Source organism: Lolium perenne, chromosome 6, assembly GCF_019359855.2.
Source record: "Lolium perenne isolate Kyuss_39 chromosome 6, Kyuss_2.0, whole genome shotgun sequence".
Classification (NCBI taxonomy): Eukaryota; Viridiplantae; Streptophyta; class Magnoliopsida; order Poales; family Poaceae; genus Lolium; species Lolium perenne.
Genome location: NC_067249.2, coordinates 169,446,845 through 169,588,401, shown reverse-complemented (window position 1 = coordinate 169,588,401; position 141,557 = coordinate 169,446,845). Strand labels below are relative to the sequence as shown.

The 141,557-nt window shown below is 46.5% G+C and overlaps 7 protein-coding genes, 3 long non-coding RNA genes and 5 other non-coding genes across 17 annotated transcripts; 9 read left to right on the top strand and 6 right to left on the bottom strand.

Annotated features, from left to right (window-relative positions):
• The first annotated feature begins 45,730 nt into the window (after positions 1 to 45,730).
• LOC127306965 (uncharacterized protein At1g65710) lies at positions 45,731 to 48,091 on the top strand. The gene is made up of 2 exons (XM_051337662.2): positions 45,731 to 46,909; positions 47,011 to 48,091. Exons 1-2 carry the CDS (start codon positions 45,956 to 45,958, stop codon positions 47,818 to 47,820), a joined length of 1,764 nt encoding a protein of 587 aa, XP_051193622.1. The 5' UTR covers positions 45,731 to 45,955; the 3' UTR covers positions 47,821 to 48,091.
• Positions 48,092 to 48,705: 614 nt separating this feature from the next.
• Positions 48,706 to 48,779, top strand: TRNAT-AGU (transfer RNA threonine (anticodon AGU)). Its single transcript has one exon. It is a non-coding gene; the product is annotated as a tRNA-Thr (tRNA).
• Positions 48,780 to 48,869: 90 nt separating this feature from the next.
• Positions 48,870 to 48,943, top strand: TRNAT-AGU (transfer RNA threonine (anticodon AGU)). Its single transcript has one exon. It is a non-coding gene; the product is annotated as a tRNA-Thr (tRNA).
• Positions 48,944 to 54,629: 5,686 nt separating this feature from the next.
• On the top strand, positions 54,630 to 58,335 carry LOC127306970 (uncharacterized). The gene is made up of 7 exons (XM_051337671.1): positions 54,630 to 54,809; positions 54,912 to 55,074; positions 55,379 to 55,676; positions 55,826 to 55,951; positions 56,089 to 56,268; positions 56,418 to 56,599; positions 57,941 to 58,335. The coding sequence occupies exons 1-7, from the start codon at positions 54,764 to 54,766 to the stop codon at positions 58,044 to 58,046; spliced, it is 1,101 nt and encodes a 366-aa protein (XP_051193631.1). The 5' UTR covers positions 54,630 to 54,763; the 3' UTR covers positions 58,047 to 58,335.
• A 277-nt stretch (positions 58,336 to 58,612) lies between these two features.
• Positions 58,613 to 64,509, top strand: LOC127306966 (uncharacterized). Its single transcript, XM_051337665.2, has 10 exons — positions 58,613 to 58,913; positions 60,649 to 60,883; positions 61,072 to 61,158; positions 61,257 to 61,426; positions 61,754 to 61,896; positions 61,984 to 62,161; positions 62,262 to 62,856; positions 63,298 to 63,410; positions 63,494 to 63,737; positions 63,983 to 64,509. Exons 1-10 carry the CDS (start codon positions 58,732 to 58,734, stop codon positions 64,208 to 64,210), a joined length of 2,175 nt encoding a protein of 724 aa, XP_051193625.1. The 5' UTR covers positions 58,613 to 58,731; the 3' UTR covers positions 64,211 to 64,509.
• Positions 64,510 to 64,651: 142 nt separating this feature from the next.
• LOC127306969 (alcohol dehydrogenase-like 6) lies at positions 64,652 to 67,950 on the top strand. The gene is made up of 10 exons (XM_051337670.2): positions 64,652 to 64,889; positions 64,998 to 65,134; positions 65,285 to 65,331; positions 65,424 to 65,746; positions 65,897 to 65,979; positions 66,065 to 66,140; positions 66,222 to 66,283; positions 66,704 to 66,799; positions 66,900 to 67,061; positions 67,533 to 67,950. Exons 1-10 carry the CDS (start codon positions 64,838 to 64,840, stop codon positions 67,647 to 67,649), a joined length of 1,155 nt encoding a protein of 384 aa, XP_051193630.1. The 5' UTR covers positions 64,652 to 64,837; the 3' UTR covers positions 67,650 to 67,950.
• Positions 67,951 to 68,849: 899 nt separating this feature from the next.
• LOC127306968 (uncharacterized) lies at positions 68,850 to 71,732 on the bottom strand. The gene is made up of 11 exons (XR_011747440.1): positions 71,481 to 71,732; positions 71,323 to 71,397; positions 71,192 to 71,250; positions 70,978 to 71,113; positions 70,775 to 70,871; positions 70,618 to 70,684; positions 70,361 to 70,459; positions 70,122 to 70,211; positions 69,683 to 69,837; positions 69,342 to 69,443; positions 68,850 to 69,254 (listed from the first exon to the last, which is right to left on the bottom strand). It is a non-coding gene; the product is annotated as an uncharacterized protein (transcript).
• A 20,552-nt stretch (positions 71,733 to 92,284) lies between these two features.
• Positions 92,285 to 93,021, top strand: LOC127306972 (uncharacterized). Its single transcript, XM_051337674.2, has one exon. The coding sequence runs from the start codon at positions 92,537 to 92,539 to the stop codon at positions 92,780 to 92,782; it is 246 nt and encodes an 81-aa protein (XP_051193634.1). The 5' UTR covers positions 92,285 to 92,536; the 3' UTR covers positions 92,783 to 93,021.
• A 2,307-nt stretch (positions 93,022 to 95,328) lies between these two features.
• Positions 95,329 to 95,401, bottom strand: TRNAA-UGC (transfer RNA alanine (anticodon UGC)). Its single transcript has one exon. It is a non-coding gene; the product is annotated as a tRNA-Ala (tRNA).
• Positions 95,402 to 96,494: 1,093 nt separating this feature from the next.
• Positions 96,495 to 98,032, bottom strand: LOC139832837 (uncharacterized). Its single transcript, XR_011747439.1, has 2 exons — positions 97,675 to 98,032; positions 96,495 to 97,009 (listed from the first exon to the last, which is right to left on the bottom strand). It is a non-coding gene; the product is annotated as an uncharacterized lncRNA (long non-coding RNA).
• LOC139832836 (uncharacterized) lies at positions 98,033 to 99,003 on the top strand. Its single transcript, XR_011747438.1, has 2 exons — positions 98,033 to 98,114; positions 98,586 to 99,003. It is a non-coding gene; the product is annotated as an uncharacterized lncRNA (long non-coding RNA).
• A 902-nt stretch (positions 99,004 to 99,905) lies between these two features.
• LOC127306967 (uncharacterized) lies at positions 99,906 to 102,788 on the bottom strand. Its single transcript, XM_051337668.2, has 11 exons — positions 102,536 to 102,788; positions 102,378 to 102,452; positions 102,247 to 102,305; positions 102,033 to 102,168; positions 101,830 to 101,926; positions 101,673 to 101,739; positions 101,416 to 101,514; positions 101,177 to 101,266; positions 100,739 to 100,893; positions 100,398 to 100,499; positions 99,906 to 100,310 (listed from the first exon to the last, which is right to left on the bottom strand). Exons 1-11 carry the CDS (start codon positions 102,786 to 102,788, stop codon positions 100,178 to 100,180), a joined length of 1,266 nt encoding a protein of 421 aa, XP_051193628.1. The 3' UTR covers positions 99,906 to 100,177.
• Positions 102,789 to 123,330: 20,542 nt separating this feature from the next.
• Positions 123,331 to 124,071, top strand: LOC127306973 (uncharacterized). Its single transcript, XM_051337675.2, has one exon. The coding sequence runs from the start codon at positions 123,587 to 123,589 to the stop codon at positions 123,830 to 123,832; it is 246 nt and encodes an 81-aa protein (XP_051193635.1). The 5' UTR covers positions 123,331 to 123,586; the 3' UTR covers positions 123,833 to 124,071.
• Positions 124,072 to 126,391: 2,320 nt separating this feature from the next.
• Positions 126,392 to 126,464, bottom strand: TRNAA-UGC (transfer RNA alanine (anticodon UGC)). The gene has a single exon. It is a non-coding gene; the product is annotated as a tRNA-Ala (tRNA).
• A 1,093-nt stretch (positions 126,465 to 127,557) lies between these two features.
• LOC127306971 (uncharacterized) lies at positions 127,558 to 132,193 on the bottom strand. 3 transcript variants are annotated; one of them, XR_007854998.2, is made up of 6 exons: positions 131,232 to 132,193; positions 130,760 to 131,127; positions 130,556 to 130,671; positions 129,598 to 129,664; positions 128,738 to 128,817; positions 127,558 to 128,072 (listed from the first exon to the last, which is right to left on the bottom strand). It is a non-coding gene; the product is annotated as an uncharacterized lncRNA (long non-coding RNA). The 3 variants fall into 3 exon arrangements; XR_011747437.1 differs by lacking the exon at positions 129,598 to 129,664 and having other exon boundaries at positions 130,760 to 130,794; positions 130,973 to 131,127; positions 131,232 to 132,183; XR_011747436.1 differs by lacking the exon at positions 129,598 to 129,664 and having other exon boundaries at positions 131,232 to 132,186.
• Positions 132,194 to 141,557: the final 9,364 nt, after the last annotated feature.

The window sequence follows — 141,557 nt, the reverse complement described above, 5'->3', positions numbered from 1 at the left end:
AGACGCCCAAGGGCTGATCGTTCGAGTGATGAGTTCGTGTCCAACGCTCCTCGCAAGTCAACCTCATCTAGGCACAAGAACAAGGCTTCAAGGGAGAACTACTAGACTATGGACCCTGTCTCTTATCAGGCAATCCGTTTGAAGAACTGGTATGAAGACCTCCCAAGGGATGAAGAGACTGAGGGCAGAAAATACTGGTGCATGGAGCAGGAGTTCATCTATAAAGATATCTATGAGCCCATGAGGAAAGTACGCCTCATGCAAGCTATCAATGTGGACGTTCTGGCAGTCAACAATCACTTTGAGGATGCCATCTGGGTGACTGGAAGGTTGGGCTTGAAGAATTTGATGAAGATTCAATGTGATTATAGTCCAGAGTTGGTGAAGCAGTTCTTTGCTACGTTGGCCATCAAGACAGATGAGGACCGTACTATGGAATGGATGTCTGGCTCCACTCACTGCAGTGCCACCTTGCACCGCTTTGCTGCTATTCTTGGAGTTCCTGCTGAAGGAGGCCGTCGTCTCCATGGACCTAATAGGGCTGATAAGAATGTTTTGTTTGATCTCTATACATCTGCTGGAAAAGTGGGAGAGTCCAAGGGGCTGCTGACAAGGTATCAACTTGTCAATGCCTATGGATTGTAGGCTAGGGTTTAGTTGGAAGTAGAGGGCAAGTAGATCTCGAAGGTTTCAGCCGAAAAGTACTCGACGATTATGAGAACTAGGGTTTGTAACAATGATTCGATGATCTCTTCGTCCCTCGACTCCCCCTTTATATAGGAGGCGGAGCCGAGGGTTTCGTTTTGTACAAGTTACAGAGTCCGGGACGGTTTCTAACTCATCCCGCCAGATTACAAATAACACTTCCTATTACAACTCTAACTTTCCTTAATATATCTTGGGCTCCCGAATCTTCTTATTCTTCGGGTAGTGGGCCTTCAGTAAACCCCGGGTACTATCTTCGGCAGGCCCATTTGGGATGCCTATGTCAGTAGCCCCCGAGATTTTGCTTGAATCGTAGAGTCAGGGAAAATCTCCACTGTTTATTTTTATTCGAGAGCTTTAACTTTTTTTATATTTCTTCACATAAAATTCTATATTGTACAGGGATAATGGTAGTTGGGGCTAGTTCATCTGACGGATCAGGTACTAGTTAACTGCTCTAGTGGTAATCCGCAAAAACCTACTTCAAGATCACGTCCCTGGACATGATCTCGGGATACTGGTGTAAACTTCGACAGGTGCCGCTTAAGGTCTTACCATTCTGTCGAGTCCCAGTCAAATTTATCGAGTACCTAACGCGTCCGTTAGGATTTTTCTTCGTATCTGTTGATACGGATAAAAATGTAACGTAGCGCAGTCTTCGGCGATGCCACGCCCAGCAGAACGGATCTGGGGTCTTACCTTCGCAAATTTGCGGCATTCAGAAATTGATCGCAACTTTGGCGTTCTGAGAATAAATTGTCGAGTGCTTTTCCGGCTGTTGGAATGGCACATTTTATCGAGTCAAATATGACTTATATTGCTCTCCCGATGGGAGTATATGTAGAGCTAATTATAACTCGAAATATACTCTCTTGCTTTTCTATCTTTTCTTTTTTAATTTCATCGGGCACGCGAACAGCGTTCCCGATGGGAGTAGCCCCCGAGGCTACAGCCAAGAACTTGTGCTTGGTTGTAGGCTCAACATTTTAGTCCACCTTGTCGCTATATTGTCATTATTTCCCAATATGATCTTCTTTTCATCTCTCGGGTGCGCGAACAGCGCTCCCGATGGGAGTAGCCCCCGAGGCTACAGCCAAGGACTTGTGCTTGGTTGTAGGCTCCCACAATTTCTATACTGCCATACTCGAAATTTTACTTTTGTCGAAGTAGCCCCCGAGCATTTGGGCAAAAACTTGTATTTGATCAAAGGCTCCCGAAGTATTTAATAACTTCTCCTGTCGCCAATCTTCTTTTATTTTTCTTGTCGGCATGCTTCCCTTAGTCAAATTTACTTCATCTCTGTTAATAGTCGTGATTTTTCTGCCTTGTGGGTCCATTGTTTCCACCACGTTGACACGTCGTGCAAGTGGGGGACACACGTCCTCTGCTTTTCCTGGCGCACGTACGGTAACGCCTGTTCTATTCCATCTCAATAAAAATACCTTTTTACCCTTTTATCTACAAGATCTTATTTCACCACACGATTTCTTCATCCAACGGTGCATTGCTTCGCCCGATTCCTATATAAACCTTTCTTCAACATCCGTTCACTCCTTCGCTTGCGCCGCACATCTGTTCCTATTTGCAAAAACTTCCCCTGTGCCCAACTCTCTTTGATCTTCCGCACGCACGAACGTTGCTTTTCCAGTGCCGTTGATGCCACCGCGCACGCGACTCACTCGCCACAGTACTCCAGAGTCCAAGATGGCCGCTGAAGATCTTGAGTGGGAGAGATCTAAAATCTCCAACCAAGACGTCAACATGCTGAAGAGGCTTGGCCTGATGAAGAAAGAGGACGCCATCCGCTTTCCCAGCGAAGAAAGCTACCCAAACCCTCCAATGGAGTACCGGGTTAGTTTCGTTGATCACCTCATCCGCGGCCTTTCTGCCCCAATTCATGATTTTCTCCGCGGCCTTCTTTTTGTTTATGGGATTCAGCTGCACCAGTTGACCCCCAATTCCATCCTCCATATTTCCATTTTTATCACGCTGTGCGAATGCTTTCTTGGAATCCCTCCTAACTGGGCTCTGTGGAAACGCATTTTCTGCCTCCGCCGCAATGGCTCCCACAACGCCACCTATAACATAGGCGGCGTTGTTATCTGTGTCCGAACTGACGTTGATTACTTCGACGTCAAATTTCCTGATTCTGTCCAAGGGTGGCGCAAAAGGTGGCTCTACATACACGAAGAAAGTGCCAATTCTATTGAGCACAACATAGTCCCTTTCGACGGAAGTGCCAAAATTCAGCGCCGTCGCTCCTGGGATGCTGAAGCGTCCGAAGAAGAGAAAAAGGCGACAGAAGCACTTATGTCTCGTATTCATCAGCTTCAAAATACTCGAGGCAAAGAGCTGTCTGGTGTTCAAATCACTGCCTACTTTCTTAGGATTAGAGTGCAGCCTCTTCAGGCTCGCAAAAATCCCCTTTGGACGTATGCTGGTGAAAATGACGCCAATAGGCTCTCCAATGATCTTTCTGCAAAGGACTTGGAGAGGCTGATTCGAAGAATTTCCCGTTTGAACAAGAAGGATCCTATTCCCTCCTCTTGCCGCGTGGAACCATACAGCTCCGCCAATCCTCTCCCTGAGGTATTTTGTCTTCTCGAATTTTTGTCTTGTTCCGAACTTTCTCTGCATCTCATTGTATTGATATCTCTCTAATTTCTCTTTTGTCGCTATTTTCCTGCAGAACCATCCTACTATGGCTTCCCTTCCTCCTCTTCCTGAGGATGGAGAAGTCAAAGAACAGGCTATCGTTGTCGAAGACAACCAAGGTTCTTCTCTTCCTGAAAGTGAAGTTGCAGGTTCTCACAAATCTGCGGCTTCCCATGAAAAAGAAGTTGAATCTGACGCCAGCGAGTCGACGCAATCCCTTCCTCCTGCTGTTTCCCCAAGGAACAAAAGGAAAAGGAATGACGCCGAGGATTCTGGCACTTCTAAAGCCGAAAAAGTTGTTCCTTCTCATCCGAAGGCGGCTTATGATCCTTATATTGAATCCCTCGTCAGCTCGTAAGTCATTTTTATTTCTCCTTATTTCTGTACTCGAAATGTTTATCTTGTCTTGCTTTTTATGCTGTCGATTTTTAATCAACAGTGATGACGAGGAAGAAGTACCAACTGTTGACGTGGCTCCTCGAACAAGCATGTCACATACTGTACTTGCCTCAGACACGCTAGTTGAAGGAGAAGAATCCTCGCCTCCTCAACGAAACGTCGTCACCACAACTCCGCCAGCAAGCCCCCTTGCTCCTTCACCAAAAAGGACAAGGATTGAAACAATTCTTGAACCTGCCCCTCAATTGGGCAGCTCTTCGACCCTTCTCTTGGATGATGTAAGTTTGTCGATATCTATATTTCCTCTATTTTGCTTTTTCACGCCTTCACTCTTTTTTTCATGCCAATGTTTCTCTTGCTTTGTTCTTTGTTGACAGCCCATGATCAAAGATCTTATCCGCATCGGATCCCAATTCATTGGGTACCGTGAATATGCCAGCAGAACCGAAGGTAACAACTTTTATACTTGCCGTTCTTTCTGACTTTTTGCTCCTGTTGTTTGTCGCGATTTTTGATCTTTCTTCCCCTCTTTTTTTTTATATCTCGACAGAGAAACTTGCAGAGGCCAACAAACGTGCCGATGCACTTGCTCAAAAACTGGAGCAAAGTGAGGCGGCTCGCAAGAAGGCCGAACTTGTTGCTAGCGAAGCCAAAGCCGAGGCTGATGAAGCCAAAGCAAAAGCTGCTAGTGTCGAGGAACTGCAGAAAAGACTTGAGGATGCTGAATCTGCTTTAAACGAGCATAAAGCTGCACAAGCTGCTCGTGAACAAGGGATCCTCAAGCGCCTGAAATCACAAAGTCGACGCACTCACAGTAATTCCATTGATCCCTTCTATTTTTATGAGAACCGTTGTTTCTTGTTGTTGACCAATGTTTTGTTTCCTGTGGCAGACCAAACAAACCAAGATTTTGATCTGGAGAATCCCGTCAATGACCCTCTCCTTGATGCACTTTCTTATCTGGAGCTTCATGGGTCCGAAATTCGTGAAGGCGTGGCAAATGCTAATGCGGGATTGTCGATGCTGTTCCCCTACTTCTTCCCGAAGAAAGAGGAGCCCCCGACTTTCCTTACCCTTGCCAAGAGCTTCAATTCATCAGAAGACCTTGGACTGAAGATGCGTCAGGAAAACATGAAGATTGCTGTTGAAAGCACTGTTGCCCTGGTTCTTGTCGACAACATGATCGTTGATTGGACGAAAGTTGGCGACACCGATCAGATAGAGCAATCAAGATGGAGGTCGCTGATTAAGGCAGCCAAGCCCAACACGAAGAAAATCTTGGCTTATCTCGGGATCAAACCAGCTTCGACTCCTAGCTCATCAAGGCCGGAGGTCTAGTTGCATGCCTCTTTGTTTTTCTTTCTCTGTTTCTTTTGCTCTTGTCGCCAAAGTAGTTATTTGGCGACACGTACTTCATTAGCTCCACTGTAAGGCCTTTGTAATTATTCCGAAAGATTAATGAAAACTCTATCTTTGCTTGTTGATTGATGTTGTCTTGTTTTGTTAAATTTCAGTTGGTATTTGATAACTATACTCCATCTTCCGCTCCTTCCAATGTTTCGCCTTCTTCTTCTCACTCAAAGAGACCTCTTGCTGATGCTACACCTGTCGAAGATTCCTTGCCGCGAGAAGTGGATGAACTTCGGCAGCAACTTCAGTATGCGAAGAAGCAAACACTTGTAATGATGGAAAAATCTCGTAAGTCATCTGAAGCCGAAAAAATTGCACTTCAGCAAGCTCGCGAGGCCGTGGCTGCTAAGGAAATTGCTGCTTCCGAGGCTGAAAAGGCGACTACTCGAGAAAATTTCATGCTTGAGTTGATGAATGAAGCCAGTGCGGATATGTCGGGTATGCTTGTTTCATCCTCAATATCTTCCGTCTTCATGCTACGTCTCTTAAAGTTTTCTGCTTCGTTGTTTTAATAGGTTCCTTTACTGATGCTGTTGCCGAAGAAGAGAGGGTAAATACTAGGACGAACCTCCTTGTTAACCTTTCCCTTGATCATGGTTCTCTGTTTTGGGCTACCCCAGAGAGGACCCGCCAGATTGTCAGATTTCAGGATCGCGCCTCTCAAACTCGCGACTTCCTTGACTTCTGTACCAAGACCCTGTCTATGGTTTATAACTCCATGTTTCCTCGGAACGTTCAACCAAAAACTCTTCCCGAGTTAATGGAGAAATTTAAGGATGCCCACAGGATCCATGATTTTGTCAGAGCTCAACTGGTAGCTGGCGCCAGATTTGCTCTTATCATGCTTCAGATCTGCCACTCCAATCTTGACCTGACCCAAGTTGTTGCGAAAGTTCATGAGAAGGTAAGGCGCCGAAGAGTTGGTGTCGACCGAATTAACACGAAGGTTTCGCCTATAGCCGAAGAAATGATTGAAGACCTTCTTCGGATGGATGCCGACTTTTTTGCAGATGGTCATTATGCTGATTTTCTTGGCGCTGCTCCTGAAGAAAACAGAATTACCCTTGATGACATATTGAACCATGACTAATTAATTTCCTTTGGTAGATAACTCTTCTTTGTAACCCATGATTGTGATTATATTGTGAAACAATCATCATATTTCTATATTTGTCTAGCCCCCGAGTGTTTCGGTAGCTATTCACTGTATTTGTATATTGCGAGGTTTTGAACCAAGGCATTTATTTAATATGTATTTATGGCGAATATCAGCCCCCGAGCTTCTTTATTGAGTACTATTTTGTATTTTTATTGACTCACGAGGTATTTTAATACCAAGGCAAGGCTTTTCTTTTTCGAAGAACTATATTGAAATTCGTCGGGTCGGAGACTTTGAGCATGTCGATAAAGAAAAGTTATATTGACACTATCTTTATTATATTGCAGCACCGCGAGCCCGCCTCATTAAAAACCTTTCCCGACCCCACTCGGTGCCCCGAAAAAGGAAAAGAGTGCGTCTGAAAACTCGCGAGCGTTTCAGTACATTGAAGTTTTACAAGGACTATATTTCAACTCTAGGCATAGAACCGCCTGAGTTGCGCCACGTTCCAGGGGTTTTGCTCCTCCACCCCTGTCTTCTTGTCCTTTATCCTGTATGCTCCTCCTCCGATTACTTCCGTGACAATGTAAGGGCCTAGCCATGGTGACTCGAGTTTTTCATGACTTTTTTGCGTGAGCCGAAGAACTAGGTCTCCCACCTGAAAGGATCTTGGCCGCAAACGTCGACTGTGGTAATTCTTCAAGTCCTGTTGGTATTTGGTTACCCGAGACAGTACTTCATCTCTAGCTTCATCAAGTGCATCGACGTCATCTTCTAGCGCTTTTCTTGACACCTCTTCATCATATTCTACGACTCGTGGAGAGTCATGCTCTATCTCGATTGGTAATCGTTTCGCTCCATGAACCAAGAAAAACGGAGTTTCCTGTGTTGCTGTGTTTGGTGTTGTTCGTATGCTCCATAATACACTGGGCAGCTCCTCTGGCCAGGTGTGTCGAGCTTTCTCCAGTGGCGCTAATAAGCGTTTCTTAATGCCGTTGCAGATGATTCCATTAGCTTTCTCGACTTGGCCATTGGTCTGCGGATGCGCAACTGACGCAAATTGTAACTTGATACCCACTTCTTTGCAATAATCTTTGAATTCATGGGATATGAAGTTGCTGCCATTGTCTGTGACGATGCTATGGGGCACTCCAAATCTGAAGACGAGGCCTTTTATGAATTTTACTGCGGATGCTCCGTCTGGTGAGTTTATCGGCTTCGCTTCTATCCACTTTGTAAATTTGTCGACAGCTACTAGCATGTACTCCTTTCCTCCTGGCCAGGATTTGTGTAACTTGCCCACCATATCAAGTCCCCATTGGGCAAAGGGCCACGACAATGGTATTGGTGTTAGTTCTGCTGCTGGAGAGTGAGGTTTTGCGGCAAACCTTTGACACGCGTCACAAGTTCTTACTATTTCCTTGGCGTCCTCGATTGCTGTCAACCAGTAGAATCCTGCCCGAAAAACCTTGGCTGCAATAGCTCGACTACTTGCGTGGTGGCCACATATTCCTTCGTGCACATCCTTCAGAATTATTCTTCTTTCTTCGGGTGTGACACACCTTTGCAGGACGCCTGAAATACTTCGCTTGTACAATTCTCCTTTGATCACCGTGAAAGCTTTGGAGCGTCGAATTACTCGCCTTGCCTCAACTGGATCATCGGGTATTTCTTTCCTGAGGATGTACGATATGTACGTCTGCATCCATGGTATCTGTATCACCATGACCAGGTCCTGATCTTCTTCTTCTTCTTGCTCTTCCTTGGTAGCCCCCGAGGGTTTCTTCTCCTTCTTTTTTGATTTTGTCGATTTTGTAGATCTCTCTGTTATCTCTTCCCAAAATACACCTGGCGGAACTGCAAGGCATTGCGACCCGATGTTTGCAAGAACGCCGGCTTCGTCGTTGCTCAATCTGCTAATATGATTTACTTCGCATCCATCAAACAACTTTTCGAGCTCGTTGTACACCTCCTTGTATGCCATCATGCTATCATTGACTGCGTCACATTGGTTCATGACTTGCTGAGCCACCAATTGTGAGTCGCCAAAGATTTTTAATCGAGTTGCACCGCAAGCTTTCGCCATCTTCATCCCGTGTATGAGAGCTTCATATTCTGCTTCGTTGTTAGATGCGTTAGGGAACGTCATCCGAAGGATGTACTTCAACTTGTCGCCTTCAGGTGATATGAGTACTACTCCTGCGCCAGCTCCCTCTAGTCTTTTGGACCCATCAAAGTTTATGGTCCAGGTTCTCGACAAGTCTGGGGGTCCTGTGTTTTGCAACTCCATCCACTCTGCGATGAAGTCCGGCAGAACTTGCGACTTGATTGCTTTTCTTTTTTCATACGTGATGTCCCGAGGGGAAAGTTCTATTCCCCAAAGGGAGACACGACCCGTAGCTACTGGATTGTTTAGTATATTTGACAAGGGAGCTTCATTGACCACTATGATCGGGTGTGCCGAAAAATAGTGGCGCAATTTTCGTGCTGTTGTGAACACTCCATATGCTAGCTTTTGGTACTGAGGGTACCTTTGTTTTGAGGGCGATAAAACTTCGCTGACGAAGTATACTGGCCTCTGCACGCCGTGGAGTTTTCCTTCTTCCTCTCTTTCGACAACTAGCACCGTGCTCACCACTTGGGGCGTGGCTGCGATATATAGCAGGAGAGGTTCCTTTTCCTTCGGCGCCACCAAAATTGGTGGTGTCGAGATTTTGCGTTTCAAATCCTCGAAAGCTCTGTCGGCCTCTTCGTTCCACTGGAATTTATCTCCTTGCTTTATCAGAGCGTAGAATGGTAACGCTTTTTCTCCCAGCCTGGCGACGAATCTGCTCAAAGCTGCGATCGCTTGATTAGCTGTTGTATTTCTTTCAACTTTGTTGGCTTTCTCATTGTTACGATAGCTTGTATTTTATCGGGATTTGCTTCAATCCCTCTTGCCGAGACTAGAAACCCCAGAAGTTCTCCTCGGGACGCCAAAAGAACACTTCGTCGGGTTCAACTTCAGGCAGAATTTGTCGAGGTTGTCAAAAGTTTCCTTGAGATCCTCGATCAGTGTTGTCCCCTTTTTTGACGTTATGACAACATCGTCGATGTATACTTGCACGTTTTTCCCAATCTGTGTCGCCAAACACTTCTTCATCATCCTCTGATATGTTGCTCCCGCATTTTTTAGACCAAAGGGCATTATTCTGTAGCAAAACACGCCGTAAGGTGTAATAAACGCGGTCTTTACTTCATCTTCTTCTTTCAATCTGATCTGGTTATAACCAGAATATGCGTCCAGGAAGGAAAGACGTTCACATCCAGCTGTGGAGTCGATAATTTGATCGATCCTCGGGAGGGGAAAGTGATCCTTTGGACAATGTTTATTGAGACACGTAAAGTCGACGCACATGCGAAGGACCTTAGTATTTTTCTTCGGCACCAACATAGGATTTGCTACCCATGTGGCTTCTGTGAATATCTCTTTGATAAAACCAGCTTCTCGTAGTCGGTTGATTTCTGACAGCATAGCTTTGCGGTTTGGTTCCGAAAAACGCCGCAAAGGTTGTTTGATTGGTCTCGCTATTGGGTCCAAGTTTAGGTGGTGCTCGGCAAGTTCCCTGGGTACTCCTGGCATGTCAGCTGGACACCATGCGAAGATTTTCCAGTTCTCACGGAGGAACTCGACGAGCGCGCTTTCCTATGCGATATCCATGTCGTTTGTGATAGATGTCGTCTTTTTCGGGTCTGTCGGGTGAATCTGCACCTCCTTAGAATTTTTCTCGGTATTGAAAGTTGATTCTTTATTTGGCCTTCCAACGTCTGGCAGCACGTCGTAGTCAGTCATACTTTTTGACACCAAATATTCAGCTTGCATCCCGAAAGTTTCTGATAGCCGGTGAAAATCCTTATCACACTTATCGGCTAAGGCAAAGCTTCCTTTGACTGTGATTGGTCCCTTTGGTCCAGGCAACCTCCACAACAGGTATGTATAGTGTGGCACCACCATAAATCTAGCATATGCTGGTCGTCCCAACAGAGCGTGGTATTGCGACGGAAAATCCACGACTTCAAATTCCAGCTTTTCGATTCTATAATTTTCTCGGGTCCCAAACTGAACGTCGAGATTGATCTTCCCCAATGGATAACTTGGTTTCTCTGGTGTGATGCCGTGGAACCTTGTGTCTGTTGGTTTTAAGTTTGCTAAGGATATGTTCATCTTCCTCAATGTATCTGCATACATAAGGTTTAGGCTGCTGCCACCGTCTATGAACACTCGAGAGACATCAAATCCCGCGATAACTGCTGGCAGAATAAGTGCCGATCGCCTGGTCGAGGAACTTGCTGCGGATGATCTGCTATGGTGAAGCCAATATCTTGTCCTGACCAATTAAGATACTCAACTGTTGGTGGAGGCATTTTTTCTGCCATAAACACCTGTCGTGAGATTACTTTCTGAGCTCTATTGGACGGCCTTCCCTTCTGAATCATCGACACCGCTCTGTTGGAGTTAGGATCAACATAAGGTGGTGGTGGAGGTGCTGCCGCTATTCTGAGCTGATGCCGATTGTCGTCTGTAATCGCGGGAGGAGGCGGCAAGTGAATCTCGCTTCTGGGTTCTCGAGGATTTCTCTGTGTTGCCCGCGCATTAGCGTGCTCTGCATACCTTAGCATTGCCTGAAAATTTCGACAGTCTTTCTGCAGGTGCCCTGACTGTCTTTTACCATTGCTGTCAAGGAAAAAGTGCATTTGACACGGCCCATTCATCATCTCTTCAGGGGACACAAAAGGCCTTGGGAACCTAGGCCCGCTATTTTGCCTGTTGTTACGGGAATCATCCCTGTTATCACCTCGCTGTTCACTGCTTCTCTGATAATCATCTCTGTTGTTTCCTTCTGTGTTTGCCCGAAAACCTGCCGAGATTTGCCCTGGAGCGTCATAGTTTGGGTACTGCCGAGGAAATCGTCGCCTCGGTTGATAGTTTCGACCACGGTCCTCCTCTGGCGACCTGTGCCGTTTGTTGTGGACAGCGTCTTCTCCATCTGCCCATCTGTTTGCTATCTCCATTAACGCGGATACTGTCTTTGGATTGGTCCTTCCCAAGTCCTCGACAAAATCTCCACGCCTGATTCCTGCGACAAACGCATCTATTGCTCTCTCGTCAGATATATTTTCTGCCGAGTTTTTGATGATATTCCACCTTTGGATGTACTTTCTCATTGGCTCATCTGGCTTTTGTCGACATGCTCTCAACTCCTCTAACGACGCAGGTTTTTTGCACGTGGATCTGAAGTTCTTGACGAACACATCCTCGAAACTTTCCCAGCTGTCGATAGATCCTGGAGTGAGTTTCTTTATCCAAGATCGTGCGGCTCCACTCAAATGCACCTGGATGCTTTGCATAGCTGTTGCCCTGGTTCCTCCTGTGAGCTTCACTGTCTCGAGATAATCAACTAGCCAATCCTCTGGATCTTGAAGGCCGTCGAACTTCTTGAAATTGTCGGGTAACTTGAATCCTGAGGGGACTCGAGTTTTTCGGACTCTCCTCGTGAAGCATGGCAAGCCGCACATATCTTCGTCGTTAAGCTCCGGAGATTGCCGATGATCCCTTCTGCTTTGCCGCGCTCTGTCGACCCTTGCTTGTGCTCTTGTGTCTCCGGCTCCACTTGGTCCTTCGAGTGCCGCTCATTCTTCTTGCAGGTCGTGGACTATTTTGCCTTGCCGCTCCTTCGGGAGGCGTTGATACAAACGCTGTCCCCATAGCTCCAACTCCTGCTACCGCCATATTGTATAGTGTTTCCCTTGGATCACCTGGAGGTGGTTTAGATGCAAGGATGAAAGCATGTGTCGCCATATACCCAGCCTCTGGTGTCTTAGGGATGATATTTCCTCTTGTATCTATCGACATAAAGGACATGTCGAGGTTTTGGACCAAGTGCTCTCTTTCTGCTTCGGGTATATGTTGCAACCTTGATCTTGCTCTGTTCCGCGCCTCCCTGTGGCTATCACCCGAAGTTCTAGATTGTCGACTTAGATCTGCCCTCCTCCTGCTAGATGCAGAAGCTGCCTCCTTTCTTCTGTTTAACTCAGCTGTCTGTTTTTCCAATTCTCTTGCTGCTCATGCGAGCCTATATTGATATGCTTGCAATTCCTCTGGTGTGGCTGTGGTAGCCATTGGTTCTGAACCGTTCATAGCTCTCGCGGCTCTGTCCCACGCTGCTTGCGAAAGTTGAACTCTGTCTCGCGGCTGCGGCCCGACGTATTTATTGCCCAGGCCTTGTCGCAGATTGGAGGGATCGACGTATGGATTTCCCAGATCGTCGAAAGCCTCAGATGTTTCCTCTTGATCTTCAATGGCATAAATCTGATGATACTTTGTACTCAGATCTATGTTGGGTTTGGTGACATTATCATTGAGATTGATGAAGACCTTGCCCACTGTGATAGATTTGTCGATGAAGTCGTAACTGTCGACATCGCTTGAGCCATCGCTTATATATGAGTCCGCAGATGACTCAAACGACATGTCGCTGAAGATCTTGGCGAGTTTCTCTCTTGCTCTGGTGCTGACGTAGCGTGTCGCCGAAGTTTCTTCTTCTCCTGACTCGGTTGACGATGTATAGCTTGAAAAATCGGAATCGACCGCCGACGATCACGACGAAATAGGAATTTCGACACGATACGATCCTTCCTTCTCGACGCGAAAGTGAAACCTTCCGAACGTCATCTCCATGGGCTCCGCCAGATACGCATATGCATCCAAATGGGAGGGTGGGTGAGGAACAAAATCGACAAGACCAGCAGCGATCTGTTTACCTCGATCCATTGCGTTGCTTGCGGTTGACGATGTCGAAGATCTTGAACGTGCCATCGAGATCAGATCCTTACGCCTCTAGTCCCCACGGTCGGCGCCAATTGACAAGGTATCAACTTGTCAATGCCTATGGATTGTAGGCTAGGGTTTAGTTGGAAGTAGAGGGCAAGTAGATCTCGAAGGTTTCAGCCGAAAAGTACTCGACGATTATGAGAACTAGGGTTTGTAACAATGATTCGATGATCTCTTCGTCCCTCGACTCCCCCTTTATATAGGAGGCGGAGCCGAGGGTTTCGTTTTGTACAAGTTACAGAGTCCGGGACGGTTTCTAACTCATCCCGCCAGATTACAAATAACACTTCCTATTACAACTCTAACTTTCCTTAATATATCTTGGGCTCCCGAATCTTCTTATTCTTCGGGTAGTGGGCCTTCAGTAAACCCCGGGTACTATCTTCGGCAGGCCCATTTGGGATGCCTATGTCAGCTGCTTACCATCTATGGTCAACTGCTTAGGTTCTTCCGGGCCACCATCGCTCCTAGTGGTGGTAACAATGATGCTCTCCGGGGAACTCTTGTGGATCTCATGTACCTCAGCTTTCGATGTGCCCGAGATGAGGAAGAGGAACACAACTACACTATTGATATCATGGACTACATCTTCCATGAGATTCGTGATGCCATGGTTTCCCGGACCACTATCCCTTATGCGCCTTACATCCAGCTCCTCATCAACAACACTGCGGGCGTGCGTGGTGAAGACTTGAGCGGGTACTCTTATTTGAAGCACACTGTCAAGAAGGCCTACAAGCTTAAGCCTGTCTCTTCTGTTGTACCTCCACCTGACTCATTCATGGGTGCTGCTCGCTCTAGTGGATTTGCTCCTGCTCGCCATTCTGACCTCCCTGCTATGAAGAAACAAGTGAACAGGCTCAGTTGGTTTCAGCGTTACATCCTTTGCATGAACATTGAGATCCATAAGGAGAACTATGCGGCCAGCCGGGAGCGTTCTGAGATTCAGCATACTCAGGTGGTTATTCTGCACAAGCCCAGTGGTGAGCAAGGACCCCCTCCTCAGCCTCCAGTTCACCCAAGTTACAGTGGGTGGCATTCTGCACAGGTTCCGTGGAGTGATCTTGATAGTTGCATTCAAAGGTCCAGCCTCACTCGCCGCTCTCCGGATGCCCCTGACACTGATGAAGATGAAGAAGAAGAGGCGCAAGATTCCGATGATGATGATGTCTCCGAGTGATCCCCATGGGGCGAGTAGCATCGCGCTTGTCCCCTTTTTGGCGTCTCGATGCCAAAGGGGGAGAAGCGTTCTATTAGGAACTCTCTCGGGGATTTGCATGGTTTGGGCACAAGCATATGCGTTTATCATTCCTTTATTGCTTATGTTCCCTCTTATTTGAACTATTTGCTTTAGTTGTGTTCCGTTTCAAACTATGTGCTATGTGGTGTGAGACATTGTTATGGTTTTCGGATTTCTATTTGTTGAGATCAAGACTTTTATATCATGTGTGATGCTTATATCTCCGTATCATATATCTACACATGGGTATGACTTCTAGCATCCTATCTCAACTTCATACATGTATATGTCTCTTGTTTGAGCTCATGATGGATGCCTCTAGTGTTGAGGCACCTCAATCCTATGTGTTGTGTATTTGTATTCAAATGCAAATTACTTATATGCACACATGTAGGGGGAGTGCCTCTATGTTTTTGCCATCATGCTTGCCTCTATAGTTACTCTCTTGCAAATCCGTATATTGTCATCAAACACCAAAAAGGGGGAGACTGAAAGAACATCTCTCATATTATGTTTTGAGTGTTTGATGTCAATATATGTGATACACTAATGTTTGTTAAGTGGTACAGGGATTACATAGATACATTTGTTTGTGTGTTGGATGTGGTCAGTGCTGTCAAAAAGCTTTTGCAAAAATGTTCATCAGGCCGGATAATCCGGGCCGGATATTTCCAAAATATCCGGCCCCCAGAAATTCGGCTAAGGACTTGAGGATATGCAGCTCAGTATGGGGGCCGGACATTTGCCCGGATATTGTCCAGGTTTTGTCCCTGGGCCGGATTATCCGGGCCGGATATGTCAAGAATATCCGGCCCCCTCAAAAATGGCTAAGGACTTGGAGTATTGCAGCTCAGTATAGGGGCCGGACTTTTGCCCGGATATTGTCATGGTTTTGTACCAGGAGGCCGGATTATCCGGGGGGGCGGATTATCAGGCCCTTATTTAGGCCGGATTATCCGGCCCCCCGAAAAGCTCAACGGCTGGATTTTGGGGAGGGGTATTTATACCCCTATTCTTCTTCCTTACCCTTTGCTCAATCATTGCACAAGAAATCTGCCAAGCTTCACCTCCATTAGAGCCACCTCAAGAAAACAAGATTTGCAAGATCTCCTTCCTCCCCCAACCAAAGCTCTTGATCTTTGGAGATTCGAAGGAGAAGACACCGATCTACATCCTCACCGAAGCATTCTTCATTTCCCCCTCTCTTGTTTGAGGGATCTCATGCTAGTGTTCCTATTTGGTTCCCTAGTTGATTTGTGTTGATGTATTGTTGTTGATTGTTGTGTTGTAACAGATTTGGGAGCCTCCAATTTGGTTGTGGATGTGTGCCCCAAGAACCTTGTAAAGGCCCGGTTTCCGCCTCGAGGAAATCCCTTAGTGGAAGTGGGCTAGGCCTTCGTGGCGTTGCTCACCGGAGATTTGAGTGAAGCCTTCGTGGCTGTTGGTTTGGCTTTCGTAGCAACCACACTCCTCCAAACGTAGACGTACCTTCTTGCAAAGGAAGGGAACTACGGGAATCATCTCCGTGTCATCGCGTGCTCCACTCTCGGTTACCTCTATCCTATTATATCTCTTATATTGCCTAGCTATATCTTGCTTAGTTGTTAGCCTTGTCATATAGGTAAATTCACTTAGTTGCATATCTAGAGAATTTACCTTTTGTGTCAAGCCTAAATTGAAAAAGAACTAAAAATTGGTTAGCACCTATTCACCCCCCCCCCCCTCTAGGTGCGGCATACGATCCTTTCAACCACCCCTGAAGAAGGTTGTGATGCAGAGTCAGCCGATTCCGCCAGAATCGGCTCCTAAGAGCGCAGCATCTTCTGGGCCAGCTGCCCCCCGAGCCTCAATCAAGGCGAGAAAAGCAGTAAGGAAAGTATCTGCCAGGAAAACCTTGAAGCGCCAAAGCCCTACTCCTTCTCAAGAGAGTTTACACGTAAGTTGATCCATGCCTTGGTTAACTTCATCTATCTTTCCAGGCTTTTTGCAACATGCTTGTATTTCTCTCACAGGCCTCTACTGAAGAAAACTCTAGCGATGAGACACGGTCCAGTCGAGAAAATTCGAGCTCGGGCAACTCTGGGAGAACCACCACACAAAGCCAGCCAGACTTGCCACCGTCGGCTTCCAAGAAAAGGTCAGCCCCCGAACCTGCTTCCTCCCAAGCTCCCATCAGAACAGGGCTACGCACAAAGAGCCGATGCGTCAAGAGAGCTCGCAAAGACCCGCAAGCTTCTTCACCGAGTCAGGAGGTTCCAAATGTAATTACTCCTCCTGGTGAGTCCCTAGGACCGGGCCTGACGGGGAATATTGGTGTTTCATTATTTCCTGAACCACGCGAACCGCGATGCGCTCCAAAGTGTTCAACAGGCTTTCAGAGTGCCGGTGAAGAGAATGAGCCGCCATGTAATTAACTTCTTGGCGCAGAGCTCTGGTGCGCTCCTCTGAAGGGGTAGACAGATCTACTCCATCGAGAGCACCCTCGGGTGAGAACCCTTTCCACCTGATGCCATGTGAACGGGTCTTCGTGAAAGAGCCGATGAGATCGGCTTCGAAGATGGCTTTGATCTCATCATACTTCTTCTTGTGATCCTCAGGCAGCTCTTCGTACTTGACTGGTTCGTCCACCATCTCAGAGGCAGATGTCGATGCCGTTGTTGTTGACGGTCCCACCGGGCGTGCCAGAATGAGTTACCGTCCGAAACCCACCGGCGAGCAACGACGAGTAACACCGTAGAGCCGGGAGGCTCCCAGGACTGTGGTTGGCCCTGGTCCCTCGGGCGACGGCCCGCAATGCTCCTGGTACGCACGTCCGATGATGATGCAAGGGCGTGCCACCTGACCTATACCTGGTCAGGAAGGTGATGGATTGCTTCGACTTAGTTTCCTGCATGGCAAACATGTAAACATTAAATACGAGCCCCGATCGGCTCTTAGGTTACTCTGTGGATCGGCCCTAAGAGCCGATTGCCCCATGGAACACGTTGGATTTTACATTAACATGGGGATCCTGCTTAATCAAAATCAAGCTAAACTAATCTACGATAGTCTAGGGTTTTCACCGCATAACCGGAACATCCTACGCGTAGTTGAGCCTAGCAGATACGTAAGATGATAGAAAAACTAGCCCTAAAGAGGCCTAAAAACCAACATGAAGTTGATCCCCGGAACAATCCTTTTAGGACTTCATAAACCACACCTTACGCACTACCGGATCGTTCAACCCGTTTATAAGGCCTAACCATGCGGATATCAAACCAATCCTTGAAGAACAAGGAACAACTATAACAGATTAGATCTACTAGCTAAAGAACAAGCAAGATGCTGCCCTTACACCTAGGATAGGTGTAAGGGCAGCCAGATATTGAGGGATAGCGTAGCTAAGCAAGTACATCGTGAAAGCATCGACGTCAACCCCAAAACACCTGAGATAAGGGTGTTGCTCGCCATCAAAAAGGCTTCAGCACGAGCAACACCAAGAACGAATAAACCGATACTGCCTAGATCGCACAATGCGATCTAGGCAGCATGTTGCTTACCCGGGAGAAACCCTCGAAACAAGGGGTGGCGATGCGCCTAGATTGATTTGTTGTGAACGTGATCGTCTTCCTTTCTCAATAACCCTAGATACATATTTATAGTCCGTAGACTCTCTAATTTGGGAATAATCCCAACCGTGCACGAGTTAAACTCTATCTTAATCCTAACCGACACGGAATCTACTATAATATTTTACAGATACACGGACAATTTAGCCCAAACTCTTGTACAAGGCCGATTCATGTATATTTTCCATACATATTCTCCAAGCCCATCTCAATCACGGCCCACCTCTGATTTGGTTAAAATCTGGTGATAACACAAGCATCATGTGGTACAGTACATGGCAGGAAGCTTTGCGGGGTAGGGGTTGGTGCGGCTCGGCTCGGCTCCTCGACCTAATCTCCACGCTAGCATGCCAGCTGTGGATCTACCATTAGTGCTCCACTATTGTCGGCACCTTCTTGTGCGCCAAGGCATCTTAAGTTGGGTGCTGCCAATCATGAGGAATATGAAGACGATTGTGTTGGTTAACCATTGAATCTTGATGGCTCAATTGGTGATCACAAGTGGTGGCGAATGTTAGTTTGGATGCGGCGAAGTCTTTGAGCGAGATGATCAATGTTTTGCAGCAGTCTTAGTAAGCGGTGGTGGCAATACAGTGTAACTTTTTTTCTTGGTGATGCTCTTAGGCACCAAGTCTTGATTTCCGGCATGATAACCGACATCTACTGGCAAATGGAGGACTATATTCGTCTCGTTGTTGTCCGAGTTTTCTTGAACTTTCTTTGGGATGAAAACCAATATGTGTGATCTTTGATCATGCGATGATGGTGTTTGTGCACCATTCCTTTATTGGTGGCGTCCTTTTTTGAAGATCCTTATTTTGCCGTCTCGGTGTGGCCTCTTGTGGTGGTACTTTCTACTACTTTGCTGATCAGTTTGGGGGGGGGGGGTTCATCTTCTTTTGGCGGAGTGCATCTGTGATATCTTGACTAGTTGTGGACATTAATATATTAGCCTTACCCCAAAAAAAGACATCGCTCTCTTCTCTGCTCTGGTTTGCCCTGCCGAATTCTGCATGAAGAAGAACCGGCAAACCAACAATTCATTCGAACGTACCATTCGCTGCGGGTGGTCCCGTCGCAAACCATGATTGCCACCTGGGACGTCAAGCCCACCACCTGACCAAGGAGAACCAATCACTGGCTAATTACTGCTTGCCCGGCCGACACGCAGTTAAGAAGCCATCAGAGAGCATCAACGAATCAATGATGTACATCAACTACGGATGTTGTACAGCAGCTGCGAGAGCTCACGTGCCCACCATTTTCTCACACCGGTCACGTGAACACGACCTGACGCCCCCAACCTGGCCCCGGTGCAAATTGTGCAATTAATTAACTTGGCCCCCTGTCGCCGATCCGATCCGATCGGATCATCAAAAGTGAGAGAGAGAGGGTAGAGAGCTCGGTGCATGGCGTAGTCACCATGCGTGCACGCACGGCCACACATCGCCCGCGCGACCTGCTCCGGTCTCCAACGGTCGGCTGCGAAGAGAACAACAATTTTTATTGCGGCAACGGTCGGATCCTTCTGGCGGATGACGGCGGCAAAAGGAATCCAGGCCTGTGTGTGCACCTGCGCCGCCTCGTAGCCGTTGAGGCGTTTGAATCTCGGCGGACCTAGGGTGGCCAGTGACGGCGAGAGCTTTCTCCTCTCCGGTAGTAGGAGTACGTGGCAGTCCACACCAAGTTTGACTCCACATTTTTTTTGTTGGAGAAGGGCGAGCATTGCGTACTGCTGATGCTAGTGCTAGCGACCGTAATATGGTACTGTACAATGATTAGAGTTACAATGTAGCTAGAGAAGACCATAAATTTTAGAGTTATACTCCGGTAGTAGGAGTAATGCATTACCTCTTATCGTCATCCTTTACAATAAATGAGAATTAATTATTTTTAATAGAAAACTATGCGCTTAAGGGAATAACAAGTCGTACAATGGAAAAAAAATAGTCTTCTCTTATTTCATAAGAGATCATCTCTTAGCTAAACGAAGACAACATTATCTTTATTCTTTCTCTTTTCTCCAACTAAGCAAAAGTCCTACATGACATGCGTAAGGCAAGGTTGACATCACCCTATTGTACATGCCCTAAGTTTCACTGGAAAGAAAAGCCTTCTTCAAGAGTGATATTTATCAATTCATGAATAATGATGGACTTACCATACTACCACTGGCGAAGCCATGTTGTGACCTATGTGGTCAATTAACCACATGATTTTAGAAAATCCTTTCAATGCAACCATAGTTTAAGTATTGTATAATTAGCAAAAACACACACGTTTGACATCACAGATTTGAATTGGCAACCCATGTTTCAAGTCCTAGCACTGCCATTGCATACCCCCCACCCACCCACACTCCTCTCCCCTACTTCCCTTACCGCTACCAGCGGCGGCGGGGATTTCTTTACGTGGCACGAGGAAAGCTGAATGGGGCGGCGTCCTTCTTGGCGGCAGTGCAGATCGGCGTGGCCTGGCGGGGCGACAAGCAGCGAGCTGCCCCAGGGGCGGCCTACTACAAGTGGAGACGATAGTGGGGAGCGATGCTTGTTGTGGGTATACTTTATGGGTATATCAACGGCATGGCCTAGATCCGGCAAGCCCGGGTGGCCCATAGTTGGTGATGTGTCATGTGGCCCATCGGGCGGCCCAGTTGCTGTAGATCCTAAAGGATGAAGTCCAGCCCAGGAGCAGGAAGCCAGATCCCAACCGACCTACGAAGGAGGCCGGATCCGTGAAGGCCCATGAAGTATCCGGATCCAGCACGTACTTGAAGGAAGGCGGATCCTTGACGTACACGGCAAGATATTGTACCGTAGTTAGGCAACTTGTATTCCGGCTAGGACTCTCCATGTAAATCCTAGATCCGTGCGTCTTTATAAGCCGGATCCCGGGAGCCCTAGAGGCACAACCACAACTCATTGTAACAACGCGAAAGCACCCAGATAGTTCCAGACAAGCAGCACTAGGCCCTGTCATCGTGCAGGTGTTCCGAACCTGGGTAAATCGCGTACCACCGTCCCGTGTGCACTCCGCCCTATGGCCCCTACTTCTTCTCCCCCTCATGAGGATCCCTCCTCCGAGGCATCGTCGAATAGGCAACGAAAGTTGGCGCCCACCGTGGGGCCAGCGGCGTTTGGAGGCCGGAACCGGGAGGGTTCCGCCATGGGAAGCTACGACGACACCATCGCTGTGGGGCGCGTCCTCTACGCCGGAAATCTTCCGATCGTCCCTCCGGATGAGTGCTGGATTCCGGCTAAGACAAACCCCGTCAAGCTCTCCATCGTCCCAGTCGGCGGCATACACATCTTCATCGGCGAAACCGTCGATTCCGACAGAAACGCTCTGGTAAGTAACGCTGACGCGACCGCCGCTGAGCAGGACGCAGTCACGAAGATCCGATCTGAGATGCAGGAGCTTCCCAAAGAAGATTCCGCCTTGGATCTGAAAAAATCAAAACCCACCCAATCCGCCCCTGAGCAGGAAATAAAGGTGGAAGACCAATGCAGATCCGCCTGGGTCTCCCAGGTGTTAGAGAGCAAAGGTGTCACTTCGTACACTTCTTGGCCCATACCGCCGGAACCGCCCCTCAAGAAGCCGGAGCTGGTCCCGAGCAGGTTGAGGCACCGGAAAACAACGCTGCTCCGGATCAGCAGGAGGCTGTCGGAGAAAGCAGCGCTCCGGCTGAAGAGTCGATCCTGGGCAACCTAAGCCCAATTTCTGGGGATACCCCCTCCATGGATACTGAAGAGTTCGATCGCAAGGTGAAGGAATACGGATACGGTGATCAACCTGAAGTTGAATCCGCCCAGCCTAAACAGGTTCTCGCAACCTTGGCGGCGCTGGATCAACGGGAATCAGAGGATGCAAACACCCAATCCGACCCACAACCATCCCATGCAGGATCTCCGCTCTCGCGGGAACGACCGCATAAGGAAGTCTTGTCCCCATAAGAACTGGTTGAGCAAGCAGGCATGGATGCAATCGCGCACTCGGATATCCTCAACAAACCCATTACTCCCGAAGATGCAGCAAATGCGGAAGCGCTAGAAGCTAAGAGACAGGAGATGCTGGCCACAGCCAAAAAGTTTGCCCAAACCGCAGCCGCAATGATTGACGAGAGGAAGGAAGCCGCGAACTTCGTGGACAATTTTCTCAAGCGAGAGCGTGAGGTGGACGAATCACTGGTGAAAGTCAAGCAACTCTGGAAGCATTGGGAGGACAAGATCACTGAGGCCCAACAGGAGGTCGATAAGATCCGACGAGACACAATAGCTCCCCGTAAGATCACCTTCGCAACTCCGACCGAGCAGCAGCCGTACGCCACTCCGAAGGATAACATGAAGAAGGCTGCGGAGATCCTGAAGAAAAAGACGAGGAGATCGACATCGACTACGTCCGTACGCTCGTTGCTTCAGCAATGAAGCAGCAGAGCAAGGCGGATACTTCGCGCAGGTTGGAATCCAACCCTGAACATTGCATCTCTACCGCGCAGAAGGACGCCTACGACAATCGTCATCGCGATGATGAATCGCGAACCGGATCCTCGGAACGCAGAAGGAAACCCAGAGAACACCCAAATCCAATCCATGTACCATCAAAGACGCCTCCGTCAGATCCGAAAAAGGGAAAGGATGCAATGTACACTGGTAAGGACAAGTACCGCAATCCCTCACCTCTGCCTAACGGATATCCGCGTCCCCCACCTCCTCGTCGCCGTAGTCCAGCCGGAAACACCAGACCCCATGGGCCTGGCGGAATAAATATCCGCGACAACGTGCTACCCTCAAGGAACAAGATCAGAGAGCGAATGCCGGAACCTCGCCGGAGCCAGATCAATGATCGCGAGCCGGAGCCCAAGAGGAGTCGGAACGAAGAACGCGACCCGGAGCCTCGCAGAAGCCGGAACGGCCAAGGCAGCCAGCACCAAGGTGAAGGCAGCCATCGAAGCCGGAGTCAGCATCGCGAAGGGCGGGGAGAATCAGAAGGCGGAAGCAAAAGGTCGCATCGGCCCCCTCGCAGGTCTCCCTCACCACCACCCAGCGGTGGAGGTGGAGGTGGAGGAGGAGGCGGTGGCCGGAGATCTCGCTCACGCTCAAAATCCCCCCGCAACGGCTCGCGTGATGCGCGGGAACGCCTCAACGAATACACAACTGACTACATTGGCCCAAAGTGCTTTGGCAGGATGATTCGAGAGGAACCAAAGCCAAGGATGAACCTCAAGCTACCCGGAAACCTGAAGAATTATGATGGCATGGAAAGGCCGGATACCTGGATTGAGGATTACTATAATGCAGTAACCTTCGCCGGAGGAACCCCTAATATCTCATGCCGCATGCTTCAGTTGTACCTTGTAGGTCCAGCCCAGATCTGGCTTAGCGACCTCGAGAAGAACTCCATCTTTTGCTGGTTTGACCTGAAGACCGCCTTCGAAAAGCACTTCAGGGGCACCTACAAAAGGCCTGCCACAACAAGCGACTTACAAGCATGTATCCAGAAGACGGGAGAAACATCAAGAAACTTCCTCACACGATGGTTGGCATGCAGGAACGAGTGCGAAAACGTCGACAATCGTACAGCCATGCACGCCTTCATAGGTGGATTGCAGAGAGGAGGACTGCTGCGACACAAGCTCACTTGCTTGGTCAACGCAGATAAACTGACTTTGGATGACATGATCACCATTGCCAGCGATCACACAGCCGCCAATGACGACGCAGGCGGAGATCTCGCAGCTACAGCAATTCCCCTGCATCAGAAGAAGAAGAACCGTGATAACGGTAACAACATCGGCCATAAGTGGAAAAACCCCCCTGATGACCAGAAGAGCGGTGTATCCGAGATGGTCGCCGTGGCTTTCCAACGCGGAGGTCAAGGAGGCGGAAGAGGCCGCGGTCGCGGAGGCGGCGCCGGCAGAGGCCAACAGCGTGGCGATGAAGTCACCGCCGCCGTAACCCGCACCCCCCAAACCTATGAAGAGTACAGAGACATGCCCTGCCTGGCCCAGCTGGATCCGGCTACAGGGAAGTCCACTCACACCAACCGCAACTACAAGTGGGTCAATGATCTGAAAAATGACCCGGAAGCAGGATACAAGCGAGCCCGGAAGCACTGCCCACGCGGCAAAGGAGGCAAGGGCAAGAACAAGGAAAAAGAGGAAGACAGTTCCGAGGCGATGGATGAGGATGACGCTTCGCCGGATCCCAAGGAAGGATCCGCAGCTAAACCCAACCCCTTCGTCAAAAAGAGCGCAGGCACTTACCACACTTTCCTCGGAACCCCAACAGTCCGCGCTAGCAAGTCAGCTTTCCGGATCCTGAACGCCACAGTTCCGGCTGTGCCGCAGTATGTCAGCTGGTCGGAAGTTCCGTGCACATTTGATAGGCAGGATCATCCTACCATTGTGCCAAAAGAGTGCTACGCCTTGGTTGTAAGTCCCCGCATCGACGGCTTTGACTTCTCCAAGTGCCTATGGATGGCGGAGCCAGCTTAAACATCATGTACCTGGAGACCCTGGAGCGGATGAACCTTACCAAGGAACAACTCAAACACAGCAACACTGAGTTTCATGGCGTGGTTCCGGGTAAAAAGGCAAATTTCCTTGGCAGCATCAGACTTCCCGTGGCCTTCGGTGATGTTAATAATTTCCGCGAAGAGATGATCACGGTTGAGGTCGTGCTCTTCAAGAGCTCCTACCACGTCATCTTCGGCAGGCCCACCTACCACAAGTTCCATGCAAGAGCGTGCTACATCTACAACAAGCTCAAGATTCCGGGTCCCAATTGTATGATTACCGTATCCGGAGACTACAAAAAGGCTCATGAGTGCGAGTTGGGCGAAGCCGCCTTCGTAGAGTCTGTGATATCTGGAGAGGAGCTGAAAGGCTACAGAGCCGCGGTGGATCCGACTGAGATGCAGACCACCAAGAAACAGATCTCCGAACCGAAAAATTCCTTCAAGGTCGCGATAGAGACCAAGAAAGTCAACTTCAAGGAAGGAGACGCTACCAAGCAGGTCTCAGTCGGAGCCAACATGGACCCCAAATAGGAAGACGCGCTCGTCGAGTTCCTCCGTGCTAACATGGATATCTTCGCATGGCAGCCTTCTGACATGTCCGGAGTACCAAGGGAACTCGCCGAGCACTACCTCAACATAAACCCGGGGGCTAAACCGGTGAAGCAAGCTATGCGACGCTTTGGAGATAAGAAGCGCCGCGCCATAGGAATGGAATTAGCAAAGTTACTAGAGGCAGGTTTTGTAATAGAAGTTATCCATACTGATTGGGTCGCAAATCCCGTCCTTGTACCCAAAAAGAATTCTGAAATACTAAGAATGTGCATCGATTACTCCGGCTTGAATAAGCATTGTCCGAAGGATCCGTTTCCCCTGCTGCGCATTGACCAAGTCATTGATTCGATGGCAGGGGCGGAACTTCTGTGTTTTCTTGACGCATATTCCGGGTATCACCAGATCCGGATGAAGAAGTCCGACCAAAAGGCGACCTCGTTCATCACCCCATTTGGCACTTACTACTATGTTACCATGCCCTTTGGCTTGAAAAACGCAGGTGCCACCTACCAACGTACGATGCAGCGGTGCCTGAAGGACCAAATTGGCCGAAACGTACACGCCTACGTCGATGACATCGCGGTCATGACCCGGAAAGGATCCGACTTGATCAGCGATCTCACAGAAACCTTTGAGAATCTCCGACGGTACAAGATGATGTTGAATCCGCTGAAGTGCGTCTTTGGCATTCCAGCCGGAAAACTCCTTGGCTTCATTGTCTCTAACAGGGGCATTGAAGTTAACCCGGAGAAAATCAAGGCAATCTTGTGCATCAAAAGGCCAACTTGCCTCAAAGATGTGCAACGACTAACTGGTTGTGTTGAGGCAATCAGCAGGTTCGTTAGCCGTCTTGGCGAGTAGGCGCTACCCCTGTACAAGCTATTGAAGAAGACAGACAAATTTGTCTGGGACGAGGCAGCGGATGCAACACTTCAAGGGTTGAAGGAAATACTCACCTCCCCACCTATCCTAGCAGCGCCAGACGAGTCAGAGCCTATGCTCCTCTACCTAGCAGCTACCAATAGAGTCATCAGCCTCATCATCGTGGTGGAGCGACAGGAAGAAGGGCACGAGTATGGAGTCCAAAGGCCAGTCTACTACATTAGCGAAGTGCTTACGGAATCCAAACAAAGGTATCCCCACTTTCAAAAGCTAGCCTATGGAGTGTTCCAAGGTAGCAGGAAGCTGATGCACTACTTCCAAGAGCATCCAGTAACAGTCGTGAGCAAAGCTCCGCTGTCAACGATTCTTAACAACGCTGACGCAACAGGACACACAGCAAAATGGGGCATTGAATTATCCGCCTTCGACATCAACTACAAAGCCAGGACTGCGATCAAGTCCCAGATCTTGGCAGATTTTGTCAAAGATTGGACAGAAGCTCCGGATATAAATTTGGAGCCAGAACCAGAGACATGGGTTATGCACTTCGATGGATCCAAGCAGCATCAAGGCTCGGGAGCCGGAGTCACCCTGAAGTCCCCTACCGGAGAAGAACGCGATCGTTACGCGAGATCCACTTCGAAGCTACAAACAACATGGCGGAATACAAGGCTCTACTACACGGTCTGCGCATCGCTAAGGAAATTGGGATCAAGCACATCATTTGCTGCGGAGATTCCGACCTGGTGGCACAACAAGTAGCCGGAACCTGGAACGCCAGAAACTCCGTCATGGCGGCTTACAGAGACGAAGTTGACGAGATCGCCAAATGCTTCCTCGGATACGAAGTCAAGTACGTCAGGAGAGACGATAACACAGCGGCAGACATGCTATCCAAGCTCGGATCCGGCAGGAAGCCAATTCCGCCTGGTATTTTCCTGGAGCATCTCCGGATACCCTCGGTGAAGGGCGCTAACCCGGAAAACCCAGAGGTGGCAGTATCTCCGGCTAGGGAAGTGATGGTCATCACTCCGGCCTGGACACAGCCTTTCCTGGACTACCTCATTGATCAAAAGTTGCCAGAGGATGAGGTCCTCGCACGACAGATCATCAGACGAGCAAGATCCTACACAATCATTGACGGACAGCTCTACAAACGAAGCGCAACAGGAGTATTTCTCAAATGCGTCTCAAGTCAAGATGGTATTGAGATACTCAGAGAGATCCACGCAGGGGACTGCGGGCATCATGCCGCCCCCAGGTCACTCGTTGCAAAAGCCTTCCGGCTTGGATTTTACTGGCTCACAGCTAAAGAAGATGCTGACAAGCTGGTAAAAACCTGCCGAGGTTGCCAGTACTACGCTACTCAACCAAACGCTCCAGCCCAAGAGCTGAAGACCATCCCTATCACCTGGCCATTTGCGGTCTGGGGGCTCGATATGGTTGGAAAACTAAAGAAATCATCTCCTGGCGGTTTTGAGTACCTCCTGGTCGCTGTTGACAAGTTCAGTAAGTGGATCGAGGCAAAGCCAGTGAGAAAAGCTACGACACTAAAATTTGTTTGCAGCCTCGTGATGAGATTCGGCATCCCACACAACATAATCACAGATAATGGCACAAACTTCGCACAGGGAGAATTGAAGGATTATTGCGATGACGTAGGGATCAGGCTTGACCTTGCCTTTGTGGCCCATCCACAATCCAATGGTCAGGTCGAAAGGGCCAACGACCTCATATTATCAGGAATTAAACCACGCCTTGAAGAACCGCTGCGACGCGCGACTGGAGCTTGGGCTGATGAGTTAGATTCTATTTTGTGGAGTTTACGAACTACCCCTAACAGATCAACCGGATTTACTCCGTTCTTCTTGGTATACGGATCCGAAGCCGTGCTCCCCTCCGACATCATCCACGATTCCCCACGAGTTTCCGCCTACAACGAAGAAACTGCTGACGAGGCCAGACAACTATCTGTGGATCTGATAGAAGAAGCTCGGAATTTAGCTGACCAACGCTCCACCATATACCAGCAGAAACTCCGACGCTATCATAGCCGTCGAGTTCGGAATCGCTCATTCATGGCTGGAGACTTGGTCCTCCGCCTTCGTCAGGTGAAAGACCATAAGCTGCAATCTCCATGGGAAGGACCCTTTGTCGTTAGCAAAGTACTTCACAATGGATCATACTACCTTGTTGATTTCCGGGAGTTAAAAGACAGACCTGCTAACTGGTACCGGAAACGCAAGCGAGGGGATCCGGATGACATATACGATGAAACAGATCGCCCTTGGAACATTGCACAGCTACGTCCTTTCCACACTTAGCAAAATTTTCCGAGTTACATACTCTGTAATAGTTATACATGATCAATGAACTAAAGCTTTTGGTTCACTCTTTGAGTCTTTTACCTCCTTTACTTGTTCATTTTTAGATCGTGTATGTTTTCCAACTAAAACCGCAGAGCTGGATATTTCCGCCTAGGCATGTATGAAAGTTGTGATTTTCAAAAATCGTCCTTTAGGACGTAAGCTTAAGTTTTCTGGTGGAAATATTTTCTATTGCAAACTCATGGATTCCTAGTAGCGATTTCCGGCACCTTGGTTGGGGGCTTGTTTCCGCAGTTATTGACGGATTGCCATTGGGCTTCGTCGCCGCTGGCGAGCGTTTCCGGTTAAAGGTCTTCCGGCTCGCGGAAGGTCAAATGAGTAAGCCGGAAAACATAGAAATCAACACTTGCTTTCAAAACATAACGAAACATGCAAATAATATTAACCCATGCATACGTGTTTCGTCCCTAACTACTTAAGAATTTAAAGTTATATTACAAACCCTCTCGGGGCCAAAATGATGCGTTGTTTTTTCAATCTTTCCGCAGGAATAAGTTTTTTACTTCTCCTTAGCCGGAGAAGTTTCCACATCGACGTCAGCCGCCCGGGCATCTTTATCTTCACCCTTTGCAGGAGAGGAGACATCATCATCGTTTTCTTCTTCTTCTGCAGCCGGAGATGCAGCGCCACCTTGGTCCTTGGAGCTTGTCCAGGTGTACTGGCTTCCGGATTGCGCAGGTCTGGATTCCGCCTCGCATTCCTTGAGAAGCTCAGCTTCAAGGGGCTCATCGGCTGGAAGCACCACCTTGTCATAAAATTCATCGTGGCGAATTCTCCGGGCAATGCGGGTGTCGTAGCCACTAACTGCATCCAGAAGTGCGTTGACGTCTGCCTCCGGAGGAACACCAGCAGTCACTCTGTCGATATCCAGATCCAGGTGGTGCGCCAAGCACATGGCCAAGGACATGGCAGCTGCGCCTCGAGTAGAAGACCCTTGAATATCCACCACCAACTCCGGAAGAATGTCCATCCTTTTGATAAGCTTGTGCACATTGCAGGTTCAGCTCTTCTTAAGGTTAAGGTTGTGGCAGATCTTCCGGGAGGCGGAGATGAGATCCTTGAAATCTTCTCCGGCTAGCTGAAGTAGATCATTGATGTCTACGGGTGCTTCTATTCTTGTAGACAGTGTTGGGCCTCCAAGAGCAGAGGTTTGTAGAACAGCAGCAAGTTTCCCTTAAGTGGATCACCCAAGGTTTATCGAACTCAGGGAGGAAGAGGTCAAAGATATCCCTCTCATGCAACCCTGCAACCACAAAGCAAGAAGTCTCTTGTGTCCCCAACACACCTAATACACTTGTCAGATGTATAGGTGCACTAGTTCGGCGAAGAGATAGTGAAATACAGGTGGTATGAATGTATATGAGCAGTAGTAACGGCACCAGAAAATAGCTTGATGCTACAACTGGCGTGTGGTTGATGGTGGTGATATTGCAGGCAGTACAGATGCAGTAGAACAGTAAACAAGCGATGATTTCAGTATTGGGAACAAGGCCTAGGGATTATACTTTCACTAGTGGACACTCTCAATATTGATCACATAACAGAATAGATAAATGCTATACTCTACACTCTCTTGTTGGATGATGAACACCACTAATTGTGTAGGATTACACGAACCCTCAATGCCGGAGTTAACAAGCTCCACAATATTCGATATTCATGTTTAAATAACCTTAGAGTGCATGATAGATCATTGTAATTACACCAAGTACTAACATAGCATGCACACTGTCACTATCACACTATGAAGGAGGCATAGATCACATCAATACTATCATAGCAATAATTAACTTCATAATCTACAAGAGATTACAATCATAACCTACGCCAAGTACTACACGATGCACACACTGTCACCATTACACCGTGCAGGAGGAATAGAGTACTTTAATAACATCACTAGAGTAACACATAGATGAATAGTGATACAAAACTCATATGAATCTCACTCATGTAAGGCACATCATGAGATCATTGTATTGAAGTACATAGGGAGAGAGATTAACCACATAGCTACCGGTACAGCCCTTAGCCTTGATGGAGAACTACTCCCTCCTCATGGGAGACAGCAGCGGTGATGAAGATGGCGGTGGTGTCGATGGAGAAGCCTTCCGGGGGCACTTCCCCGTCCCGGCGGCGTGCCGGAACAGAGATTCCTGTCCCCCAGATCTTGGCTTCGCGATGGCGGCGGCTCTGGAAGGTTTCTCGTACCGTGGCTTTTTCGTATCGAAGATTTAGGTCAGGGACCTTTATATAGGCGAAGAGGCGGAGTCGGAAGGTCGACGAGAAGGCGGCACAATAGGGGGGCGCGGCCAAGGCCTGGGCCGCGCCATCCTGGCGTCTAGGGCCCGCAGGGCTCCCCTCTGGCGGCTCTCGGGTGTTCTGGAAGCTTCGTCCAATTCTAAGACTCTGGGCTTTGATTTCGTCCAATTCCGAGAATATTTCCTTGCTAGGATTTCTGAAACCAAAAACAGCAGAAAACAGGAACTGGCACTTCGGCATCTCGTCAATAGGTTAGTTCCGGAAAACGCATAAAATCATCATAAAGTGTGAACAAAACATGTAGGTATTGTCATAAAACAAGCATGGAACATAAGAAATTATCGATATGTCGGAGACGTATCAATCATCGCGCGGGAACTGACTCCGACGTTCTTCATCATATCCAAGCGGATCTGGAAGACACAATTTTTGCTAAGTATAACAAAATTAAGCGCAACACATGCACTACTTTATGAGCTTCGAGGACATACCCATGAAGTCGGAGTTGAGCAGGTCCCAGCAATTTTCTGCTGTCTCCATGTAATTCCGGAGTCCCCCCAGCTCTTTTTGCTGCTCCTTGATGGTCTCACTGTCAGCTTTCCTCTTGAGCTGGAATTCGCCCTCTTTTCGGATGAGTTCCGAGCTTTTCTCAGCAAGCTTTTTCTCCGCCTCGGCAAGTTTTGCCTCAAGATTTTTCTGGGAGGCGCGCAGAGTTTCTAGCTCGGAGGAGGCTGCAGCAAGGGACGAGGATGCACCTACTCAAAAGATATGTAAACATCAAATTTGAGATGCGGAACGTAACCTACAGTCAAAAGAGAGTCGGAAACCAACCTTGGGCTTCCGACAGCTGCTTCTTCAGATCCACATTCTCCTCTTTGAAATGTTGGATCTTTTCCGCTTGACTGAGGGTAACGCGGCGCTAAAGAGCAATGTTTTTATGCAGCTCAAAATGCAGAGCATGCTGTTCCTGTAAATCCAGTCAGTGCAGGAGTAAGTTCCACAAGTATTTTATGGTTAAGTCTTTCTAAAGCATTGTTGCCGGAAATCTTTCCGCCATAATGCTTGGGGGCTGCCACGACATTTAAATCTTCCTTCAGTTTGAGTTTTCTCTAAGTATCTAGACGCTAACTACACTAGTTTCCGCCTAAATACTTGGGGGCTACTGGGGAGTTAACTTTCGCTTGCATATGAGTTTATCCAAGAACTAGCCAGTTTCCCTTTTGAAGTCCTGGATCTCCGACGTCTCGGCGTCAGGTTTACTCCAGGCATTGTTCAGCATTGAGTTGAGCAGATCTTGCTCTAGCTCCCATTTTTCCGCCTCTGTTAGTTTGTTGAAAAACTTTGTGGCATAGGCTTTAGGGGTGGAGGTAAGATCAGCCGGATCTCCAAAGTTCTTGGGGAAAACGACCATGTCACTCGCTGCAGATTCAGCTTTGCCGGAGGAATTGACTTCTGCTTCCTCACGGCCTTGTACTTCAGCTTCTTCAGGGGCAGGGCCCTTGCCGCCGGAGCTTTCTCCGCCCACTTTCTCGCTGCTAACCGGAATTATTTCCGATGGAGTGGTTGCAGCAGGAGCGGGAGATTGATCTGCAGGAGGAGGAGATAGCTGTGGGGTAGCTTGGGGGGCGCTTGGCGGAGCAGGGGTGGCAGGACCAACGGCCGGAGACTTCTTCATATATTTCGTGATGGGTTCTCGCACGTTGGTCCGGGTGGCGGTGGTACTCGGATTCCTACAAGCAGGCAAAGGGAAAACATAAGTAACAAAGCTTGTCAAGTTAAAAGATGCATGGTACTCGGAAACTTACGCCGCGCCCGGAATGTTGGGGCGCGAGCGCTTTCCTGCTGTCGTCAGCAGTTTAAGATGTTCGCGCTCCGCCTTCTTGGAATCGAGCGGAGGCGGCTTGGTCACCTTGGGCTTCTTGGCGCAGGCCTCGCCGCTAGCTCCGGCTTGAGAGCCGGAAGCTTTGGCGCGGGGACGCTTCGAAGGTCGAGGGGCAGCCTTTCGGGGTGAAACACAACACCGATTACATCAGATGGATCTCAATCATGTAAGGCAGCTCATGAGATCATTGTATTGAAGTACATGGGATAGAGAGTACCAACTAGCTACTGCTAGAACCCGTAGTCCATAGAGGAACTACTCACGGAGCATGATGGAGGCGGTGACGTCGATGGAGATGGCTTCCGGGGCACTTCCCCGTCCCAGCAGGGTGCCGGAACAGAGATTCTGTCCCCCCGAATCGGAGTTTCGCGATGGCGGCGGCGCCCCTGGAGTCTTTCTGGAGTTTCGTCAATTGGTATCGCGTTTTTAGGTCGAAAGGGGTCTTATAGGCGAAGAGGCGGCGCAGGGAGGTGTCTGGGGCCTCCTCACCATAGGCTGGCGCGGCCAGGCCTGGGCCCGCGCCGCCTTATGGTGTGGTGGCCCCTGGCCCGCCTCCGACTCCCCTTCGGTGTTCTGGAGCCTTCCGGGAAAAATAAGATACTGGGTCTTTGTTTCGTCGAATTCCGAGAATATTGCCCGAACAGCCTTTCTGGAACCAAAAACAACAGAAAACAGGAACTGGCACTTCGGCATCTTGTTAATAGGTTAGTTCCAGAAAACGCATAAAAACATTATAAAGTGTGAGCAAAACATGTAGGTATTGTCATAAAACAAGCATGGAACATCAGAAATTATAGATACGTTGGAGACGTATCAGCATCCCCAAGCTTAGTTCCTACTCGCCCTCGAGTAGGTAAACGATAAAAAGAATAATTTCTGTAGTGACATGCTACTTACATAATCTTGATCATACCATTGTAAATCATATGAGATGAATGCAGTGACTCAAGGCAATGATCTATAGTTGCTAACAAATAGATAACATATAGCAAAACTTTTCATGAATAGTACTTTTAAGACAAGCATCAAAAGTCTTGCATAAGAGTTAACTCATAAAGCAATAAATTCAAAGTAAAGGCATCGAAGCAACACAAAGGAAGATTTAAGTTTCAGCAGTTGCTTTCAACTTCCAACATGCATATCTCATGGATAATTGTCAACGCAAAGTAATATGATGAATGCAAATAAGCAAGTATGTAAGAATCAATGCACAGTTGACACAAGTGTTTGCTTTTAAGATGGAAGGAAGTAGGTAAACTGACTCAACATAAAGTAAAAGAAAGGCCCTTCACAGAGGGAAGCAGGGATTAAATCATGTGCTAGAGCTTTTTAAGTTTTGAAATCATATAGAGAGCATAAAAGTAAAGTTTTGAGAGGTGTTTGTTGTTGTTAACGAATGGTAGTGGGCACTCTAACCCCCTTGCCAAATAGACTTTCAAAGAGCGCCTCCCATGAAGGAGGTTATCTCTACCAGCAAGGTAGATCATCCCTCTTCTCTTTTGTTTACACATGTATTTTAGTTTTTATTTATGGTTGACACTCCTCCCAACCTTTTGCTTACACAAGCCATGGCTAACCGAATCCTCGGGTGCCTTCCAACATTCACATACCATGAAGGAGTGTCTATTTGCTAAATTAAGTTGCTTAATGATAAATCAGAGCAAAACATGTGAAGAGAATTATTAATGAAAGTTAATTAATTGGAGCTGGGGCCCCCGTTGCCAGCTCTTTTTGCAAAATTATTGGATAAGCGGATGAAGCCACTAGTCCATTGGTGAAAATCTGCCCAACAAGATTGAAAGATAAAACACCACATACTTCCTCATGAGCTATAAAACATTGACAGAAATAAGAGATGATAACTTTTGAATTGTTTAAAGGTAGCACATGAAGTATTTACTTGGAATGGCAGGAAAATACCATGTAGTAGGTAGGTATGGTGGACACAAATGGCATAGTTTTTGGCTCAAGGCTTTGGATGCACGAGAAGCATTCCCTCTCAGTACAAGGCTTTGGGCTAGCAAGGTTGCTTGAAGCAAACACAAGTATGAACCGGTACAGCAAAACTCACATAAGAACATATTGCAAGCATTATAAGACTCTACACTGTCTTCCTTGTTGCTCAAACACTTTTACCAGAAAATATCTAGACCTTAGAGAGACCAATCATGCAAACCAATTTCAACAAGCTCTACGGTAGTTCTCCACTAATAGGTTTAAACTACATGATGCAAGAACTTAATCATGATCTACTTGAGAGCTCAAAACAATTGCCAAGTATCAAATTATTCAAGACAATATGAGGCATTTTCTGTTTCCAACCAAATAACAACAAGTGCAATAGCTTCCAACTTTTACCATTGAACATTAGAAGTAAAACGAGGAACACAAGTGTTCATATGAAAAAGCGGAGCGTGTCTCTCTCCCAAACAAGGATTGCTAGGATCCATCTTTATTCAAACAAAAACAAAAACAAAAACACACAGACGCTCCAAGTAAAGCACATAAGATGTGACCGAATAAAAATATAGTTTCAATAGAAGTGACCTGATAAGTTGTTGATGAAGAAGGGGATGCCTTGGGCATCCCCAAGCTTAGATGCTTGAGTCTTCTTGAAATATGCAGGGATGAACCACGGGGGCATCCCCAAGCGTAGACTTTTCACTCTTCTTGATCATATATCATCCTCCTCTCTTGACCCTTGAAAACTTCCTTCACACAAAACTTCTCATAAACTTCATTAGAGGGGTTAGTACTAAAAAAAACTTTAATCCACCTTAGCCCTGTAGTGACACATTGCAAGAACTCAATAAAACATTAGCTACAGCTCTCCACGTCTAGAAAGTCTCACTTAAAGTCCACAAGAGACAATGCAAAAATCAGAGACAAAATCTGTCAAAACAGAACAGCCAGTAAAGATGAATTTTTAAGAGGTAGTTCCGTTGCTCAAAAGAAAACTCAAAACTAATGAAAGTTGCGTACATATCTGAGGAACACGCACGTAAATTGGCAGATTTTTTTGAGTTACCTACAGAGAACCCTTCCTAAATTCGTGACAGATAGAAATCTGTTTCTGCGCAGAAATCCAAATCTAGTATCAACCTTCTATTAGAGACTTCACTTGGCACAATAATGCAATAAAATAAAGATAAGGAGAGGTTGCTACAGTAGTAACAACTTCCAAGACACAACAAAACGGTAGCAAAATAAAGATATGGGTTATCTCCCAAGAAGTGCTTTCTTTATAGCCATTAAGATGGGCTCAACAATTTTAATGCTCTTGCAAGAAATAAGAGTTGAAGCAAAAAAGAGCATCAAAAAGCAAATTAAAAACACATTTAAGTCTAACCCACTTCCTATGCATAGGAATCTTGTACACAAATAAATTCATAAAGAACAAAGTGATAAGCATAGGAAGATAAAACAAGAGTAACTTCAAAAAATTTAGCATATATAGAGGTGTTTTAGTACCATGCAAATTTCTACAACCATATTTTCCTCTCTCATAATAATTTTCAGTAGCTTCATGAACAAACTCAACAATATAACTATCACATATAGCACGCTTTCCATGATCCACAAACACATAATTTTTATCAAGCTCAAAAATAGTGGGATTAAAACTTCCAAACCCACTTTTATCAACAATATAACAAGATGATTGATCAATCTCAAGAGATATGGGACTCCTAGATAAAGTCAAGACTTCTCCAATCCCATTTTCATTAGTAGTACAATTAATATTATCAAGTAACATAGGACCATCATCTAAAGCTTTATCATAAATATTTGCTAAACAAAACTCTTTAGTACCATGCATTTCGATATCAGGCACAAACAAAGCATTATCATAAGATTTATCAAAGTAGCATGGATTATCATAGATAACAGTAGAATAATTATTCTCACAAGTTTTACTCATAGGGAACATTTCAAGAGAATCCACAGGAACATAACATTGAACCTTCTTCGGTAAGCATGGAGGACAATCAAATAGTGTAAGAGATAAAGAGTTACTCTCATTAGAGGGTTGGCATGGGTAGCTAATCCATTCTTCCTCCTTTTGTTCATCACTCTCCTCTTCTTTTTCATCCAATGAGCTTTCAGGTTCATCAATTTCTTCTTCCACAGGTTCCTGCAATTTGTGAGTGCATTCTTGTGCATTAATGAGTCTCTCTTTATAATCAATGATATAAGGATTATCACTGTAACTTTCCATGCAAAAATTAAGGATAGAAGAGACATAATCTTTAAGGTCCTTACAAACAACACAAGTTTCATAATTCTTAACCATGAAGGATTCGATCTCAGAGGCTCCCATAAATAAAACAAATTGTTCTACCTCTTCGAACCCAAGATGAATATAGTTATTCCAATTGTAGTTCTTAATTAAAGCTTCCTCACTAAAGCCACATTGGAATTTCAGATGTTTAGTATCCTCTTTAGAGCAACAATTTATATCATGGCGTTTAAGCAAGATTTTAGCAATTGTATTCAATTTTTCTATCACAGCACTCATCACTTCACCCGCTGTTGATTCTCTATAATTATTATATAATTCTATGAGCTCCAAATAGGTTGTGGGTTCTCCCATAACAGCAGTTTGTAATTTTTAGGTTTTTCAAAATTTTATGGATTTTTGGGTATATAAGAAAAATAAAACAAGACAAAAACAAACTAGACAAAATTAAACTAAGCAAAATAATACTAAACAGAAATAAACTAAGCACAAATAAACTAGACAAAATTAAACTAAGCAAAACAAAATAAAATAAAATAAAAACAGAGAGAGAGGTAGAGTGTACTCCCCAGGTGAACTTATGAGTAGAGCTATGCCTCCCCGGCAACGACGCCAGAAAATAGTCTTGATAACCCACAAGTATAGGGGATCGCAACAGTCTTCGAGGGAAGTAAAACCCAAATTTGTTGATTCGACACATGGGGATGTAAAGAATACTTATAAGCCTTAACAACTGAGTTGTCAATTCAGCTGCACCTGGAAAAGCACTAGTAACAGGGGTGATGTGAAAGCAGCAGTAATATGAGAGCAATAGTAACAGTAACACAGCAGTAGTAGCAATAACACAGAGGCGATGGCACCAGAAAATAGTTGATACTACTTCCAATGACATATAGAACGAGTATATGATGATGAAAGATGGACCGGGGTTCCCAGCGATCTACACTAGTGGTAACTCTCCAATAACAAGTGACAAGTGTTGGGTGGACAAATTACGGTTGGGAAATTGATAGGATTGAAAGCATTAAGACAGAACATCAAGATTATTAATCATGTAGGCATGTTTTCCATATATAGTCATATGTGCTCGCAATGAGAAACTTGTACAACATCTTTTGTCCTACCAGCCGGTGGCAGCCGGGCCTCAAGGGATCTACTGGCTATTAAGGTACTCCTTTTAATAGAGCACCGGAGCAAAGCATTAGCACTTGGTGAAAACATGTGATCCTCATATCACAGCCTTCCCCTACGGTTGTCCCAATTTCTGTCACTTTGGGGCCTCGGGTTCCGGACATCAATATGTGCAAACAACTTGTAGATACAATCTAAGCAATAATTATAGAGCTTAAATCTAAGATCATGCCACTCGGGCCCTACTGACATGCATTAAGCTTAACAAGATTGCAGCAACAATAACTTCACAAACTTTATAGATAGACTAATCATAATGTATCATCCATCGGATCCCAACAAACACAACACCGATTACATCAGATGGATCTCAATCATGTAAGGCAGCTCATGAGATCATTGTATTGAAGTACATGGGATAGAGAGTACCAACTAGCTACTGCTAAAACCCATAGTCCATGGGGGAACTACTCACGAAGCATGATGGAGGCGGTGGCGTCGATGGAGATGGCTTCCGGAGGCACTTCCCCGTCCCGGCAGGGTGCCGGAACAGAAATTCTGTCCCCCGAATTGGAGTTTCGCGATGGCGGCGGCGCCCCTGGAGTCTTTCTGGAGTTTCGTCAATTGGTATCGCGTTTTTAGGTCGAAAGGGGTCTTATAGGCGAAGAGGCGGCGCAGGGAGGTGCCTGGGGCCTCCTCACCATAGGCTGGCGCGGCCAGTCCTGGGCCCGCGCCGCCTTATGGTGTGGTGGCCCCCTGGCCCGCCTCCGACTCCCCTTCGGTGTTCTGGAGCCTTCCGGGAAAAATAAGATACTGGGTCTTTGTTTCGTCGAATTCCGAGAATATTGCCCGAACACCCTTTCTGGAACCAAAAACAACAGAAAACAGGAACTGGCACTTCGGCATCTTGTTAATAGGTTAGTTCCGGAAAACGCATAAAAACATTATAAAGTGTGAGCAAAACATGTAGGTATTGTCATAAAACAAGCATGGAACATCAGAAATTATAGATACGTTGGAGACGTATCAGGGAGTCAGCCGGAAGATCATGGCGCGTCACCCGGAGAGGATCGTCCGCCCCAGTATATGCGCACATCATGCGTGCGTTGTAGAGCAGAGGCTGGATTCTCCGGGTGAACCAACTAAGTGTCAGTTGGGCTCCGGTTAGTCCGTCGTGTGGACCAGCCAAGAAATTCTCCGGGCCGCCTTCTCAAATATTGGAGTCTGAGCGAGAGTGGGGATGAAGCTCTAGCTAGCCAGTTCTTCTGGAGGCTTGTTGCTGAAGGTAGGAAGTCCATCGTGGACATTCGGAACTGATACATTCTTCACGTAGAACCATCTGACGTTCCAGTACCGAACGGACTCGTGGGAATCGTGAGGCGGATACATACGGCCAGGCCGGAGCATGAAAGTCATGCTCCCGCAGTTCAGCATGGCCTTGTCCTTCGTCTCCTTCTTCACTCGGAAAAAGAACTGCCACAGTTTAACATCTGGTCGGATTCCAAGATGCCCTTCGCAGAGAGTTACGAAGTTGGAGAGAAGGAGGTATGAGTTAGGGCAGATGTTGTGGGGTTGGAGCCCGTATGTGTCGAGGATGGAGAGGAAAAACTCCGAACAGGGGAGCGACAGACCGCGCTCAACCCAAGCCTTGGTCATGACTCGTTCATCCGCATCCGGCTTGGGGACGTCGGAGTCGCGCATGAAGCTCCAGTACTCGGAGATCATGCCCTCGTTCTGGAGCTCTCTAAGCTCCGCGTCGGTAGTCTCGCAGGGCCACCATTGACCCCTCACCCCTTCGCGGATCCGGGCCTTGGAAGCCTTCTTATTTTCTGCTGCCTAAACCTTGGCTGCCATTCTAGCTTGGCCTTGAAGTTCTTGAGCAGTTGGAATCCGGCCTAGTACGGTACTGGAAGAGGCGGAGAATGGTTGAGCAAGCCTAATGTCGGAAACATATGGTGGTAGATATGCAATGGGATCCGGGCAGATTGGTTCTACAGTGCTGGGTTCCGGGCTACTCGGAGAACTACCAGTACAATCCGGTGAACCATGCGGCATGCTTCCAGCTGCACCCATGCAAACTAAGTTGAGTATCCGGAATCTACACTAATCTACTTCTTCTTCTACAAGGCCGGTGCACGTACCGTTAATGGCGCGGCGGTCCGGCGAAGCTCCGGTGAAGAGAAGGTCGCCGAACTTGGAGCAAACTTCGCACTTTGACCACAAATCGGCGGCGGGGAAGAATTCCCGATCAACCGTGGCGATCTTGGTGCGAAAAGAGGCTTGGAACAGCGGCGCACGAAGCTTCCCGTGGAGAGAGCTCGCCGGAGTTTAGATCCGGTGGGCGGTGCGGCGCGAGGAAGAAGAAGAGGTGAAAGATGCGGTGAAAGAATGGGAGAGTTACCGCGCGTGGGGGTATTTATAGACCTCGCGCAGAGATTCGTGATTCGGATCTAACGGTGGAAACGGAACGGTCGCACCGTCGGATGATTGACACGTGTCTTAGGTCAAAAGCGGTAAAACGACGTGGAGGTAACTTAATTGTGCGCTCCCGAAATTTTCGGCTAAAGATTCGCATCTCCGAAAATTTAGCGCGGGAAATGAGGAAGTTGCGCGCGGGGAAGGTGGAATCTCCGTTGCATTGCCGATTTCGAAGAAAAGAAGATTTCCGAGAAGATGACGTCGGAAACGAGAAAGTTTTGAAGCTCTTCAAGATTCTCTTTGGATCCGAGCTGAATGAAGTCGGAGGAATGATGAATCTCGGAGAACTTCGGGGGCTACTGTTGTGGGTATACTTTATGGGTATATCAACGGCATGGCCTAGATCCGGCAAGCCCGGGTGGCCCATAGTTGGTGAATGTGGCATGTGGCCCATCGGGCGGCCCAGTTGCTGTAGATGCTGAAGGATGAAGTCCAGCCCAGGAGCAGGAAGCCGGATCCCAACCGACCTACGAAGGAGGCCGAATCCGTGAAGGCCCATGAAGTATCCGGATCCAGCACGTACTTGAAGGAAGGCGGATCCTTGATGTACATGGCAAGATATTGTACCGTAGTTAGGCAACTTGTATTCCGGCTAGGACTCTCCATGTAAACCCTAGATCCGTGCGCCTTTATAAGCCGAATCCCGGGAGCCCTAGAGGCACAACCACAACTCATTGTAACAATGCGAAAGCGCCCAGATAATTCCAGACAAGCAGCAGTAGGCCCTGTCATCGTGCATGCGTTCCGAAGCTGGGCAAATCGGGTACCACCATCCCGTGTGCACTCCGCCCTATGGCCCCTACTTCTTGTCCCCCTCGTGAGGATCCCTCCTCCGAGGCACCATCGAATAGGCAACGACAATGCTCGTGCATGTTGCGATCGAACTGATGGCGGCGGGGTACCTCCTCGTGTGTGTGTCCTCTACGTATGGGGCAGTGGCTAGTCGGCCTGCCGTGGGCGATGATGGCGGATCTGGAGGCGGGGGAACACACAGTGTTAGCCCAACATCCCGCTGCGGTTAGGCGCAGACAAGGGTCTCTGCTAAGCCCCGATGTTGGTCGGGCACCTCATCGCAACAGTCGCGGCTTGGGGCATGGCGTCGTTCTGTGTTGGCGATTGAGGTCACAGTCTTCGTCCACATCCGTGGATGGCAGGTTGTCTTCGATGTGGGTCTGACGAGGGAATACCTCGGCAATGCCTACGTATTGTAGACTAGGGTTTTCGGGAAGAGCGACGATGGAGATTCCGGGGACGAGATTAGGCACACGACGTACCCAGCTTCGGGTCCCCTCGGTGGAGGATCCCTACGTGCTGCTAGCAATCCAGTATATGAGTATAATATGTTTACATGGTGTCGCCATAGGCGGATCTATGTTGTCTAGATTCTGTCTATCTGTTGTCCTCTTTATTTCGGGTGCCCTGGCTAGCTTTATATATGCAACCAGCCTAAGGTTTTACAAGAGTCCTAGTCGATTACATCTTCGGGTTGCCTTGTTGGGCCTTCTCCATATTGCGCCTTCTCCATCTTGGGCCGAGCCGGGTATACTAATAATGGGTACCCGAAGGGTATGCCCATGTCAGTAGCCCCCGAGTTTATAGGGAAGTCGAAGACTTACGTAGAAACTCCAAGCATAACCATCTCCGAAGTCGAAGAAATACAATGCGAGGTCCCTGCCGAAGATCATGCGTAGATGATGTCGATGATTCTTGAAATTATTTTTCCTGTCGGGTGCGCGCCAGCGCTCCTGATAGGAGTAGCCCCCGAGTCTATGGACAAGTGCTTGCGCTTGAGCATAGACTCAAGTTGTACTACTCGATGAAGAACTTTTACTATATTTCTGGAGAATTCGATGAAATCTATGTACTCCCGATGGGAGTAGGCTCCACTCGAGTCGTAGAATCGAGTTGAGTCTACAAACATTGACTGTTGTAGATCTTTGAAGTTATTTTTCTATCGGGTGCGCGACCAGCGCTCCCGATGGGAGTAGCCCCCGAGGCTACAGCCAAGTGCTTGCGCTTGGTTGTAGGCTCAACATTTTATGCCGCTATATTGTCATTCTTTCTCGAACTTCTTCATATTGATTGGGTGCGCGAACAGCGCTCCCGATGGGAGTAGCCCCCGAGGCTATGAACAAATGCTTGTGTTTGATCATAGGCTCCCGCAATTCTATATTGTCATACTTGAATTTTTCTTTTTCTCAAAGTAGCTCCCGAGCATTTGGGCAAAAACTTGTATCTCGTCGGGAGGGTAAACAACTCTCTTGATAAGAGTAGCCCCCGAGCCTATGGGTAGGTGCTTGCACTTGGACATAGGCTCAAGTTGTACTACTCGATAAAGAACTTGGCGCAGGCCATATTTGTCGGGTCCAAGCCATTGCTATTTTTATTTGTTATCCATATCTATATTGTACAGGGATATTGGTAGTTGGGGCTGGTTCATCTGACGGATCAGGTACCGATTAAGCGCTCTAGTGGCAATCCGCAAAAACCTACTTCAAGATCACGTCCCTGGACATGATCCCGGGATACTGGTGTAAACATCGACAGTGCCGCTTAAGGTCTTACCATTACGTCGAGTCCCAGTCATGTTTATCGGGTACCTAACGCGTCCGTTAGGATTTTTCTTCGTATCTCGTTGATACGGATAAAAGTAGCAGAGCGCAGTCTTCGGCGATGCCACGCCCAGCAGAACGGGTCTGGGGTCTTACCTTCGCAAATTTGCGGCATTCAGAAATTGATCGCAACTTTGGCGTTCTGAGAATATATTGTCGAGTGGCTTATTCAGCTGATGCAATGACCCATTTTGCGGGTTCTTCTATTTTTCTCTCGGGCTTGATGAGACAGCCGAATATATTGGTTCTTCTATATTGTCGGGTACATCACCGATGCTCTTGCTCGGAACAATATGACGAGTCAATAGACCCGAAGATTTGTCCGTCCTTTTTTTCTCTCTTTTTCTCTTTTTTTTTTTTTTTTTTTTTTTTTTTGGTTCCTCCTTGATGATAATTTCGTCGAGTTCCTCCTTTAAGAAATTTTTTCCGGGTCCTCCCTAATTCTTCGGGTTCTTCCTGAGGATAATTCTTCGGGACCTCTTTGAGGACAATTCTTCGGGACCTCCTTGAAGATAATTTTTCGGGACCTCCATGAAGATAATTTGTCGAGACCTCCATGAAGATAATTTCGTCGGGTTCTCTCCAGATTTCGTCGGGTACTCTTTTGAATTCGTCGGGTTCCTCCCTGAAGACAATTTTTCGTGTGCTTTTTTTGATTTCGTCGGGTTCCTCCCTGAAGAAGATTTCGTCGGGTTCTCTTTTATATACTTTGAAATTTGCTTTCTCCTGCACAAATGAACAAACTTTTTCTATCTTTTCTTTGACTCTCTTTTTCGCATGCGGTGTCAGATGCTCGGATTCGATGATATGTAAAGTGAATATATGTCGCGCAGCCCCCGAGCGTCGGGTGTGACGAAAGTAAATGATAATCAACTTTGTACAAAATAAAAGAACACTTAGCTTTTTGGACACGACGAAGTCGATGCATGATGAAGTCTTCGAGTGTAGATAAGAAGTATAACCAAAGTAGAAACCACCAAATAGAAAATAATGAATGCCGCCAAATTGTTAATGAAGAAATAGCCGAGCCCCCGAGCACTGCTGGGGTAACGTTATGATTTGTTACTTAGATGCTGTGTGGCAGTTGCGACCCGAGGCGAAGTCATGGTTGAGCCCCCGAGTGTTAGCCATGATGTCGAAAGAAATTGATAGAGTCGCGGCGTTATATAAGGTAAAACCATTTATGATGAAGCCATTGTCCATAATATAATATGAACCCATGAAGATGAATCCAAGATGAAGTATTTGAGATGAATCCAAATTGAAGATTACGCCATTAAATATAGAGCATATATTGAAGAGGAAACCGCCGATATCGTAGAGGATGAATCCATTGAACCAAAGAATCAAGTAATAACCATAGAAGGTAAATCCGTTGATATTACAGAGGATGAATCCATTGACCCAAAGAAAATAAATCCAATAATAACCGTAGAAGATGAATCCATTGACCCGGAAACGCATCGGGTTTTGTATAAGAGAACCAATAATAACCCGAAGAAAACCAATCCAGTAATCCGAAAAAATAAATCCATTGAGCCGAAGAAGACAAAGCCACTAAGTCGAAGAAAGTAATTCCACTGTGCCGAAGAAAATAATTTCACTGAGCCGGAGAAGATATATCCAGAGCCGAAGAAAGAAATTCACTAAGTAACCGAGTATATTTATGATAACGAAGTAATGGCGCAGCCCCAGTGTTTGGGTGAATTTTCTGTAATAATGTAATGACGCAACCCCCGAGTATTCGGGTATGGCGAAAGTAAATTATTAATTCTCGGGAGAGGAAACACTTAGCTTTTTTATCAGGCGCGACGGAGTGAACGTGGAAGTAGGTCGTCCGACAAACACTGGGTGTGGGAGGGACTGAGAAGAAGGGTTTGTGCTTGCACAGTCTACGATGACTCCTCCCTATCAACACCAGAGCAGGGGCTCGCTTGCCCCCTTCTCTCCCATGTTGCTCTCATTGGTCCATTCGGCCCTCGCTTGGCCACCTCTGGTCCAACGACGAAAAGGTCTTGACTTTCTGATCTCTCAATGCTTTTTCGGTGATGTGGTTGTAGCAGAGTGGGTGCTCCTAAATGTCGATGTAGTCCCCACTCGGTCTTCCTCTAGTGGTTGATGTGTGGTTAAAGCTGGCAGCTCGGGGGAAAGCCAGGGCTGGTCTATCAGAAGCCAATGACAATGACGGGCGACATTCTCCTCGTTGGAGGCGTGTTCGTTGAGCCTCAACTTTCCTTCCATCATGGCCGGATGTCTCTAGGTGAAAACCTTGACCTTTTGGGTCGAGCAACGATGTCGCTTCGGTGTTGCTCCCCTTGCTGGAACCGTTACTTTTGAGATCTCATCGTTTGCTTGCTTACTCACCGCTAAAGTATGCACTTGTGTAATCGGTTGGTGGGGATTCCAGTGTTGTCTGTGGGCGACATCCTCCGCTCTTCAGTTGCTCGAGACGAAGACGTCAATGGATCCTTCTGTTTTATCTTAGCTCGTTGTTGTAGTTGTGCTCTTCTGATTTATTTTTGCAATTGTGCTAGGAAATTTGCTCATGCGTTGCAATGGGATTAAAAAGAATTACGTATGACTTTGTGCTGGCGATACATCATCATCCGAAGTAAGCACGAGATCATGAGGTAATCAGAGCGAGCCATGAAGCCAGGCCCCACCTGAGCTCCTCCAACGGACACCTGCGTGCTCCATGGAACAGTTCCCTCGTGGACCAGAAAGAACACCATCAGCAGCAGCAAAAAGAGAGAGATACTACTAAACAAATCCGCAACGCCAGGTTCGCTCAACGTCACGCATGCACGCGCACATCTCGGGCGAAACCAAACCAGCCACACACGATTTCAAATCTCGCCGGCCTCAGCTCAGCTGTGAGACCACAGTAGACGGATCGCGTAACAAATTCTCCGATCGCTCGCCCCCAAGCGCTCTGTATATATACCAGCTCCACACCTTCCAACTCCGATCTTATTCTTTCCATTTCCTGCTCCACACGACCCCGAGCTAGCCACGAGTACGCCGCCATGGGGCTCTGTTTCAGCAAGAAGCAGCCTGAGAAGGCGCCGTCACCACCGCCGGTCCCGCAGCAGCCAAGCGCGGTGGCCGGCGCCAAGCCCAAGAAGCCCAGCAAGATCGCCGCCGCCGCGGCGCCCACCGACGAGAAGGCCAAGAAGGCGCCGCAGCCGAAGCGGGCGTCCAACGCGGAGGAGTCCGCGGTGGCGGGCAACGGCAAGAAGGCCGCGGCGCCGATCGTCGTGAAGGCCAAGGCGGCCGCGGTCGTCGAGGCGCCGGTGGTGGCGACGGTGGTGGCCAAGGGGCCGGCGCCGGTGCGGACGTCGAGCTGCACCAAGGAGGAGGTGGACGCGATCCTGATCCAGTGCGGCCGCCTCAGCCGGAGCTCGTCGGGGACCGGCATGGCGGCGGCGTCCAGCGAGACTGGCGGGCACCGGAGGTCGAAGAGGAGCTGCGACCTCGATCGGGAGAGGAGCGGTGCGGAGGAGGACGGCGACTGGGAGAGGGTCCCGGTGTCGAGGCCGTCGCCTCACCGCGGCTCGCCGCAGAGGAAGCGGTCGGGCAGCCGGGAGAGGACCGGCGGCGGCGGCGGGAGCAGGAGGTCGAGCCGGTCGCCCGGGCGGCGTGGCGAGGGCGCGGCCTCCGCGAGCTGCGGCGGCGCGAGACAGCAGCCTGGGAAGATGGTCTCCGTGCCGGCGAGGGAGAAGGGGCCCGCCGCCGCGGCCGCGTCGTCCGGGAAGAGGTGCGCGTCTCCGCGGTCCAGCTCGCCTGCGAGGGTGGCTGCAGCAGCGGGGAATGAGAATGCTGGTGTGGGGCAGCAGAAGGCGGTGGTGCAAACGCCGTCGCTGAGCCGGAGCTCGTCCAGGAAGGCCGAGCAGTCGCCGCTCCGGCGCAGCCCCATGGCCGAGATCGACGAGAATTCCCTCCGCAACAACAGCAGCGGCACCAACGCCAAGCCCCACAAGGTAAGCAAATCTATCAGTACTGGTAACGGAAAGGTCTTCTCTTTTGCAATTCGACACCTGTCATCGTATTAACCCGCTCACAATCTTCAAAATTACACCAGAAATCGACGGAGATAGCCGTTGCCACCCCGACCAAGAAGACCACCACGGAGCGTCCAAAGGAGCAGAGTTCACAGAAGGAGAAGCCGTCAGAGACCAGAGCACCTTCGTCGAAGACCACCACTGGGACGCGCACGGTGAGCGTCGTGGCCGAGAGCACCCACCCGAGGTCAGGCTGCCGGTCGCGCCGCGCGTCGCGCGACTTCGACCAGAACCCCAACCTGTATCTGCTCGAGGACATCCAGAGCTACCACACCTCCGCCGCGGCGGCGGCCACGCCGCCGTCCTTCACGCTGCCAGCCTGCGTCTCCAAGGCGCAATCCATCGTCGACGCCGTGGCCGACCTCAACTCCTCCTCGTCGGGGAGCCGCTCCTGCGGGCCCGGCCGGAGCGCGGACGACAAGGGCTCCGTCAACGCGGCGGTCGGCGGGGACGTGGACGTGGACCTCGCCGAGCCGAGCGTGCACAGGTACGTGTCGGTGCGGGACATCCGCGGCCGCGGGGAGACCGAGATGCAGGAGTCTGCCGGGAGCAACACCCTCTCCGGCAACGTGTGGACGCCGTCGTGCGAGTCCACGGACCGGACGTGGAGTACGTCGCGGTCGTCCAACCACGGCGACGAGGTCGTCGAGCAGCCCCGGCAGATCAAGCAGAGGCCGGCCGCGCAGCCGGAGCCCAGCGGCCGGTCGCGTGCCGGCAGCTCCGGTGCCAACAATGCTCACCGGGGACGCAGCGCTCATCGCGGCAGTGGCAGCGGCGCCGTGGCCAGCGGCCGATCGGGTGCCCGTGGCGTCGTCTCGGCGAGCTCCTAGTGGAGGGAAATTAGGCAAATCTGTAGTTCGCGTTGCTAGCGGCAAGACGGATTGCTGCTTTCGCATTCAGAGATTTGTTTTGTGTTTCGGTTGTTTGGCGATAGTTCAGATGTAGTCGTGCTCTGGCATTGTTCAGATGTTGTTTGGTTACCTATCTGCTATTAGCATTTGATGATCATCGATCGTTTGTGTCCAAACTTGTATCCTCGGCCTGTTGATTGTGTTCTCTTGATTATCAGAAGGGCCGTCTGCAGAAGAGATTCTAGCATAACCATTATGCTCCATTATGCAGAAGAGATTCTATCATAACCTGTTGATTGTGTTCTCTTGATTATCAGAAGGACCGTATGCTTCATTATTCCACACAATTGCCTCAAATGTGTCCGATAAGAAATAAGCAGTGTTGTTGCTTGCCGTTCCAGCATAACCATTTTGACCATCATTTGTACAGAGGGAAAAGTTGTTCTATACCATAAAAAATCCTTACAGTAGGAAAATACCACTAAGAGATTGGGCTTTAGAAAAATACCACCGAAACCTTACTCCGTTACTGATTTCTACCATCACCAAGAAGTCCACGCAAGCTCATTTGTTTTTAGCTCCAATTCATGTGGAGTTCACTGTGATGCAACAAATCAATAACGCAGTAAGCTTTTAGTGGTATTTTTCTCAAGCCCAATCTTCTGGTACGGAGTAGTATTTTTCTAAAGTTTGGATCTTTTAATAATACAGAACTAAGTATCGGTATAACACCTCCGTAGTCTCTATCATACACCAGCACTGATGTTCACAGAGGACCTTGGTGGTGAATCTTTTCTTGGCAGCATTGGCCGACTGGAGTACACTAGTCTTTGAATTGATATGGTTAAGAATTCTATCATCAAAGCTTTCATAGCTCAGTTGGTTAGAGCACCCGTTTAGTAAGCGGGAGGTCTTGAGTTCAACTCTCAATGAAAGCATTTTAATTTTATATTTTTTTCCAAAAAATTGTGAAAGATATGACAAGGTTTACAGGATTTAAATTTTATAATAAGAATTCCAACAGCAAAGCTTTCATAGCTCAGTTGGTTAGAGCACCCGTTTAGTAAGCGGGAGGTCTTGAGTTCAACTCTCAATGAAAGCACACATTTTTTTTACATTTTTTGCACTTTTTTTCTCAGCATCGGGGTCATCTGTATGCAACTGAATAATAAAATGGGATCCTCTGTATGTAACTGAATTCCTTTTTTTTCAGTTCGAGTACAACTATAATTCTGAATTTTTTTTTGACAACTTAATTCTGAATTGGAACTTCTGCCCGTACTGCATTGGCTCTGAATTTTCTCAGCATCGGGAGAAAAGTGTCAGAATGCATGGAAGGCTAAGCAAAAGATAAAAGGAGAAGAAGAAAACGCACCACAGTGCTAAACTAGAGCAAAATGCACGTAGTACATAAATCAGCAGGTAGGCACGCACTTCTTGCACCTAATGACGCACTTGATGGCCGGCGGGACGCGGGCGAGGCGTGACGCCGCCGTGTAGCACCGCTTGACGCAGATCACCTTCCTCCGCCTGCACGCCGCCGCCGGGACGCATTTCGCCGGCGCGCCTTTCCTGAAACCCCGTCCTTGCCTGCCCCTGACAATGACCAGCTTTGTCTCGTTTGCGGCGATCCGCCGCCAGCCGCCGTCAACGCCCCGCTGGTGCAGGAGGACGTCCGCCGGCTGCTCGCGGTCGACGGCGGCGGGAGTGCCGGTCCCGCTCTGTCCGGCGGCAAGAGAGGAGACTCTGCTCGCGGAGGCGAGGGCGAGCGGAATCACCATCAAGATAAAGCGAGACGTCTTCATTGCTAAGAGCTTAGATCAAACTGAGACTGAGAGTTCCTTTAGGTGCTGGAACTCTAAGTTTAAGAGAGAGATAGGAAATAGGAAGGGTCTGTCGGTGTGCTGTTATGCGTGAGCTAACTAATCTGGCGCAGCCTTGGATGCAAGTCGTTACAGGAGATCATCAGTTGCATGTGAGAGGAGCGAACTGTTGAGGAAACCAAATGTGCGCGCGGCATGCGCCTTGGGTACATGAAAGCTTCGACAGTTAACGTGGATTTCTTAATCATACAGACATACACCATGAGCTCTTGCTTGACTTTAATAAGGTTTTGTTATACTCGATCGCCTGAGAATTTCCTAGCTACTGGTTGATGTGGAGAAACATCGCTCCCGGCCGTGAGATCCGTGTGCAAGAACCCATGTTTGTTTGAACTTAAGACAACCGCTGCTTTTTTGCACTAATGAATAGACCATTGCAACGAAGTGAAGTTCTTTTTTCAGGTCTTTAGATACGAATATGTAAAAAAAATAACGATTGAGAATTGGGTAAATGCCCTTTGTTGGGCTATTTGGAGAACTAGAAATGATATTATCTTTAACAAACAAAATGAAACTAATTTTTTGCAGGTTATCCGGCGAGCTGCTCATTCAATTCAGCAGTGGGTGTTACTTCTCCCATTGGAGCAACGGGAAGCTATGGTTATTGGATGCAACCGGATGCTAGTGGTTGCTCGGGACTTTTTTTTTTCCAGGCTACTGAGTAGTGTCATGTTAATAGAATAGCAAATGCATAGCTTTGCTATTAGCTATATTTTCAGTTGGTTGATTCATGTATCTACCCTAGCTTTTCCGTGATTGTAATAAGTGATTTTGGATATATTATGACTTGATATTTTATTTTTAATAAAGCAAGTCGTGTGCATCTATTGATGCAGAGGCTGGGGCTATGCTCTTTTATCGAGAGAAAAAAAGTGCATAGGGGCATCCAAATATGTTTTTCCTTGATGGCAATCAATACGAAACTACTATTAGTTTTTCTTATTCAAGTGCTTTTATGTTGTTGATGAAAAAAGGATCACTTTTTTTTGCAAAACATTTGCCAAAAAGTTTTTCTAACTCCATTCCATGTACCTCGTTAAAAATGAAAACACGGTTCCCATACAGTGTAGGTACGTAGGTACCTGGTTTCAGCGAGTAAAAAGGGTCATAGATTGACCACAAAACCTTCATTCAACTGAGCTATTTTGAATTACAAGTGGATTGTGGGCTCTTTGATTATGTGTCTAGTGGGACAAATGGGTGAATCGGTTGTGAACCATGTCCCGGAGCTGATCAATACTGATATGTAGTACCGATTTATCAAACTTCCATCTAACGGGTGTTGAGGATATGACAAGGCACTGGTTGGATGTAGACTTCCAAGGAAGAGCACATTGAACTGTTGTAGTTCGTGCATTTGCTGAAGATAACGAAAATCCTGGAATAGAAGAGACAAGCTGGACAATTTTCTAAGCCAATCACGCCTACTAGAGAGAGAGAAGTCAGCATTTGTTTTCTCGCTGAACAATCACGAAGCTATCAATACTCTCTCATTTTGTTTGCCTCCAATGCCCTACTAAATCTTATTATTTTGATTCCCTGGTTCCCATAGTGAGATGCACAACTTATTGTGAAACCAAGGTTTATATAGGCATTACCATATGGTCACCCGAAGCTACTCACATAGTCATGCTCTTGTCCTTTCCAGTCATACTTGTTGCATTGAAGAAATCATCAGACCCCGCCTTAGACACAAAGGAGGTGGTTTCTCTTTTAGAAGTATTTCTCCCTAAATCACTACGAAAAAACTCTTCTTACCGAAGAATTTTTTGAACGACACAAGCTGTAGTCGCATGAAAAATATTTTGCCTGTCATATATCAATTTCCCGGCGACTAGATAAGAAGGCGGATATTTATGCACCGTGACTGAATCCATACCGGCACTTATTGGTGGTGTGGTTGGTATGGCACAAGAGTAACGCTTATTAGTGCCAGGCTTGAGGAACAGATGCATAAATATTTGAGCCGTGCATTGTAAGCGTCGTTAAAAGTTGGTCCCACGCTGAACAGAAGTCAAGCATGTCGTGCACCCTTTCAGACATAGATCGCTGACTAGTGTGTCCCACCACCTGCGTGCTCTTTGATTGAAGACTATTTATGGAGAAGCCACCACTACTTGCATATCAATTATACAAACACACCGACCACCTCTCATCGTCTCCGTAACGAAATTCCCGAGCTTTCCCTAGCAGTAAGTCAAGAATTACCCGACTTACAGTGTCAAAGGAGAGGCGATCAAACATAAGTCGTAAATGGAACGAACAGGGTCCTGGCCTTCTCCGCTTTGACTTCTTGGCTTTTCATTGGTATCCGTCTTTCAAAATACGGGGATGACTTGTGGCTAGGGGTGAAAGGCCAACCAAGATCGGATATAGCTGGTTTTCCGCGAAATCTATTTCAGTAGAGCGTATGATGTCGATGGCCCGAGGTAGAGCACTCAATGGGCTAGGGTGCTTCTTACTAAAGTAAGCAGATGACCGGAAAAAAACTAGTATATAAAAGTGGCCCTTTTGGCGTGTTAATTCTTTCGACGGGGCGGCCTTCTTCGTATAATGGTATTGTTGAAACTAGCTTGAACATGAATAACCCCTCGAGTCAGTGAGTCATGCACTCATCACTCACGAGCGCTATATTGTGGCCTTTAAAGCCATTGAGGCCCGCATGTCGTGTTGTAGTGAATTTGGCAATATTTTAAGATGCATATTCAATTAATATGAAGAACCATACATGAATATTTTGCATACAAATTAGAACCCAAAAGTAAGCCCATAAAACAAAGAACCAAAGGTAAGAATGTGCTTGTTGAAAATGCATTGCTTGGATGGTATTTAGGCACACTAAGAACCTAATCATATGTTTATATTGTTTGGCAACATGTGGGTTTTATTAAGAAGGATTGTTATTTTCTCATCCATTTTCAATTTTGGCGATCTCATCAATTTTGGCAACCTGCAAGTTTACTCCGGCACTCATTATGTTTATATATGGGGATCTCACCAATTTTCAAGCTATATGCATATAGTCTCCACCAACTTCCATGTGCATGTGTGGTGATGTGTGCATGTTTCTCGTAAAAAAATAGGTCTAAAGCTTTGTTCCCCCATTTTTCATCGTCGTGGTTAAAATTTCATAGGTTATGCGACATTTATTTATGGTATATGGATATTGGCGTGTGCTATAGACAATGTTCCCCCATTTGAAGCAAGCATTCCATTTGTTTGTAGCACATAGACTAAGCATGCACGTGTGTACTTACATCGATATGTGCAAAATAAGTTATCCATACCCGAGTAAGCTCTCTGTCTCATCTATACCTAGCAATGTGTTGGGCCGGGCCGAGAAAAGCCCGATAGTGAAAAATAAGGCCTAAGCTCGGCAAGGCTAAAAGTCTGGAAAGCCCGTCGAGTCATCGGCCCGTGGGCCAGGTGCTTCATTAAAAGTTGTTTTCAGGCTACCCTGACCCGGTTGTCGGGCCAACATTTTTGGACCGGGCCTTTTGTGGGGCTGCCCATGCCATATATAGTCTCATCCATGGTTGACACAAGTATTTCAAATTTATAGTATTCACCTTACAAGGTTAACCCGTAGTCCACCTGGCCTGCCTCTTCCAAGTTATACAATTTATGTTAATTTTCAGCCAATTTGATCGGGGTTAATTGAGGTTTAGTAAAGGATTTTGTTGAGGTACTTGAGGATCAATAGGGATTTTAAAGTTTTTAGTTTTAAACGAGGTTTCACAAAGGTTTAAAAATGTTTAAATTGAGTTGAGGTTTCACAAAGGTTTTAAAATGTTTAACTAACCTTTCATAATATTATTTATTCAATTAACTTTGATTGTATTATAATTGGGGTTTTGTTGCAGTTTAATTATGCTTTCATAGTGGTTTGGGTATCCCGGCCACTCAACACCGCACCACAACTCTATGAATTCATGCAATTGTTGACACTGTGATTGTAAGTATGTAACCAATATGAAATCTCAACTGGTAAAAGTATAATTTATGCGAGTTTTGTAAGTTTTTCATTTGGATTCTAAAGAAAATGTAAACTATTCAAGTTTTGAAGAACATACCCAACATTCCTTCAAGAGTCTTGCCTCAAATATCTTGACAAGACAAATATGATGGTTAGAAGAAAACCAAAATCAAAATGAAAAAAAAAGAGACAAAAAAATCCCAAATTGTACACCTGGTCCAAAGTAGTTTACCTTTTGAGTTTTAAAAAATAGTGCATGAAGTACATTACCTTTTTAGTATAAACAAAATTTAATTGCATGAAATACATTACCTTATAAGTGCATGGTACTACGGTGGACATAGTATAAAGTTGTAAATTTCAAATATACTTAGTGGAAGAGCTCACCAAATGCACAATAAAAGCACATTTGATTCAGACGACTCTCAATCTGGAGTGCCATTCCTCTCAAATGAGATAGATTAGAAAACTGCTCCCTCCATTTCATAATTTTTATTATCTTGATCTCAATTCAAATATGAATTAACACCACAACAAGAATTATGAAACCGAGGGAGTACAAAAAATGTGGATCATACGGTTCAAACAAAAAGTGGATCAGATATCTCAAAAAAAAAAAAAAAAGTGGATCAGATACCGTGTGTGACACCATCACACCACAAGAAAACAAGAAACCATAGCAAGGTGTTGGCGTGGATGAAAGTATCCTCAATAGAGTGCAAAGGAATCTTTAGAAAACTCTAACAAATCTCTCAATAGGCCTATTAAATTCATTTGAACCAAGAAGCCTAAACTTGGAGAAAAAGAAATCCGATTGACTGGTTTGTTTACCTGGGCCGGGCCTGATTTGCTCGTGCCGAAGAGAACTGTCGAGCACACCAAATATTCTCATCCGGCCCGTAGCGGCGGGCCCCTGCCCCTAACCCAGCCGTCGCTCGCCGCCGTCGCCTTCCTTCCATCGCCTTCCCCATCAAGCTAAAAAACCTCGTCCTCCTCCTCGAATCAGCCCCCACCATGAAACCCTAAGACCGCCTTCTTCCTCAGCCCGCCACCGCCCTCCCCGATGCAGGCGTTCGCGCGCCTCTCCTCCGCCGCCGCCTCCAGAAGGGGTAAGAAAGCGAGCCTCAAATGGGTCGAATGCGCCTCGTCCCGGCGGCGCGTAACCGTGTTCGAGGCTGATGTTTGTTCCCGATTATCACTCTTCTCTGCAGTGATTTCAGGTGTTTCTGGGGCGGTGACAAGGCCGTGCTACCGGACATGGCGAGGGAAGGCGCACGCGGCGCCGCTGTCTTCTCAGGAGCCACCCAAGGGCCGGAAGAGGGATACTGTGCCCAAGAAAGAGAGGAAAGCTAGGATAGAGGAGTTCGTCGAGATGTACGTGGCCTAATCTTATCTCAGTACCATTCGTTTGTTTTATTTAGGGTATTTTAGCTGATTTTGGGTCAAGGATTGGGCATTTTTGTGCTGTGTCCCTGGTTGGATTCTGAAAACCAGAAACTGGTAGGATAAGCTTAGTGGAACATTTTTGTGCTGTGTCCTTGGCTGTGTCCTTGCGCTATCTGTATAAAATGTCCGATCAAAGGTGTCGATTGCACGCAGCTGATACGGAATAGCTGCTGCTTGTCTCTGATCCAGTGGCGCCCACGAGTCTTACATTGGGTGCTTCTGTCTAGTGCAGTTATCAGGCATCAAATGATGGTAAATTCCCGACTATTCAAATGATTCGGCAGCATGTTGGTGGGTCTCATTACACGGTGAGGGACGTGCTCTCGGAAGTGAAGTACAATCAGACAAAGTTTCCATTTGATATGTCTAAGGTAGCCCAGTTTCATGAGACATCTGAAAGTGCTGAGCAATCAATGCCCGAGGAGGAGAGTGGAAACAGTTCATTCAACCCTCAGAGCATCAATGGAAAACAGGATGAAGATGAGACACTCTCCTCACAGGAAGATTCTGCCACCGGGACTGTGATAATGGTATACTCACACTCCTTGTTTCACCTTTATTTTTAAACTATTTCTTTGGGTGCTTTATTTCCGCTTGATGTTTCAATGGGGCAACTCGAAACATGTAGCAGTGTCTTGGGTCTCTTTATTTCTCATATGCCTAACGTTATGTCCCACAGAATGAACCGCAGAGATCTCAAGAATCACAAGACTCGTCTCATTACAATGGACAAACAGAAGTCACCAAGCAAGCAGATGCCAATGACCTGACTGTATCAGAACAAGCAGAACTTGTCAGCATAAAGGTTCTAATATTCACCCCGACTACTCTCCCAATATCATTATTCTGTATGCAGACAAGAATTTGTAGCCATTTTTCCTTCAAATTATCATGCATATGCAAACTGAAGCTTCCATATCTTTGGGCGTGAATTGTAATCAGGTAAAGTTACAGTTGGATGACTCTAAGACAGCCCAGCTTGAGACGGCTGAATGTGCTGACCAATCGAGGCACGAGGAAGAGAGTGGAAACAACCCTCAAGACTTTATTGGGAAACAGGATGAAGATGACAGACTCCTCTCCCTGAAAGATTCTTCTACTGGCACTATAATCATTGAAAATGTACACTTCTTCGCCTATTTCTCGTGGTGTTTCCTTTCACTTTAAGGTTTCAATGGTCCAACTAGAAACATTATTCCAACAGTGACCATTATTTTGTATGTTGACAATATTCTGTAGCTAGTTTCCTGAAAATTATCATGCATTTGCAGACTGAAGCTCCCATTCCTTCGGAAGTAGAGACTCAATCAGATTCTGAGAATTGTCAAGGGGAAACTGAAGTTAACAAGTTGCATGTGAACAATGTTGAAAATTCCCAGAATCTAAGTGAACCAACTGTATCAGATCATCAAACAGAAAGTGACAAGGTGATCAAGGGAAATGTACCTGACAGGTATTATCTCTTACATGCTAAATGGCTAAATGCTTATGTTGATAGCAGTGATTATATTAAATGATAAATGCAGTGATTATTATGATAAATATACTCTGCATCATTTTGTATTCTCGGTAAGTCAGTATGATCAAATGCTGGGCTATATGGGGGAGGACTGGTGGCACCATTTAGCCTTGGTGATAGCCAGTTCATGTAGTTTCCAGCAAATGGTCTGATTTTGCCTGTCAGGCAGTGCGCTTAGATTCCACCAATTTATGCCATGTCTTTGCTAAATCCTATGGGATTCTTGTCACTGAGAAAGTACTTCATGTTATCAAGCACTGGGAACTTGCGATTTGATAATTTTAACCCAGAAACCCCAATTGATAATGCCCAACCTAGGATTCAGGTGTGTGGATCTGTGGGTCCCTCTTGTTGGAACTAATCTTGTTGGTTAGAAGTAGTCCGTTACGTCTAAGTTATTTCGTACGGCGCGGCCGGATCGGCAGCTAGAGATGCACAAAGTTGTGTGCAGCCACGCGGGCTGATCGGCAAGCCGGTGTGAAGTGCAAGTTTGCATGCGGTGAAGTTGTTAGCTAGCTAGATGTGACCGTGTGCATGTTGGCCTGGTCGTGTGGTTCCTGGAGAGAATCTAGGAAGAAGAGGTCATGGTTAGTTATTGGCTTAGTGGGTGTCGTTAGTGGCAGATGTGGTGGTCACGTTGTATCTTGTATAGCTATTTAAGCTGAGCAAGTGAATGAGAAGTTTGGCCCGCGGGCAGAAAAACAATGTAGCACTTGTGAGTTCCAAGGAAGAGAGTTCTTTGGCAAAGCCATAGCTGTTCCTTTCTTGGTCTAGTGTGTGTGCATCTGTGTTCGTGACATTGAGAGAGTATTGAGAGGTGAGGAAGAAGAGGAGCTGCAAGGTGCAGCTCCATCACCTCTCAGCACAATACCGCCAGGAAACAACAAAAACAGAGCCACCGCTGAAATCATCAAATTCCTTATTTTAATTACCTGCTAAGCGTGGTTAGTTTATAGTTGGACAAAATCATTTGACTGAAAAGCTTGGCCCCCTATATTGTATTTGGACGTCAAATACCAATTGGTAGGTTTACTTTTTTTTGACATTGGAAACATATCACATCATGGTAGGGCAGGGTTTCACAATTTTATTGAATCCTCCCCTCTTTGCACTAGCTTTGTATAAATTGTTCCCTTTGTGAATTGGAATGTGTCACTGGATTGCAGTATTGATCACAATTTGGTAGATACAAAAATGCTTGCTGTTTTCAGTTCATTTTGTGAATCTAAATGCTGGATGTCCTGGTCATATCTGTGTCTCTTTTCTGTTGCGCAGAGAAGAGAACCCCGTGGTGGAGCAGCAGGGATCAACCAAGACAAGCCTTCTAGGGAGCCTGCAATCGTTTGCTTCTGGGATCAGAAACTTCTGGAGAAATCTGTAAATTTGTCTCATTTCGGCTTGAAGCTAACACGAATCCCCCCATGTCTTTATCAGTTGGTGAGCCTGGAGCAACTTGTGAAGCTTTGTAAGAAGAGGCTACAGAGTTAATGATCGAAGTGCCCCTTGTTTAGCATTTTGTGAGCCAGAAGAGAACTGTAAAGTTTTTAGTTTTACGCTTCGGAACATTGGTCTGATTCCTGCCGTGTCACGTTTCTTATGAGCTAAGATAAGAGCACATTTCAGTGTACCGATTGTCCAAAAGCCGGTCATAATAATGCTTATATGGACGACTTGACGGTGGCCTTGCTTTGCTTGCTGTCATGACGCAAAATATAGTATGATCACTATCTCAGGCTTGACTTTTAGCAGATAGAAACATGGTGGGTGAAACCATGATGCAAACGTGGGTCTCAGTTGAATCCTGTGTTTTATGTTTAGCCATATCTCGCACAGTCAGCAAGGCCTGGTCACTAAAGTCCAGTCATCAACCCTAACACCGGTCCTGCCACTCTGTCGCGTCAGCGCTTTCATCCTACATGGCGCTACCTTGCGCGGCACAACGCGTTGGAAAAGGAAGACGGAAAGAGCGCCCAAATCAAGGAGAAGGCTTCCACTCCAATCAAGCCAAGTCGCAGGGCAGGGGTCAAGGGAAAAAGAGAGAGCTTGGGCGAGGGCGGCCGACAGACATGGGGATCGTGGAGACGTGGGTGCGCGAGAAGCCCATCCGCACCTTCCTCGCCCGCCTCTCCAGCCAGTCCGCCGCCGCCTCCACCTCCTCCGCGGCGGCCGACGGCGACAGCGGCGGAGCCGATGGAGGCATACCGCAGCTCTCCTCCATCGCCAACTCCGTCGTCTCCCGCTGCTCAGGGTATGCCCTACCGAACCGCAAATCTCGTTCCGGTACTAGTAGGGGTAGGGGTAGAAGCTTGATTGAAGTAGTACACTGTTTGCCCTCGCCTCGAATTGTCCACAACTGCTCAGCAAAAGCATGCTGAAACAAACCACACCGAATTGTTGCTGGTTGTTTTCCCCAAGTTTGATCGATTCATCTGAGACATATGTTCGAATGCTCAATGGATAGCTGAAATCAGCTTAATGCTCGGCACGTATAATTGCTAGCTGTTCCTTAATTTGATTGCCTTGATACCCTAGGAAAGGGCAGAATACCTTTTTAATCAATAATAATAAAAAAGAAACAGCAGCTCCATGTCATTCTCCTCATCGTTGGAGGTTGAATCGATAGTGATTCCATTTCCATGGGTGTCTGTTAGTGTCCCAATGAGTTCAGTGTGTCTAAGGGATTCACATGGTTTTGGTGTATGATCATTCACTTTTTTTTGCCAGACACCATTGACTTTCTTGACATGCATCGGGCATACCTGTATTTATTGCTTGCTAGCCTGCGCATTTAATTTGTAAATTGTGTATCTGGTAAGATCTGGCGTTCTATGGATGGAATGGAGGAAGCAGCATAGGGAAAGAGCTGAGCAGCCTAATCAAAATTCAGGTGCTCTCTAAAATTAGCTCATATAAAAAGGGCAATGGGGCGGCTCTGAGATGGACTGTTAACGCTCGGTAAATGGAGAGGATATTAATAGCTAGTTAATTATGGGCATGCATACATGACACACTGATTGTATTGAGCCTTGGTATGGAAACCTGCTAAGTGGTAACTTCCAAATTCAGAGAAACTCTGGAATTAAAAAAGGGCAATCCTGGGCCAAATCCGTGATTTGAGAGAACACAATAATTTGATATTGCCCACATGTGATTGCTAAATATCTATATAGCAATATAAAAGATACGAGTTTAGCAAATCCAGTCGATCTAAATTGTACATCTAAGTTTTATCAATGGCTCAGAAATTAAATTGGACCCTTGCAAATTACCCCCTCCATCCCACAATATAGCTTGTCAAAACGTCTTATATTGTGGGACGGAGGGAGTACGTCTTAATGATAAAGACCAATAATGTTATTCCCAATAAGGACAGAAATAACCTTAGTGTCTTCATGGCTTTTGCTTCTATTGACCTTGATCCTGCTCCCACGGCCTTATGTACCCTCCCATTAGAATTACATAACGTAAGATTGATAATATTATTTCTTGTGCAAATTCCAATTCAGGGGCACTTGATTATTGTCCATAAAAATGCATTTGCATTGAAGATATATTTTCTTTGAACCGTAGGCGTAGAATGATGTGTATAACCTCCTTCTGTATTTCTGGAATTTGTCACAGATTATATTACAATACTTATAATATCTATTTTTAACCTGGTGACATACTTTATGTGATACATAGTGCGAGGTACGTGCATTGCATGTGCAATATTACTACCAGTGAATGTCTAAATATTCAGTTATCATGTGAGGGATAAATTAACCATTGTAAGTTAGCCACAGTTGATCAGTTAATGCTGCAGACACTTTTTGATCAAGTGCTTTGAAGAATTCTGCAACTTTAAAGTCATACCATGACTCTATTTCCTCTCAAGTTTTCCACCCTTATATGGTTTTATTCATAACGTTACTGTCATGTCTGACAAATATCTACTTCAGTTACTCTCAAAGTTCTTAGTTTCCTCAGTTTTACAATTTCAGGATTCTTGCTCTTGCAACTGAAAACTTGCAGCAAAGTTTTGAGGCTGATTTCCCAGATAATCATAAGGAACCTAATACATATGCAAGAGAGCTATTAGAGTACTGCTGCCACAAGGCTCTTCATGCAGTAACTACACGTCCAGACTATTTGGCTGATAAGAATCTTCGTTGTCTAATGTTTGATATGATGCTTGCATGGGAACATCCAGGTGCTGAGGATGGATTGCTAGAAACTGTGAGACATCTCATTGCTGCAGTTGGTCACTAGATACCATTTTTCTTTTTCTCTTCTATCAAATGGTCGCCTTTTAACCAAACTAAACATAAATGCTCCCCACACCCGTATTTCCTGTCGAGAAATTTCAGCCTAGTATTTTACTTTATGATATTTGCCATTCTTTCTAATTATGTCTTGATGGACAGGGTTTAACTTTGCATAATGCCGTGGAGATTGAAGATGAAGATGAGGGATCAATTTTCTATGCAAATTCCACAAGTTTGGCTGTTCAAGTTAGTTTTTTTGTTTGTTTGCGAAGCATCATTTTTTTTATTGCCAGGACCACATTTCTTCAGGTGCGAACACAATTTTGATCTAGTGCTATTTTTAGGTCGATGACATGAAGACAGTTGGGTTAAGAGCTTTTACACGGATAGCGCCTTGGTGCCCAATAATAGCTGACTTGGTTACTGTCCACAATCTGTTTGATGCACTAACATGTTCATCTGGTGGCCGATTACACTATTTCATATATGACAAGTATCTTAAAAGTTTAGATCGGTAAGAAATACAAATGTATAGATTATTGAACTCCTTATTTATTTGCCCTTCCTTTTGTAAATGTCTGTATGGACTTAATGCATATATATTTTTTCATCACTGGCTGTTCTTTTTTTGCTTTGTTTTGCTTTTTTGTTGAGTTAAGAAGATCATGGTTTTTAAGGCGCCCGCCTTAGGACGCTTAGGCAACAGAGCCCCTCAGCTCCTTAGCGCTTTGCCCGCTTTAGGCGGTAGAACGCCCCCAGCGCTTTAGGACGCCTTACCGCCTTAAAAACCATGAAGCAGACTCACCAAAGATATTAAGAGTGTGTGTGTGTTAATTTGTAGGGTATTCAAATCTGTCAAAGGAATCATGCAGTCGCCACTTGCTTCAAGTTTTCATCTTAATGCTGGGGAGTGTATATTAGCTGTTGAGGGAGATAGGCCTATCCATCCTGTATTGCAGCATATTGGAATATCAGCTTGGCCAGGTGAATTAGTTTTCTGGCATTTAACTTCTCAATTTGCAGCAATACTCTATTTTGGGAAGCCATTAATATTTCCGTTCTTTTTGGCAGGAACGCTGATCCTAACAACACACGCTCTGTATTTTCAGAGTATCAGAGTTGGTTATGGTGATAAGATTGTTAAATATGATTTATCAACAGATTCAAATCAAGTGATTAAACGTGATTTCACTGGACCATTGGGTGTTCGGCTTTTTGATAAGGCTATGATGTACAAATCAAGCACTCTGTAAGTATTGAAATGGGACGGGTTCTTAATACCTATTTTTAGTGAGGATCGCAGGTGTATTTTCATGTGTTTTTAAACATTAAAAGTACCTTATTTGCAGAACAGAACCAATATATTTTGACTTTCCCGAGTTAGGAGAACCCTCACGAAGAAACTATTGGTTAGCAATCACTCGTGAAGTAATGCAGGTGAATAAATTCATCAGGAAATTCAATCTTGAAGATATTCAGAAAGCAGAAGCACTCTCAAAAGCTATCCTGGGCATCTTGAGATACTCTGCTGTGAAAGAGGCTTTTCATATTGCTCCTTCTCACGTTAAGACAACGCTCACTTTTAGCTTAGCAGAAAAGCTCCCAAAAGGAGACATGGTATTAGAGGCCCTTTATAATAATTACTTTCAACTCTTGGACACTCCGTTGAGCCATTTGGCAACTGCAGCAGTTAACAGAACGTCGAAGACTCATACTGTACCATTTGCATTATATGCTCTCTCTAGAATGGGATTTATCCTGCTGAATAGAAAAGATGAAACTGAAAAGGAGATAAGCTTTTGTGCTGCTTGCGTTGGCGTAACAAAATCTCTTGAGGCTGCTTTGGAAGAATCATTTTGTTATTCTGAAAGAATAGAGGCAGCACGTGCTACGGTTGATCAAGTAAAGGTGGAAGGTCTTGATGCAAATCTTGCCCTGATGCAGGTGTGTTGATATTAATCAATTTATTTTTTCCTTGCTAGGTCTTAGATGGCCTTTAGTAAATTTGGTAGAGCCATGTTTTCATTTCTTTGGGCTCAATAGATAACATGTAGTTTGGATCTGGCAAATGTTTTAGTTCTTGACATTGATATTATGCTCTTAGGATATGCTCATATTATTGGTTTGGATACCTATTCATTAAAAAATTCAAAAATCATAGCACTTGAACATGTTAGACTATATACAAGCAAAAGTGTATGCCAAAATATGATCATTTGTTTGCTTGAGAATAAAATGGTATAAGGGTGGAAAACTTGAGAGGAAATTAGGTCATGCTATGTCTTCAATTTTTTATGATTTCTTATAAAGTCAAATTCTTCAGTATTACAATGTCGTACACCAGTACCGCGACTTGAGTTCTGATGGATTACCCTTATATTGCAGGAGCTACTTTTCCCCTTCATTCAAGTAGGCAAACTTATTCACTCTTTAACCAAGTGGGAAGATCCTGTGAAATCATTTCTGTTCTTAGCTTTTGTCCTCTATGTTATTAAAAGGTAATTTTGTTGTGGTTGTTGGATCTTATCAAGTATGCTTACCTATATTTCTTTGCTTACTATGTGTATTTTTTGTTGTGTAGTGGGCTCATCAATTACACTGTGCCCTCTGTTTTCGTACTTTCTGCTACTGTAATGCTGTGGCAGAAATACAGTGGAGAAGGGAAGTTGTTGGAAGTGCTTGAAGTAAGAGCTCCTCCAAGTAAAAATCCTGTTGAGCAAATCTTGACATTGCAGGAGGCTATTTCAAAATTGGAGGAAACTCTACAGGCTATAAACATTGTTCTCCTCAAGTTCAGAGCTATCTTGTTCGCAGCTGTTCCAAAGGTTTGTCTTTGCTATTGCTTCTGACTTTCTTGATAGGGAAGAGAGACAGCTTTTTCTCGAAAAAAAGAGAGAGACAGCCTAGCAAATTCTCTGTACATTGATATACCAATCATAAACAATCTCTTGACATGCCTAACACTTCACGTATTTTGTTTAACACTGTTTACATTTATTTCTATCTTAACACTGTTTACGAAGAGATCAATCTGCCAAATGGTAACCTCCATCTTCTTTCCCGTGCACAGACAACTCAAACGGTCGCAGTGGCATCTCTTGCTGCAGCTGCACTTGTTATCTTGACGCCTCCCAGGCATCTGCTCCTGATGGTAGTCCTAGAGGTCTACACGAGGGAGATGCCGCTAAGGAAGCAGAACACGGAGAAGTTCCGCAGACGAATTAGAGAGTGGTGGGCCCGTATCCCAGCTGCTCCTGTGCAGATGGTCAGACCTAATGAAAACAAGAAAAAGATATGACTATGAGCTCTGTATCCATTGCAACTAACAGCTCGCAATTTTGCCTTGCCTCCTTGGTAACCTAGCCAGCTAACCTGTACAGATATCACCCATTATTACAGTGCAATTGTACTGGGCCACCATTGATTACCCATGTAATGATTGTATAGTGGCATTGCTCTGGATATACAGAAAGATACAAATATAGCTTTAGAATGTGTTGAATTTTCCTTGCTCGACTGTTTAACATTGCTGGGTTGTACAAAAGTCCTATGAACAAAGCATGGTGATCGGCAAATCCTGGTGTTTGTGTTTCTCCATTGGTTTTGATGTCTATGGGTGATTTGCTTCATGAATGGGATTTCCTGTGTAAAATAATGGGATTTTTGCCATCCAACTGGCAACCTTCGGGTGCACAAATTTTGAGCCGTTGTTTTTGCGCGCTCTTTCCTGATACCAATACGTTGTTCAAGCTTCTTGTTAGTGTTGGCGGGTGGAGCAACGGTGGTAGGTGGCAGGAAGACTCCTACCTAACCCTCTGTCCCTCTCCTAACCCCAACTAAAGCTGAACCAAGGAGCGAAGATTGTTTGACTTCTCTCTACCAGAATCTGCGCAGGCGAGAAACCACTACCCAAATCTTGCCGCGAATGGCCACCGCTGCATCGTCCTCCTCCCCTCCGGCGGCCATCACCTGCCGAGGTAACCCGTCCCCTCCCGAGCCCTGCTCGCTTGCCCGAATGGCCACCGCTGCATCGTCCGCTGCATTTCTTGGTTTCTCCTGACTCGTCGGTGTTTGGTGGCGTGCAGCGGCGGTGGCATGGGGGCCGGGGCAGGCGCTGGTGATGGAGGACGTGGAGGTCGCCCCGCCGGGGCCCATGGAGATCCGCGTCAAGGTCGTCTCCACCTCCATCTGCCGCAGCGACGTCAACCAGTGGCAGAACACGGTACGCACCGGCACCACAAAACAGCTTCTTCTGATCTTCTCTCCAAATCCCCTGCATTTGCATTCGTTTCATTTCAAGTAAAACGCCATGATATTTCTTCATGTGCCTGACTGCCTGTCCGGCTGATATCTGTTCTGTTCCAAATCGCAGGCACAGCCCGATCTGTTCCCCAGAATCTTTGGGCACGAAGCATCTGGGTCTGTATCCTGATCTCTTCCCTTGCCGCTTAGTAAAACTTTGTGAATCGCTTACATAGAAATGCTGACCTTTTATCACCTTTGATCTGCAGAGTGGTTGAGAGTGTTGGGGAAGGCGTGACCGAGTTCCAAGTCGGTGACCATGCGCTCACCGTCTTCATCGGGGAATGCATGAGCTGCAAGCACTGCGTATCGGGGAAGAGCAACATGTGCCAGAAGCTCGGCCTGGAGAGGAAGGGTGTCATGCACAGCGACCAGAAGACCCGCTTCTCGATCGGAGGGAAACCCGTGTACCATTACTGTGCGGTGTCGAGCTTCAGCGAGTACACGGTTGTCCATTCGGGTTGCGCGGTGAAGGTCAGTCCAACCATGCCCATGGACAGGATATGCCTGCTGAGCTGTGGCGTGTCTGCAGGTAACCTTTGCCCCATGTCCTTCTAAAGCTATATTATACGTTTGGTGCGAAGAATTGGTTTTCACATGATTCAGTCGCCTTGCATGGCTGCATATTTTGATGATATCTGATCATCCACTAGTTCATTTCTTCTGTTAATCTGTTGTTTAGGCCTTGGTGCAGCTTGGAATGTTGCTGATATAACGAAGGGATCAAGTGTAGTTATATTTGGTCTTGGAACTGTAGGACTTTCTGTGAGTATCTTCAGAAGCTGCTATTGTAAGTCCAAATAACAGATACAAAGAACAGCAATTCTGAGACCATATCTGCTGATTTTAGGTAGCTCAAGGGGCTAAGCTACGGGGAGCTTCCAAGATTATTGGAGTAGATACTAATCCTGATAAGCAAGAAAAGGGTATAATGCAATACAAAATATAAATTGCATACTTCTGTAGCGCTATTTTTCTGAACTTACTTTGGTTTGTCTGTGGCACAGGGAAAGCTTTTGGTGTTACAGATTTTATTAATCCTGGCGAACTGAATGAACCTGTTCAGCAGGTACTTGTTATTAAAAAGACTGTGAAAATTGAAGAACTGACCACTTATGGTTTATAGGATTTGTTTTAGCTGCATCTTTCGTGAACAATCGGCATTCTGTTTGCACAGACTGTTATTCTGAATTATAGACTGAACCACTTATTAAATTGTCACAAAATCATAAAATAAAGCAAGACCATAGAAGTTCTTTTTCTAGACAGTACTTGCCCAACAAGATCGAAACAGAAGACGTGTTCAGTAAGCAAGCTTTCAGTTACACGCTTTGCCAACATGGTCTTATAATAAATACATTTTTAATCGAGAAAGCCAAAAAAAGATGTGATACTGGTTGTCTCCACTGCATGTCTGCAGAGGCTTTAACCTATTGATCCCAACCTTATTACAATAAACATAGGAATGACGTTTTCTTCATCCTTGCAGGTAGTAAAACGGTTTACTGATGGAGGGGCTGATTACTCTTTTGAATGTGTGGGCGATACCGGAGTAGTCTCGACTGCATTGCAATCTTGTTCTGATGTAATTTCTATTCATCTTTTTCATTTATAGTAACCGTGCGCCAAAGCGTTTACCTGTTATGTTTAGATGCATTTTCTCCTCTCATGTTTGGTCTTGTTAGGGATGGGGACTGACTGTAACTCTTGGTGTACCCAAAGCAAAGCCAGAAGTTTCTGCACACTATGGATTGCTTCTTTCTGGAAGAACACTGAAGGGGTCCTTGTTTGGAGGATGGAGACCCAAATCTGATATACCTTCGTTAGTGGAGAAGTATGCAAACAAGGTAATTTGGAAACTGTTGCAGAAGAAAACACTTTTTGATGCTTTTCTACATATTCTACATAAACCGAGTTAATGATATTGAATTAAGCAACTGAACTTGATTGTCCGTACTGGCGTAGTTAGTATGTCCCTCTTTAGTGTGGTTGTGTTGTGGTGGATGCAAGTGAAAATAAGACTAGTAGAGAAGTCTAAGTCTCAATCAACTGAGATTTCCTAAGCATCAGTCAATTCAAAAAAAAGTGCAACTTAAGTTTATTGACATATCTAGAAAAGTGCAACTTAGTAACATAGTGCAAGTTGCAGTATTCACTAAACTAAAAGTGCACTTTTCTGAATCGACTGGGACTTGAAAAAATCTCAGTCGACAGAGACTTTGCGAAATAGCTACTTGTATGATGGATGTTTGTGATAAATTGTTTGGAAATCATATATCTCAATTATGCATTGACCATTCTGTTGTGTAACTTCTCAGGAGATCCAAGTTGATGACCTTGTCACACATGATATGCCATTCAGTGACATCAACAAGGCACTTGAACTGATGCTAGAAAACAGGTGTTTGCGATGTGTGATTCACATGCCAAAGTGATAGGATTGAACAACTATCCATGAGTGCCGCATATCTGTAAAATTTTGGTGGTTTTCTCTTCAGTAGTTTTCCACTTGATCTCGCTCCTGGCTCCGGTTTTCATCACATCAGCACATCCAAGCTCTTACATCATTCTTTATTAGTGTTTCACCTTGGAAGTTTTGATTTTATAGATATTGACAGGACTACAAATTCTAGTATTCCTTCGAATCCTCATATGTACCATCTCAAATATTATTCGTGTAATCTATATTATTGCAAATTGATTTTCTCGTGATTACAATGTTGTATGCTTGTTCCATGCATTGGGTAAGACTGGCTTTCTATTCTTTCAGCTTCTTGATTGGAATGAATTGTGTAAAATTTAATGATATAAAATGTACGTACTATATATTGTTTTCCTAAATATGTATTAGTTAACACATTAGTTAGACCGAGGACCATTGCTTGCTCCTGCTTAGTGATTCTCTTTTGAAAATAATGAAACTTGTTATATTGCATGTGCTTCAAGGGATATCCTTGGCTAGCAAACACTGGTAGTATAGATTAAAATTCAACTAGAAGGATACCCCACGTGTTGCAGCAGTAATCTTGTAAGAAATCATATAAACAAAAGGTTATAAAATATATGAAACATGGAGGTATATATAGGAATATGCAAGATTCCATTGGTCAAAATAATCGGGAGGTAAATTTAATTGGCATGAGATGGTTTAATATTTGATGGATAAAAATTGGTGATGTGGACAATGGGATGGAAAATATAGATGACATGGATAGTTTGCATGTCGCGATAGACATGGACAATTGTTTGGCTAAAAAAATTGGTGATGTGATCACGTGGACAGCTTGCATGAAGAGAGAGACTAACATTAATTTCAGTTAGTGGGGTTTTGCTGTATAAGAAGCATAGATTGTGGAAACGCCATGTTTGAAAATATCATTATGTACTGTCGTAAGACTTTTTTTTTCTTCTTTGCGCCATATAATATGTACGAGTTAATACATTATATACATATACTTTCTCTTCAAGTTAAACAAGTTGTAGGTTCCCTTTCACCCATTTTTGGCACAAAATGTTATAACAGAAGGTTGCAGAATGGACTGGAACCCAACCTGTGATTAAGTAAGCAGCACTGCAAGAAAGGGCATACTGGATGCTTATACTGTATACATTTCTAGCAAAATTTGTGACCAGAATTCTTTCAACAAAAGCATTTGCATAATTTGAAATAAATGCTCCATATGTACATTGTTCTTCAGAATCCTTGGACTTAGCATGGTAACTCATTTTGACTGATCGAAACTTCTACGTAAGATTTTTCTCTTTCTAAGCATTCGGCATATTACATTTCGTTTCTCACTGTTGTGGTCTAAAGTGCTGCAGAATTCATGTTCTCTGTCAGCAGCAGATGAATGCTTCCATTTAGAAGAAAGCCTTCTTGCTTGCCTCAGCTTGGTAATAAACTTCATCAGTGGTTAACTTCCTTCTTCCACAGTGGGTCTAATTGGGGAAGCTCATATTCCTCGGGATTTAGGGCCAGCGGAAAATCTGGCAATGGAGGTGGCGGTGTGATGATCCGGTTGGTTCCAGTGTTTGAAGTTCTGAATTTGAAAAACGTTTAATGATCAGCATTTACTTCGTTGAAGATTAATAGTAATTGACAGCCCTTCTAGAACATATAATATTACCTTCCTTGGGTGTACAGGTGCTGGTTGTTCTGGAGCTTGCTTAATGTATCTTTTGGGATTCTGTCCAAAAGATATTTGGTTGTTCCAAAAGGGATTGAGATCCTGCAACGTTACATGCACAAAGGTCAGTATCATTTTAATTTCCAGCAAAATTATGCAAGTGATTTTGGACTATTACACCAGGCAACAACAGCTTTCAAATGACAAAGAATCTTCAGTATTATTTGCTCCTTATGCCAATTTTTGCATACTAGATCTAGAAATTACCAAATGAAACAGTACTAGTAGATTTTTAACAAGTTAATCAAGTTCCAAAGAAGGCTTAAAATTTGTCAAGTGACCTTGATGTCGGAGGAGTTGAATGGAAGGCCTCTGAAGCCCTTTCACTCTCTTTCAGAAACTCCTCTGATGCTTGTAGTGAGGATATTGCCATCTCGTGAGATTTTTCGGTGTCTCCCTCATCAAGAATCAACCCATGGAAATAGTATGCAGCAGCCTGGCAAATATATGAAGAAAAATATCACCTGTTTAAATCTCTCTAGAAGGAAAAGTAAAGAAATCTACATACTGTCTATCGTCATGTCGAAGAGAGTGTATGATCTGGTCCAGACTTCAATTTAAATTGGATATGGGTGGTTGCATCCAAATACTTATGTTTCAATTAAAGGCATGGAACACATTTGCAATTTTCAAATCAAAATAATTAACATTTTCGAAATTATGAGAAAATAGTTTTTTTTTGCTAATGGTGAGAAAATAATGTTAAGCTGGTTTGCACACCTTTGCTTCAGCATACTTCCACTTTACAAATAGTGTGTGCTTTTTCGCCCATCCATCTGACAAAGGAAGCTCTGGTATGCTATCCTTAATCTGTAGAACAATAATTTGTCAATTCAAGTGCAATAAGTTTTTGGAGTAGCTTTTTAAAGAAAAAATGAAATGATGTAGTATGATGGGAAAGAACAGGCCCACATGCTCATAAGCCCTTCAAAATAGGTCTCAAAGAAAAAAAAATGTACCTGTTGCCAATATTTGACCAGCTCGCAAGCTAAACGCCGTTTTACTGCTAAAGTAGCCTTCGGATTATCAATTGCCAATCCAAGTTGCATATCAACTCCCTGTAGGATTTGAAGATGATAGGTCACTCAACTTTCCAAGAACTGAATTGAGCTAGTTCAGTTTTGGAGGAGGTTATGAAGTAATCTATTTTGTAAAGAGGGCCTTATTTTTCACAAAAAATGAAAAAATGTTTGTTTTGTTACATATTGAAGAGTACCTGGCCAAGTCCTTGCAAGCTAAGTGCTTTTAGATTTCCTTCTGCTAGATCTACTGGGAGTGCCCTTCTGAAATTAACATAAAAAATAAAACTCAGTAGATGTCATTGCGAGTTGGGCTCTTTGAGATTTATAAGCTGATATCAGCAAGTATGAAACCTTTTCTCGGGTGGTATCTGCAGAAGTACTTGATTAACTGCACAATCCAAGAACCCAGCTGCTTTCAAGAAAACATCAACAGTGGCTCGCCTGCTCTCTGCACCGGATATATGTGTATTGTGTTGTTAGCGTTTATCACAATGCAATAGATCATGAAAATTAACAATATTCATAATCCGAGATGTAAGTACTGAATCACGAACCTTCAGATACTCTCGGCCCATAGCCGTCACTGTATGACCTAGGAAGAAGCAGAGAGTTGGCCTGCAGGAAGCACACCATGGCCATCAGGTGCAGCACAGACAACACCTCGTACCAAGCATCTGCCATGGATGTCTCCTGCAATCAAACCATGATTTAACTTTGAGAATCTTTACCCCAGCCCCATCTTTGAACATGGATGGACCACAGAATTACCTCAGCATCATCTTCTTGGTTAGACCAAACAAACTGCACTTTGTTTCTCAGCTCACTGCCTGCAACATCAGGCATGATAAATCAACACTATCATAACAACAACAAAAACCAGTATAGGATAAGATGATCACTTTCTTTCACCAGTCCTAGCAGAACTGACAGATACTCTTCCAAAGCCTGGAGAAGATTAGCAGTGCTAGACCCTCCTGAAACCAACCAAAGGCTAGAGATCAAAACAAAACATTCTCATATTTCACATAGCAGCCAAGCTGAATACACCCCTACACACCGTGCCGTGTCGACGCAGCCTTTCGCCTCGGCTTCAGGGCTGTCGCTGATTCCTGCATTGCCATTTCCACAACCCTTGCTCTTAGAGCTGACAGCCTCTCCACCGTGCTCTTGTCCAGGTGATCACCCAGAGACTGCGAGAAGTCTACGGTCCTCGGAACCCGGAGCCCCGGGAGGAAGACGACCACCTCACCAACGCCTTTTGGCCTCCCTGGCGTCCAACGCCCGGATCCCTCGATGCCCCACAACCCATGGATGGGTCTGCAAGAATGGATTTGTCGGAAAGCCGGTGCGGTACTTGGATGCTGTGGCCTGGCTGTGAAGACTGAATGACAAAGGAAGAAGTTTATCGTAAGGAACTCGTGGAGTGAAACCAAAGTTCAGTAATGAGCGTTTGAAGACATTGACGACCAAGAGGCGAAGTGGCAGTGAAGCAAAGCCTGAAAATCGGAGAAGAAGCACACGCTGATACAACAAGTTCAAAAGCAGCGGAAAGATCCTTACCTTTGTTCCTACTTTACGGTGACCTTTTGGGTTTTGCTCAGCGACTACACTAATCTGAACTAGAACATATGCACCTTTACCCCCGCCTGTTCTCTGTGAGTAACATAAAGGAGAGTGCAACTTGAGCTGGATGGAAGGCCAAGTTGGCAATCCTTTGTGGAAAAGATAACACATATGGTGGGAAATAATGTCAAGTGGGGTTTTCTGAATACTAAAAAGTGTCATGTGCCTAGTGCTGCTGCTGGAAAAGCAGTGCTGCATCGCCTGATGCATGGAACTTGGCCACTTGATGCCTCTAGTTCAGTCTTGAAGCAATGGAAGGGTGCGCCGAGACTTCCGTTGCAAAAAAAACCCGAAAAACTGCCAGGTGACGAGCTAAAAATTCAGAAGAAAATTAGAGCTACGTACCTCAACCTTTGTGAAGATGTCACATGCGGCGCTTCTCCCAGCAAAGATACACTTCTAGGAGGAATATCTTAGGAGATATGGGATTTGATTTGACGGGGAAGAACACTAGAACTGGGAGGGGATTAAGGCCCTCTTGGTCCTGGGAGGTGATGAGCTGAAGGAAGAAGTCGAGGGCAATGAGTTGTTAAATGGTGACGTGTCTATTTAAACTCTTAAAGCTACGCGCTTGGTGATGTGTGGGCGCAACTGGCTTGGCACGCCACAATGAATAGGCGGCCACCTCGTCCTCGACTCATTCATGCCAATACGGGTTTCGGAAATATATTTCCCCAATTCGCAAAAAGAGATATATTTCCCCAGATACAGCGTTTGCCAACACCGAGGAAATGTCCATAGTCTTTTTGGAAAAGGAAAACGCTGTGCTGAAATGGTGGTTACTAATTTATAGTTCCGGTTTTGCTGATTCTCACTCGATCGGGAATTAGCTTAATTCTCGGTTAACTCTTAGTCACAGAGTTGCACCGTGATTCATGCTAGTGTCAGTTACAACAGATTTTTTTTAATTGCATGTGAGGTCGCAACTGAAAAATGTCTGAACCATTAAATCAATTCGTAATTCATGTTATTTATAAGTTGTAACATAGGTTCCGCTGACCGTCAAATTGCTTTGTGATTCGTGTAAACCATAAGCTGCAACTAACATCACCACCTTTCTTTTCCACTTTCAACCTTTTGGTTCCATCCATATTTGTTGGCGTGTCTCTATCTACATCTTCATCTAGTGGCTGCCATAGTTGAACGGCAGTATCAGAGATCGAGTGCGCTAGCTAGTTTTAGCATTGGTGCTAGCGAAACTAAACAGATACTGCAAGGGGTGAGAGCAGGCACGGCACGAAGTCCACATTCCTCTCCCCCCAAAGCGATCTTTCTTGACTGAGGAAGAAGAGAAAATTAAGGAATCGATCCTCGATTCCCAAAGAGTTAATAACACTGTGCATACATAAACTTGTCTATTATGTGCAAATTCATACATAAACTTGTAAGCGGTGATAAACTGGTCCATTAACTTGTGATGGATGTGCAAAACTGGTCTAAATTGACGTAGTGCATATACACGTGGCGTTATTTATCTTGAGAAAACTACTCCATATTTTTCGTTTGCACGGTGACCTTCCGATGTTGGTTTGTTAATATCGCCGGCCAGGATTCCGCCGCCGCGTCCTAGGCGACGGGGCGGCGAGGAGCACGACGTAGAAGTCACAGCGCCGATGACCTTGTACCTGATCCCCAGGTGCAGCGCCCTATACCCCGCACGGCGAAGGCCTTGCCGGGCGACGACGACGGCCGCGTGAGCTGCAGTCTGCAGGTGGAGCAACGACCCGCGCGGCTCACACTGATCCGTGACTTCGGCGTGGACGCGGTGGACATACGGAGCAGTAGGTAATAGCCGTGGTGGTGAACTAATGCTAGCTCGACGTCAGATGTCACTCCGAGCGCGCGAGCAAAGAGTTCATGCCATATGGTTGACGATGACGCACTGTTCGAGGTGGCACCAGCCGCGGGGATCGACCCGGTTCCCGTCCGACTAGTGGTCCGAGAGCCGCGTTACGCCGGTGGCCGCCATCCAGCTTTACGACCTTTCTCGGCGGCAGAGTGCAGGCAAGGTTCTCGTCTGGTCTCACTGTCTCAGAGGGCCTCCACCGCTATTTCCTGGACCACATGGAGCGGCGTGACCTACAAATGTGGTGCCGGTAGGAGGCGGATAGGTTTTCGCCAGCTGAAACACTCTAACGCCGCCCCCCGGGAGGACGCCATCATCGCCTACCTCGAGAAGCTCTCTGGCCACGACGCGCAGGATCTTGTATATGTGGTAACTTTCCTGTCGGCACTGCAGTTCATGCAGCTATTGGCGGTCATGGAGCAGGCATGCACCGAGTGAGCGGCGATGCTCGCTTGCGCGAGGGAGGCCAAGGGGAGAATGACCACAACTAAGCCGGCTGCTCCACGAGTCCGAGCTTGCTGCTAGCGGCCGTGCTGGTGGCGGCCAACGCCACTACGGAGAAGGCCATCTTCCAGCCCGAGTTCTCCCTCGCCAAGGAATCCCACACGATGCCGAGCCCATGACAGGTTACGAGGCCTGGATGCGCAGCGCACCGGGATACTCAGACTCATCGAGACCGGCAGCGGAACCCAGAGGCCAGAGCAAGCTGAAATCAATTGGGGAACGAAGGAGAAGGACACCGGTGCAAAGGAAAAAAGGTACAAGGTCTTTCTATAAAATGCCACAACAACACGTGTCAGGCTCGGAACAAATCTGGATGAATTTGCACCTGCCATACAAGTATTTGTACCAATTCACCACGAATTGCAAGTTTGTGTACTACTTTGCTCCCGCGAGACAAGTTCGTGTACCTCCAGTGTTATTAGCTCATTCCCAAAAGACCACGCACGCACGATGATCTGATTGGAGCTCTTCGCTTTCAGCTCATGGAGGGAGGAGGGTCCCTGTAACCACCAAATCTGCACTCCGTCGATCTACTGGCTGGAACGGAGCGCAAAAATGGAGCATGTCCCTTTCACCGATTAGGTAGCGGTGCTGCCGATCGATAGGGCCGGCAGATTTTGATTACAGTAGATCCGATGGGCAGGTTTATTCCTATTTTGGGAGTTGGAGTGGGTAGGCCGGAAGTGTTTTGCCATAGCGTTTAGTAGATTCTACTGGCTGATTCATGATCCATCTCGGTTCATAAGGCTCTAAATGATGATTTTGGATAAGGAACCTTGTCTTGGGAGGAGGCATTTTTTTTGAAGCACATTGGGAGGAGGCATTTCGATCATCCACATATCTGAGTTATTTGCCCTATGGAGCAAGATTCAAGCAATTTATCTATGGAACCACTCCGGAGACACAATTGTTTGCAAGCACACAAGTGATGGAAGATATTCCCCCTTCTTGGCCTATTTGATACAATTTGAGGCACCTACCAACTCCTTCATGAAGCTGGCGGTTTAGGATAATTGGGCACCTTCAAAATGCAAGTTTTTCGCTTGGTTGATCATTCAAGATCCTGTTTGGACGGCGGATAGGCTTACACATCGAGATTGGCCAAATGTGGCCTTTGCAACTTTGCAAGCGAGATCCGGAGACCATGGCGCCCATCATGTTCAAATGTCGGTATTATATCCGAGTTTGGAAGGGCGTCAAGGAGTGGCTCGGCCTACTTTAAATGGAAACCTTCCTCTGGAGTAATTTTGCATCGGTCAAGGAGTGGTGGGGGTGAGAGAAAGGACTCTCTACTTTGCTTTTGCTCGTGGCTTGGGAGATTTGAAATGAGCGAAATGTTTGAGTATTCAAGAACTACACTTCGATGCGCTGTATTATTATTGCGTCCATTAAGCGAAACGCCTATCTTTGGATGGTCGTGGGGGCAAAACGTTTGAGTGCTATTATGCCACGAGAGTATGCTTTTGTGCCATAGCCTTCTAGCCTTCTTGGCTATTTCGAATAATTTGCAACCTTAAGAACTTCTTCATCAATGAAATAGACAAAGTTGTTGCCTTTGTTTAAAAAAAATCGGTGGTGCTGCCTAAGAACATCCCTAACCAATCCCCTAAAAACCTTAGATGAGCAAATGAAAAAGGGGTTAATCGCACATAACTGATCCCTTAAATCTTTGTAGGAGCAAATATTTACTCGTGTAAGTTACTCCAATGCCAAACTCTCTAATTTTTACTCATCCACGATGCCGCCTCTTAAGAACTTATCCTTCCTTTTATCCCGTTCGCCGCCGCTGAAACACATTCCGCCGGCCGTTGGCGCCTGGGAAAATGGAAACCCCAGCGCCCTCGGAACTTGGGAGAGCCCCATCGGCGAGGATTTTATAAAAATCATGTCGTTCATGCTCCTGCACTGTCTTGTGATCCCCACATCGTTGTCCCCCCCCACCGCTCGACATTGTTGCCTTCACCTGCGAGAATCTGTGTTCGCAAGACAAGTCGGAGCAAGTCCAGAGCACAAGGACAACCATGACGCACCGCTCGGAGATGGGGACGTGGATGGGCACAACAGCTCGTGCAGTCGTTCCACCAACTCCTTCTCTTGGCGCTGCAGTTGCATCTCGATGCCTACCACTACTCATCCATGCTCACCACCCGGGGAACAACATTTTGCTCCTTTGCATTTCAGTTCGGATAGTTTGACACTACATGCAACATCCAAAGAGGTCACGGATTAGCATTTAACGTCGCGCATTCAAGAGCACATCGAAGAGTACACACTGACTAGCATCTCCATTGATGCCGGCGATGAGTATGATGAGGAGCGTCACAAGAGCCCGGAAAGGCAAAATATTGTAACTGAGAGGAATAAGAGATGGGGTGTTGGCGCCCCATAGGATGAGCTAGTTGCTACGAGTGAGACCAAGAAAGCATTGACGGCCGAACACAAGGAAGACAAGCAAGGTGGAATGAGATCAAAACATTGGAGGACGAGAAATGGAGGTCCAAGTTGGTGGCCAAATAGAGGAAGAGGAGGGTGGAGGAGCGTAGGTTTGCACTCGGGAAGGAAAAGTTGGCAAAATAGAAGAAGAACGCCAAAAGAGCATGCCCTAATGTCCACGCATCCAAACATGATGGATACCACAACAAGGATCTATTATGAGTGCACTCGTCAAGAGATCCTAGCCCATTATGGTGGTGGTGGTTATTACTGTGTCCCTTTTTTGCGAAAATTCCATTAACCTATTAGTAATCATCAATAGCATTACAAACAAAACATAAAGGTAATAAGAAATACAAGTAGATCTTTGGACCACCTAGCGATGACTATAAACACTGATGTGAGTCGAAGGCGCGACGCCATCCTCGCCCTTCCATCACTAGAGCCGGGCAAAGCTTGTCGTAGTAGACAAACATGAAGTCGTCGTGCTAAGGCCCCACAGGCCCAGCACACCAGAGCAGCAACCGTCGCCCAAGATGAAAACCGTAGATATGAAGAGACTAACATGAAACCACGTCAACGGACACAGAAACCGATCGGATCTCAGGAGATCCGTTGGGCACATGACTCCACTCGCCCTCCGTCGATGCTAGATGCACCATCAGAGCGAGGATGGGGTGGGGAAAACCTTACTCTGACTTTAGGATGTAGTTGTTGCCTAACCTTCTCGAAGAAGACGCTAAAAACAACCTAGCAAAAGAAGCAAACCCTCCCACCGACCAGAGTGGTGATGGTGCCTCGCGGTGGACATGGATGCGTGATGGTGCTCCGGTGACGGCGCCAGATAATCTTGCTGAGCGTTGTTGTGGAAGCGGTTGGAAAACCCCAAGAGAAATATGTGATGAGCACATCAGCAAGTTTTTCCTCAGTACGAAACCAAGGTTTAATCGACCAGTAGGAGAAAGGCGTGACTTCTGAAGGTGTTGCTAGCTGACTAGTGGCAGGACTTACTACCGGCGTCACCAACAACGTGAAATCTGCACACAACACAACCAAAGTACTTTGTCCCAACTTATAGTGAGGTTGTCAATCTCACCAGTTTGCTAAACACAAATGATTTGACGTATCGAGTGGAAAGAGATGTTTGCAGCAATTAAAGAGAACATGAATTACAGTAAGTAAACAGAACATAATGATTGTATTAGTGTAAAAGAAAGGACCGGGATCCGTAGTTTACTAGAGGTGTCTCTGCATAAAGATAAATAACATGTTGGGTGAACAAATTACAGCTGGGCAATTGACATAATATCGACCATATATGACAAGATGATTACTATGAGATTTGATTGGGCATTACAACATAATAAATAGACCGTAATCCAACTGCGTCTATGACTAATAATCCATCTTCCGGTTATCGTCCGAACCCCTTTCAGTATTAAGTTGCAAGCAACAGATTATCTCATTAAGAAATGTGTTTATAGTAAACAATAGAATTACCCTCGGATAAAACATTGTTGTTTTCTCTCTAGTAGCAACAACACATCTACAATCTTAGAAGTTACTGTCACTCTCCCAGATTACTAGAGGCATGAATCTACTATCGAGCGTAAATACTTCCTCTTGGAGTCACAAGCATCTACTTGGCCAGAGTATCTACTAGCAACGGAGAGTATGCAAGATCAAAAATAACATATGACATGAATATATAATCGACCTTAACATAGTATACAATATTCATCGGATCCCAGCAAACATAACATGTAGGATTACATAAGGATGATCTTGATCATGTAGGGAAGTTCACAAGATCTAAATATGAGACACAAATTGGAGAAGACAACCATCTAGCTACTGCTATGGACCCATTTGTCCAGGGATGAACTACTCACGCATCACTTCGGAGGCGGGCATGGTGATGTAGATGCCTCCAGCGATGATTCCCCCCTCCGGCAGGGTGCCGGGAAGAGTTTCAGAACCCCCCGAGATGGGTTCTGCCATGGCGGCCACGACGGAACTTTTCGTGGATGGAGGCTCGGGTATTCATGTTTTTCCCGAGATCGTGAATAAATAGGCTGAGGGGCGATGTCGGTGGCCACCTGGTGGGCCACACCATGCCTTGGCGCGGCCCGGGCCTAGCCGCGCCAAGGGGTGGTTTGGTCCCCCTGTGGCTCCTCTTCATCTCCCGTTCGGACTTCGTCTTCGTTAGGGTAAAATATTGACTTCGGCTTTTGTTTCGTCCAATTCCGAGAATATTTCTTGTACAAATTTTCTGAAATACAAAAACAGCAGCAGAGAACTGGCAATGTGGCATCTTGTTAATAGGTTAGTGCCGGAAAATGTATAAAAGTGCAACGAAGTATGAGCAAAACATATATGAATTGGTGTAAAACAAGCATGAAGCGTCAAAAATTATAGATACGTTTTAGGCGTATCAATGCGCTAATGATTTTGATGATGATTTTCTTGTTGGTGACGAGCACAGAAGTGGTTGAGTTCCTTCGGAGTTGATGCTAGCGGTAGATGTGATGGTTTTCGGAGATGCTATTGTGTGTTCCTTTTTTTGGATGAACTCGGTCGACTTATTTCTATGCATGTTTTAATTTGAAATGTTCAATTTGGTGAACTATATGTATGTCTATTGATCAATTCGGTTAGAATGTACGTGACAAAGGCTAATTAAAAGAACTGCTGGTAATTTTTTATAAGGAATTCAATATGAGAATCGGTTAGAAACGACCACCTTTTAACTCCTCAAATTGTAAGGGCTCATTTGATTCATAGGATTTATATAAGAGTTGTGTAGGATTTGGATCCTACGGTAGATTTCCTATACAAGCTATTTTATTCATAGGAACATATCTCATAGAAAATATTTCAGTATAAATCAAATCTTGTAGTGTAAATCCTATAGAAACAAAAAAATATTAGATCATACCTCATGAAAAAAATCCTTTGTTGAAATCAAAGAGAACTCATCTTTCCATAAAATTTAACTATACATAGCATCTCAATCATATGTTTTTTTCTATTCCTATGATTTTTTCATGTCATATGAATTAAAGGAGATCTAAGGAGTTAAGGATGCTCGGTCGGATAAGGAATTAAGTTTAGGGATTTTTTGATTCATATGATTTGTGTAGAAATTATGTAGGATTTAGATGCTATGATTTTTTTGACTATACTAGTTGTTTGATTCATAAAAACATATTCTATAGGAAAATCAATCATATAACAATTTCGTAGTGCAAATCCTATAGGAACAAAACATTAGATTACGTCTCATGAAAAAATCCTTTGATGTAATAAAAAAAAATCATCTTCACATAAGATTCAACTAGACAAGACACCCCAATCTTATGCTTTCCCTATTCCTGTACTTTTCATATTCTAATCAAAGAAACCTTTATGGAGAGGTGTATAAATTCACTCCATACTTATGTTTTAGGGAATTAGTTAGAGAGTATTTAGTGGAAGGAACCTCTATACCTTTGTTACATTGCAGTGGACTTTTTTTTTTTTGAATCACACATTGCAGTGGACTTCTCCCTAGGTAGAAGTATATTATTTGAGGCGTGACATGTGCGTGCGTGAGGTGTCGACTGTCGCGGTAAAAGAAACCCGAGCAAACTTGGTCGTGTGTGTCCCCGCCTAACCCACATCAGTTTATGACTAGCTGGTGCGTTGGACCATGGCGTGCCATGCCACCACTAGTTAAACTCCCGTCGATCGAATCGCTGGTGCTGGAGTCCGCACGGCTGCTTCCGGCGATCGTTAAGTTAAGCCTAAACAAAGCACGTAGGCGTACGTGCAGACGGTCGTGGCACGCTAGGGCAAAGAGGTGTCCAAGATCGCGACGACCCTCGGGGCGAATGGGTCGACAGGATGCACCGCCGGAGCAGCCTAGGCGCCCCGCGTGGCGGTCCAAATCTAGCTTCCCGTCGGACTCAGCCGCGCGCCGCCCGCCCCGCCGTTGGAGGCAACCGGGAAATGGCAGTGTTTTTGTCGGGTCTGGAGCGTCACTGCCTGGGCTACAAAATGCGACTGTCGTGCTCGGGCAGCACATGCGTGTGCCGGCGGCTAGCTTTGTCCTCCGCCGGAAGGCAGCACGGGTTGGCCGTTCCCGTCCGTCGTCTAGCACGCGAAAACGACCGTCCGTCCGCCGACCGCCGGAGCCGACCGCGGGGACACGGCAAGCTGCGTCGGTTCTCTCTGCGATGATGGGCTCATGGCTGCGCTCCTGGGAGCAGTCAGCACGCGTGAAGCGGGCCGAATCCTCGAGGGAGAAACTTTTATTATCCTATTACGGAAAGAGAGGCCTGCTATGTGAATGTACGTGAGAAGTGGGCCTTTTGTAGTTACTCTAGTATATCAAGTGGGCTCTTCGGCGCAGGAGAACGAATTCTTGTTTGGGCCGGACAGGCCACATGAAGGCCTGCTTGCTCTCGGAGCCCGACTGGCGGAAGAAAACAAAACAGAGGAGCTTTTTGTTCGATTCAGATTCGACTGACGAGCCGTATGCGCGTACCTACGGAGTACTGTACCGTGTACCGGCTGCGCACATCGTTTCCCAGCTTTGCAGCCAACGGGAAGAGAGAACAAAACTAACCGGGACGCGAGCGTTTGTCACCTTGCCGTGAACAGCCATATCCTCCTCCTGGTACACCGCCTGACGGGACAAGAACCTGATGGAGCAGAGAAAATGATCACCAGTGAAACTCAACCGATGTCGTGGAGCCTGTTTGTTTGCTTGCATGGTTTTTCTCGTTTTCGGCTTTTGCCCCGCCAGCTGTTGCACACTTGCTTCTGTCATGATTGTAGAAAGGTTACTGAAGATTGCACAGCACCAATAGGGCCGGCTGCTCATGTATATATAAGCGGACACATGTACAATTACAGGTACAACCCTAAGAAAACACGGGGACCTATGCCTATACAATATGTTACTCAACACCCCCCCCCCCCCCCCCCCCGCAGTCGAAGGGTCAGCACCGACACACAGACTGGAGCGAAACTCAGGAAAAGTCGTGGATGGCAATCCCTTCGTCATGATATCGGCAAACTGCTGAGACGTCGGTACGTGAAGAACTCGAACGCGACCGAGGGCAACTTGCTCACGAACAAAGTGGATGTCCAACTCAATGTGCTTGGTGCGCCGATGATGAACGGGGTTGGCGGAGAGGTAGACAGCCGACACGTTGTCCCAGAATACCACCGTAGCCTTGTCAACAGGACAAGAGAGCTCGGACAGAAGCTGACGAAGCCATGTGCACTCAGCCACAGCGTTAGCCACGGCGCGATACTCGGCCTCAGCACTGGAGCGAGACACGGTGGGCTGCCTCTTGGAGGACCAAGAGACAAGCGACGAGCCGAGGTAGACGCAGTAGCCGCTGGGGGAGCGGCGCGTATCCGGGCAACCCGCCCAGTCCGCGTCCGAGTAGGCGACAAGGTCAGTCGACGTCGAGGGCGAAGCATGCAACGACAAGCCGTAGCCCATGGTACCACATACGTAGCGGAGAATCCGCTTCACCGCGGCCCAATGAGCATCCCGAGAAGCATGCATGTGCAAGCACACCTGCTGCACGGCGTACTGGAGCTCCGGTCGCGTCAGCGTCAAGTACTAAGAGCACCGACGATGGAGCGGTAGAACGGCGCGTCGGACGCTAGCGACCCATCACTGGCGGAGATCTTGGCTTTCGTGTCGACAGGAGTAGGCGCAGGGTTGCAGTTAAGCATCCCTGCACGCTCGAGAAGCTCGTGGGCATACTTTCGCTGATGGAGGAAGAACCCGTCCGCACGTCGGACAACCTCGATGCCGAGGAAGTAGTGGAGCGGGCCAAGATCCTTCAACGCGAACTCAGCGCGAAGACGGTCGGTGAGCTGTCGAAGAAGACCAACGGTGGAGGCCGTCAGGATGATGTCGTCGACGTACAGCAGCAGGTATGCCATGTCGTTGCCGGTCCGGTAGACGAACAGCGACGCATCGGAGCGCGTGGAGTGGAAGCCAAGCTGATGCAGGAAGCCGGCGATGCGCTGGTACCAGGCGCGGGGCGCCTGCTTCAGTCCATACAGGGACCGAGAGAGAAAGCACACGTCATCGGGGCGCTCGGTGTCGACGAAGCCGATGGGCTGCTGACAGTACACTGTTCTGAGATGGCCATGAAGGAAGGCGTTGGAGACGTCCATCGATGCATCGGCCACGCACGAGACGCGGCGAGGTGCACGCCGGTGCGGATCGTGCCCGGTTTGACAACCGGGGCAAACGTATCCGTGAAGTCGATGCCAGCGCGCTGCCGAAAACCGCGCACAACCCAGCGCCCCTTGTAGCGCTCGAGAGTACCGTTGGAGCCGAGCTTGTGCTTGAAGACCCATTTGCCGGTGATGACGTTGGCACGAGGGGGCCGGGGAATGAGCTCCCGGGTCCTATTACGCTGCAGCGCGTCGTACTCCTCCTGCATGGCGGCGCGCCAATGCGGGCCGCGTAAGGCAGCGCGAGCCGAGGTGGGCACCGGCGAAGGAGCGGTTGCCGGGCCGGTCGCGGAGCCGGTCGGACCGGGCGGCAGGCCGGGTCGGCCGGCCGGGGGGCCGGTCCGGCCGGGTGGCAGGCCGGGCCGGCCGGCGGGCCGGGCGGAGGTCCGGCGAGAGAGAACCGGCGGTGCGCCGGCGGCAGGCCGGGGCCGGTCGGACCGGGAGCTGGGCCGGGTCGGCCGGTGAAAGGAGCGCCGCCGTCGTGCGGCAAGATCTTGTTGCCGCTGGCCCGAAGGCGGGCGCGGTAGACGGAGACGCCGCGCCGACGTACTTGTCGGCGGGGTAGCGTGTAGACGGCCGCCGCACGCCTGCGCGGGCGCGGGTGAGCATGGGCTCAGGAGCCGCAGCGACGGGTGGCGAGGCGGGCGACGAGGCAGACGACGAAGAGGCGGCCGAAGGGGACGCCACGGGCGATGGCGCCGCGGGCGGCGCGGGCGACGGGGGCGCCGCGGGTGACGGGGACGCCGAGGGACCAGGCGGGGCCGGCGCGCAGAGGGGCCGCCGCGATCAGTCGTCGGCGCGTGGCCGCAAGAGGGCCAGCGGGCGCCGGGGGCGTCGTCGGAGGTGTCGCCCAAGGGGAGAGGAGGGCGGCGGCTAGGGCAGGACCCGAAGGGTCTCTGATACCATGTAGAAAGGTTATTGGAGATTGCACAGCACCAATAGGGCCGGCTGCTCATGTATATATAGGCGGCCACATGTACAATTACATGTACAACCCTGAGAAAACACGGGACCTATGCCTATACAATATGTTACTCAACAATGATTCTGTCATGCAACACTTGCTTCACATGCAGCGAAGGATGAAACGTCAGGGTCATAAGTGATGATCTGAAAGATTTTTTTTCTATGGCAGGGTGATAAGATTTTCTTGAAGCTTCGATGCTATCTTCAAATTTTAGTGGTTAGTCGAGCTAACCACAAGCTATCTTTCAAGTTCTTTAGGCCTTTCCCAGTTTTGGCACGCATGGGCGAGGTGGCATATAAACTGAAACTGCCTGCAACTAGCAGAGTTCACCATGTCTTTCATGTCTCCCAACTCTAGCCTTGTTTCCGTCCTGGACAGCAAGTTCTTTCTCTTCTTCCCAACCCCGATGACATATTTTAGGCCCCAGTTGCCATGCTGCAATGACGAGTTGGTTAACAAGGTCTCCGCACGGTGATCCAGGTGTTGGTTCAATGGAGTGGGAACCCCGGAGTCTATGGCCACTGGGAAGACCTCGACTTGCTTCGACAAAGGTTTCCAAGGGCGTCTACTTGGGGACAAGCAGAATTTCAAAAAAAAAAAGGGGATTGTCAACAACCCGGTTGTACCCATCAACGACAACACAACTGAAGCAACTAAGGCACAAGACCAATCCCATGAAGATCGTCGAAGAAGGGAGAAGAATACCCCCGGCTGGCTCGCGGGCTTTGATCACGGAAAAGGGTCATGTAATAGTCTAGGTTTGTGAGATTATAAGGGATTCGGTATTCACGGCAAGGACCTGGACGAAAGGACCGTTGTGCCATATGTGTGGGTATGAACTTGCTCGGGGGTGGATGGGTGGTCAGAAATATAATTCAAATTTCGTCTTGTTTTTAGTGAAATCCAACTGAATGCAATATGCAATAGTAGATCCACATGGATCTTACACTTTCTCCTGGCTTGAACCCACCTGATAAAGGGAGTTTTGTTAACTGAATACTCCATATGCTCTTAACATGTGACACATAGAATCAACATGGTCATACTCGGCCTCTGCCTGCACATAGTCCAACAAAAGACATAAAATGTTTAGCATATACTCTTAACATGCGGCACAAAGGATACAGAACCCCTAGGCGATGGAGAACCAATACACAGATTATGCCGCCATCGGTGTTAAGGGACATATGCTGTGCACTAGCTCTATCATGTGTACTAGTGTACTAGGAGGTATAGGAGCCATCAGATTATATACAGAGTGTCCAGATTGAAGCGGCGGACTGCATCCCAGTAAGTTCAAATATTTTGTGAAAACGTCCTTAGGAAGCTCAGTCTTCCACACAGGACGTGCCATTTTCTGAAAACACAGCCATGCTATGTTAAAAAAAAAATCCACCCGTGTTCCTTTGCCCTTTGTTTTACCTTTTCATCCTCAAAACAACTTTAGCCCCAACCTGCTCACCTCCATTAGTAAATCCAAACGATGTGTACGGAGCCTCTCCGTCCAGTTGGATTTTTTCCCCATCCGATTGACAAATTAAACTCTAGTCTCTAGCTCCCGATTTTTGCAGCTTTTCCTTTTTCGCAACTTACATAGCAGCTGGCCCAAGCACGATCACAGTCTAATAAGTTAGGAGTAGGTTAGATAAAAGGGATTGCTATGTCGATGCAAGAATACAAGTCCAGATGGGAGAGACGTTTTTATTAAATGTGTGCTGTGAGAGGGGCTGTGTGGTAAATCTGCAAGCAAGTGAACGCCCAGCAGCCCACTTAAATCCAGAGAGTCTATTTCATATCTAATGGTACACATTGGCTAGTACATTAGTACACCTGATGGACTTAGTACACAGCATACGCCCCTAAACTTCCTTAGTTTTTCGCTCCACATGTGAGTATGGCGACATGATGAGTTCTTTATGATCCGGTCGTTGTGTCATACCTTGCATAAATGATAATTGAGACGGGTGTATCATCTTATCGGCAACGTTGTGTAAACGGTTGTTTGCTATTTTTTGTAAATAATTTGAAACTAAATTCAACAAACTTAAATTTGTTCCTGGTCTGGTCACCTTACCCTGTTATATAAACGTGTCGTGTTTGCCCCAATATTTGCTGCACTTTTAGCTGTCCCTGCCAAAAGTCATCTTTAAACCATTTCCATAAAATATCTGTTAGATTTATCTACTAGTATAGTCTGTTTAGTACTTTAGTGTTTAGACCAAACTTGGTGGAACTTAGGTCTTAGGACATACTTTGCGTGGGGGAGCACTTTTTTAAAATCCTAAACCAAATCGCGGGCTGTAGATCTTTGTTTACTCTCGGATGGTTCACTGTAGCAGCAGCATTGCGTGCGCGCGTACAGTGCATCTAGGGCTGTCTAGGAGCTGCGACTTTTTGCGACTCACGACCGGCCGGGTTGAGTTCGAGGCAGAGACCTAGGCGGCGTAGATGCATGTCTGAGCCTCGGGGAGCGTGTCGCCGGTAAGGCGAGCCAGGAAGATCTGCGAGCGGATTTGGCCGGCGGCGGAGCCATCGACCTGCCCGCCGGGTCCCGGCTCCCGGCACGTCCAGCGGCGGTAGGTCGAGGACAGAGCGCCCACGCGCGGGCCACCGTACCATAGAAAGTAGTGTCGCCGTCTCCTTCCGCCCGGCGGACGGAACGAGGCCACAACGTGCCGAACAGCGCCGTACGGCCGTGCGTGCGTCGTCGCGCTCATCAGTCGTGACACGGCGACGGCGGCGAAGTTCGTGCTGGATTTGACATTTACCGGCCCGACGCCACGTCACCATGCACTGCTAGTTCCCCTAGATTGGTTTTGATCGCTCCATTTGTATCATTTTTTTCTCGTATAAAAGTTCTTTGTATTCTTTGCAGCTTTGTTCTTTTCTCAACCCATTTTTGTCCTTCCTTCGTCGACGGTGAGCGGAGAACACGATCCTTCCCACCATCCATCCGTAGGTTCGGAGACCCGTCGGGATAAAATCATCATCTGGCTCACTTAAAAGCGTCATGATTAACGATAGATCCCCTCTCTTTATTGCGTTTTTTTTTTCTATGAGTGGCCCGACCATGATGCCTAAAGAACTCCTCATGGATATTAAAGGTGTAATATATATACGTATGCGATATGGTGTAGTACAATCGTATACATATTCTGCCTGTACAAGCCACGTGATGGACTTTTCCTCACCTATATCAACATGCAACCGGTGACCCCAAAAGATTACACCGTTTCCCCCAACAAAACTCTACGTTAACATGATATCAGAGCCAAGAGGTCTCAAGTTCAAGATCCTGCTCACGTAGTTTTAAAAATAAAAAAAAATTCTACGGCCCGCGCCGAATCCATACTAAGGACTAAAATAGCCTAGACGTGAGGGGAGTGTTGAATATAAATACACCGCATAGTTTCTATCCATCAGTTTGGACTTTCGGTTCAATTAGCTAGTGCAACAATCTTTCATGGTATCAGAGCATCTTCACTTGCCCCCTGGTAGGTGAAGTTGTTGTTTTTTTTCGCGGTATGCGATTATAGGAAGGTGCCGCCCCCCAGCCATTTACCTCATATAGCCCCACATACACTCTTTTTATATAATTTAAATTTAAAAACAATAAATGAACTAGTATAATGGTTTATTACACGTTTAACAAATCATAGAAATAATTCAACAAGTTCTGCATAGTAAACAAATAATTTAAATTTAACAAAGCATGTAAATAATTTAAAAAAGTTAAAATTACATTAGTAAATAGATAAACAAACTAGACTGCAGATTTAAGCCTCCACCAATACTTCGTCAGATCATCTTTCTGGACGGCGATGGCGGTAAAGTTCGTGCCGGATTTGACCTTTACCGGTCCGATGTAAACCATGCGCTGCTAGCTTCTCTGAGTCGGGTTTCGCGATTTTCTTCCTCCGCGAGATTATTTCGTGATCCTGAATCATCGTTCAGACCCCCTTATTTGCAGCTTTGTTCTTTTCTCCACTCAATTTATCCTTCGACGAGGGTGAGAGATCCTGCCCACCAGCCAAATGTAAATTCGGAGACCGCCGGCCGGGATAAGATAGGTCATCATCTGCTTCGCTTAAAAGCGTCTTGATTAACGATAGATCCGTTCTCTCTTTTTCTCTTTACTTTTTCTCTGAATGGCCCGACGATGATGCCTAAAGGTAATCTTAAAAGACCTCCTGACGGAGAAAGCTACACACTGTGATCTGTTGAGTTGGAATGGCCCCTGAAGAACGAGAACCGCGAATAGCATATGTGCAGCGAGTCAATGGCTTTGCGTAGAGATATGCGAGTGTCAGTGGCTGGGAGAGTTGGGCGTGGATTCCGCGGAATGAGTATTACCTCCCTCGCCAAGGGACGAACATTCTTGCCGCATGGGTATTCAGTAATAAGAAATATATTGCCTCGGACTGAAGCGGAAACCCCAATTGTAGCCTGAGCTACATGGCTTTTTTTTTTCTTTTGCAAAATTTGAATCCAACAATTTGAAATTTCAAAAAATTCTAAAAAAAATCTAGTTGTAGCCAATGATGACTCTACCACTCTGCAAAATCTGAGGATGAAATACATTATATCCAAGGCTACAGAGAAAATGTCAAATTCTGACAAATATTGGAAGTTTCAAAATCTGCAATGTTCACCTTTTCAGATTTGTGAATTTTGTACAGCTCAAAATACTTAGTCTTTCGAATTGCTTTTTTTTCACAGTGGTAGAGTACATCATTGTCTACCTCAAGATTTTTGTTCATATTTTTTGAAACTATTAAATGCTATTTTCCAAAAAAAAAAACGTGCTCCATGCAGCCTGAGCTACAAAATGCCAAAAGTCGGAATAACAATGCCAACTTAATCTGAGTGCAACTAACCGGTGCACCGAGAAAAAGAGCCTTCATGTACTCCTCCTCTGGCGGCTAGCTCGGTTTATCCATGGTTCATCGATCGGTGAAACAAGATGGTCCGTGCTCTTTTTTTTTTTTGAACGAAGATGGCCTCGAAAGGCCTGGAAGATTCATTACTAGTTGTGGGTAAAAAATTTACATTGTTGCCCTTTTACTTCTACTACCCTGGAAAACCTAAAATTTGAAGTACATGCCATGAAATATGCAGAAAGGATCCTAGCAACATATAGGAAAATGCAATCCAGTGCTCGGGCTTCAACTCCACCGCACGCCGGGTGACTTCCGGGCGTAGAGCACCGAGATCATAGAGGAAGTAGCTCGATGTGCTCTCCCGGACCGACGAAGAATCAACCTCGCCGGCCATCACAACGCCTCCGGGGACGAACCCCTTGGAGAAGAGGTGATGGCGAGCTCCAGCCGCGAGGTTGAAGAGAGCCTCCGGGGGAGGTTGAGCTCTTGGTCGAGGGCCTCCCCGTCGACCATGAGATATGGGGGCGAGGCAGAGACGCCAGCTTGGGTCCCCCGTTGATGAACTCGCTAGAGAAAGCGAGTGGTAGAAACCACAATCTTCCAAAACCACCGCTCTTCAGATCTGCAAAGGAGAGCAGATCGACTCTTCTCGCCGTGGCCATCACCATGATGGCAAAGCAGAGGAAGGAGATCGACCCGTTCTCGCCGATCTAGAGAGCCCACCACGAGCTTTATTGAAGAGGATCTTGGCGCTGCCGTGTTCGTCCTCCACTGTAGCATCAAGAGCAAGCACGCCAACACCAACTGCCGCCATGAGGAGCTCGAAAACATCAGCAACTTGCATCGCCATGGTATCTCGCCAAACTCTACATGGGTAAAACCTAGAAGACTAGCCCTAAAACTATACGGAAGTGGCCGAGCCCCTCTCTCGTCGTCTCGGCCGGCCGAGCCACCGGAGAGGAAGGAGAGAGAGGCTCGATGTGGCCGATGGGCTCTCACACACACGGGAGGAAGGAGAGAGAGAGAGAGAGGAAAGGGGGGAAATGAGAGCCTCCCGATGGTCCGTGATCTGAAGCTTTCAGCGTTGTCCAAGGCAGAGACTCTTTACCTAGGGCCAAGGGGCCGTCAGAAAACGATATCTACGACGTCGCGATCGGACTGCATTTCGGCCGCTCCCAAGAACAGCTGCAACCTGGGCTCAGTTTCAGCGTCCACGATTAACTTGGCATCTTGGTCTACGAGCTCGTCACCAAAATAATCCCTGCCTGTGTTACATGTCACGATGATCTGGCAGCGCTACTATTTATCTGGGACCATATTTGCTCTGACAGAGAAGAAGAAGACTCGTGCATTGACGCGACGAGCTCGCTCTCAATTATCGGAAGCAAGATGCCACCTGCTCCGTCAATCAATACGGGCGGCAGGACCGCACGGGATGCAATTCGATTTCTACTGCCGATTCTTCAATTGCAAACTGTTCCTTGCTCTATCAATCCATTCTGAGCGCGTGCAGTTAATCGGGAAAAAAGGCAGGCAGTCGAAGTCACGCTGCCGATTACTCGCTCCTGCGGCGCTGCTTCGAAAACCTGCAGCGATGGCGAACGAGCCCACTGTTGGAAGCCTATTTCCTTTGGAATTTCCATGTCAGGAATCCACTGCCGCTGGCTTCAAGGCTGACGGCGACGTAAAAATCCAAGGTCGCTGGCCCAAGAATCCGAGCCGCAGAGGAGCCCAAAGAAATTCTTGCGAATCCACACTAGCCACAGTGTCTCGGTGCGCCCATGTGACCCGCTGGTACAGTCCATGACCCATTGTCCAAATCCAATGCTCCCATTTCCTGCCCCGTTGCATGTCCTTTGCCCTACTGAGCATACAGCTGCGCTAGCACCTAGCACCGTAGAACCGAAGCTGCACCTACCAAGTTACCACCACCAGTTGTAAGATTAAAATAGAGAATTTGGTAGGGACTTATTTGAAAAGGATAACTCATGTGGCATCGGTCAACGCACCACGTAGGCATGTTGGACCTAATTATCAAGTGCGTGATAGTTTGTTCATGAATTTTACAAAAAAAAAATCATTTTGAGGCAGTGGCGGATCCAACCCAATATTTTAGGGTGAGGCGGGTCTAAGTTGGGCTGGACCTTTTTTTGCTTTTTTTTTTGTTCTTTTAGTAGAGGATATATGGCCTGGCCAAATCTTAGGGCGGGGCCCACCCTCAGACCTTGCTGGATCCACTCTTGTTTTGAGGTATCCATGTAGCAATCTATGAAAGATCCACAAAGAGTGCTAAAAGACTCAAGCCCTTGCTATGGAAAGGTGTGTTGACAACTTTTATCCTCTTTAAAAGAAACCAAAGAATATGAAAAAAAGACCAAAAATGACATTTCATGGCGTCACGTCCTTTTATTTGTACCAGGTGCCATGGAAAATACTAAAATTTGAATATGATACCTTTTGAAAAAAGGCTTCCCAAAATGGTACGTCATGCATGAACACTCACGAGGTTAGAACAAAATAACCAAGGTCATAGCCAACCAATAATGGTAAAGAGTTCCCAAATTTTAGTTTAAGAAAACATTCCTTTTCTAAATGCCATAAGTATCAATATTTTCTGAAGTAAATACATGGAATATGGTGCAAAATGAAACCTATATATATATAGTTTTCATATAGTTCACCATATTAAATGACTACTTTCCAAAGATCTAGATTTTCTCGCGTTTCTTTGCTACTTTCACCAATTTAAATGATTTTTTGTATTTTTTTCAAAATTAATATAAATTTGAAATGCAAGTGCGTAAGAGAGTTTGCTCGTAAAATTTACCAAATTTTATGTTAAGCTACCCAAGTAGAAATCTATGGAAGAGCCACAAGGAGTGTCGTAAGATTGAAGCCCTTGTTGTGGAAAGTTGCGCCTGCAATTTTCACCACATTTTGAAAGAAAAAACGACTTTCTTCTACGTAAAAAAAACATCTGCACAAAAAAAAGATGCATCGTGTATGGACATTTGTGAGTGTCATGCCAAATAACCAAGGCATTATGTTGTTATGAAAAGCTAAACACAGAAAGTTGTACTAAGTACGTTTTCCTAGTTTGGAACCGTAAATTTTACTATTAGGTATTTGTTTTAGATCGATGAATTTTACTACTTACTCTAGATACTGACACTGTTTAAGATTTGCATCAATTAGCCTAGCCTGCATTGCCTCTCAAACGGGCAACCATACCTTGGGTGAAAGTGGGCTTGCGTTCCTGCTACCTACCCACCTCACTCATGATGGTAGTGAAGTGGAGCCATGGAGAGGTACCGTGGACGGTGGACCCGTGCCGTAGTACACGGAACCAGGCAGAGGCGTTGAAAGGGCGATGCGCGGAGCAAAAAGGCTTGGCAGGTCGTTCGTTCGTTATATACGCTTTCCCCGCTCTCTCCGCACCTATCCCATATCCTCTCTGCCCACACTGCCTGCTTCGAGTTCGACCAACCTACCACACTGTACACTGGACACCATAGCTCAGCAGAGCACAGCTCGGGGAGTATAGGCGTAGAGCCTGAGAGGATAGAGCACCGTCTGCAGCTCTAGCCAGCAGATCGAGCCGCGCAAGGGGAATGGCGGCCGTGGTGGCGGCAGTGGAGGCGGGGGTGGTGGCGGTGGCGAGCGGGCGGAGCAGCAAGCTGGTGCGGGGCCTGTACTGGCGCCTGCGCGCGGCGGTCCGGCGTCTGCAGTCGGAGCGGCGCAGGTGGCGCGGCGGCGGCGCCAGGCGGGAGCGCTTCAGCAGCTTCCACTACGACGCGCTCAGCTACGCGCTCAACTTCGACGACGGCCGCCCCGCCGCCGACTTGGTCCTAGTATAGTATGATGCACATCGCGCTCGCTAGCTAGGTGGTGCTCGATTAGGTGGTTGCTGGTTCGTGTGGGGAATCTTATTGTAGTTAGTGATCGGCGTTCTGTGTGCTTCTTTAATGCTTTAATTAGGAGCTGCAATTTTTTTTTGGAAGAAAAGAGCCCCCTGTAGCTGTAGTGGCTCTGTGCGCTTCCATGCTCTCTCTTGCTAATGTAGACACCACGATCTGCAGGGTTGAGATTCTTCTTCTTTGCGTTTGGTGCGTCGTGTTCATCTGCGACGCGCGGAATGAAAATATGCGCGCGCAGCTAGATTGTTTTGCTACATATAGAGGCAAGTAGATCATCGGAAAGAGGACGAGCAAAGGGGCCACTAGCTAGGTTTGTTGACCCGAACTACGATTCCATAGCCCGTAGTATCGGGTGAACTGGGAAGAGCACGGCTAAAAAAGCTGTAGATTCACCGTGGAGAATGTATTTAATTTTTTTCCTTGGTTTGGAGATCGTATAATCAAATTTTCCTTCAGGAGCAACCGCAAGCTGTGTCATGGACTCATATGGTCACTGGTTGCTTCAAGAGGCAAGGGCATTTTCCTCTGGCTCTCTGAACTGGGAATTTTTCCTTGAGGAGCATGATGCTCTTCTTGTTTTTGGGACAAGCATATACGTATGTGATATCTCCTAGTGTAGTTGTTAAGATTCCAGTCGACAAAAGAATAGTCTGAATCGCCATGTTCACAGTGAACATGCATGCGATGCTAGTTTACATGTTGAAGGAGAGCGGGCAATCTTGAAAAAACGCGCGCAGGAAGGAAGATGGGGACGCGGTTTCATAGGTAGGAAGAAAGGCGATAAGCAGAGTTGGTCTGAATTCTGAGGTGAACCAAAGCATGGCGACGGCTGACCAAGTGAAGCCATTGGAAGCAGGAAGGTAGAGGCCGGGGGAGGCTCCGGAGAAGAAGAAGACCCCGGCCCCGGGGAAAGCAAGGAGCCTGCACTGCACTGCCTTCCCATCAGCCCGTCCATCCATCCATCCGTCGATTTCCTCCGTATGCTCCGGGCCTCTCTGATGTCACGAACCGGCGCGGGAGGCGCAGCAGAACGCGGGATCGGACGTGAGCTCCAGTGAGAAATGGTGTTCCTACAGTTGGGTTGCTGTATCGTCATATCCCTGTTGGTGTTGGCGCGGCTACTGATGAAAATCAGCTGCTCCCGGTGACGTGAAGAACAGGAACTTGCACCGTACTTTGCTCCAGAACGTGACAATAGTAAGATCACTGCCAGAATTAACAATAATCGCAACCCGTCTTACGATTAGGAAAATTATCAGCTGTGGTCCTGCAGATCTCGCGTGGTGGCATGAATCGTCGTCAAACCCATGAGAGCGATGTTGCTTCTTCACGCCTGCCCACGGGACGAGGAATGACATTCGAAATGGGGACGGGGACAGCCAGCCTGTGGTGATGCTTTCGATCATTGGGGATAGATGAGACGAATGATGTGCTCGCGTATACGTCTTCATTGGCCATTGCGATCGAGGAAAATAAGGAAATCTCTAATGTTTGCACGAGAACAGCTAAATCCATTGAACGGTTGAGAACTGAGTTCCAGCTCAGTTGTCAAGGCAAAGAGCGAGTGTGCGGGATTCGAATCCCCATCACGCGGTAATTTCGCGGAGGCGAACTTTAATCGGATTATCATCCTAGCGTCCATCCGTGGAGAGAGTCTTATTTCTACCTAACAACGTATAGTCAAGGGAGGGATCATTCCCCCGTTGGTCAACGTTTTAAATCCATTCAACGGTTAGAAAAAGGTACTCACACACTACTCGGTTAAAATGAGAAAAAAAACAGATAAAAACCGAGCAACGGCAAGCCACACCTAAATCACAACAAGACATACAAGATGTCGTAAAGACGGGAACACATGACACACACAGCCGGACAACAGAACCACTCCTGCTACCAAATTGTGAACCGAAGACTATCTCCTCGATCACATCTGCCATGGGTGTATTGACCAAAATCGTTGACACTGACGTGAACGCCATGCCCAAGCAGAGAGGCATTCCGATACCATGGCGGCGCAGAGGTTGACTCCGGTGAGTTTCGATGCGGTGAAGATGGAGCTGGACCTGATCGCTTTTTTCAATTTTATCTGGAGGTCCTCAATGCAATTTGCAAGGGCTGGATTGTAATTTTCTATTGCCTGCTGGCCTTTTCTGTAAAATGTAACTCCACCGCTCTAGAAATGAAGCCCTAGGTCCTCCTGTTAAAAAAAAAAAGAGAAGGTAACAACAGACTTAGGCCTAACAAAAGATGTGGGTAGAAAAAGAGAAGCAACTGTGTAGAGGCTGAACTGAAGCTAGGCTTCAAAGAAAATATGTTCAGAAAGGAAACTGAGCCTGATCAATAATGGGCCAAAAGAAGGGATGGGAAGGTGAATGATATGCAAATAGGTATTGGGCTTTAATAGGAAAATGCCTGACTAGAAAGGTCTAGTCTAATCAAAGATGTGCTCCCGTAAATAGGTTACGATGTTTTTAAAGGAAAAAAAATGGAGATGCGGGGGATCGAACCCCGTGCCTCTCGCATGCAAAGCGAGCGCTCTACCATTTGAGCTACATCCCCCATTGTTGTAATATCGAAATCTTAAGATGTTTTATAGTACTGAAATTCTGTCTCTTTTCAAGGGTAAGTAATATGAACGCCCGTCCCCTTGTGGCGAGTTCATGTAGGTTGAGACATTACGCGCACACCTCAAAGTCCAGACTGGATGAATCGCGTGCAAACAACAGCACTTGGTAGTGGTAGAGATTGTTCACTTGATGAGTGCCCTCTACCGCTGTGGCCCTGTCTGGTTTCATCTTACCAGTGCTGCTTGTGCTCGGCGAATTGTTGGGTCAGAATTCAGTGGAGACTATGGAGCACATTCTGACCGGCTGCTCCTTCTCTAGGACCGTTTAGTTTAAGGTTATGTCTTGGATTCGATCCACCGCTAGGCTTCCTAACGTTGAGGGTGACTTCGCGGAGTGGTGGTTGCTGGTGGTGCGGACCACCCCACGCTAGTTCCGCAAAGGAATATCGTCACTCATCATGCTCACGGCGTGGTGGATTTGGAAGCACAGAAACGTTGCGGTTTTTGACAACGCGCGTCCCTCGATGGCCTCCTTGCTTAGTGACATCAAGGCCGAGGCGCGACAATGGGTGGACGCGGGCGCCCGGGGGCTTCGCCAACTCCTCCCCTAGATTAGGTCTTTTGGATTGAGTTGTACGGTTGGTCCTTCTTCTGGACATTGTACATATAAACTTTTTTATCTATCAATGCATCGAAATACAAGCCTTTTGCGTTTTCGCAAAAAGAATTGTCGCTGGGAGAGTGGCACGGCATCACAAGACGCGCTAGTCACCCGCAATCACTACACTACGTAAGCATTTAAGGGCACATTCTTAGGGGCACATTTTTTATATGCCTTCAAATGTTTTAAATTAAGGCACATTTTTCTAAGTGCCCTAATAAGATATATCTAAAATGCCCCAAAAGATATACCTATTAGGACAAATTTTTGGATTGCCCTAATAGGTATGTAGCTATTAGGGCACATATTGGATGTGCCCTAATAGCTACTAGCAATAATCGGCGCGGCGGCACGCCGCGCCATATAGTGGCTGATTGATGGTAATTTTAAGGTACTAATTAAATTGTCTGTTTTCTTGAAATAAATTTGATTTTAAATATTGTTTGTAGAATTGGATGAAAATAAATTGTCCAGCAAAATCGTGTGTTACAATGTTTGAATTTGAGCAAAAAGAACGCATGCTCACCGCATGAGATAGAGCACAACACCACCATAGTACCTACAACTATTGTGTTGTTTGCTTCCAACTCTAAATTGAACAGAGTGATGAAGCTCAGGCAGATGCCAGTATATCCAGTTGTCCAAACCTTCAAAAATGGATTGCATCCCATGGCAATTGCAAAATATTCTGACAATGTTCCTTGTGAGACAAATTTTTGTCAGACATCTGACTGACTGACTGCTCTATTGCCTTCCACATTTCCTGTTTCTAAGCATCAGACGTTGCTAGACTAACCAAGGATTCGGAAGGAACTACCAAAGGTCACACTTGCAGATATAGGCCATATGCCTGCTAGCGAAATGTAACTGATGGCACTTCTGATTTATAGTCCGGCTGCCTCACATTCATAAATAAGTTGAGACCTTCTCAGAATTTTCTCTGCAGAAACAAACTGATGTGCATGAAGACATCAGTGTAACAAAAGTTTGGCTTCTAAGACAGGCTCAAAGTAGTGATAGCAAGAAACTCAGACTGACAATTATTTATTTACTCTCTCTTAATTTATCTGTTCAGCTAAAATGAATGCATGCTGCTGGTGTAAATATGAATATTGCTTGTTGTGTTCAAGTATGTATACACATTTGGAAAAAGAAGTGACATCAAAGATTCTGTGAATAGGGGAAGTGGATCGATAACCTGATGCAAGAAATAACCTATAGATCTCATACCAAAGACAGCATGTGGTGAAGTGTTCTTTATGTGATTTTCAATGAAGGGGGACCTATAAATCCCAGGATGAACAAATTGTAAGGATATTTTTGGAAAATGTAAAATTTTCTGCAGGAGCTTGGCTAGAATCATTATACTTTGCACGAAAACAGATAAATGACCTTGGAAGAAAAAATAGCAGGTCAGTGAAGTTGGAAAAAGGCCTGTAAGGATGCCGGTCTAAACATCCCACCAGGACGGTACTAACGACTCATGTTGCTATTTTAGACAAAGATAATACATAATCTATTAAATCCTTCCCAACGGTAAGTCTTTTAATTTTTTCTTTTAAGAAATTGTGTTTGAACCCATCTTACAGATACTATATTCGTTACCTTTTGTATTGACTTTGTGGCAGCAAACACAACTCCTGCCGTGGCTTCTACACCATCTTATTAAGTAAAGAAGCTATATACTGCATAGAAAGAACAATTGCTATCTCATAGTATCTTTGTTGCTATATATGTCAATATCAAACCATGGAGATGGGTAATGCACTCAAAAAGTTGAGGGAAAAATCAATACATAGCAGAAAGTGGGGGTGTCCTATCGAAATGAAAGTAGTAGTTAGAACCAGACTAAGAGAGGTCTTAGTAAAACTGTCACGGATACTCAAGACACATGAAGTTGCAATGCCTAATCTCTAACTGAGGATCAAGTAGTACAATACTTGAAAAGCAAAGATAGCATGGCCTGAACACTGAAGGGGTCCTTGTTTGGAGGATGGAGACCCAAATCTGATATACCTTCGTTAGTGGAGAAGTATGCAAACAAGGTAATTTGGAAACTGTTGCAGAAGAAAACACTTTTTGATGCTTTTCTACATATTCTACATAAACCGAGTTAATGATATTGAATTAAGCAACTGAACTTGATTGTCCGTACTGGCGTAGTTAGTATGTCCCTCTTTAGTGTGGTTGTGTTGTGGTGGATGCAAGTGAAAATAAGACTAGTAGAGAAGTCTAAGTCTCAATCAACTGAGATTTCCTAAGCATCAGTCAATTCAAAAAAAAGTGCAACTTAAGTTTATTGACATATCTAGAAAAGTGCAACTTAGTAACATAGTGCAAGTTGCAGTATTCACTAAACTAAAAGTGCACTTTTCTGAATCGACTGGGACTTGAAAAAATCTCAGTCGACAGAGACTTTGCGAAATAGCTACTTGTATGATGGATGTTTGTGATAAATTGTTTGGAAATCATATATCTCAATTATGCATTGACCATTCTGTTGTGTAACTTCTCAGGAGATCCAAGTTGATGACCTTGTCACACATGATATGCCATTCAGTGACATCAACAAGGCACTTGAACTGATGCTAGAAAACAGGTGTTTGCGATGTGTGATTCACATGCCAAAGTGATAGGATTGAACAACTATCCATGAGTGCCGCATATCTGTAAAATTTTGGTGGTTTTCTCTTCAGTAGTTTTCCACTTGATCTCGCTCCTGGCTCCGGTTTTCATCACATCAGCACATCCAAGCTCTTACATCATTCTTTATTAGTGTTTCACCTTGGAAGTTTTGATTTTATAGATATTGACAGGACTACAAATTCTAGTATTCCTTCGAATCCTCATATGTACCATCTCAAATATTATTCGTGTAATCTATATTATTGCAAATTGATTTTCTCGTGATTACAATGTTGTATGCTTGTTCCATGCATTGGGTAAGACTGGCTTTCTATTCTTTCAGCTTCTTGATTGGAATGAATTGTGTAAAATTTAATGATATAAAATGTACGTACTATATATTGTTTTCCTAAATATGTATTAGTTAACACATTAGTTAGACCGAGGACCATTGCTTGCTCCTGCTTAGTGATTCTCTTTTGAAAATAATGAAACTTGTTATATTGCATGTGCTTCAAGGGATATCCTTGGCTAGCAAACACTGGTAGTATAGATTAAAATTCAACTAGAAGGATACCCCACGTGTTGCAGCAGTAATCTTGTAAGAAATCATATAAACAAAAGGTTATAAAATATATGAAACATGGAGGTATATATAGGAATATGCAAGATTCCATTGGTCAAAATAATCGGGAGGTAAATTTAATTGGCATGAGATGGTTTAATATTTGATGGATAAAAATTGGTGATGTGGACAATGGGATGGAAAATATAGATGACATGGATAGTTTGCATGTCGCGATAGACATGGACAATTGTTTGGCTAAAAAAATTGGTGATGTGATCACGTGGACAGCTTGCATGAAGAGAGAGACTAACATTAATTTCAGTTAGTGGGGTTTTGCTGTATAAGAAGCATAGATTGTGGAAACGCCATGTTTGAAAATATCATTATGTACTGTCGTAAGACTTTTTTTTTCTTCTTCTTTGCGCCATATAATATGTACGAGTTAATACATTATATACATATACTTTCTCTTCAAGTTAAACAAGTTGTAGGTTCCCTTTCACCCATTTTTGGCACAAAATGTTATAACAGAAGGTTGCAGAATGGACTGGAACCCAACCTGTGATTAAGTAAGCAGCACTGCAAGAAAGGGCATACTGGATGCTTATACTGTATACATTTCTAGCAAAATTTGTGACCAGAATTCTTTCAACAAAAGCATTTGCATAATTTGAAATAAATGCTCCATATGTACATTGTTCTTCAGAATCCTTGGACTTAGCATGGTAACTCATTTTGACTGATCGAAACTTCTACGTAAGATTTTTCTCTTTCTAAGCATTCGGCATATTACATTTCGTTTCTCACTGTTGTGGTCTAAAGTGCTGCAGAATTCATGTTCTCTGTCAGCAGCAGATGAATGCTTCCATTTAGAAGAAAGCCTTCTTGCTTGCCTCAGCTTGGTAATAAACTTCATCAGTGGTTAACTTCCTTCTTCCACAGTGGGTCTAATTGGGGAAGCTCATATTCCTCGGGATTTAGGGCCAGCGGAAAATCTGGCAATGGAGGTGGCGGTGTGATGATCCGGTTGGTTCCAGTGTTTGAAGTTCTGAATTTGAAAAACGTTTAATGATCAGCATTTACTTCGTTGAAGATTAATAGTAATTGACAGCCCTTCTAGAACATATAATATTACCTTCCTTGGGTGTACAGGTGCTGGTTGTTCTGGAGCTTGCTTAATGTATCTTTTGGGATTCTGTCCAAAAGATATTTGGTTGTTCCAAAAGGGATTGAGATCCTGCAACGTTACATGCACAAAGGTCAGTATCATTTTAATTTCCAGCAAAATTATGCAAGTGATTTTGGACTATTACACCAGGCAACAACAGCTTTCAAATGACAAAGAATCTTCAGTATTATTTGCTCCTTATGCCAATTTTTGCATACTAGATCTAGAAATTACCAAATGAAACAGTACTAGTAGATTTTTAACAAGTTAATCAAGTTCCAAAGAAGGCTTAAAATTTGTCAAGTGACCTTGATGTCGGAGGAGTTGAATGGAAGGCCTCTGAAGCCCTTTCACTCTCTTTCAGAAACTCCTCTGATGCTTGTAGTGAGGATATTGCCATCTCGTGAGATTTTTCGGTGTCTCCCTCATCAAGAATCAACCCATGGAAATAGTATGCAGCAGCCTGGCAAATATATGAAGAAAAATATCACCTGTTTAAATCTCTCTAGAAGGAAAAGTAAAGAAATCTACATACTGTCTATCGTCATGTCGAAGAGAGTGTATGATCTGGTCCAGACTTCAATTTAAATTGGATATGGGTGGTTGCATCCAAATACTTATGTTTCAATTAAAGGCATGGAACACATTTGCAATTTTCAAATCAAAATAATTAACATTTTCGAAATTATGAGAAAATAGTTTTTTTTGCTAATGGTGAGAAAATAATGTTAAGCTGGTTTGCACACCTTTGCTTCAGCATACTTCCACTTTACAAATAGTGTGTGCTTTTTCGCCCATCCATCTGACAAAGGAAGCTCTGGTATGCTATCCTTAATCTGTAGAACAATAATTTGTCAATTCAAGTGCAATAAGTTTTTGGAGTAGCTTTTTAAAGAAAAAATGAAATGATGTAGTATGATGGGAAAGAACAGGCCCACATGCTCATAAGCCCTTCAAAATAGGTCTCAAAGAAAAAAAAATGTACCTGTTGCCAATATTTGACCAGCTCGCAAGCTAAACGCCGTTTTACTGCTAAAGTAGCCTTCGGATTATCAATTGCCAATCCAAGTTGCATATCAACTCCCTGTAGGATTTGAAGATGATAGGTCACTCAACTTTCCAAGAACTGAATTGAGCTAGTTCAGTTTTGGAGGAGGTTATGAAGTAATCTATTTTGTAAAGAGGGCCTTATTTTTCACAAAAAATGAAAAAATGTTTGTTTTGTTACATATTGAAGAGTACCTGGCCAAGTCCTTGCAAGCTAAGTGCTTTTAGATTTCCTTCTGCTAGATCTACTGGGAGTGCCCTTCTGAAATTAACATAAAAAATAAAACTCAGTAGATGTCATTGCGAGTTGGGCTCTTTGAGATTTATAAGCTGATATCAGCAAGTATGAAACCTTTTCTCGGGTGGTATCTGCAGAAGTACTTGATTAACTGCACAATCCAAGAACCCAGCTGCTTTCAAGAAAACATCAACAGTGGCTCGCCTGCTCTCTGCACCGGATATATGTGTATTGTGTTGTTAGCGTTTATCACAATGCAATAGATCATGAAAATTAACAATATTCATAATCCGAGATGTAAGTACTGAATCACGAACCTTCAGATACTCTCGGCCCATAGCCGTCACTGTATGACCTAGGAAGAAGCAGAGAGTTGGCCTGCAGGAAGCACACCATGGCCATCAGGTGCAGCACAGACAACACCTCGTACCAAGCATCTGCCATGGATGTCTCCTGCAATCAAACCATGATTTAACTTTGAGAATCTTTACCCCAGCCCCATCTTTGAACATGGATGGACCACAGAATTACCTCAGCATCATCTTCTTGGTTAGACCAAACAAACTGCACTTTGTTTCTCAGCTCACTGCCTGCAACATCAGGCATGATAAATCAACACTATCATAACAACAACAAAAACCAGTATAGGATAAGATGATCACTTTCTTTCACCAGTCCTAGCAGAACTGACAGATACTCTTCCAAAGCCTGGAGAAGATTAGCAGTGCTAGACCCTCCTGAAACCAACCAAAGGCTAGAGATCAAAACAAAACATTCTCATATTTCACATAGCAGCCAAGCTGAATACACCCCTACACACCGTGCCGTGTCGACGCAGCCTTTCGCCTCGGCTTCAGGGCTGTCGCTGATTCCTGCATTGCCATTTCCACAACCCTTGCTCTTAGAGCTGACAGCCTCTCCACCGTGCTCTTGTCCAGGTGATCACCCAGAGACTGCGAGAAGTCTACGGTCCTCGGAACCCGGAGCCCCGGGAGGAAGACGACCACCTCACCAACGCCTTTTGGCCTCCCCTGGCGTCCAACGCCCGGATCCCTCGATGCCCCACAACCCATGGATGGGTCTGCAAGAATGGATTTGTCGGAAAGCCGGTGCGGTACTTGGATGCTGTGGCCTGGCTGTGAAGACTGAATGACAAAGGAAGAAGTTTATCGTAAGGAACTCGTGGAGTGAAACCAAAGTTCAGTAATGAGCGTTTGAAGACATTGACGACCAAGAGGCGAAGTGGCAGTGAAGCAAAGCCTGAAAATCGGAGAAGAAGCACACGCTGATACAACAAGTTCAAAAGCAGCGGAAAGATCCTTACCTTTGTTCCTACTTTACGGTGACCTTTTGGGTTTTGCTCAGCGACTACACTAATCTGAACTAGAACATATGCACCTTTACCCCCGCCTGTTCTCTGTGAGTAACATAAAGGAGAGTGCAACTTGAGCTGGATGGAAGGCCAAGTTGGCAATCCTTTGTGGAAAAGATAACACATATGGTGGGAAATAATGTCAAGTGGGGTTTTCTGAATACTAAAAAGTGTCATGTGCCTAGTGCTGCTGCTGGAAAAGCAGTGCTGCATCGCCTGATGCATGGAACTTGGCCACTTGATGCCTCTAGTTCAGTCTTGAAGCAATGGAAGGGTGCGCCGAGACTTCCGTTGCAAAAAAAAAACCCGAAAAACTGCCAGGTGACGAGCTAAAAATTCAGAAGAAAATTAGAGCTACGTACCTCAACCTTTGTGAAGATGTCACATGCGGCGCTTCTCCCAGCAAAGATACACTTCTAGGAGGAATATCTTAGGAGATATGGGATTTGATTTGACGGGGAAGAACACTAGAACTGGGAGGGGATTAAGGCCCTCTTGGTCCTGGGAGGTGATGAGCTGAAGGAAGAAGTCGAGGGCAATGAGTTGTTAAATGGTGACGTGTCTATTTAAACTCTTAAAGCTACGCGCTTGGTGATGTGTGGGCGCAACTGGCTTGGCACGCCACAATGAATAGGCGGCCACCTCGTCCTCGACTCATTCATGCCAATACGGGTTTCGGAAATATATTTCCCCAATTCGCAAAAAGAGATATATTTCCCCAGATACAGCGTTTGCCAACACCGAGGAAATGTCCATAGTCTTTTTGGAAAAGGAAAACGCTGTGCTGAAATGGTGGTTACTAATTTATAGTTCCGGTTTTGCTGATTCTCACTCGATCGGGAATTAGCTTAATTCTCGGTTAACTCTTAGTCACAGAGTTGCACCGTGATTCATGCTAGTGTCAGTTACAACAGATTTTTTTTAATTGCATGTGAGGTCGCAACTGAAAAATGTCTGAACCATTAAATCAATTCGTAATTCATGTTATTTATAAGTTGTAACATAGGTTCCGCTGACCGTCAAATTGCTTTGTGATTCGTGTAAACCATAAGCTGCAACTAACATCACCACCTTTCTTTTCCACTTTCAACCTTTTGGTTCCATCCATATTTGTTGGCGTGTCTCTATCTACATCTTCATCTAGTGGCTGCCATAGTTGAACGGCAGTATCAGAGATCGAGTGCGCTAGCTAGTTTTAGCATTGGTGCTAGCGAAACTAAACAGATACTGCAAGGGGTGAGAGCAGGCACGGCACGAAGTCCACATTCCTCTCCCCCCAAAGCGATCTTTCTTGACTGAGGAAGAAGAGAAAATTAAGGAATCGATCCTCGATTCCCAAAGAGTTAATAACACTGTGCATACATAAACTTGTCTATTATGTGCAAATTCATACATAAACTTGTAAGCGGTGATAAACTGGTCCATTAACTTGTGATGGATGTGCAAAACTGGTCTAAATTGACGTAGTGCATATACACGTGGCGTTATTTATCTTCAGAAAACTACTCCATATTTTTTCGTTTGCACCGGTGACCTTCCGATGTTGGTTTGTTAATATCGCCGGCCAGGATTCCGCCGCCGCGTCCTTGGCGACGGGGCCGGCGAGGAGCACGACGTAGAAGTCCTGGCGCCGATGACCTTGTACCTGATCCCCAGGTGCAGCGCCCTATACCCCGCACGGCGAAGGCCTTGCCGGGCGACGACGACGGCCGCGTGAGCTGCAGTCTGCAGGTGGAGCAACGACCCGCGCGGCTCACACTGATCCGTGACTTCGGCGTGGACGCGGTGGACATACGGAGCAGTAGGTAATAGCCGTGGTGGTGAACTAATGCTAGCTCGACGTCAGATGTCACTCCGAGCGCGCGAGCAAAGAGTTCATGCCATATGGTTGACGATGACGCATCGTTCGAGGTGGCACCGGCCGCGGGGATCGACCGGTTCCCGTCCGACTAGTGGTCCGAGAGCCGCGTTACGCCGGTGGCCGCCATCCGGCCTTACGACCTTTCTCGGCGGCAGAGTGCAGGCAAGGTTCTCGTCTGGTCTCACCGTCTCGAGAGGGCCTCCACCGCTATTTCTGGACCACATGGAGCGGCGTGACCTACAAATGTGGTGCCGGTAGGAGGCGGATAGGTTTTCGCCAGCTGAAACACTCTAACGCCGCCCCCCGGGAGGACGCCATCATCGCCTACCTCGAGAAGCTCTCTGGCCACGACGCGCAGGATCTTGTATATGTGGTAACTTTCCGTCGGCAGACCGCAGCTTCATGCAGCTATTGGCGGTCATGGAGCAGGCATGCACCGAGTGAGCGGCGATGCTCGCTTGCGCGAGGGAGGCCAAGGGGAGAATGACCACAACTAAGCCGGCTGCTCCACGAGTCCGAGCTTGTCGCTAGCGGCCGTGGCCGGGTGGCGGCCAACGCCACTACGGAGAAGGCCATCTTCCAGCCCGAGTTCTCCCTCGCCAAGGAATCCCACACGATGCCGAGCCCATGACAGGTTACGAGGCCTGGATGCGCAGCGCACCGGGATACTCAGACTCATCGAGACCGGCAGCGGAACCCAGAGGCCAGAGCAAGCTGAAATCAATTGGGGAACGAAGGAGAAGGACACCGGTGCAAAGGAAAAAAGGTACAAGGTCTTTCTATAAAATGCCACAACAACACGTGTCAGGCTCGGAACAAATCTGGATGAATTTGCACCTGCCATACAAGTATTTGTACCAATTCACCACGAATTGCAAGTTTGTGTACTACTTTGCTCCCGCGAGACAAGTTCGTGTACCTCCAGTGTTATTAGCTCATTCCCAAAAGACCACGCACGCACGATGATCTGATTGGAGCTCTTCGCTTTCAGCTCATGGAGGGAGGAGGGTCCCTGTAACCACCAAATCTGCACTCCGTCGATCTACTGGCTGGAACGGAGCGCAAAAATGGAGCATGTCCCTTTCACCGATTAGGTAGCGGTGCTGCCGATCGATAGGGCCGGCAGATTTTGATTACAGTAGATCCGATGGGCAGGTTTATTCCTATTTTGGGAGTTGGAGTGGGTAGGCCGGAAGTGTTTTGCCATAGCGTTTAGTAGATTCTACTGGCTGATTCATGATCCATCTCGGTTCATAAGGCTCTAAATGATGATTTTGGATAAGGAACCTTGTCTTGGGAGGAGGCATTTTTTTTGAAGCACATTGGGAGGAGGCATTTCGATCATCCACATATCTGAGTTATTTGCCCTATGGAGCAAGATTCAAGCAATTTATCTATGGAACCACTCCGGAGACACAATTGTTTGCAAGCACACAAGTGATGGAAGATATTCCCCCTTCTTGGCCTATTTGATACAATTTGAGGCACCTACCAACTCCTTCATGAAGCTGGCGGTTTAGGATAATTGGGCACCTTCAAAATGCAAGTTTTTCGCTTGGTTGATCATTCAAGATCCTGTTTGGACGGCGGATAGGCTTACACATCGAGATTGGCCAAATGTGGCCTTTGCAACTTTGCAAGCGAGATCCGGAGACCATGGCGCCCATCATGTTCAAATGTCGGTATTATATCCGAGTTTGGAAGGGCGTCAAGGAGTGGCTCGGCCTACTTTAAATGGAAACCTTCCTCTGGAGTAATTTTGCATCGGTCAAGGAGTGGTGGGGGTGAGAGAAAGGACTCTCTACTTTGCTTTTGCTCGTGGCTTGGGAGATTTGAAATGAGCGAAATGTTTGAGTATTCAAGAACTACACTTCGATGCGCTGTATTATTATTGCGTCCATTAAGCGAAACGCCTATCTTTGGATGGTCGTGGGGGCAAAACGTTTGAGTGCTATTATGCCACGAGAGTATGCTTTTGTGCCATAGCCTTCTAGCCTTCTTGGCTATTTCGAATAATTTGCAACCTTAAGAACTTCTTCATCAATGAAATAGACAAAGTTGTTGCCTTTGTTTAAAAAAAATCGGTGGTGCTGCCTAAGAACATCCCTAACCAATCCCCTAAAAACCTTAGATGAGCAAATGAAAAAGGGGTTAATCGCACATAACTGATCCCTTAAATCTTTGTAGGAGCAAATATTTACTCGTGTAAGTTACTCCAATGCCAAACTCTCTAATTTTTACTCATCCACGATGCCGCCTCTTAAGAACTTATCCTTCCTTTTATCCCGTTCGCCGCCGCTGAAACACATTCCGCCGGCCGTTGGCGCCTGGGAAAATGGAACCCCCAGCGCCCTCGCAACTTCGGAGAGCCCCATCGGCGAGGATTTTATAAAAATCATGTCGTTCATGCTCCTGCACTGTCTTGTGATCCCCACATCGTTGTCCCCCCCCACCGCTCGACATTGTTGCCTTCACCTGCGAGAATCTGTGTTCGCAAGACAAGTCGGAGCAAGTCCAGAGCACAAGGACAACCATGACGCACCGCTCGGAGATGGGGACGTGGATGGGCACAACAGCTCGTGCAGTCGTTCCACCAACTCCTTCTCTTGGCGCTGCAGTTGCATCTCGATGCCTACCACTACTCATCCATGCTCACCACCCGGGGAACAACATTTTGCTCCTTTGCATTTCAGTTCGGATAGTTTGACACTACATGCAACATCCAAAGAGGTCACGGATTAGCATTTAACGTCGCGCATTCAAGAGCACATCGAAGAGTACACACTGACTAGCATCTCCATTGATGCCGGCGATGAGTATGATGAGGAGCGTCACAAGAGCCCGGAAAGGCAAAATATTGTAACTGAGAGGAATAAGAGATGGGGTGTTGGCGCCCCATAGGATGAGCTAGTTGCTACGAGTGAGACCAAGAAAGCATTGACGGCCGAACACAAGGAAGACAAGCAAGGTGGAATGAGATCAAAACATTGGAGGACGAGAAATGGAGGTCCAAGTTGGTGGCCAAATAGAGGAAGAGGAGGGTGGAGGAGCGTAGGTTTGCACTCGGGAAGGAAAAGTTGGCAAAATAGAAGAAGAACGCCAAAAGAGCATGCCCTAATGTCCACGCATCCAAACATGATGGATACCACAACAAGGATCTATTATGAGTGCACTCGTCAAGAGATCCTAGCCCATTATGGTGGTGGTGGTTATTACTGTGTCCCTTTTTTGCGAAAATTCCATTAACCTATTAGTAATCATCAATAGCATTACAAACAAAACATAAAGGTAATAAGAAATACAAGTAGATCTTTGGACCACCTAGCGATGACTATAAACACTGATGTGAGTCGAAGGCGCGACGCCATCCTCGCCCTTCCATCACTAGAGCCGGGCAAAGCTTGTCGTAGTAGACAAACATGAAGTCGTCGTGCTAAGGCCCCACAGGCCCAGCACACCAGAGCAGCAACCGTCGCCCAAGATGAAAACCGTAGATATGAAGAGACTAACATGAAACCACGTCAACGGACACAGAAACCGATCGGATCTCAGGAGATCCGTTGGGCACATGACTCCACTCGCCCTCCGTCGATGCTAGATGCACCATCAGAGCGAGGATGGGGTGGGGAAAACCTTACTCTGACTTTAGGATGTAGTTGTTGCCTAACCTTCTCGAAGAAGACGCTAAAAACAACCTAGCAAAAGAAGCAAACCCTCCCACCGACCAGAGTGGTGATGGTGCCTCGCGGTGGACATGGATGCGTGATGGTGCTCCGGTGACGGCGCCAGATAATCTTGCTGAGCGTTGTTGTGGAAGCGGTTGGAAAACCCCAAGAGAAATATGTGATGAGCACATCAGCAAGTTTTTCCTCAGTACGAAACCAAGGTTTAATCGACCAGTAGGAGAAAGGCGTGACTTCTGAAGGTGTTGCTAGCTGACTAGTGGCAGGACTTACTACCGGCGTCACCAACAACGTGAAATCTGCACACAACACAACCAAAGTACTTTGTCCCAACTTATAGTGAGGTTGTCAATCTCACCAGTTTGCTAAACACAAATGATTTGACGTATCGAGTGGAAAGAGATGTTTGCAGCAATTAAAGAGAACATGAATTACAGTAAGTAAACAGAACATAATGATTGTATTAGTGTAAAAGAAAGGACCGGGATCCGTAGTTTACTAGAGGTGTCTCTGCATAAAGATAAATAACATGTTGGGTGAACAAATTACAGCTGGGCAATTGACATAATATCGACCATATATGACAAGATGATTACTATGAGATTTGATTGGGCATTACAACATAATAAATAGACCGTAATCCAACTGCGTCTATGACTAATAATCCATCTTCCGGTTATCGTCCGAACCCCTTTCAGTATTAAGTTGCAAGCAACAGATTATCTCATTAAGAAATGTGTTTATAGTAAACAATAGAATTACCCTCGGATAAAACATTGTTGTTTTCTCTCTAGTAGCAACAACACATCTACAATCTTAGAAGTTACTGTCACTCTCCCAGATTACTAGAGGCATGAATCTACTATCGAGCGTAAATACTTCCTCTTGGAGTCACAAGCATCTACTTGGCCAGAGTATCTACTAGCAACGGAGAGTATGCAAGATCAAAAATAACATATGACATGAATATATAATCGACCTTAACATAGTATACAATATTCATCGGATCCCAGCAAACATAACATGTAGGATTACATAAGGATGATCTTGATCATGTAGGGAAGTTCACAAGATCTAAATATGAGACACAAATTGGAGAAGACAACCATCTAGCTACTGCTATGGACCCATTTGTCCAGGGATGAACTACTCACGCATCACTTCGGAGGCGGGCATGGTGATGTAGATGCCTCCAGCGATGATTCCCCCCTCCGGCAGGGTGCCGGGAAGAGTTTCAGAACCCCCCGAGATGGGTTCTGCCATGGCGGCCACGACGGAACTTTTCGTGGATGGAGGCTCGGGTATTCATGTTTTTCCCGAGATCGTGAATAAATAGGCTGAGGGGCGATGTCGGTGGCCACCTGGTGGGCCACACCATGCCTTGGCGCGGGCCCAGGCCTAGCCGCGCCAAGGGGTGGTTTGGTCCCCCTGTGGCTCCTCTTCATCTCCCGTTCGGACTTCGTCTTCGTTAGGGTAAAATATTGACTTCGGCTTTTGTTTCGTCCAATTCCGAGAATATTTCTTGTACAAATTTTCTGAAATACAAAAACAGCAGCAGAGAACTGGCAATGTGGCATCTTGTTAATAGGTTAGTGCCGGAAAATGTATAAAAGTGCAACGAAGTATGAGCAAAACATATATGAATTGGTGTAAAACAAGCATGAAGCGTCAAAAATTATAGATACGTTTTAGGCGTATCAATGCGCTAATGATTTTGATGATGATTTTCTTGTTGGTGACGAGCACAGAAGTGGTTGAGTTCCTTCGGAGTTGATGCTAGCGGTAGATGTGATGGTTTTCGGAGATGCTATTGTGTGTTCCTTTTTTTGGATGAACTCGGTCGACTTATTTCTATGCATGTTTTAATTTGAAATGTTCAATTTGGTGAACTATATGTATGTCTATTGATCAATTCGGTTAGAATGTACGTGACAAAGGCTAATTAAAAGAACTGCTGGTAATTTTTTATAAGGAATTCAATATGAGAATCGGTTAGAAACGACCACCTTTTAACTCCTCAAATTGTAAGGGCTCATTTGATTCATAGGATTTATATAAGAGTTGTGTAGGATTTGGATCCTACGGTAGATTTCCTATACAAGCTATTTTATTCATAGGAACATATCTCATAGAAAATATTTCAGTATAAATCAAATCTTGTAGTGTAAATCCTATAGAAACAAAAAAATATTAGATCATACCTCATGAAAAAAATCCTTTGTTGAAATCAAAGAGAACTCATCTTTCCATAAAATTTAACTATACATAGCATCTCAATCATATGTTTTTTTCTATTCCTATGATTTTTTCATGTCATATGAATTAAAGGAGATCTAAGGAGTTAAGGATGCTCGGTCGGATAAGGAATTAAGTTTAGGGATTTTTTGATTCATATGATTTGTGTAGAAATTATGTAGGATTTAGATGCTATGATTTTTTTGACTATACTAGTTGTTTGATTCATAAAAACATATTCTATAGGAAAATCAATCATATAACAATTTCGTAGTGCAAATCCTATAGGAACAAAACATTAGATTACGTCTCATGAAAAAATCCTTTGATGTAATAAAAAAAAATCATCTTCACATAAGATTCAACTAGACAAGACACCCCAATCTTATGCTTTCCCTATTCCTGTACTTTTCATATTCTAATCAAAGAAACCTTTATGGAGAGGTGTATAAATTCACTCCATACTTATGTTTTAGGGAATTAGTTAGAGAGTATTTAGTGGAAGGAACCTCTATACCTTTGTTACATTGCAGTGGACTTTTTTTTTTTTTGAATCACACATTGCAGTGGACTTCTCCCTAGGTAGAAGTATATTATTTGAGGCGTGACATGTGCGTGCGTGAGGTGTCGACTGTCGCGGTAAAAGAAACCCGAGCAAACTTGGTCGTGTGTGTCCCCGCCTAACCCACATCAGTTTATGACTAGCTGGTGCGTTGGACCATGGCGTGCCATGCCACCACTAGTTAAACTCCCGTCGATCGAATCGCTGGTGCTGGAGTCCGCACGGCTGCTTCCGGCGATCGTTAAGTTAAGCCTAAACAAAGCACGTAGGCGTACGTGCAGACGGTCGTGGCACGCTAGGGCAAAGAGGTGTCCAAGATCGCGACGACCCTCGGGGCGAATGGGTCGACAGGATGCACCGCCGGAGCAGCCTAGGCGCCCCGCGTGGCGGTCCAAATCTAGCTTCCCGTCGGACTCAGCCGCGCGCCGCCCGCCCCGCCGTTGGAGGCAACCGGGAAATGGCAGTGTTTTTGTCGGGTCTGGAGCGTCACTGCCTGGGCTACAAAATGCGACTGTCGTGCTCGGGCAGCACATGCGTGTGCCGGCGGCTAGCTTTGTCCTCCGCCGGAAGGCAGCACGGGTTGGCCGTTCCCGTCCGTCGTCTAGCACGCGAAAACGACCGTCCGTCCGCCGACCGCCGGAGCCGACCGCGGGGACACGGCAAGCTGCGTCGGTTCTCTCTGCGATGATGGGCTCATGGCTGCGCTCCTGGGAGCAGTCAGCACGCGTGAAGCGGGCCGAATCCTCGAGGGAGAAACTTTTATTATCCTATTACGGAAAGAGAGGCCTGCTATGTGAATGTACGTGAGAAGTGGGCCTTTTGTAGTTACTCTAGTATATCAAGTGGGCTCTTCGGCGCAGGAGAACGAATTCTTGTTTGGGCCGGACAGGCCACATGAAGGCCTGCTTGCTCTCGGAGCCCGACTGGCGGAAGAAAACAAAACAGAGGAGCTTTTTGTTCGATTCAGATTCGACTGACGAGCCGTATGCGCGTACCTACGGAGTACTGTACCGTGTACCGGCTGCGCACATCGTTTCCCAGCTTTGCAGCCAACGGGAAGAGAGAACAAAACTAACCGGGACGCGAGCGTTTGTCACCTTGCCGTGAACAGCCATATCCTCCTCCTGGTACACCGCCTGACGGGACAAGAACCTGATGGAGCAGAGAAAATGATCACCAGTGAAACTCAACCGATGTCGTGGAGCCTGTTTGTTTGCTTGCATGGTTTTTCTCGTTTTCGGCTTTTGCCCCGCCAGCTGTTGCACACTTGCTTCTGTCATGATTGTAGAAAGGTTACTGAAGATTGCACAGCACCAATAGGGCCGCTCTACGTATATATAAGCGACACACGTACAATTACATGTCTGACAACCCTAAGAAAACACGGGACCTATGCCTATACAATATGTTACTCAACACTCCCCCCCCCCGCAGTCGAAGGGTCAGCACCGACACACAGACTGGAGCGAAACTCAGGAAAAGTCGTGGATGGCAATCCCTTCGTCATGATATCGGCAAACTGCTGAGACGTCGGTACGTGAAGAACTCGAACGCGACCGAGGGCAACTTGCTCACGAACAAAGTGGATGTCCAACTCAATGTGCTTGGTGCGCCGATGATGAACGGGGTTGGCGGAGAGGTAGACAGCCGACACGTTGTCCCAGAATACCACCGTAGCCTTGTCAACAGGACAAGAGAGCTCGGACAGAAGCTGACGAAGCCATGTGCACTCAGCCACAGCGTTAGCCACGGCGCGATACTCGGCCTCAGCACTGGAGCGAGACACGGTGGGCTGCCTCTTGGAGGACCAAGAGACAAGCGACGAGCCGAGGTAGACGCAGTAGCCGCTGGTGGAGCGGCGCGTATCCGGGCAACCCGCCCGCCGCGTCCGAGTAGGCGACAAGGTCGGGCCGACGTCGAGGGCGAAGCATGCAACGACAAGCCGTAGCCCATGGTACCACATACGTAGCGGAGAATCCGCTTCACCGCGGCCCAATGAGCATCCCGAGAAGCATGCATGTGCAAGCACACCTGCTGCACGGCGTACTGGAGCTCCGGTCGCGTCAGCGTCAAGTACTAAGAGCACCGACGATGGAGCGGTAGAACGGCGCGTCGGACGCTAGCGACCCATCACTGGCGGAGATCTTGGCTTTCGTGTCGACAGGAGTAGGCGCAGGGTTGCAGTTAAGCATCCCTGCACGCTCGAGAAGCTCGTGGGCATACTTTCGCTGATGGAGGAAGAACCCGTCCGCACGTCGGACAACCTCGATGCCGAGGAAGTAGTGGAGCGGGCCAAGATCCTTCAACGCGAACTCAGCGCGAAGACGGTCGGTGAGCTGTCGAAGAAGACCAACGGTGGAGGCCGTCAGGATGATGTCGTCGACGTACAGCAGCAGGTATGCCATGTCGTTGCCGGTCCGGTAGACGAACAGCGACGCATCGGAGCGCGTGGAGTGGAAGCCAAGCTGATGCAGGAAGCCGGCGATGTTGGTACTGTGCGCGGGCGCCTGCTTCAGTCCATACAGGGACCGAGAGAGAAAGCACACGTCATCGGGGCGCTCGGTGTCGACGAAGCCGATGGGCTGCTGACAGTACACCTGTTCCTGCAGATGGCCATGAAGGAAGGCGTTGGAGACGTCCATCTGATGCATCGGCCACGCACGAGACGCGGCGAGGTGCAATACTGTGCGGATCGTGCCCGGTTTGACAACCGGGGCAAACGTATCCGTGAAGTCGATGCCAGCGCGCTGCCGAAAACCGCGCACAACCCAGCGCCCCTTGTAGCGCTCGAGAGTACCGTTGGAGCCGAGCTTGTGCTTGAAGACCCATTTGCCGGTGATGACGTTGGCACGAGGGGGCCGGGGAATGAGCTCCCGGGTCCTATTACGCTGCAGCGCGTCGTACTCCTCCTGCATGGCGGCGCGCCAATGCGGGCCGCGTAAGGCAGCGCGAGCCGAGGTGGGCACCGGCGAAGGAGCGGTTGCCGGGCCGGTCGCGGAGCCGGTCGGACCGGGCGGCAGGTCGGCCGGCCGCCGGGGGCCGTCCGGCCGGGTGGCAGCCGGGCCGGCCGGCGGGCCGGGCGGAGGTCCGGGCGGAGAACCGGGCGGTGCGCCGGGCGGCAGGCCGGGGGCCGGTCGGACCGGGAGCTGGGCCGGGTCGGCTGGTGAAAGGAGCGCCGCCGTCGTGCGGCAAGATGCTGTTGCCGCCGGCCCGAAGGCGTGCGCGGTAGACGGAGACGCCGCGCCGACGTACTTGTCGGCGGGGTAGCGTGTAGACGGCCGCCGCACGCTCGCGCGGCGCGGGTGAGCATGGGCTCGGGAGCCGCAGCCGACGGGTGGCGAGGCGGGCGACGAGGCGTGACGACGAAGAGGCGGCGAAGGGGACGCCACGGGCGATGGCGCCGCGGGCGGCGCGGGCGACGGGCGCCGCGGGTGACGGGGACGCCGAGGGACCAGGCGGGGCCGGCGCAGAGGGGGCCGCCGCGATCAGTCGTCGGCGCGTGGCCGCAAGAGGGCCAGCGGGCGCCGGGGGCGTCGTCGGAGGTGTCGCCCAAGGGGAGAGGAGGGCGGCGGCTAGGGCAGGACCCGAAGGGTCTCTGATACCATGTAGAAAGGTTATTGGAGATTGCACAGCACCAATAGGGCCGGCTGCTCATGTATATATAGGCGGCCACATGTACAATTACATGTACAACCCTGAGAAAACACGGGACCTATGCCTATACAATATGTTACTCAACAATGATTCTGTCATGCAACACTTGCTTCACATGCAGCGAAGGATGAAACGTCAGGGTAATAAGTGATGATCTGAAAGATTTTTTTTCTATGGCAGGGTGATAAGATTTTCTTGAAGCTTCGATGCTATCTTCAAATTTTAGTGGTTAGTCGAGCTAACCACAAGCTATCTTTCAAGTTCTTTAGGCCTTTCCCAGTTTTGGCACGCATGGGCGAGGTGGCATATAAACTGAAACTGCCTGCAACTAGCAGAGTTCACCATGTCTTTCATGTCTCCCAACTCTAGCCTTGTTTCCGTCCTGGACAGCAAGTTCTTTCTCTTCTTCCCAACCCCGATGACATATTTTAGGCCCCAGTTGCCATGCTGCAATGACGAGTTGGTTAACAAGGTCTCCGCACGGTGATCCAGGTGTTGGTTCAATGGAGTGGGAACCCCGGAGTCTATGGCCACTGGGAAGACCTCGACTTGCTTCGACAAAGGTTTCCAAGGGCGTCTACTTGGGGACAAGCAGAATTTCAAAAAAAAAAAGGGGATTGTCAACAACCCGGTTGTACCCATCAACGACAACACAACTGAAGCAACTAAGGCACAAGACCAATCCCATGAAGATCGTCGAAGAAGGGAGAAGAATACCCCCGGCTGGCTCGCGGGCTTTGATCACGGAAAAGGGTCATGTAATAGTCTAGGTTTGTGAGATTATAAGGGATTCGGTATTCACGGCAAGGACCTGGACGAAAGGACCGTTGTGCCATATGTGTGGGTATGAACTTGCTCGGGGGTGGATGGGTGGTCAGAAATATAATTCAAATTTCGTCTTGTTTTTAGTGAAATCCAACTGAATGCAATATGCAATAGTAGATCCACATGGATCTTACACTTTCTCCTGGCTTGAACCCACCTGATAAAGGGAGTTTTGTTAACTGAATACTCCATATGCTCTTAACATGTGACACATAGAATCAACATGGTCATACTCGGCCTCTGCCTGCACATAGTCCAACAAAAGACATAAAATGTTTAGCATATACTCTTAACATGCGGCACAAAGGATACAGAACCCCTAGGCGATGGAGAACCAATACACAGATTATGCCGCCATCGGTGTTAAGGGACATATGCTGTGCACTAGCTCTATCATGTGTACTAGTGTACTAGGAGGTATAGGAGCCATCAGATTATATACAGAGTGTCCAGATTGAAGCGGCGGACTGCATCCCAGTAAGTTCAAATATTTTGTGAAAACGTCCTTAGGAAGCTCAGTCTTCCACACAGGACGTGCCATTTTCTGAAAACACAGCCATGCTATGTTAAAAAAAAAATCCACCCGTGTTCCTTTGCCCTTTGTTTTACCTTTTCATCCTCAAAACAACTTTAGCCCCAACCTGCTCACCTCCATTAGTAAATCCAAACGATGTGTACGGAGCCTCTCCGTCCAGTTGGATTTTTTCCCCATCCGATTGACAAATTAAACTCTAGTCTCTAGCTCCCGATTTTTGCAGCTTTTCCTTTTTCGCAACTTACATAGCAGCTGGCCCAAGCACGATCACAGTCTAATAAGTTAGGAGTAGGTTAGATAAAAGGGATTGCTATGTCGATGCAAGAATACAAGTCCAGATGGGAGAGACGTTTTTATTAAATGTGTGCTGTGAGAGGGGCTGTGTGGTAAATCTGCAAGCAAGTGAACGCCCAGCAGCCCACTTAAATCCAGAGAGTCTATTTCATATCTAATGGTACACATTGGCTAGTACATTAGTACACCTGATGGACTTAGTACACAGCATACGCCCCCTAAACTTCCTTAGTTTTTCGCTCCACATGTGAGTATGGCGACATGATGAGTTCTTTATGATCCGGTCGTTGTGTCATACCTTGCATAAATGATAATTGAGACGGGTGTATCATCTTATCGGCAACGTTGTGTAAACGGTTGTTTGCTATTTTTTGTAAATAATTTGAAACTAAATTCAACAAACTTAAATTTGTTCCTGGTCTGGTCACCTTACCCTGTTATATAAACGTGTCGTGTTTGCCCCAATATTTGCTGCACTTTTAGCTGTCCCTGCCAAAAGTCATCTTTAAACCATTTCCATAAAATATCTGTTAGATTTATCTACTAGTATAGTCTGTTTAGTACTTTAGTGTTTAGACCAAACTTGGTGGAACTTAGGTCTTAGGACATACTTTGCGTGGGGGAGCACTTTTTTAAAATCCTAAACCAAATCGCGGGCTGTAGATCTTTGTTTACTCTCGGATGGTTCACTGTAGCAGCAGCATTGCGTGCGCGCGTACAGTGCATCTAGGGCTGTCTAGGAGCTGCGACTTTTTGCGACTCACGACCGGCCGGGTTGAGTTCGAGGCAGAGACCTAGGCGGCGTAGATGCATGTCTGAGCCTCGGGGAGCGTGTCGCCGGTAAGGCGAGCCAGGAAGATCTGCGAGCGGATTTGGCCGGCGGCGGAGCCATCGACCTGCCCGCCGGGTCCCGGCTCCCGGCACGTCCAGCGGCGGTAGGTCGAGGACAGAGCGCCCACGCGCGGGCCACCGTACCATAGAAAGTAGTGTCGCCGTCTCCTTCCGCCCGGCGGACGGAACGAGGCCACAACGTGCCGAACAGCGCCGTACGGCCGTGCGTGCGTCGTCGCGCTCATCAGTCGTGACACGGCGACGGCGGCGAAGTTCGTGCTGGATTTGACATTTACCGGCCCGACGCCACGTCACCATGCACTGCTAGTTCCCCTAGATTGGTTTTGATCGCTCCATTTGTATCATTTTTTTCTCGTATAAAAGTTCTTTGTATTCTTTGCAGCTTTGTTCTTTTCTCAACCCATTTTTGTCCTTCCTTCGTCGACGGTGAGCGGAGAACACGATCCTTCCCACCATCCATCCGTAGGTTCGGAGACCCGTCGGGATAAAATCATCATCTGGCTCACTTAAAAGCGTCATGATTAACGATAGATCCCCTCTCTTTATTGCGTTTTTTTTTTCTATGAGTGGCCCGACCATGATGCCTAAAGAACTCCTCATGGATATTAAAGGTGTAATATATATACGTATGCGATATGGTGTAGTACAATCGTATACATATTCTGCCTGTACAAGCCACGTGATGGACTTTTCCTCACCTATATCAACATGCAACCGGTGACCCCAAAAGATTACACCGTTTCCCCCAACAAAACTCTACGTTAACATGATATCAGAGCCAAGAGGTCTCAAGTTCAAGATCCTGCTCACGTAGTTTTAAAAATAAAAAAAAATTCTACGGCCCGCGCCGAATCCATACTAAGGACTAAAATAGCCTAGACGTGAGGGGAGTGTTGAATATAAATACACCGCATAGTTTCTATCCATCAGTTTGGACTTTCGGTTCAATTAGCTAGTGCAACAATCTTTCATGGTATCAGAGCATCTTCACTTGCCCCCTGGTAGGTGAAGTTGTTGTTTTTTTTCGCGGTATGCGATTATAGGAAGGTGCCGCCCCCCAGCCATTTACCTCATATAGCCCCACATACACTCTTTTTATATAATTTAAATTTAAAAACAATAAATGAACTAGTATAATGGTTTATTACACGTTTAACAAATCATAGAAATAATTCAACAAGTTCTGCATAGTAAACAAATAATTTAAATTTAACAAAGCATGTAAATAATTTAAAAAAGTTAAAATTACATTAGTAAATAGATAAACAAACTAGACTGCAGATTTAAGCCTCCACCAATACTTCGTCAGATCATCTTTCTGGACGGCGATGGCGGTAAAGTTCGTGCCGGATTTGACCTTTACCGGTCCGATGTAAACCATGCGCTGCTAGCTTCTCTGAGTCGGGTTTCGCGATTTTCTTCCTCCGCGAGATTATTTCGTGATCCTGAATCATCGTTCAGACCCCCTTATTTGCAGCTTTGTTCTTTTCTCCACTCAATTTATCCTTCGACGAGGGTGAGAGATCCTGCCCACCAGCCAAATGTAAATTCGGAGACCGCCGGCCGGGATAAGATAGGTCATCATCTGCTTCGCTTAAAAGCGTCTTGATTAACGATAGATCCGTTCTCTCTTTTTCTCTTTACTTTTTCTCTGAATGGCCCGACGATGATGCCTAAAGGTAATCTTAAAAGACCTCCTGACGGAGAAAGCTACACACTGTGATCTGTTGAGTTGGAATGGCCCCTGAAGAACGAGAACCGCGAATAGCATATGTGCAGCGAGTCAATGGCTTTGCGTAGAGATATGCGAGTGTCAGTGGCTGGGAGAGTTGGGCGTGGATTCCGCGGAATGAGTATTACCTCCCTCGCCAAGGGACGAACATTCTTGCCGCATGGGTATTCAGTAATAAGAAATATATTGCCTCGGACTGAAGCGGAAACCCCAATTGTAGCCTGAGCTACATGGCTTTTTTTTTTCTTTTGCAAAATTTGAATCCAACAATTTGAAATTTCAAAAAATTCTAAAAAAAATCTAGTTGTAGCCAATGATGACTCTACCACTCTGCAAAATCTGAGGATGAAATACATTATATCCAAGGCTACAGAGAAAATGTCAAATTCTGACAAATATTGGAAGTTTCAAAATCTGCAATGTTCACCTTTTCAGATTTGTGAATTTTGTACAGCTCAAAATACTTAGTCTTTCGAATTGCTTTTTTTTCACAGTGGTAGAGTACATCATTGTCTACCTCAAGATTTTTGTTCATATTTTTTGAAACTATTAAATGCTATTTTCCAAAAAAAAAAACGTGCTCCATGCAGCCTGAGCTACAAAATGCCAAAAGTCGGAATAACAATGCCAACTTAATCTGAGTGCAACTAACCGGTGCACCGAGAAAAAGAGCCTTCATGTACTCCTCCTCTGGCGGCTAGCTCGGTTTATCCATGGTTCATCGATCGGTGAAACAAGATGGTCCGTGCTCTTTTTTTTTTTTGAACGAAGATGGCCTCGAAAGGCCTGGAAGATTCATTACTAGTTGTGGGTAAAAAATTTACATTGTTGCCCTTTTACTTCTACTACCCTGGAAAACCTAAAATTTGAAGTACATGCCATGAAATATGCAGAAAGGATCCTAGCAACATATAGGAAAATGCAATCCAGTGCTCGGGCTTCAACTCCACCGCACGCTGGTGACTTCCAGGCGTAGAGCACCGAGATCATAGAGGAAGTAGCTCGATGTGCTCTCCAGACCGACGAAGAATCAACCTCGCCGGCCATCACAACGCCTCCGGGGACGAACCCCTTGGAGAAGAGGTGATGGCGAGCTCCAGCGCGAGGTTGAAGAGAGCCTCCAGGGGAGGTTGAGCTCTTGGTCGAGGGCCTCCTGTCGACCATGAGATATGGGGGCGAGGCAGAGACGCCAGCTTGGGTCCCCCGTTGATGAACTCGCTAGAGAAAGCGAGTGGTAGAAACCACAATCTTCCAAAACCACCGCTCTTCAGATCTGCAAAGGAGAGCAGATCGACTCTTCTCGCCGTGGCCATCACCATGATGGCAAAGCAGAGGAAGGAGATCGACCCGTTCTCGCCGATCTAGAGAGCCCACCACGAGCTTTATTGAAGAGGATCTTGGCGCTGCCGTGTTCGTCCTCCACTGTAGCATCAAGAGCAAGCACGCCAACACCAACTGCCGCCATGAGGAGCTCGAAAACATCAGCAACTTGCATCGCCATGGTATCTCGCCAAACTCTACATGGGTAAAACCTAGAAGACTAGCCCTAAAACTATACGGAAGTGGCCGAGCCCCTCTCCCCCGTCGTCTCCGGCCGGCCGAGCCACCGGAGAGGAAGGAGAGAGAGGCTCGATGTGGCCGATGGGCTCTCACACACACGGGAGGAAGGAGAGAGAGAGAGAGAGGAAAGGGGGGAAATGAGAGCCTCCCGATGGTCCGTGATCTGAAGCTTTCAGCGTTGTCCAAGGCAGAGACTCTTTACCTAGGGCCAAGGGGCCGTCAGAAAACGATATCTACGACGTCGCGATCGGACTGCATTTCGGCCGCTCCCAAGAACAGCTGCAACCTGGGCTCAGTTTCAGCGTCCACGATTAACTTGGCATCTTGGTCTACGAGCTCGTCACCAAAATAATCCCTGCCTGTGTTACATGTCACGATGATCTGGCAGCGCTACTATTTATCTGGGACCATATTTGCTCTGACAGAGAAGAAGAAGACTCGTGCATTGACGCGACGAGCTCGCTCTCAATTATCGGAAGCAAGATGCCACCTGCTCCGTCAATCAATACGGGCGGCAGGACCGCACGGGATGCAATTCGATTTCTACTGCCGATTCTTCAATTGCAAACTGTTCCTTGCTCTATCAATCCATTCTGAGCGCGTGCAGTTAATCGGGAAAAAAGGCAGGCAGTCGAAGTCACGCTGCCGATTACTCGCTCCTGCGGCGCTGCTTCGAAAACCTGCAGCGATGGCGAACGAGCCCACTGTTGGAAGCCTATTTCCTTTGGAATTTCCATGTCAGGAATCCACTGCCGCTGGCTTCAAGGCTGACGGCGACGTAAAAATCCAAGGTCGCTGGCCCAAGAATCCGAGCCGCAGAGGAGCCCAAAGAAATTCTTGCGAATCCACACTAGCCACAGTGTCTCGGTGCGCCCATGTGACCCGCTGGTACAGTCCATGACCCATTGTCCAAATCCAATGCTCCCATTTCCTGCCCCGTTGCATGTCCTTTGCCCTACTGAGCATACAGCTGCGCTAGCACCTAGCACCGTAGAACCGAAGCTGCACCTACCAAGTTACCACCACCAGTTGTAAGATTAAAATAGAGAATTTGGTAGGGACTTATTTGAAAAGGATAACTCATGTGGCATCGGTCAACGCACCACGTAGGCATGTTGGACCTAATTATCAAGTGCGTGATAGTTTGTTCATGAATTTTACAAAAAAAAAATCATTTTGAGGCAGTGGCGGATCCAACCCAATATTTTAGGGTGAGGCGGGTCTAAGTTGGGCTGGACCTTTTTTTGCTTTTTTTTTTGTTCTTTTAGTAGAGGATATATGGCCTGGCCAAATCTTAGGGCGGGGCCCACCCTCAGACCTTGCTGGATCCACTCTTGTTTTGAGGTATCCATGTAGCAATCTATGAAAGATCCACAAAGAGTGCTAAAAGACTCAAGCCCTTGCTATGGAAAGGTGTGTTGACAACTTTTATCCTCTTTAAAAGAAACCAAAGAATATGAAAAAAAGACCAAAAATGACATTTCATGGCGTCACGTCCTTTTATTTGTACCAGGTGCCATGGAAAATACTAAAATTTGAATATGATACCTTTTGAAAAAAGGCTTCCCAAAATGGTACGTCATGCATGAACACTCACGAGGTTAGAACAAAATAACCAAGGTCATAGCCAACCAATAATGGTAAAGAGTTCCCAAATTTTAGTTTAAGAAAACATTCCTTTTCTAAATGCCATAAGTATCAATATTTTCTGAAGTAAATACATGGAATATGGTGCAAAATGAAACCTATATATATATAGTTTTCATATAGTTCACCATATTAAATGACTACTTTCCAAAGATCTAGATTTTCTCGCGTTTCTTTGCTACTTTCACCAATTTAAATGATTTTTTGTATTTTTTTCAAAATTAATATAAATTTGAAATGCAAGTGCGTAAGAGAGTTTGCTCGTAAAATTTACCAAATTTTATGTTAAGCTACCCAAGTAGAAATCTATGGAAGAGCCACAAGGAGTGTCGTAAGATTGAAGCCCTTGTTGTGGAAAGTTGCGCCTGCAATTTTCACCACATTTTGAAAGAAAAAACGACTTTCTTCTACGTAAAAAAAACATCTGCACAAAAAAAAGATGCATCGTGTATGGACATTTGTGAGTGTCATGCCAAATAACCAAGGCATTATGTTGTTATGAAAAGCTAAACACAGAAAGTTGTACTAAGTACGTTTTCCTAGTTTGGAACCGTAAATTTTACTATTAGGTATTTGTTTTAGATCGATGAATTTTACTACTTACTCTAGATACTGACACTGTTTAAGATTTGCATCAATTAGCCTAGCCTGCATTGCCTCTCAAACGGGCAACCATACCTTGGGTGAAAGTGGGCTTGCGTTCCTGCTACCTACCCACCTCACTCATGATGGTAGTGAAGTGGAGCCATGGAGAGGTACCGTGGACGGTGGACCCGTGCCGTAGTACACGGAACCAGGCAGAGGCGTTGAAAGGGCGATGCGCGGAGCAAAAAGGCTTGGCAGGTCGTTCGTTCGTTATATACGCTTTCCCCGCTCTCTCCGCACCTATCCCATATCCTCTCTGCCCACACTGCCTGCTTCGAGTTCGACCAACCTACCACACTGTACACTGGACACCATAGCTCAGCAGAGCACAGCTCGGGGAGTATAGGCGTAGAGCCTGAGAGGATAGAGCACCGTCTGCAGCTCTAGCCAGCAGATCGAGCCGCGCAAGGGGGAATGGCGGCCGTGGTGGCGGCAGTGGAGGCGGGGGTGGTGGCGGTGGCGAGCGGGCGGAGCAGCAAGCTGGTGCGGGGCCTGTACTGGCGCCTGCGCGCGGCGGTCCGGCGTCTGCAGTCGGAGCGGCGCAGGTGGCGCGGCGGCGGCGCCAGGCGGGAGCGCTTCAGCAGCTTCCACTACGACGCGCTCAGCTACGCGCTCAACTTCGACGACGGCCGCCCCGCCGCCGACTTGGTCCTAGTATAGTATGATGCACATCGCGCTCGCTAGCTAGGTGGTGCTCGATTAGGTGGTTGCTGGTTCGTGTGGGGAATCTTATTGTAGTTAGTGATCGGCGTTCTGTGTGCTTCTTTAATGCTTTAATTAGGAGCTGCAATTTTTTTTTGGAAGAAAAGAGCCCCCTGTAGCTGTAGTGGCTCTGTGCGCTTCCATGCTCTCTCTTGCTAATGTAGACACCACGATCTGCAGGGTTGAGATTCTTCTTCTTTGCGTTTGGTGCGTCGTGTTCATCTGCGACGCGCGGAATGAAAATATGCGCGCGCAGCTAGATTGTTTTGCTACATATAGAGGCAAGTAGATCATCGGAAAGAGGACGAGCAAAGGGGCCACTAGCTAGGTTTGTTGACCCGAACTACGATTCCATAGCCCGTAGTATCGGGTGAACTGGGAAGAGCACGGCTAAAAAAGCTGTAGATTCACCGTGGAGAATGTATTTAATTTTTTTCCTTGGTTTGGAGATCGTATAATCAAATTTTCCTTCAGGAGCAACCGCAAGCTGTGTCATGGACTCATATGGTCACTGGTTGCTTCAAGAGGCAAGGGCATTTTCCTCTGGCTCTCTGAACTGGGAATTTTTCCTTGAGGAGCATGATGCTCTTCTTGTTTTTGGGACAAGCATATACGTATGTGATATCTCCTAGTGTAGTTGTTAAGATTCCAGTCGACAAAAGAATAGTCTGAATCGCCATGTTCACAGTGAACATGCATGCGATGCTAGTTTACATGTTGAAGGAGAGCGGGCAATCTTGAAAAAACGCGCGCAGGAAGGAAGATGGGGACGCGGTTTCATAGGTAGGAAGAAAGGCGATAAGCAGAGTTGGTCTGAATTCTGAGGTGAACCAAAGCATGGCGACGGCTGACCAAGTGAAGCCATTGGAAGCAGGAAGGTAGAGGCCGGGGGAGGCTCCGGAGAAGAAGAAGACCCCGGCCCCGGGGAAAGCAAGGAGCCTGCACTGCACTGCCTTCCCATCAGCCCGTCCATCCATCCATCCGTCGATTTCCTCCGTATGCTCCGGGCCTCTCTGATGTCACGAACCGGCGCGGGAGGCGCAGCAGAACGCGGGATCGGACGTGAGCTCCAGTGAGAAATGGTGTTCCTACAGTTGGGTTGCTGTATCGTCATATCCCTGTTGGTGTTGGCGCGGCTACTGATGAAAATCAGCTGCTCCCGGTGACGTGAAGAACAGGAACTTGCACCGTACTTTGCTCCAGAACGTGACAATAGTAAGATCACTGCCAGAATTAACAATAATCGCAACCCGTCTTACGATTAGGAAAATTATCAGCTGTGGTCCTGCAGATCTCGCGTGGTGGCATGAATCGTCGTCAAACCCATGAGAGCGATGTTGCTTCTTCACGCCTGCCCACGGGACGAGGAATGACATTCGAAATGGGGACGGGGACAGCCAGCCTGTGGTGATGCTTTCGATCATTGGGGATAGATGAGACGAATGATGTGCTCGCGTATACGTCTTCATTGGCCATTGCGATCGAGGAAAATAAGGAAATCTCTAATGTTTGCACGAGAACAGCTAAATCCATTGAACGGTTGAGAACTGAGTTCCAGCTCAGTTGTCAAGGCAAGGCGAGTGTGCAGCCAGCCCACCCGGATTCGAATCCCCATCACGCGGTAATTTCGCAGGAGGGGCGAACTTTAATCGGATTATCATCCTAGCGTCCATCCGTGGAGAGAGTCTTATTTCTACCTAACAACGTATAGTCAAGGGAGGGATCATTCCCCCGTTGGTCAACGTTTTAAATCCATTCAACGGTTAGAAAAAGGTACTCACACACTACTCGGTTAAAATGAGAAAAAAAACAGATAAAAACCGAGCAACGGCAAGCCACACCTAAATCACAACAAGACATACAAGATGTCGTAAAGACGGGAACACATGACACACACAGCCGGACAACAGAACCACTCCTGCTACCAAATTGTGAACCGAAGACTATCTCCTCGATCACATCTGCCATGGGTGTATTGACCAAAATCGTTGACACTGACGTGAACGCCATGCCCAAGCAGAGAGGCATTCCGATACCATGGCGGCGCAGAGGTTGACTCCGGTGAGTTTCGATGCGGTGAAGATGGAGCTGGACCTGATCGCTTTTTTCAATTTTATCTGGAGGTCCTCAATGCAATTTGCAAGGGCTGGATTGTAATTTTCTATTGCCTGCTGGCCTTTTCTGTAAAATGTAACTCCACCGCTCTAGAAATGAAGCCCTAGGTCCTCCTGTTAAAAAAAAAAAGAGAAGGTAACAACAGACTTAGGCCTAACAAAAGATGTGGGTAGAAAAAGAGAAGCAACTGTGTAGAGGCTGAACTGAAGCTAGGCTTCAAAGAAAATATGTTCAGAAAGGAAACTGAGCCTGATCAATAATGGGCCAAAAGAAGGGATGGGAAGGTGAATGATATGCAAATAGGTATTGGGCTTTAATAGGAAAATGCCTGACTAGAAAGGTCTAGTCTAATCAAAGATGTGCTCCCGTAAATAGGTTACGATGTTTTTAAAGGAAAAAAAATGGAGATGCGGGGGATCGAACCCCGTGCCTCTCGCATGCAAAGCGAGCGCTCTACCATTTGAGCTACATCCCCCATTGTTGTAATATCGAAATCTTAAGATGTTTTATAGTACTGAAATTCTGTCTCTTTTCAAGGGTAAGTAATATGAACGCCCGTCCCCTTGTGGCGAGTTCATGTAGGTTGAGACATTACGCGCACACCTCAAAGTCCAGACTGGATGAATCGCGTGCAAACAACAGCACTTGGTAGTGGTAGAGATTGTTCACTTGATGAGTGCCCTCTACCGCTGTGGCCCTGTCTGGTTTCATCTTACCAGTGCTGCTTGTGCTCGGCGAATTGTTGGGTCAGAATTCAGTGGAGACTATGGAGCACATTCTGACCGGCTGCTCCTTCTCTAGGACCGTTTAGTTTAAGGTTATGTCTTGGATTCGATCCACCGCTAGGCTTCCTAACGTTGAGGGTGACTTCGCGGAGTGGTGGTTGCTGGTGGTGCGGACCACCCCACGCTAGTTCCGCAAAGGAATATCGTCACTCATCATGCTCACGGCGTGGTGGATTTGGAAGCACAGAAACGTTGCGGTTTTTGACAACGCGCGTCCCTCGATGGCCTCCTTGCTTAGTGACATCAAGGCCGAGGCGCGACAATGGGTGGACGCGGGCGCCCGGGGGCTTCGCCAACTCCTCCCCTAGATTAGGTCTTTTGGATTGAGTTGTACGGTTGGTCCTTCTTCTGGACATTGTACATATAAACTTTTTTATCTATCAATGCATCGAAATACAAGCCTTTTGCGTTTTCGCAAAAAGAATTGTCGCTGGGAGAGTGGCACGGCATCACAAGACGCGCTAGTCACCCGCAATCACTACACTACGTAAGCATTTAAGGGCACATTCTTAGGGGCACATTTTTTATATGCCTTCAAATGTTTTAAATTAAGGCACATTTTTCTAAGTGCCCTAATAAGATATATCTAAAATGCCCCAAAAGATATACCTATTAGGACAAATTTTTGGATTGCCCTAATAGGTATGTAGCTATTAGGGCACATATTGGATGTGCCCTAATAGCTACTAGCAATAATCGGCGCGGCGGCACGCCGCGCCATATAGTGGCTGATTGATGGTAATTTTAAGGTACTAATTAAATTGTCTGTTTTCTTGAAATAAATTTGATTTTAAATATTGTTTGTAGAATTGGATGAAAATAAATTGTCCAGCAAAATCGTGTGTTACAATGTTTGAATTTGAGCAAAAAGAACGCATGCTCACCGCATGAGATAGAGCACAACACCACCATAGTACCTACAACTATTGTGTTGTTTGCTTCCAACTCTAAATTGAACAGAGTGATGAAGCTCAGGCAGATGCCAGTATATCCAGTTGTCCAAACCTTCAAAAATGGATTGCATCCCATGGCAATTGCAAAATATTCTGACAATGTTCCTTGTGAGACAAATTTTTGTCAGACATCTGACTGACTGACTGCTCTATTGCCTTCCACATTTCCTGTTTCTAAGCATCAGACGTTGCTAGACTAACCAAGGATTCGGAAGGAACTACCAAAGGTCACACTTGCAGATATAGGCCATATGCCTGCTAGCGAAATGTAACTGATGGCACTTCTGATTTATAGTCCGGCTGCCTCACATTCATAAATAAGTTGAGACCTTCTCAGAATTTTCTCTGCAGAAACAAACTGATGTGCATGAAGACATCAGTGTAACAAAAGTTTGGCTTCTAAGACAGGCTCAAAGTAGTGATAGCAAGAAACTCAGACTGACAATTATTTATTTACTCTCTCTTAATTTATCTGTTCAGCTAAAATGAATGCATGCTGCTGGTGTAAATATGAATATTGCTTGTTGTGTTCAAGTATGTATACACATTTGGAAAAAGAAGTGACATCAAAGATTCTGTGAATAGGGGAAGTGGATCGATAACCTGATGCAAGAAATAACCTATAGATCTCATACCAAAGACAGCATGTGGTGAAGTGTTCTTTATGTGATTTTCAATGAAGGGGGACCTATAAATCCCAGGATGAACAAATTGTAAGGATATTTTTGGAAAATGTAAAATTTTCTGCAGGAGCTTGGCTAGAATCATTATACTTTGCACGAAAACAGATAAATGACCTTGGAAGAAAAAATAGCAGGTCAGTGAAGTTGGAAAAAGGCCTGTAAGGATGCCGGTCTAAACATCCCACCAGGACGGTACTAACGACTCATGTTGCTATTTTAGACAAAGATAATACATAATCTATTAAATCCTTCCCAACGGTAAGTCTTTTAATTTTTTCTTTTAAGAAATTGTGTTTGAACCCATCTTACAGATACTATATTCGTTACCTTTTGTATTGACTTTGTGGCAGCAAACACAACTCCTGCCGTGGCTTCTACACCATCTTATTAAGTAAAGAAGCTATATACTGCATAGAAAGAACAATTGCTATCTCATAGTATCTTTGTTGCTATATATGTCAATATCAAACCATGGAGATGGGTAATGCACTCAAAAAGTTGAGGGAAAAATCAATACATAGCAGAAAGTGGGGGTGTCCTATCGAAATGAAAGTAGTAGTTAGAACCAGACTAAGAGAGGTCTTAGTAAAACTGTCACGGATACTCAAGACACATGAAGTTGCAATGCCTAATCTCTAACTGAGGATCAAGTAGTACAATACTTGAAAAGCAAAGATAGCATGGCCTGAACAGCCAATACAGCTTATTGCATTTGCACTTCTACACTAAATTTCATGTTTTCACAAAACAATTCAAAAGAGTGCCGGTTCACCGAAACATCCATTTTGAACATATGTCCATACTGAAATAGAGTCCAATTTTTTTGCTTCTTTTCACTGACGCATGAACGTACCAAGGTAAGAATATTGCAGGCTAGAGGCTACAGAGTGGTGCCAACAATATGGTAACACCCTTTACATCTAGGTGGGTTTCTATGAAAGGTATATATGCACCAAGTTGATTAAGTTTTTCTTTGTGTCGAAAACAGTAATGCTCGTATAGCTTACAAACATAGAGCAAGTAGCGACATCATGTTGATACCAAAAAAGGGAATTGTGCTGACGAAATTGTACAGAAAATCTAGATAATAGTAGTATATTTGTTCCAGAAGGACCATAAATTATTTCTGATCATTCAAGTGGGCTGTGCATAGGGAAAAGGTAGTAAGCTGAGGCAACGCTACGTACTTATTTCTGGAGTACCTCACAATACGTATGTGGATAGAACCCCTCATAGATTCATGGGAAATAACAGCTGGTAATGAAAAGGAATTTGATGAGCATTGCAACAACATAAATAATTGAGATCAAAAATTGGATTGTTCATAAAGAAAAGGAGATAACTGATGCTAGTTAAACACAACTCGAAAACTCATATCCAATAAAGGATGCATATGATGATCTGTATATGTCAGAGAAAGAAGTATATATCCTGGCAAGCAAGCACATGTGTCAACTGTAAATTTGTAGCAGCAATATCTCTTGGCTGAATAGCTGCAGCGAGAAAAACCTGAATTTACTATTGCTAAAGACCAAATGTAGCAGCAATATCTCTTCCCATTGCACATCATAATCTAATCTGAACAAAACTAAATTGACATCATGTCTAGTAGCTAGCGGATAGTCCTTACTATTCATCTTACAGATAGATGCATAAATTGGGAAACCCTGTGGTATATTATGACTCTAGATGTAAATATGTAAGATGATGATGGAAGCATCATTAAATCAGCAACTGTGATTATCATTTTCTGATAGTATTTGGAGCTAGAATAATCCACATTTTAGGAGAAGCAAAGATGTAAACATCATCTTGTCTGTGATAACCACTTTTTTAACAATATTGTACTGAAAGTTATCTGTATGAATGGGAAACCAATGCTCTGAGAAATGTGCAATTTAAGAAGGTAGAAACATTGTTGGCTGAGCATTTCTGACAGATATTTGCTGACAATTTTGGAAGCTAAAATAGTGTGCGTAGAAGGGAAAGTAAATCTGAACCAAAAGCATGCATTTTGGAGTAGCTGTTAGTCTGCAAAGACCATGCCTAAAAGTTAAATGTAAGAACCTCACATGTAACCCAAATAGTGCAACTTATAGTGATAAAGGATAACTACTATACTAAACCTTAATTCTGATAACTCACCTTTTGTACATAGGACCCCTTTAAAAATAGACCTCAAGAACAGTTGACATAAAGCCTATTTCGTGGTAATATTAACACCACTCTCTTGCACCAAGCACACCATCGGAAGCTGCATCCTACAGTCATGTATGGCGAACTGAAGATTACTAATTTAGCATATAGGACATTCCATCAAACATGTTGAAAGCAAATGCTAGCATAAACCTGATCTGGTCAGATTGCAACCTGTTGCAAATGGCCTGCAAGGGAGTGGGCACAACTACTCAGTGAATTAGACAGACACGTTCAGCTACACTTCAGAGTAGCACTAAAAATATATGATAAATTAAGAAGACCTAGGAACACCACATACTCCCGCTGCACAAAACCTGCAGCTCCAAGATCAAACTGTCAACGTTGGAAAATGTTGGAGAAAACCTGGATCATCCCGACGCATTCGGGTAGGCAGGTCAACAGTTGGGCAGCCAGAGAGTTCAGCAGCAGGGAGCACCAACAATCCCACCACGACGTTCGCTGAAGATGTCGAGCTGAATGACATCCTACAGCCGGAGTGGGAATTTCCAAACCTGCGTCTACGGCAACATTTCAGGAAATCAACAAACAAACTTTGCACACGCCACTGGTTAATCAGTCAAAGTTTAGAAACAAAGATAAAAGAAAAAATCACCAGATCCACCTGTAATCAGTCCCGGAGGTGAGGACATAGCCCAGCAGGGAGGAGGCTGGCGGCGCAGGTCTCACACGGGCGAGTGGCATCCATGACCTTCCACGGCGGTGTGGCCTCGCGCCTGTGAGATGGACAAGGTGAGGACCTGCGGCGCCCCTCCAGTGGGGAGGAGCAGGGGCGGCACGACAACCTCGCGGCGGTAGGGCTGGAGCCATGGCGGCGTGCCGACCTCAAGGCGGCGCGAGAGAAGCTGGAGGAGCATGGTGGCCTCGTGCTGGTGGGGGAGGACCACGGGCGGACTCCTCCATCTCTTCCACTGCTGCGCCGCCATGGGGAGCCGTCCCTGTGCCCGCATCGACGGCTTGCCGCCGGCGTAGGAATCCCTCACCCGGCCTGCTCACCTTCCTCGCCCGGTGCTCCAGCTGGCCGCCGCCTCCACTGGCGACCATGACCGGCTCACTCGGTCGGCGCCGGCCGCCTCCGTTTCGCTGCGTTGAGTGCCGCTCCATCCTCGCCGCTAACCCCACGCACCCGGACCCCGTCAGCACGTTCTCCCTCGGCCCTTCTCCGGCCGACGGCGAGGAAGAGAAGGAGGAGGAGCGGGGGTGAGACAGCTCAGGGATGACACAGGAGATTTTTTCTTAGGGGGAGAGAATAGTGGGGGAAGGAAATCCCTCTATCGCAGGCAGGAAGGGCCCACGCGGGACGCGCGTCGTGCTGGGAACCTTTCGTGCATGACACGCGGTAGCACCGCACCGCTTTACCTCGAATTGCATGGACTCACAACGAAACAGCGGCAGGAGCATGTTGGTCTGGTCCAAGTCCAACAGAGATGATACGGGTCCACAACAAAATATTAGAGCCACACGGAAAGAAGCAAAGGAAAGGGAAAAGAGACAGAGGTAAACCAAGAAGGAAAAGCAAGGCACCCCCGCATGTACACATGAAAACAAACGGATACACAGAGACACACGTATCAGCAAAGGATGAGGCCTCAAATTTAACCAAAAATCTGAGAAAAAACGAACTTGTTAAGCTTTAATATAGTAGTTATATACCTATGAGGGCACATAGAGAATGTGCCTTAATAGGTATATAGCTTTGAGGGTACATATCTATGTACATTTGAGGGCACATATTCAATATGCCCTAATAGCTACATTCCAAGAACTTATCAATTAGTTAGGACAACAACGAATATGAACAATCCATATATTATTTAGCTATTCCATAAATTTAGTAAATTCAGTCACTAATTCAAATCTCTTGTTTCAGGCATACATATGAGTCAAAATCATGAGCCAGTTTTCTAACTAATTAATTGGTTGCTGAAATGAGAGGAGGCGAAAAAATAAAGATACTCCGCGTGGCGGAGCAACTGAGCAAGCGAAGCACACCGTCAAAATAATCCTCCAAAAGTCCAAATCCAAAACGCACGCGGACGGCGCACTCGAAGCTAGTCACGAGCACTAGACTCCCACGGCCCAGAGCCGCACCAGCACGCGCCCGCCCATAGCCTCCGCCTCTTACAGACTCCCGCGATCACACCACCATGGACCCCTTCTTCGCCGACGAGGGCACGGACAAATCCCGCGCACCGCCTCCCCCCTTCGATGACGTTGAGCGCGACATCTCCGCTGCGGCAGCCGACGACGTGGGGTACGCGCTACGCCTCCTTCGCGGACGCCGGCTACACTTCCATCACCGAATCCAGCGGCGCCGAGGAGGACTCAGGGGTGGAAGAGGATATCTCCGTCGATTCCGACGGCGGCGGGGTCCCTGTCCGCCACGTCTCCGAAGGGTACTCGCCCTCGCCCTTTGATACGTTGCAAACGTATCCATAATTTTGATGCTCCATGCTTGTTTTACACCAATTGTTATATGTTTTGTTTACACTTCGTGATATTTTTATGCATTTTATGGAACTAACCTATTAACAAGATGCCACAGTGTCATTTCCTATTTTCTGATGTTTTTGTATTTCAGAAAAGTTGTACAAGAAATATTCTCGAAATTGGACGAAACAAAAGCCAAACCTCATATTTTCCCGACACAAAGACGGGGTCCAAAGCAGAGACGGAGAAGAGCCAGGAGGCGGCCACACCATGCCTAGGCGCGGGCCCCCTAGCCGCGCCTAGGGGTGGTGTGGGCCCCTCGGGAGCCCACCAACATCGTCTTTCGCCTATATATTGCTCCCGACGCGAAAACCCTAAATCAATCAGCCTCCATCCATGAAACTTTACGTACCTCCACCGCCATCGAAGACAGGTTTCGGGGGACAGAAATCTCTGTTCCGGCATCCTGTCGGGACGGGAAATTGCCCCCGGAGCCATCTCCATCGACTCCACCGCCATCTTTATCGCTGTTGCTGACTCCCATGATGAGGAAGAGTAGTTCTCCCCCAAGGATGAGGGCTTTACCGGTAGGTATGTGGTCTATCTCTCTCTCCCATGGTGTGATCTTTATGTGATCATGAGATTTGTAATCTAGTTGAATAAGTAGATGTTACTCTTCATATATTACGCTACTCAAGTGGTTTTATTATTGTGATCTCCGGAGAAACATTGCCCCACGGTGTGAAGGTAATAGTGTGCGCACCGTGTGTGTCTCTTAGGCTAATGATTATAGAAATACTTATCATGAGTTATAATTTGAGTTGGATGTCTCTATGAAATTGTGGTGTTTGTTAGTACTATCTTTGGATGCTCAAAATGACAGAGTGGGGTGTCCCTAGGTTTGGAATGCAAACTTTAAGGAGTGCTTTTGCAGCCCTACACGGTGAATTGGTGTTCGTTATCCAACCGTAGAGTGGTTCGGAGTAGCATAGTGAAGAGATGATATTTATGTATTCAATTATGATATCATTGTTGAGAGTGTTGATAACGCGTGAAGCACACGTCCGTTGGGAACTCCAAGAGGAAGGTGTGATGCGTACAGCAGCAAGTTTTCCCTCAGTAAGAAACCAAGGTTATCGAACCAGTAGGAGATGAAGGCCACCTGAAGGTTGTTGGTGGAGGAGTGTAGTGCGGCGCAACACCAGGGATTCCGGCGCCAACGTGGAACCTGCACAACACAACCAAAATACTTTGCCCCAACTTAACAGTGAGGTTGTCAATCTCACCGGCTTGCTGTAAACAAAGGATTAAACGTATGGTGTGGAGAATGATGTTTGCTTGTAGAAAACAACAGAGAACGGAGATTGCAGTAGATTGTATTTCAGATGTAAAAGAATGGACCAGGGTCCACAGTTCACTAGTGGTGTCTCTCCAACAAGATAAATAGCATGTTGGGTGAACAAACTACAGTTGGGCAATTGACAAATAGAGATGCATATACATATCATGATGACTACTATGAGATTTAATCAGGGCATTACGACAAAGTACATGGACCGCTATCCAGCATGCATCTATGCCTAAAAAGTCCACCTTCGGGTTAGCATCCGCACCCCTTTCAGTATTAAGTTGCAAACAACAGACAATTGCATTAAGTATGGTGCGTAATGTAATCAACACAAATATCCTTAGACAAAGCATTGATGTTTTATCCCTAGTGGCAACAGCACATCCACAACCTTAGAACTTTCTGTCACTGTCCGAGATTCAATGGAGGCATGAACCCACTATCGAGCATAAATACTCCCTCTTGGAGTCACAAGTATCAACTTGGCCAGAGCCTCTACTAAAAACGGAGAGCATAAAAGAACATAAACAACACATATATGATAGATTGATAATCAACTTGACATAGTATTCAATATTCATCGGATCCCAACAAACACAACATGTAGCATTACAAATAGATGATCTTGATCATGATAGGCAGCTCACAAGATCTAGCATGATAGCACAATGAGGAGAAGACAACCATCTAGCTACTGCTATGGACCCATAGTCCAAGGATGAACTACTCACGCATCAATCCGGAGGCGGGCATGATGATGTAGAGCCCTCCGGTGATGATTCCCCTCTCCGGCAGGGTGCCAGAGGCGATCTCCTGAATCCCCCGAGATGGGATTGGCGGCGGTGGCGTCTCTGGAACTTTTTCCGTATCGTGGCTCTCGGTAATAGGGTTTTCGCGACGGAGAGTTTAAGTAGGCGGAAGGGCAGAGTCGGAGGAGGCACGGGGGGCCCACACCATAGGGTGGCGCGGGCCCCTCCTTGGCCGCGCCGCCTTGTGGTGTCGCCACCTCGTGGCCCCACTTCGTATCTCCTTCGGTCTTCTGGAAGCTCCGTGGAAAAATAAGACCCTCAGCGTTCGTTTCGTCCAATTCCGAGAATATTTCCTTTGTAGGATTTCTGAAACCAAAAACAGCACAAAACAGGAACTGGCGCTTCGGCATCTCGTTAATAGGTTAGTGCCGGAAAATGCATATAAATGATGTAAAGTGTGTATAAAACATGTGAGTATTGTCATAAAACTAGCATGGAACATAAGAAATTATAGATACGTTTGAGACGTATCAAGCATCCCCAAGCTTAGTTCCTACTCACGCTCGAGTAGGTAAACGATAACAAAGATAATTTCTGAAGTGACATGCTGCTATCATAATCTTGATCAATACTATTGTAAAACATATGAGATGAATGAAGTGATTCGAAGCAATGGTAAAGACAATGATTAAACAACTGAATCATATAGCAAAGACTTTTCATGAATAGTACTTTCAAGACAAGCATCAATAAGACTTGCATAGGAGTTAACTCATAAAGCAATAAATTCTTAATAGAAAGTTTTGAAGCAACACAAAGGAAGATATAAGTTTCAGCAGTTGCTTTCAACATCAACATGTATATCTCATGGATAATTGTCAACACAAAGTAATATGATGAATGCAAATAAGCAAGTATGTAGGAATCAATGCACACAGTTGACACAAGTGTTTGCTTCTAAGATAGAAAGAAGTAGGCAAACTGACTCAACATAAAGTAAAAGAAAGGCCCTTCGCAGAGGGAAGCATGGATTACTATTTTGTGCTAGAGCTTTTATTTTGAAAACATAGAAACAATTTTGTCAACGGCAGTAATAATTCATATGTGTTATGCATAAGACATCCTATAAGTTGCAAGCCTCATGCATAGAATACCAATAGTGCTCGCACCTTGTCCTAATTAGCTTGGATTTACATGGATTATCATTGCATAACATATGTTTCAACCAAGTGTCACAAAGGGGTACCTCTATGCCGCCTGTACAAAGGCCCGAGGAGATTGATCGCATTTGATTTCTCGTTTTTGATAAATCTCAACTAAGGACATCCATACCGGGACAACATAGAAAACAGATAATGGACTCCTCTTTAATGCATAAGAATTCAACAACAGATAATATTCTCATAAGAGATTGAGGATTAGTGTCCAAACTGAAACTTCCACCATGATTCATGGCTTTAGTTAGCGGCCCAATGTTCTTCTCTAACAATATGCATACTCAAACCATTTGATCATGATAAATCGCCCTTACTTTAGACAAGACGAACATGCATAGCAACTCACATGATATTCAACAAAGGTGTATTAGTTGATGGCGTCCCCAGAAACATGGTTACCGCTCAACAAGCAACTTATAAGAAATAAGATACATAAGCTACATATTCTTTACCACAATAGTTTTTAAGCTATTTTCCCATGAGCTATGTATTGCAAAGACAAGGAATGAAATTTTAAAGGTAGCACTCAAGTAATTTACTTTGGAATGGCAGAAAAATACCACATAGTAGGTAGGTATGGTGGACACAAATGGCATGGATTTTGGCTCAAGGATTTGGATGCACGAGAAGTATTCCCTCTCGGTACAAGGCTTTGGCTAGCAAGGTTGTTTGAAGCAAACACAAGTATGAACCGGTACAGCAAAACTTACATAAGAACATATTGCAAGCATTATAAGACTCTACACTATCTTCCTTGTTGTTCAAACACTTCACCAGAAAATATCTAGACTTTAGAGAGACCAATCATGCAAACCAAATTTCAACAAGCTCTATGGTAGTTCTTCATTAATATGTGCAAACTACATGATGCAAGAGCTTAAACATGATCTATTTGAGCACAACAATTGCCAAGTATCAAATTATTCAAGACAATATACCAATTACCACATGAAGCATTTTCTGTTTCCAACCAAATAACAATGAACGAAGCAGTTTCAACCTTCGCTATGAACATTAAAAGTAATGCTAAGAACACCAGTGTTCATATGAAACAGCGGAGCGTGTCTTTCTCCCACACAAAGAATGCTAGGATCCGAGTTTATTCAAACAAAAACAAAAATAAAAGCAAACAGACGCTCCAAGTAAAGCACATAAGATGTGACGGAATAAAAATATAGTTTCACTAGAGGTGACCTGATAAGTTGTCGATGAAGAAGGGGATGCCTTGGGCATCCCCAAGCTTAGAGCATCTCCACTCGTCTCCCCGACTAGGCCCCCGATGGACGTTTTTCCAATCCGGACGGCGTAATTCGGCCCAGTCGCGCCCCCGGTTCCTCGGTTTCGTCCGGATTTGGGCCTAAATTCATCCGGCGATCCCACGCCATCCCCGGCCCCCCGGGGAGCGGTCGGGGACTCCGGACGAAACGAAAGCGCGCAAAACGTCGAGGAAACTTCCCACGCGTCTGGTGGCCCCAACTTGTCGGCGAGAGACCACGATCGTCGTCCTCATCGCATCGTCTTCCGCGCGCTGTAAAAGCCTGCCGCCGGTCAGTATTCGCTGGCCGCGTATCTTCCACACGGCGAGTTAATGCCGTTGCCTCGGTATCACGCGCGCCTACCTCTATTTATCGCCGAACTACCGCGTCTGCCTCGCATTCACCTCTCCTCTCTCTCGCATTCCACCAAATCTTCCCCCGGACTCGAAGAGGTAGCAATGGCGAACGACGGTGCGGCCAACAACGGCTTTGGCCGCCGCTCTCTCCACCAATGGGAGGGACGGCTCCTCCACGCGGCGGGCTACCCGGCGCCGCCGGACTTCCGCGCACCGGGGGGGATGGAGGCTGAGCGCAGGCGGTGTGCCGATCCCGCCGCCACCAACGGGGGGGGGCCGCACTCGAAACGGCGATCAACGAGGTGCTCGCCACTCTCAGTGACGAGCAGTGCGCGGATCCGCGTTTCTACCCCGGGAACCGCGAATCGTGGATCGCGTTCTTCCGGCGCAGGTATGAACGCGAAATCCGGGCGTACGACGACCCTCCTCCTCCTCCGGCAAGGAATGACGACGCCGGCCGCCGCCGATGGTGGAGCGCGCCTGACCGCACCCTCGAAAATGTGCTCGCGCACATCGAGGACGGGAACTCCCCCGTCCTGGGGATGCCACCGCCGGTGGCGCCTACCGTGTCGCGCCGACACGGTAGTTCGTGGATGCCGAGGAGGATGGTGTCATCCTCCTCCTCGTCTGGCTCACGGTCGGCGTCCAGGTCCGGCGGGTCGACGGCGGCCACCGTCAAGCAGGAGTGGGCGACCGTCAAGAAGGAAGCGGCGTCGCCACCGCCGACCAGAGGGCGCAGCAGCGGCGCCCTCGTCATCCGCGACCAGCCTTCCGCTCCGCAGAGCGGCCGGAAGAAGACGAAGAAAGAGGCCGCCGCAAACCAGCTCGCCGAGGAGGAGGCGAAGCGCGCGGAGGACGCCGCGATGGCGGAGGCGATCGCCAGGTCGCTGAAGGACATGGAGGAGGAGAAGCGCGCGGACGACGCCGCACTGGACTGGTCCAGGCGTGACTGCGAGCGCCAGGAGGCGGAGCAGCAGCGGCGACTGCTGGATCTGGCCGCCGCGCGTCAACTCGCCATTCGCGCTGCCGCACCATCCGCCGCTAGGAACGCCGTGCCCAGGGAGGTGGTGAAGCTTGAGGAGAGCAGCGACGACGACATGTACCTTCCGTCGCCGCCACGCACCGGCGACGCTGGCCAGGGCACGAGCCGCTGGTACGAGGCTCCGCCGCCCCAGGACAATGCCGGCTCGAGCGATGACGACGACGGCGGCGACTACACGTCCTTCTACCGCCATTTCGGCATGTAGTAGGCCGCTATTTAGTTTAAGTTTAGTTTGCCAATCGCCGAATTCAAATATATGTACGAATTTGGCCTATTTATGTACGAACTCGCCTCTATATGTTAAATATCATTAAATTTCGCTTATGTTTGAATGAACTTGCCAATTTTGTCTGAATTCGCCGAAGTCCGTTACATCCATCCTGGGCTCGCGGCTGGGAAGATGAGCCTCCCCAGGCCAAATTTTCCTCCAATCCGGACGACAATATCGCCGGATTTGGGCGTGGGGAGCCCAAACGGCTGGAGATGCTCTTAGATGCTTGAGTCTTCTTGAAATATGCAGGGATGAACCACGGGGGCATCCCCAACCTTAGACTTTTCACTCTTCTTGATCATATTGTATCATCCTCCTCTCTTGATCCTTGAAAACTTCCTCCACACCAAACTCAAAACAAACTCATTAGAGGGTTAGTGCATAATCAAAAATTCACATATTCAGAGGTGACATAATCATTCTTAACGCTTCTGGACATTGCCCAAAGCTACTGAAAGTTAATGGAACAAAAAAATCCATTTAACATAGCAAAAGAGGCAATGCGAAATAAAAGGCAGAATCTGTCAAAACAGAACAGTCCGTAAAGACGAATTTTTTAGAGGCACTTAACAGGCTCAGATTAAAAAGCTCAAAACTAATGAAAATTGCGTACATATCTGAGGATCACGCATGTAAATTTGCAGATTTTTTTGATTCTTCTACAGAGAGATCTACTCAAATTCGTGACAGGAAGAAATCTGTTTCTGCGCAGCAATCCAAATGTAGTATCAACTTTACTATTAGAGACTTTACTTGGCACAAAAATATGATAAGGAGAGGTTGCTACAGTAGTAACAACTTCCAAGACACAACAAAATAGTAGTAAAATAAAAACATCATGGGTTATCTCCCAAGAAGTGCTTTCTTTATAGCCATTAAGATGGGCTCAGTAATTTTAATGATGCTCTCGCAAGAAATAAGAGTTGAAGCAAAAGAGAGCATCAAAAGCAAATAAGAAACACTTTTAAGTCTAACCCACTTCCTATGAAAAGGAATCTTGTAAATAAACAATTCATGTAAACATAATGCAATAAGCATAGGAAAGCAAGACAAGCGCAACTTCAAGATTTTAAGCAAAAAGAGAGGTGTTTTAGTAACATGAAAATCCCTACAACCATATTGTCCTCTCTCATAAAGATTTTCAGTAGCATCATGAACAAAATCAACAATATAACTATCACATGAAACATTCTTATCATGAGCTACATGCATAAAATTATTACTCTCCACATAAGCATAGTCATTACTATTAATTGTAGTGGGAGCAAATTAAATAAGATAGCTATCATTATTATTCTCATCACCATAATCATCATATATAGGAGGCATATTGTAATCATAATTAATTTTCTCCTCCATGCTTGGGGGACTAAAAATATCATGCTCCTCAAAACCAGCTTCCCCAAGCTTAGAATTTTCCATAGCATTAGCAACAATGGTGTTCAAAGCATTCATACTAACAACATTGCCATTAGCATGCATATAAAGTTTCATAGGTTTTTTAATTTTCTCTTCAAACACCTCATGTCCTAACTCAAGATAAATACTATAAAGATCTCTAATATTTTTGTTGTTTTCCATTAAGCCTAACTAGTGAAGTCACACAACTTAGTGTTCTCAGGAGTATTCATTTTAACAATAATAAAAATAAGTAAAGCAAAAACGAATTAAGTAAAACAAGTAACTAATTTTTGTGTGTTTTTTATATAAAGAAAGCAGACAAAACAGAAAATAAAATAAAGTAAAGCAAGACAATAAACAAAGTAAAGAGATTGGATGTGAGAGACTCCCCTTGCAGCGTGTCTTGATTTCCCCGGCAACGGCGCCAGAAAAAGTGCTTGATAACACGTGAAGCACACGTCCGTTGGTAACCCCAAGAGGAAGATGTGATGCGTACAGCAGCAAGTTTTCCCTCAGTAAGAAACCAAGGTTATCGAACCAGTAGGAGATGAAGGCCACGTGAAGGTTGTTGTTGGTGGAGGAGTGTAGTGCGGCGCAACACCAGGGATTCCGGCGCCAACGTGAAACCTACACAACACAACCAAAATACTTTGCCCCAACTTAACAGTGAGGTTGTCAATCTCACCGGCTTGCTGTAAAAAAAGGATTAAACGTATGGTGTGGAGAATGATGTTTTCTTGTAGAAAACAACAGAGAACAGAGATTGCATTAGATTGTATTTCAGATGTAAAAGAATGGACCGGGGTCCACAGTTCACTAGTGGTGTCTCTCCAATAAGATAAATAGCATGTTGGGTGAAC

Coding starts and splice junctions, on each gene's coding strand:
- LOC127306972 (XM_051337674.2), top strand. CDS start 92,537: ATGGCGGCCGTGGTGGCGGCAGTGGAGGCGGGGGTGGTGGCGGTGGCG.
- LOC127306970 (XM_051337671.1), top strand. CDS start 54,764: ATGCAGGCGTTCGCGCGCCTCTCCTCCGCCGCCGCCTCCAGAAGGG. Junction 54,810..54,911: donor CGCCGCCGCCTCCAGAAGGG/GTAAGAAAGCGA, acceptor TCTTCTCTGCAG/TGATTTCAGGTGTTTCTGGG. Junction 55,952..56,088: donor CAGAACTTGTCAGCATAAAG/GTTCTAATATTC, acceptor AATTGTAATCAG/GTAAAGTTACAGTTGGATGA.
- LOC127306966 (XM_051337665.2), top strand. CDS start 58,732: ATGGGGATCGTGGAGACGTGGGTGCGCGAGAAGCCCATCCGCACCTTC. Junction 61,159..61,256: donor CCACAAGTTTGGCTGTTCAA/GTTAGTTTTTTT, acceptor TGCTATTTTTAG/GTCGATGACATGAAGACAGT. Junction 61,897..61,983: donor TGGAATATCAGCTTGGCCAG/GTGAATTAGTTT, acceptor TCTTTTTGGCAG/GAACGCTGATCCTAACAACA.
- LOC127306967 (XM_051337668.2), bottom strand. CDS start 102,788: ATGGGTTGTGGGGCATCGAGGGATCCGGGCGTTGGACGCCAGGGGAGG. Junction 102,306..102,377: donor GCTAGGACTGGTGAAAGAAA/GTGATCATCTTA, acceptor CTGATGTTGCAG/GCAGTGAGCTGAGAAACAAA. Junction 100,894..101,176: donor GGAAGTATGCTGAAGCAAAG/GTGTGCAAACCA, acceptor TATATTTGCCAG/GCTGCTGCATACTATTTCCA.
- LOC127306973 (XM_051337675.2), top strand. CDS start 123,587: ATGGCGGCCGTGGTGGCGGCAGTGGAGGCGGGGGTGGTGGCGGTGGCG.
- LOC127306965 (XM_051337662.2), top strand. CDS start 45,956: ATGGGGCTCTGTTTCAGCAAGAAGCAGCCTGAGAAGGCGCCGTCACCA. Junction 46,910..47,010: donor CCAACGCCAAGCCCCACAAG/GTAAGCAAATCT, acceptor AAATTACACCAG/AAATCGACGGAGATAGCCGT.
- LOC127306969 (XM_051337670.2), top strand. CDS start 64,838: ATGGCCACCGCTGCATCGTCCTCCTCCCCTCCGGCGGCCATCACCTGC. Junction 65,135..65,284: donor TCAACCAGTGGCAGAACACG/GTACGCACCGGC, acceptor TCCAAATCGCAG/GCACAGCCCGATCTGTTCCC. Junction 66,284..66,703: donor TGAATGAACCTGTTCAGCAG/GTACTTGTTATT, acceptor TCATCCTTGCAG/GTAGTAAAACGGTTTACTGA.